Source organism: Pongo abelii, chromosome X (genome assembly GCF_028885655.2).
Source record: "Pongo abelii isolate AG06213 chromosome X, NHGRI_mPonAbe1-v2.0_pri, whole genome shotgun sequence".
NCBI classification, from domain to species: Eukaryota; Metazoa; Chordata; class Mammalia; order Primates; family Hominidae; genus Pongo; species Pongo abelii.
This window is the reverse complement of record NC_072008.2, coordinates 141,616,677-141,760,855: the sequence shown is the minus strand read 5'-3', so window position 1 is coordinate 141,760,855 and position 144,179 is coordinate 141,616,677. Positions and strand designations below refer to the sequence as shown.

The 144,179-nt window shown below is 40.2% G+C and overlaps 2 protein-coding genes and 1 pseudogene across 14 annotated transcripts; 1 reads left to right on the top strand and 2 right to left on the bottom strand.

The window, feature by feature from the left end:
* Positions 1 to 42,030: 42,030 nt before the first annotated feature.
* On the bottom strand, positions 42,031 to 58,710 carry LOC100459263 (sarcoma antigen 1-like). The gene is given in 23 exon segments (XM_024240439.2): positions 42,031 to 42,208; positions 42,210 to 42,246; positions 42,630 to 42,723; positions 43,094 to 43,468; positions 43,716 to 43,791; positions 44,174 to 44,238; positions 44,479 to 44,619; positions 44,873 to 45,013; positions 46,349 to 46,489; positions 47,125 to 47,267; positions 47,526 to 47,664; positions 47,910 to 47,996; positions 47,999 to 48,049; positions 48,297 to 48,437; positions 48,686 to 48,745; positions 48,748 to 48,825; positions 49,072 to 49,212; positions 49,461 to 49,595; positions 49,843 to 49,985; positions 50,236 to 50,399; positions 50,682 to 50,767; positions 53,131 to 53,263; positions 58,624 to 58,710. Coding segments are annotated over 23 exon segments (2,835 nt in total). The 3' UTR covers position 42,031.
* Positions 58,711 to 75,950: 17,240 nt separating this feature from the next.
* Positions 75,951 to 77,472, top strand: LOC100458897 (protein C-ets-2-like; annotated as a pseudogene).
* A 1,148-nt stretch (positions 77,473 to 78,620) lies between these two features.
* On the bottom strand, positions 78,621 to 140,630 carry INTS6L (integrator complex subunit 6 like). 13 transcript variants are annotated; one of them, XM_003779735.5, is made up of 18 exons: positions 140,135 to 140,619; positions 139,920 to 139,997; positions 115,526 to 115,675; positions 114,629 to 114,718; positions 114,213 to 114,396; positions 113,828 to 113,956; positions 111,293 to 111,456; positions 108,934 to 109,086; positions 104,780 to 104,912; positions 91,719 to 91,813; positions 90,598 to 90,708; positions 88,120 to 88,338; positions 87,091 to 87,214; positions 85,930 to 86,072; positions 83,712 to 83,946; positions 80,964 to 81,338; positions 79,981 to 80,074; positions 78,621 to 79,596 (listed from the first exon to the last, which is right to left on the bottom strand). In XM_003779735.5, exons 1-18 carry the CDS (start codon positions 140,243 to 140,245, stop codon positions 79,488 to 79,490), a joined length of 2,697 nt encoding a protein of 898 aa, XP_003779783.1. In that variant the 5' UTR covers positions 140,246 to 140,619; the 3' UTR covers positions 78,621 to 79,487. The 13 variants fall into 13 exon arrangements, 12 of the variants coding, with proteins under 12 accessions (XP_003779783.1, XP_024096805.1, XP_024096806.1 ...); XM_024241037.3 differs by lacking the exon at positions 90,598 to 90,708 and having other exon boundaries at positions 78,621 to 78,882; positions 79,560 to 79,596; XM_024241038.3 differs by lacking the exon at positions 90,598 to 90,708 and having other exon boundaries at positions 78,621 to 78,882; positions 79,560 to 79,596; positions 83,844 to 83,946.
* Between the last annotated feature and the right edge of the window lie 3,549 nt (positions 140,631 to 144,179).

The following is a 144,179-nucleotide window of genomic DNA, read 5'->3' as shown; positions in this document are numbered from 1 at the left end:
ATTGAGAATGGAACATGTATTCTAATGGTCCCTTCTCCATTTGGACTTCCCATAAAGGGAGCAGATTCTCTGGCCCTGGATGGTATGAAATCCCACTGCGAGTTATTCCAGCTAGGCTAGTCTGCAACGCACAAGGCGAAGGAGCATAAAGAGGAGCATAAACAGGAAGTGAAATGAGATTACATTTCACATAAGACTCTGATAGTGTGGGGGTGCTGAGGACTCAGAAGGAAGTGAGGGTCCCTGACAGCCCCTATCTGGAGCCATCTTTGTGTCATGGGACCTGGGTTCCCTTCCCTTAATAAAAGAGGATCTTCTAATGCATCTGCGTGGCTTCCTTGCTTACTGGGTTTCAGCCCACAGGTGCCACATAGAGCTGGGTTTTCTTATAAGGCCACAAAGGCCTCCACATAAGGTACTTCAGGGCACTTTCCCTGGTTTGTACAGAAAAGATCTAGCTGTAGGATGGTAATAAAGTTCACATTTCCATTTTCTGGCCATTTTTCATTGTTAGCTGACTTTTTCCCAGGCTAAACAGTGTTACAAAAGAAAATATGTAAATATGTAAATATTTACATAATATGTAAAATAGCTCATCTATTTTTATGTAAAATATTATGTAAAATATTTACATAAATATAAAATATTTACATAATATGTAAAATAGCTCATTTACAAAATATGTAAAATAGCTCATCTCACCCAAATTATTCCAGCTTTTAAAATATACATCCCAGGGGTGTTTCATTAAGAGTATTGGAGATGGCTCCCGTGGTGCCAAGAGAATCCTGCAATGACAGACACATATACAGAAGACCAGGAGGTCATGGCTGTCCCTATTAGCCAAGCTGGACCACGATGCAGTACAGGGCATCTGCCTGAATTCCCATAAACCGAGACCCTAGGAGGTCACGGGTGTTTGCCATGCACCATCCTAGGTCTCACCAGAACTGGATATCTACAGCCTTGACCAAGGTGGCCATCACTGCCAGCTGGGGGGCCCAGATGTCTCACTGACAAGACTTTCCCTACTTCACTGGTTTGCCATTTGTTATGCCCAATTATAATAACTGGAATGCCTGGATGCAATCCCTGGGACCAGGCATCTGCTTGACTGCACATCTTTTTTTCAGCATAGAAAGTTTGTTAAAGGACAATCTGAAGTTGTATGAAAATGAACAAAGTCTGGAGGGATAGGGATTCTTAATGTGGCCCTCAAAACTCTGTTTTGTAAACAGAAAATCGGATTAGAAAATAAATCACAATAGCCACTAAGTGGCAGTCAAGTATTGCCAGAGTGACAACAACAGCGCTGAGTCTGAAATGTGGCCAGAAAGACGTGAAACTAAGCAGCAAAATAGCCTGAATATTGAATATTGAGAGAAACCCACATGGCTAGTATAATTATGAATAGTACAGAAGTAGCAACAAAAAGGGCAGCCGAGAGAGACAGAGACAGGAGGACTGCTTGAGACTAGGAGTTCAAGACCAGCCTGGGCAAAATAGAAAGACCCCATCTCTACAAAAAATTTAAAAAATATAATAATAAAATAAAATAAAGCAAAATGGACAAAATGGGAAACAGTTATTTTGGCAGAGGAAAGAGCAACTACAAAGGCCCAGCAGTAGACATATGCCTGTCATGTCTGAGCATTAGAGATATACCTTATGGGGTTACCATAATACACTTATCTCACAGCTTGACCTCTTCACTTGGTTTTCAGATGCTAGCATCACTCACAACGTCCATGAAGCTGGATTGCCTTCAGCACAGGGATGGATGGGAGGGGGACAGGTGGGTGGCAATAAGTGAGGCTGGGAATACGAAGCAGGGGCCTCACCATGCAAAGCTCTTCAAACTGCCCCTTCTGTGATTGCATCTTTAGTCCTTCTTGGTTGAAAAGTCTAAGAATATGGTTTGGGTTTTTGTTTTTTGCCCTCCATCCACAATATCCACCCTGCCCATTGTGGAGGTAGGGCTGGCCAAGGAAGAAGCCCGTTATTCCTCCAGTTCCTCCAGTAGCTACAGCCTGGGATTGCTCTTGCTGCCAACCTGCTAGCTGATGCACAGGGGATGAGCCCTCAGCCTATGTTCACAGAATTCCTTAAAGCCCTTTTCCCTAGACATGGTCCAGCTTCGTGGGACTGCACTGCTACTCAGTTTCCTTGAAAAGCACTCCTGGACCCTGTAAAACCTGGAGTCTACAGAACATTCCATTCCATATATTTTTCCAAATTCTGCAACTTATAAAACCTTGCACATATTTTTCCATAGAAGGCCAAAACCTCCTCTTTATATCTCCTTTTCTTCCCTGTTTCTTAAAGAGATTGCCCAAGGGGCACCAACTGGATTAGATTCTTCCAGTAAGCCTGCTAGTTGGGCTCTAGGCTCTCCCCTTGGAAACTGCAATATTGAGGCTCCAGGACCTGCTAGCAAGCTCTGGCCTTGTAGATGACAGATTCCGGTGTCCCAGGAGCACCAGTCCATCCTAAGTCCTTCCTTCACGGTTCAGAGAAAACCCACAGTGGCTAAGCTGAGTTCTGATGCAGTCACTAGCTCTTTGGGTTCAAACGTAGTTTTGTACAGCACACTACTGGCTGCATAGCAGACACTGGGAAAAGGCAAATATCTATGTTCCCGTTTTTACATTTCCTTGGGCATGACTTTTACTAATCTCCCTCACAAGACTTGCAGAGCACTTGGAACTTTCTCAAATGGAAAGATCTCTGCATACATAATTTTACGTTCTGTAACAACTTATTCAGAAACTTCTTCATTCTGGTTCTGAGACTAATGCATTACATACATTGGATATCCCACTTGTGAAAGTCAACTTTAAGAAGAACATCAAGTATATTTGTGGACCATCTACACATCTGTGGGTAAAACCTTGTGGGAACCATGCTTTTCCACCATCAGAGAAGACCTACTTTAAAGCAAAAGCTCTTTTGAGAATCATCAGGTTGTGTCTAGCATGGCAGCCTGGGCAGGGACATTATACCACAGGTTATTGTCATTCTCCCCTCACCAAGTCTCCTAAAAACATCTGCTGGCTCTGGTGGCCCTGTCTGGTTGTCCTCAACCGTCAAGATTTGGATTTACCATTTACTGACAGTGGGACTTGGGTCATCACCTCATCTTCTTTGGCCTGAACTTCCTCACCAGTAAAATGGGGTGAGCAACTTCTACTCCATGGAATCCTCAGCAAAAGTGAAAGAGGTGTAACATTCCAAGTGTCTGTACCATGCCTGGGCATAGTTGGCACTCAGAAAATTTGTGGGCTAACGATGAGCGCAAAGATGAATGATACTAGCTGGGCTCATCAGTGCTGCATGACAACTACAGAGAGACAGACTCTGATGACCCCTAACCCCCAGGAGAAACTGAAAAGGTACAGAGATGTCCACCATGGAGCGCAGCCTGTGGACAGGGCAACAGGCACTTTGGAGGCAGGAAGACAGCCCGATTTAAGATGCTTGACTTGAGCTTTAAGCAGAATCTCCACTGTTTAGTGTGAATTGATTTTTTCTGAGTATCTCCCCTGGAAAAGAGACTACTGTTCTAGGTGTAGGTTTTCAAAGTAAGGACATCCCTTTTTATACAAGCTCTGTGTTGCAGTAACATAAAGCATCTGCCAAGGGACACTTAGCCTTCTATTACAGTCTCTTGAACCTGGTTCAGAGGTGCATCATACTTTAAGGTGAAAGGAGTTTTTGCCATGGACTTCTCCACTTGGCAACAAAAAATCTTCACACTTTTCAGTTTGTGGATTTCAGTTTAGTAAGGAATCTAGCCACCCTTTTGTGTAGTAGACTCACATTGCTGTAGAGTTCTTAGAGCATGGGCAGTGGAATTAGAAACGCCTGGGTTTAAATCTGGGTTCAGCTACCAGCCAGTTGTCTGACCTTGGGCAAATGACTTAATCTCTCAAGGCTCAGTCTCCTCAGGGGTTAAGTAGAAACCATAGCTCCTATCTCAAAAGGTTGTATGGGAATTGAAGGTGAGCGTGAATGTAAGAAGTCATAGGCAATGCCCAGCATGTTTTCATTGCTCATGAGATGTCCTCCCTGGGTTTGTACAGCATATAGGAAGTGGTTATGGCCAAGTACCTAATAGTCATTGCAGCTCTTGGGCAGAGCGAAGTTCAGGATGGGTCATTTGCTGATTTTCAGTGATCTGTTCTGGAGTAAACAGAGTGAAGTCTATCCCGGAAGGCCAGCAATAAGCTGAGTGAGGGTAATTTGATCCTGACAGGAGGGAGCTTCCTAGGAGTACTCAGAGCTGAGAGGCTGTGGCAGAGGCAGAAGCAGAAGATGGGAGCTAAGCCTTCCTTCTCCTGAGAGACCCTATAAGAGACGAGTGAGTGGAGAAAGTTCTGGAACCAGGGTCATGTGATGAGTAGAACAGGATGGAAGGCTGTGTGTCAGGAGGAGCCTAAAGCTGGAGTGTATGATGAGGCTGCACTGGACAAGTGGAAAGTGCTTTGGGTTCAAGACAGAGCTGGAGATGAGGTGCTGCTACAGGTATGCACTTATGTGCCTATGGCCTGGCACTAGTTACTTAACCTCTCTGTGTTTCCATATCCTCTTCTGTAAACAGAGGATGATAACAGCAGCTATTCTCTAGGATTGTGGTGAATAGTAAAAAAAAAAAAATCCATAATTCATTTATTCAATATTGACTAAAAACTCTCTAAGTGCCAGGTACTTATCTAGGCATGAAAAAAACAGTGAACTGAACTGTTCTCATGAATCTTACATTCCAGCTGAGGGCAAATGCACTAAAGAAAGAGAGCAACTATGGAATATGTTATTGGCCAAAAGCAGAAATCAGGTGGAGAGATGGAACATGAGTGGATGGTACTTTGAACCTGGTAGTCAAGGAAGGCCTCTCTGAGGAAGAGACATCTAACTTTAGTCAGGTGTAAAGGGCCTTGTGCATTTAGATTTGCTCTGAAGGGCTCAGCTTCTGCAGAGTCCCCTCTCCTCCAAGGTCAGAGAAAAAGGAAGGACACGGATTTTAGTAAGTCTTCCTTCAAAACCCTATAAGACTCAAGTTTCCACCAGCCCCAAACTAGAGGGTACGTGGGTGTGACCCATTAGTAGGCATAAAATTTACCTTAACAACTACTGATTTTTTTTAATGCTGATAGGCAGAAACCTAGAGACTTTGTGTGCAAATAGTTCTTGAGGGTGGGGTATGAAGTGGAAGAAAAATTGATTCACACCAAATTTATTGCTATATAGTCATTAAGCCAAGGGTCATTAAGCCAAGGCTCTGGATTCAGTGTTTCTCTTTGAGAGGATAAGGATGGCTCTAGCAGTTTGCTTGGTTGGTTAGCTAAAATGAGAAACTGAATGTTGACTATTGTCAGTTAAGAAGTTCAAGGACTTCCTTGATATACTCCAAAGGCTTAAGGACACTGGAATGTGAGAGTGAATTTATCCTGGAAGAACTGCTCAGCCACGCTGGATGTCCAGATGATGTGACTTTCACCAAGGCTGCAAGAAATTACTTTGTAAGGGGAGCCCAAAAGTCTGTGAGGAGTTTGTGGTGGCTCTCTTCTTTAATCAGACATTACTGCAGGCTTGCCCTTGAGGAAAGATCATGCTGCACTGCCAAATAACAATGCTGTGAATTGTTGTCCCGACCTTCCCCAACAGACCTGTGGCCAATTATTAGTGTGGCAGGTCATGGTGGAGAAGTAAATAATCAGAATTCTCAGGAATTACTTGATAATGGCTCTGAACTGGTACTAATTCCAGGATACCCAAAATGTCACTATGCTCTTCTAATAAGAGTTGTAGTTTCTGGTAATCATGTGGTTTTACATCAGGTAATCCATGTGGTTTTACATCCGGTCCAATGTACAGTGGACTAAGTTGGTCCATGAATCCACCCTCTGGTTGTTTCCCAGTTTCAGAATGCATAGTTGGGATCATACTCAGTGACTGGCAGAATCCCCACATTGGTTCTATGACCTGCAAAGTGAGGGCTACTATGGATGGAAAGGCCAAGTAGAAGCCACTAGAACTGCCACAATTATAAAAACTATAATCCACAAGCAACACTACTTTCCTGGAGGGACTGCAATAATTGGTGGTAACACCAAGCATTTGAAGGACACAGGTTGGTGTGATTCTTCAGCCATCCCTTTCAACTGAGCTATTTGTCCTGTGCAGAAATATATGGATTTTTGGCCAGGCACAGTGGCTCATGCCTGTAATCCCATGACTTTGGGAAGCCGAGGCGGGCGGATCACTTGAGGTCAGGAGTTCGAGACCAGCCTACAGTTTTCTAGAAATTATTTCATGAAGCAGGAGAAGGTATCAGGTGGCGATCTGAAAACACTCAAATTGAGCTCACGAAAGAAGGTACAACCAAACCACCTTCTTCCCTTGATGACACTATGCATGCATATGAAAATCAAGTAGGACAATCCAACTTATAAGCAAACATACACAGATCCCTGGTACTCATGGCTGGAATGCCACGTGCTGCCGTGTTAATGTGCCCTGGTGGAAAAGCTAACAAGACGTTATGAAGTTATGGTTGGTCATTTTCCATCCTCTCGTCACAGACGTTATCAGTGACGGTGGCATCTGGAAACCAAATGTAGAGGTGGAGCTGTGAAGTAAGTGCATTATTTTAACCCCACAGGTATATTCTTCTGATACTCAGCTTCTAAGAAATTATTGCATGAAGCAGGAGGACATGACAGGTGGCGATCTGAGACTCCTCAAATTGATCTCAAGAAAGATAATACAACAAAACCACCTTCTCCCCTTCATGACACTATGCACACATATGGAAACCAAATAGGACAATCCAACTAAAAAGCAAACATACACAGATCTCTAGTATTCATGGCCAGAATACCAGCTCCTGGTGCAACAGTTGAGAAGACGTTACCTAGTTGGCATTGGCCATTTTCCATCTCCTCTTCATGGACATTGTGAGTGATGCTAGCATCTGAAAACCAAGTGAAGAGGTCGAGCTGTGAGATAAGTGTATTATGGTAACCCCATAAGGTATATCTCTAATGCTCAGTTTCTAGGAAATTATCTCATAAAGCAGGAGGATATACCAAGTGGTGATCTGAGACCCTCAAATTGAGGCCAGGAAAGATAATACACCAAAACCACCTTCTTCCTCACCTGTCCTTCTTCCCTATGAATGCATGTGGAAACCAAGTGGGATGGTACAAATAATAAATAAACATACACAGATCCCTGGTACTCATGGATGGAATACCAGTTGCTTCCATATTAATGAGCCCTGGTAGAACATTTGATAAGATGTTTTGAGGTGCTGGTTGGCCATTTTCCATCTTCTCTTCATGGATATTGTGAGTGAAGGTAGCATCTAGAAACCAAATGGACAGGTTGAGCTGTGAGAAAAGTGCATTATGTCAACCTCATAGGTATATCCCTCTCATGTTCAGTTTCTAGGAAATTATCACATAAAGCAGGAGGAAATACCAGGTGACGATCAGAGACCACACAAATTGAGCTCGTGAAAGACAATACAATGAAACCACATTCTTTCATTTATGACACTGCATGCATGTGAAAACCAAGTAGGATAGTAGAACTAGAAAAGAAACATTAGGATAGTACAACTAGTAAACAAACATACCCTGATCCCTGGTACTCATGGGTGGAATAACACCTCCTGCCAAATTAACAAGCCCTGATGTAACAGTTGACATTATCAGGTGCTGGTTAGCCATTATTTATATTCTCTTCATGGACATTGTGAGTGACTGCAGTACCTGGAAAGAAAATGAAGTGGTTGAGCTATGAGGTAAGCACATTATGTCAACCACACAGGCTTACCCCTCTGACGCTCAGTATCTAGGAAATTATCTCATAAAGAAGGAGGATATAACAAGTGTCAATCTGAGAACCCTAAATTGAGGCCAGAAAAGGTAATACAGCAAAACTGCCTTCTTCTCTCATGACCCTATGCATGCATATGGAAACCAAGTAGGACAGTACAACAAGTGAAAGAACTTACATTGATCCCTGGTACTCATGGATGAAACACCAGCTGCTGCCATATTAGTAAGTGCTGGTGGAACAGTTGCGACGACATTATCGGGTGCTGGTTGGCCATTTTTTGTCTTCTCTTCATGGACATTGTGAGTGACAGTAGCATCTGGAAACAAAATGAAGAGGTTAAGTTTTGAGTTAAGTACATTATGTGAAGCCCACAGGTATATCCCTTTTATGCTCAGTTTCTAGAAAACTATTTCATAAATCTGGAGAGGATATGCCAGGTGGTGATCTGAGAACACTAAAATTGAGCTCATGAAAGATAACACCTGTCTCCCATGCATGACATGAGGCATGCATATGAAAATCAAGTAGGACTGTTCAAATTATAAGCAAACATACACTGATTCCTGGTACTCATGGCTGGAATACCAGCTGTTGCCAAATAACTAAGCCGTAGTGGAAGAGTTGACATGACATTAGGTTGTGGTTGGTTATTTTCCATCCTCTCTTCACAGACATTGTGAGTGGCAGTAGCATCTGGAAACCAAATGAAAAGGTTGAGCTGTGAGGTAAGTATATTATGTCAACCTTACAGGTATATCCCTCTGATGCTCAGGGTCTAGGAAATTATCCCATGAAGTAGGAGGATACACCAGTTGATGATCTGAGACACATCAAATTGAGCTCACAAAAAAGAATACCACAAAACCACCTCCTTCCCTTTATGACACTATGCATTCATATGGAAATCAACTAGGACAGAACAACTAGTAAACAAAATACACTGATCCCTGGTACTCATGCCCGGAATACCAACTGCTGCCAAGTAAATAACCACTGGTCGAACAATTGACAATATGTTATTAGGTTGCAGTTTGTCATTTTCCATCTTCTATTCACAGACACTGTAAGTGACAGTAGAACCTGGAAACCAAATGAAGAGGTTGAGCTGTGAGGAAGCGCATTATGTCAGTCCCACAGGTATGTCCCTCTGGTGCTCAGCTTCTATTATATTATTGCAAAAAGCAGGAGGACATGACAGGAGGTCATCTCAGATGCATCAAATTGAGCTCAAGAAAGATTATACAACAAAACTTCCTTTCCCCTTTATGACAATATGCAGGCATATGGAAACCAAGCAGGACAATTCGACTTATAGGCGAACATACACAGATCATTGGTGCTCATGGCTGGAATATCAGCTCCTGTCATATTAAGACCTGTTGGAGCAGTTGAAAAGACGTTATCAGATTGGGGTTGGCCATTTTCCATCTTCTCTTCAGGGACGTAGTAAGTGATGGTAGCATCTGGAAACCAAATGAAGAGGCTGAGTTGTGAGGTAAGTGTATTATGGTAACCCCACAGGTATATCTCTCTGATGCTCAGTTTCTAGGAAATTATTTCATAAAACAGGAGCATATAGCAGGTTGCCATCTGAGATCCCTGAAATTGACACCAGGAAATATACAACAAAACTACCTCCCACCCTTTTTGACACTATGCATACATATGGAAACCAAGTAGGATGGTAATACTAATAAGCAAACTTACATAGATCCCTGGTACTCATGGATGAAATATCAGTGGCTGCCATATTAATAAGCCCTGGTGGAAGAGTCAACAACACGTTATCAGGTGCTGGTTGGCCATTTTCCATCTTCTGTTCATAGACACTGTGAGTGACGGTAGCATCTGGAAACCAAAGGAAGAGGTTGAGCTGTGAGGTAAGTGCACTATGCCAACTCACAAGTATATCCCTCTGATGCTCAGTTTCTATGAAATTGTTTCATAAAGCAGGAGGATATATCACATGGTGATCTGAGATGCCTTAGATTTAGGCCAAAAATGATAATACAACAAAACCACCTTACTCCCTTCATGGCACTATGCATGCATATGAAAACCAAGTAGGACAATACAACTTATAAGCAAACATGCAAAGATCCCTGGTACTCATGGCCAGAATATCAGCCGCTGCCATATTAATAAGCACTGTCAGACCAGTTGACAAGTCGTGATAGGTTGGGGTTGGCCATTTTCCATTCTCTCTTTGTGGACATTGTGAGTGACAGTAGCATCTGGAAACCAAATAAAGAATTTGAGCTGTGAGGTAAGTGCATTATGTCAATGCCATAGGTATGTCCTTCTGATGTTCAGTTTCTAGGAAATCATCCCATAAAGCAGGAGGATATATCAAGTGGTGGTCTGAGATCCCTCAAATTTAGGCCAGAAAAGATAATACAATAAAATCACCTTCTTCCCTGCATTACACTGCATGTGTATGGAAACCATGTAGGACAGTACAGGTAGTGAGCAAACATACACTGATAAATGGTACTCATGGATGGAATACCAGCTGCTGCCATATGACGAACCCGTGGTGGAATAGTTGACAAGACGTTATCAGTTTGGGGTTGGCTGTTTTCCATCCTCTCTTCACCAACATTGTGAGTGATGGTAGCATCTGGAAACCAAAGAAGGAGGTTGAGCTGTGGGTAAGTGCGTTACGTCAACTCCACTTGTATATCCCACTGATGCTCAGTTTCTAGGAAACTATCCCATAAAGCAGGAGAATACATCAAATAATGATCTACATCACCTCAAATTGAGGCCAGGAAAGATAATTCAACAAAACCACCTTTTTCCCTTCGTGACACTACGCATACATATGGAAACCAAGGAGGACAGTACAACTAATAAATAAACATACACAGATGCCTGGTACTCATCGCTGGAATACCAGCTCCTGCCATATTAATAAGCCCTGATAGAACATGTGACAAGATGTTATCTGGTTGTGTTTGGCCATTCTCCATCTGCTCTTCATGGACATTGTGATTCACGGTAGCATCTGGAAACCAAATGAAGAAGTTGAGCTGTGAGGTAAGTGCATTATGTCAACCCCACAGGTATATCCCTCTGATGCTCAGTTTCTAGAAAATCATATAAGAAAGCAGGGGAGGATATGCCAGGTGGCTATTTGATACCCCTCAAACTGAGGCTAGGGAAAAATATACAACAAACCATCTTCTACCATTCATGAAAATATGCCTGCTTATGGAAATTAAGTAAGACAGTACAACTAATAAGCAGACATACACAGATCCTTGGTACTCGTGGATGAAATTTCAGCTGCTGCCATATCACCAAGCCATGGTGGAGCAGTTGACAAGATGTCATCCTCTGTTCAAAGGAAGAGGTTGAGCTGAGGTAAGTGCATTATGACAACGCCACCAGTATATCCCACTGATTCTCAGTTTCTAGGTTTCTAGGAAATTATCCCATAAAACTGAAGAATATGCCAGGTGGCCATCTGAGCCCCCTCAAATTGAGCTCACAATAGATAATACAACAAAAACACCTTTTCCCCTTCATTACGGTATGCATGCACATGGAAACCAAATAGGACAGTACAACTGATAAACAAACATACACAGATCCCTGGTACTCATGGATGACATACCAGCTTCTGGCCTATTAAATAGTCCTAGTGGAACAGTTGACAAGATGTTGTCAGGTTGTGTTTGGCCATTTTCCGTCTTCTCTTAATGGACATTGTGAGTAACACTAGCATCTGGAAACCAAGTGAAGAGGTTGATTTGCAAGATAGGTGTATTTTTTCCCACCCTCCCCCCCAGAGGGACAGCTATGTATGAATCAGTTTCTAGGGAATTATTTATATCATGAAATAGAAGGATATACCATGTGGAAATCCCAGATCTTGCAATCAGAGATCAGGTGAGATAATACAATAAAACTACCTTTTTACCTCTTGGCATAATGAATACATGCAGTAAACAAGTACGACAGCAGAATAAACATTCGCAGGTTTCTTGCACTCATCATTTTGTATCATCTTGCTGCCCTTTACAATTCTCACTTGATATTATTTTTATAGTTCACCTATAAATGCCATGCTGTACACAGCAGGAAGCCAGACTAATTGAGCCCTCCTTAACCTGCTTCCTATCTATCTCAAATATTCTGAGAAAATAGAGGTGGCTGTTAGAACCGAACACTCTATCTCCACTCTATCATCAAACATCCCTGTTTTTATACGATTCTACAGATCCTTCCCTTTTGTCTAGAAAAAAGTGACTTTATTTTCACTCCTTGTCTGACACCTCTTTCATTTATTCATCATCTGTGGCAGCCTGCATGCCAGAAGCTGGGGATCAGCAGCAAATAGCCTATAGAGCAGCGTTCCCTGCCCTTGTGGAGCCCAGCCAGTATCATTCATCTTTGCCCTCATCATTAGCCCACAAATTTTCTGAGTGCCAACTATGCCCGGGCATGGTACAGACACTTGGAATGTCTCATCTCTTTTACTACTGCTGAGGAACCTGTGCAGTAGAAATTGCCCACTCCACCTTACTGGTGAGGAAGTGCAGGCCAAAGAAGATGAGGTGATGACCTGTGTCCCACTGTCAGTAAATGGTAAAGCCAAATCTTGATGGTTGAGGACAGACAGGGCCACCAGAGCCAGCCGATACTTTTAGGAGCCTTGGTGAGGGGGGATGACACTAACCTGTGTTCTAATCTCCCTGTCCCTGCTGCCATACCAAACACAATCTGATGATTCTCAAAAAAGCTTTTGCTTTAAAGTAGGTCTCCTCTGAAGGTGGAAAAGAATGGTTGCCACATTGCCACAGATGTGTAGCATGTCCACAAATATACTTGATGTTCTGCTTAAAGGTGAGATATCCAATGTATGTAATACATTAGTCTCAGAACCAGAATGAAGAAGTTTCTGAACAAGTTACAGAACATAAAATTATATATACAGAGATCTTTGTATTTGAGAAAGTTCCAATTGCTCTGCAAGACCTGTGAGGGAGAATAGTAAACGTGATGCCCCACAAAATGTAAAAAGGGGTATATAGATATTTGCGTTTTCACAATGTCTTCTATGTAGCCAGCAGTGGGCTGTACTAACCTATGTTTGAACCCAAAGGGGCAGCGCCTACATCAGAAGTCAGCATAGCCACTGTGGGTTTTTTATGAACTGGGAAGCAAAGATTTAGGATGGATCAGTGCCCAGGGGACACCAGAATCTGTCATCTACAATGTCAGAGTGTGCTAGCAGGTCCTAGGGCCTCAACATTGTGTTCCCTAAGTGGACAGCTGAGAGCCCAACAAGTAGGCTTACTGGAAGAGAACAATCCAGGTGGTTCCCCCTGGCCAATCTCTTTAAGGAAGAGGGAGGAAAAAGAGATACAAAGAGCAGATTTGGGTCTCTTATGGAATAATATTTGCAAGGTTATGTAAATTCCAGAATTTAGAAAAATACATGAAAGTTTTGGTAGACTCCAGATTTTACAAGTTCCAGAAGTGCTGGTCAAGGAAACAGCAGAAGTGCAGTCCCACAAAGCTGGGACAAGTCTAGGGACACAAGTCCTAAAGCACAGCTTTAGGAAATGCTGTGAACATAGGCTGAGGGCTCATCCCCTGTACATCAGCTAGCAGGTTGGCAGCAAAACCAATCCCAGGCTGTGGCTGCTGGAGGAACTGGAGAAATCATGGGCTTCTGCCTTGGCCAGCCCCAACTCCACGATGGGCAGGGTAGATATTGTGGATGGAGGCCAAAAAAACAAAAACAAAAACCCAAATCATAATCTTAGACCTTTCAGCCAAGAAGGACTGATGATGCAATCACAGAAGGGATAGTTGAAAGAGCTTTGCATGGTGAGGACCCTGCTTCATATTCCTAACCACGCTTGGTGCCACCTACCTGCCCCTGTCCCGTCCATCCCTGTGCTGAAGCCACTCCACCTCTTTGATGTTCCTCAAACATGACAGGCACGTGTTTGCTGCTGGGCCTTAGTAGTTGTTCTTTACTCTGCCCAAATCACTGTTTCTCATTTTGTCCATTTTTCTTTATTTTTTTTTAAATTTTTTGTAGAGATGTGGTCTTGCTATGTTGCTTAGTCTGGTCTTGAACTCCTCGTCTCAAGCAGTCCACCTGCCATGGGCTCCCAAAGTGCTGGGATTACAGGTGTGAGCCGCTGTGCCTGGTCATCTATTCTGTCTCTTTAAATACCACTTCCTCAGAGAGACCTTTTCGTCATACCAGCTGAAGTAAGACCCTCAGTGATTTCAGCCCCTTGTTTTCATCATAGCACTACAACTTGCAGACTATCTATCCGTGTCGTGGTTCAGTGTCTCATTTGTGGGCAGGCATTGCTACCTGACTACCTTAGCATTGCTACCTGACTACTTACTGTCTATTCCCCTTTCTTCTTCTCTATTGGAACCCTGATTTTGTTTTGGGCCGACTTTTAAAAAATATTTTCCGTCTCAGACTCCTTTGCAGTGAGGGTGGTCCTCTGAATCCAGTTGTTGAAAGTGCGATGTCAGCTGAGATGGTGTGGGAAAACCTCTGCTTTCAGAGCCACCCCATCTTCTTCCACTTCTCTCCTTTTTATATTCCGGGAAGAGTCACTCACGATGCCTGAATGTGGGGAGCCCTAATCCCCCACCCTTACTTAGTACTATGTGGAGTCACACTGGAGCCCAAGCATGGGGAAAATGTGCACCTTGATAAAAATAATTTCATACATTTATAAACAATTAGTGTTTCCAGAACATTAAAGTTGTCACAAAGATATTGAAAATTTGGAAAGTAGGTGAACAAACCTTACAATATTATTTTATTTATTTTTTATTATTTACTCTCTGTCTCTCCATATATATGCATATCTCCATATATATATATATATATCTCCATATATACATATATATATCTCCATATATACATATATATATATATCTCCATATATACATATATACATATATGGAGAGAGATATATATCTATATCTCTGTGTGTATGTGTGTGTATATATATATATATATATATATATCCATATATATATACACTCTGTCAGCCAGGCTGGAGTGTAGTAGCACAATACAGCTCACTGCAGCCTCAACCTCACGGGTTCAAACAATCCTCCTACCTCAGCCTCCCAAGTAGCTGAGATTACAGGCCCACACCACCATGCATGGCTACTTTTTGTATATTTTGTAGAGACGGGTTTTGCCATGTTGCCCAGACTGGTCTTGAACTCCTGGGCTCAAGGGATCCACCTGCCTCGGCCTCTCATAGTGCTGAGATTATAAGCGTGAGACACTCAGCCCACCTGAAATATTATTTTAAATTGAAATATTTTATTTAAGCTCCAAATAGAATTTATTGACATCTCACTTTGTGACTCTAATGGAAGCAAACTCATATTTTGAAAATATAGTACTTTTTTATCTCATTTTCAATTAGAAGAATTGCCATGTGTGTCAATTTCTGTTGACAAAGTGATAATCCGAAGTGATTTTTTTTCAACTTCAGCTTACTGAAAGTTCTTCTGCAGGATGCCACTGTGACCTGGTATTGTTCAATAAAAATCTTAAGGCTAAAGTTGGATAAGACAGTGCAAAGGGAGATGAGTGACTCAGTTTTACAAGATCCAAACATGATGCTGATGGTTTTCAAAGTATTGATACTGTGTTCTGCTTCAAACTAGTTATTGCAGATGAAAATCTACAAGACATATCAACCGAATATTTATAAGTTACTTCAGTGGTTTCTTTCGTAGATCAGATGTATTCATAAGAAGTTATATTTCTCCAACTAAAAGATTCCAAACACTTTGTTTACGTTGTCATATCTCCATTATTAATACGAAATTAGGGCATCTATAAATGTTTTACTTTCTATTTGAATTGTACTTTTCCCAAAATATTTTATATTGTTATCTAGTGATTTGAACATTTCTAATTTCTCTACTTTTCTGTTCCCTGCATTTTCAAATTAAGGAAATGCATTCATTTATCTTGTTAAACTTTCACCTCCATCAAACATACTTTCAAAGATGCTTTATTCCACTTGCTGTAAGCAAAGGTAGCTTTGCTTTTCTGTATGTATAGTTACGGGATTTTTTTTGAGACAGGGTCTTGCTCTGTTGCCCAGACTGGAGTGCAGAGGCACTATCATGGCCCACTGCAGCCTTGACCTCTTGGGCTCCAGTGATCCTCCCATCTCAGTCTCTCTATTAGCTGGGACTACATGTGCGCACCGGCATACCTGGCTAATTTTTACATATTTTTTAGAGACAGTGTTTCACCATGTTGTTCAGGCTGGTATGGAACTCCTGGGCTCAAGTGGTCAACCCACTTCACCCCCACAAAGTGCTTGGATTACAGGCATGAGCCACTGCACCTGGCCAAGATATGTTCTTTTTTAAAAAATTATAGAGCTTTATTAACTTTTTCTACTTGGCAGAAAATATTATTAAATCAAAAACTTACACAAAAATTTGTAATCTACATGTGACAAGACACTTGGTGCTTGGCATAATGTTTTATGTTATTTCATATTATGTGTTTTAATATTTGATAACCATCTTTAATTAGTTTCTAGTGTCTCGATTACATGTTATCTTGATGTCCAGTATGTCTCCATATAAATATATATTTTCCAGGTATATTTTGATGTATTATTTCAAACAGACACAAGAACTTCCCTATACTCACAGAAATCGTGCAAAAAATGAGCCCAATGAGTCTTGTGTTTGGCATAATTACTTTTGCATAAATTCTGGCAAGTATGTACCCTTGTATACATCTGCCATAGATGCTCTGTTATATCCTTGGCCTTCAGTACTTTTATGCCCATATTACCTTCTAATTTGTTGAACATTTTGTAAACGAGACTCTATCCAGCTTTCTTCTGTTAATTTCAATGAAGTTTAAAAAAAACCTTTGTTCTATTGTTATAACACTATTGTTAGTGCAAATATACTTAATCATCTGAAACATTTATTCAGAATTGATCACATCTGTGGTACAATTGAATAGTGAGAATACACGGTTTGCTTGTTTGGTTCTCAAAAGATTTAACATGATTTCCCAGAAGCATTAAATATTTGTTTTGAATTTTTAAAACGAATAAGACCCAAGATGGTCTATGGTTAGCTGTAACATTATAAACACCTGTAAGTTCACATAAATTTAGAAATATTTAAGCATTTGGACTTTCAATAATTTCTTGTGATCCTTTATGAGGTAAATTCTTTTATATACAAAATGTATCGATATCTAATCACACTGAGGCAGGATAGGAAGTCAAGGAAGTGACCATGTCCTTGGGACAAAGCAATCATGGTGACCATACAATCAACACCAATAAGGCTCAGCATTCCCATTGTACTTAAGCTCATTCAAGCATAGCTATCTCCATTCGGGAATTTCCTCTGTAGACAGCATGCATACTTTGAGTTTACCTGTCCTCACACTGACCCTTTGTTCATTATAATAGTCGAAAACACATCCCTGGGCGGAGATTTAAGATACTAATGAGACATGTGATGCATGAACAAGCATGGACAGCTACTGCAAATATGCACCCAGAGGACCACCCTGAACATGCTTGCTAGCTACACTTTTTCCCACCTCCTTATGAATATTCATATAAGACTCCCATAAAGGGAGTTTCCCCAGTAATAATCAGTGCTGTCTCCTGCTTTCAAACACTCCACTCTGAATTGTCTCTCTGTCTCAGGGTATACTCTCCATTCTGCACTTAAATTTGAAAATATTCTTTTTCCTTTGCAAAAAAATTGCTCTATGCTGCATCTCCTTTGCTGTGTGTCTCTTGCTTAAACTGTTAAACTAGGAAAACAAGAACCGAGGTCTCACAGCAGCTGTCAACATTTCTGGTGCCGTGACACAGATAGAAGTTTGTCTGCTTCATTGACTTCAGTTTCCCTGCACCCGTGATGTGTCCTATGGCAGTCCCAAACTACCTGGTTGAGTATGACTGCTTTTTCTAGGGCTTTTTCATTGAAGTTGTGGGGAAAAAGTTTTTAAGTCACCTATATTCTTTATGTGAATATATGTGCTGCTCTACTTTTGGCTGCGACTTCTGCACTATTCATAATTATACTAACCATGTGGGTTGCCCTCAATATTCAATATTCAGGCTATTTTGCTGCTTAGTGTCACATGTTTCTGGCCACATTTCAGACTCAGCACATTTGTTGTCCCTCTGGCAATACTTGACTGCCACTTTGTGGCTATTGTGATTTATATTCTAATCTCATTTTCTATTGACAAAGCCTTCTGTTTTGAGGGGCACATTAAGAGTCCCTATCCCACCAGGCTTTATGCATTTTCATACTCCTTCAGATTGTCCTTCCACAAACTTTCTATGCTGAAAAAAAATATGTGCAGTCATGTAGATGCCTGGTCCCAGGGATTGCATCCAGGCATTTTTGGTATTATAACTATTGGAATACCTGGATTGCATCCAGGCATTCTTGGTATTATAAATGGCAAACCAGTGAGGTAGGGAAAGTCTTGTCAGCGAGACACCTGGGCCCCCCAGCCAGCAGCAGGGGCTGCCTTGGTTGAGCCTGGAGACTTCCAGTGCTGGTGAGACCTAGGATGGTGCATAGCAAACTCTGGTGACATCCTAGGGCCTCGGTCTCATGGAGATTCAAGCAAATACCCTGTACCACTTCATGTTCTAGCTCGGCTCATGGGGACACCCACAGCCTCCTGGACTTTGGTATATGTGTCCATCATTGCAGGATTCTCTTGGCACCATTGGACTCATCTCCTCTACTCTCACTGAAACACCCATGGGATTTATATTTTAAAAACTGGCATATCATTTGGTTAGATGAGCTAAAAAAGGAAAAAAAAACCTCATCTTCTTTTGTCACACTGTTTGCCCTGGGTACAATTAAGCAAACAATGAAAAATGGCTGCAGAATGGAAATGTGAGCTTTAACACCACAGATATTTTCTGCACAAATCAGGGTAAGTGGTCTCAAGTACCCTGTGTGCAGGCCTTTATGGCCTTACAACAGAACCCAGCTCCAGGCAGCACCTGTGGGCTAAAATCCAGTATGAAAGAAATCCACCCAGAAGCATTAAAATATTTTCTTTCATTAAGGGGAAAGGACCCCAGGCCCCACAGTCCAACACCAGTTCCACATAGGGGCTCTCAGGGACTCACACCTCCTTCCGAGTCCCCAGCACCCCCCATACTATCAGAGTCTTCTGGAGAATCTAATCCCATTTCAACTCCTGCTTATGCTCCTCTTTATCCTCCTTGCCTTGTACACTAGGGACTAGCCCAGCTGGAATAACTCGCAGTGGGACTTCATAGCAACCAGGGCCAGTAAAACTGCTCCCTTTAGGGGAAGTCCATATGGAGAAGGGACCATTAGAGTACATGTTCCATTCCCAATAAATGATCTAATCCTGTGCAAGCAAAACCTCAGACTGTTCTCAGAGGAAGCCAGGGCATTTACCGACACATTCCAGGCTCTAACTTTGGCCTTCGACTTAACTTGAAAGGTATACAAGTTGTCCTTTTTCTTGCTGTACTCCACAGGAACAACAAAGAATCCGGTTAGCCGGTCAGGGATACATAGATAGCGAGGAAGCTGACCAGCCTGCCACCCATGAGGTGGCAGCTATTGCTGATCTCTCCCTGGACCTACATTGGAGTTACAACAGGTCTGGAGGAATAAAGAAAAGGGATGGACTACATGGTCCAATGCCTCCTGGCAGAAATCAGACAATGTATTTAAAAACCTGTTAACTAAGAGAAAGTCAAAGTAGTCACACAGGGAAAAGATGTAAACCCTGCTTTCTTTCAGGGGTGCTTAATGGAGGCCTTCCAAAAGTAGACCAACATAGACCCTACGTCTGCTGAAGGCCAAGTGTCACCAGGACAAAACTTTATTAGCCAGTCTACCCCAGATATCAGGAGAAAACCACAGAAATTACAATTAGGGCCACAAACACCTGTCCCTCAATTTTTAGAAATGGCTTTTGGAGTATTTCATAATAGGAATCTGGCTGAGGAGGAAGGCAGAGTCCAGATCAAGAACTGGTGAGATAAGGCCCAGGGTAAAATGACAGCTCTCTCTGACAATAGTGTCCTGCAACCTTAAAGTCACCCCCAGGAACCTTGAAGCTTGGAAACCGGTCAACAACAAGGTAACAACAATTAAGGAGCCTCCTTTCAATGCAAACAATCAGAGCACCAGGCCAGAGGGTTCACCCAGCTGCCCCTGGGCTATGGCCAGTCTGTAAACAAGATAGCCATTAGGGAATGGATTTTCCTCAGTCCTGAAGGGGAAAGGGGACATCCTCCCTCGAGATGGCACTAACTCAAGACTGAGGAGGCCCAGGGATCCAGACGGCCCCCATTGGAAAGGACATTCCAGTCACCAATCTGGAACCCTGGCTGACCCTTGACATGGTAGGTAACAATATTGATTTTTTAATCAATACCGGGGCCTCCTACTCTGTGTTAACTCCCCAGTTGGGCCAGTGACCTTCAAAAGTTGTACTATAACTGGAATCAATGGGAAACCCCATTCTTACTATTTTACTTCCCAACTCACATGTCACTAAAGAGATCAGTTTAAGTCACACTTCTTGTTGCTTATTTATGAGTGTCCTACCCTACTCTTAGAGAACGATTTATTAAATATAATGGGAGCCATCATATCACCCAAAGGCACCAGTCCCTCCCAAATGGTCCTCTCTGCAGGGCCAAGAGATCACCTCCCTATGTCAATCTTAGAATGAGTAAATCCTGCCATCTGGGATGACAGGGTGCTCAGAAAGGCTCTTTGAGCTCAACCCATGCTCATTAAATGAAAGGACCCCAATAGGTACCCCAGTGAAAATTGATATCCCCTAAAGTTAGAAGCTAAGAAAGGATTGGAGCCCTTAATTTCTAAATTCTTATAGCATGGTTACTAGTGTCCTTCCAATCACCTTGTAATACCCCTCCTCTACCAGTCTTAAAACCAAATGGGGAATATCAACTGGCACAACACTTGAGAATCATAAACGAGGCAGGAACCCTCTTTACTTCTTACTAGCTGATACTTATACCTTGTTAACCAAATTCCAAGACATTGCCAATGTTGTAGTGTACTAGACCTTAAAGATGCTGTCTTTTTGCGTCACAGTGCACTTGTCCTTTCAGTCTCTATTTGCCTTTGAATGGACAAATATAGGAAACACCCATGAATAGTATTGCCCCGGGGCTTTCCAGATAGCCCTCACCTCTTTGCACCAGCCCCAGGCAAAGATCTTTGAGAGTTACAACTTAGTTAAGGCAGCCTCCTACAGTATGTAGATAACATCTGAATACGTAACCCAACCAAGGAAACACCTGACAGGAATACCATTACAGTCTTAAATTTGCTTGGAGCAAGCAGACACAAGGTTTCAAAAAAAAGGGCACAGAGAGTAACTTGCTTAGGGTAACAAACAGAGAGTAACTTGCTTAGGGTACATTATAACCCCTGGAACAAGGAAGCTCTCAGGGGAAAGAAAACAGGCCATACCAGAGTTGCCTGGTCCCCAAACCAGGAGACAACTCTTAACATTTCTAGGAATGTCTGCATTCTGTAGAATTTGGATTCTGGGATTTGGACTAATGGCTCATCCTCTATATGATGCCATTAAAGAGCCTGACACAGAGCCCTACTATGGCAAAGAGAACAAAACAGGGCATTTCAAGACATAAAAAAGGTCCTTATTGAGGCTCCTGCCATGGAAATTCCTGACTTGAAAAGCATTCATTTTATATGTGTTAGAAAAACATGAAGTCACCTTAGAAATTCTCACCCAAAAACCGGGAGAACCACCTTGTCCAGCTGGCTACTTTTCAAAGTACATGGACTTTGTGGCCTGTGGATGGCCTGGTTGCCTTAGGGCAGTCACAGCCACTGCCATTCTGGTGGAGGAAGCCCTAAAGCTGACTTTTAGACAGATCTTAGAGGTCCTCATTCCCCATCAAGTGCAGGGAGTTTTAGAAATAAAGAGCCACTGTTGGCTCTCAAGAGGAAGACCCACCAAACATCAGACTCTCCTCCTGGACTCACCCAAGGTTACTATAAAAACTTGTGGCACCCTTAATCCAGCTTCACTCATGCCAGTCAATTCCTCAGAGAACCTAACTCATTCCTGTATTAAAACCATAGACCAGGTCTACTTAGATAGAAGAGAGCTCAGAGATACATCTCTCAAGGATCCTGATGACGAATGGTTCACTGATGGCAGTAGTTTTATGGAAAATGGAAAAAGAAGGGCAAGATACACTGTGGTTAGTGTGCACCAAACAACAAATGCCCAGGCACTGCCACCTAATGCCTCAGCACAAAAAACAGAGCTAATTGTCCTTGCTAGGGCCCTGGCTCTAGATCAGGGAAAAACACTAACATATACATTGACTCCAAGGATGCCTGCTTTGTCGTTTATGGCACATGCTGCTATCTATAAAGAACGGAATCTTTAAATGCAAGGGATTCCCCCATTGAACATGGAACAGAAATATTGCAGCTTTTACAGGCTCTGCATGATCCTAAGCAAGTGGCAGTCCTTCACTGTCACAGACATCAAAAACGAAACTCCTCAGTCTCACTGGACAGTGCAAGGGCTGGCAGGGAAGATAGGATGGCAACTATGGGAGCTGTAGTCCAGCTGGCCTTATTCCTCTCTGCCCATTCTCCTTATTTTATTTCATTCTTTATTTTTTTTTAGATAGAGTCTCACACTGTCACCCAGGCTGAAGTGCAGTGGCATGATCTTGACTCACTGCACTCTCCTGGGCTCAAGCAATTCTCCTGCCTCAGCCTGCCAAGTAGCTGGGACTACAGGTGTGTGCCATCATGCCACTAAGTTTTGTACTTTCAGTAGAGAAGGGGCTTGCCGTGTTGACCAGGCCGGTCCTGAACTCCTGGCCTCAACTGATCCTCCCGCCTTGGTATCCCAAAGTGCTGGATAACAGGCATGAGCCATCATGCCTGTCCCATTCTCTTGGTATAAATCCATCATATATTATAGAAGAAAGAGCATGGGCTAAAGAAAATCAGGGGACTCTAACACATGAGTGTTGGTGGCTCATAGGACAAAAAATTTGCTTCCTCAGTCCCACCGTGGTAAATTGTTAAAAATTTACATGATTCCCTCCATATGGGCAGGACGCTATGAGCACCTGGATGGACCACGATTTTACAGGTAAAGTCCTGGCAATTACAATAAAAAGGGTCACTCGGGTCTGTGAACTTTGCTCTCAAAATTACCTTTGGGGCAAACAAAACAAAGAAACAAACAAAACAGGGGTCCCTCCTTCATTAACCTCAGTCCAGTGGTGAGGAACATATCCTGGTGTGGACTGGCAAATTCACTGCACCCAAATTCCCTCCTTTTGAGTTTTTAAATACCTTTTAGTTTTTGTACACACCTTTATAGAATGGGTAGAAGCTTTCCCCACCAGAATAGAGAAAGCTACAAAAGTGGCCAAGGCACTGCCAAAAGAGATCATACCAGGATTTGGCCTCCCTTGCTCCTTGCAGAGCTACAAAGGACCCTGTTTTGTTGCAACTATAACCAAATAGATAGCCCGAGCTTTGGAAATTAAATATCATCTCTACTGCTCATGGAAGCCACAGTCCTCCTACAAGGTTAATAAGGCTAATCAAAATTTAAGGCAGACCCTGGCAAAACTGTCCCAGGGAACTTGTGTCTTGGAACACTGTGTTGCCTATAGCCCTCATGAGAATACAAGTGGCATCCAAAGAAAAGATAAAACTTAGTCCGTTTGAGATGACTTCTGGGAGACCCTTCCTTACCTTAGACCTGTTTATCAAACTGGAAACCCAGTCTACTATACAGTATAATCAAAATCTAAGCCAGGGACCAGGCGTGGTGATTCATGGCTGTACTGTCATCACTTTGGGAGACTGCAGGGGGCAGATCACTGGAGGTCAGGAGTTCAAGATCGTCCTGGGCCACATGGCAAAATGCCTGAAATACAAAAATGAGCCAGGCGAGGTGGTGGGCCTGTAATGCCAGCTACTCAGCTGGCTGAGGCAGGAGAATCTCTTGAACCTGGGAGGCTGATATTACAGTGAGCCGAGATCGCACCATTGCACTCCAGCCTGGGCGATAGGGCAACACTCTGCTATGCAGACAAACAAACAAACACACCAACAAATAATCTAAGCCCAGTACATCAGGCTATCCAGGAATATAGCAATACAGTGCTACTTTCACCTGGACAAGTGAAAAACATCCCCCAAATCCTACCTGGAGACAGGGTCCTATTAAACACTTGGAAGGAAGGCCCCCTGGCAGATCCACTTCTTCCTAAATGGAAGGGACCTTAGCAAGTACTACTAACCACCCCAATGGCTGTCGAGCTGCAAGGAATAGCCAGTCGGGTTCAAGTGATCAGAATTCAACTTTGCAATAAACCTTTGCAGGAACCAGAGGAAGCTACTAATTACACCTGCCAGCCCATAGGGGCTCTAAAGCTTCTATTCAAGAACACAATTCCAGATAAAGCCCATCTGGAAGATAAGTAACATCTTCATTTTCTTGGTACTTGCCTGCTGCACTCTAATGACTTTTAGAGAGACTGGACTATCTGCTGGGGAAGTAATTAACCATACCGTTAGTCTATTAAACTTAACTCAGGCCTGGGAGCTTTGGCTCACACCTGTAATCCCAACACTTTGGGAGGCCGAGGCGAGTGAGTCACTTGAGGTCAGGAGTTCGACACCAGCCTGACCAACATGGTGAAACCTCATCTCTACTAAAAATACAAAATTAACCGAGTGTGGTGGCGCATGCCTGTAATCCCAGCTACTTGGGAGGCTGAGGCAGGAGAATTGCTTGAACCCAGGAGGTGGAGGTTACAGTGTGCCGAGTTTGCACCATTGCATTCCAGCCTGGGCAACAAAAGTGAAACACTGTCTCAGAACAAAAAGAAACAAACAAAAAAAACAACTTAACCTTGTTGACTTTGCATAACTACCAAAATTTGGGGATATGCCAGACCTGGGCCCTTAGAAGACTGGCCAGGCATCCTAGCACTTCTCCAGGGACAAAATCACTGGCCCACAGAATAGGGATATCAGGCCCAACAGTCAACACAGAGGGACTTTACTGGGTCAGGTCATGGATTCCTGAAGTTCCTCCTCTTAACTATCAACAGTAGTTCAAATGTCCCTAAAGGAAAAATAGTTTCTTACAAATCTTTTATCCAGAGCAATTCTCATTCTGGATTTACAGTAATCATGGCAGTTCTGCCACTTTGGTAGAACTCCAACAGAGTCAGTGCAGCTGAACCTTTGCCACTGGGTAACCAATCTTAGTCAATACCTCTGCAAGAATTAAACTAATAAGTGGACTCCTCACCCAGGCAACCAATTTTTTGCTCTCTATGCCCCCGGACTGGCACCACCTCTATTTCCTATCAACACAACTAGAACCTGTAGTTTTTGTTGAGGCCATCCTCCCACGGGAAGCCCTTGTTCACCGTATCTCAATATGTCCCCCAGGGACTCTCAACATATCCCATCAAAAGATGACTATGCCTTGTGGTGGAACCCTAAAGGGGGAACATTATTTAAAGATCTTACTAATGCCACCATCAAACTCTATCATTCATTAATGGACCCAGTAACCACTGCCAACTTAGCTGCACATATCTTTCACTTACAGGCCAGAAAATAGGAGACCCCTTTTATAGAGCCTCCACTGCATTCACCACTTTAATGCAAAATACTTTTGCAGCAGAAATTTCACCATCACAAGGAAGTTTTGGGGTTTGTGGATTTTCAGCATATCTACAATTTCCTCCACTATGGTAGGGATGATGCTCCGTCGCTTACATCTCCCCTTATCTAACTTTCGAATGGTCTAACACATCTCTCCCTTTCCCCGTGTGGCAACATAGCAAGATTCACCTCCGAGCAAGACCCCATATTCCCTTAAACTCAGTACTGCCCTCTCTATTGGGATTATCAGGGTCAGCTACGGGAGGTGGAGGTTTGGGAATCCAGCATAAACTGTTTTAGGAGATCACAGTGGCCCCCCAACAAATGGAAATGGGCCTCACTGGACTTCAACAACAGCTGGATTCCCTGGCCAGTATAGTCCTACAAAACCGAAAAGCCAGAATCTTCTCACAGCTGGACAAAGAGAAACATGTTTGTATCTGAAAGAAGAATGCTCTTTTTACATCAATCAGTCTGGTTTAGTCCAAGAAAATATTAAAAATATATTTACTCAGGCAAACAAAATTATTACTTTAGGAACTTCCATGGGAAATTGGAAGCATTAGCTATTGTCTGCCTTGCTCCCTTTAATACTGCCAGTCATTAAAATATTTTAAGATTTAACTTTTGGTCCAATTTTGTTTAAAGTCCTGATTTCTTACTTTCTTGCTTACAGCAATTTCAGGTCCACATGATGGTTTTGCAAGGCTTTTAACCTTGGTCTCCTAATGAGCTATCTCAGGTTTTGTGCACCAGTCCCGTGAACAACATGGTTCACCCCGCGATAGATCAGGCAGGAAGAGACTTTAGCGCCCAGGCTAGGCAGGGACAATGCCCCACTCAGCAGGAAGCAGCTTCAGAAGAAATGACCTAGCCCCTCAACCTCCCATATGATGATAGGCCCTAAGATCTCTTAGGGGGGAATTGAGGCAGGATAAGCAGTCAAGGAAGTGACCATGCCCTTGGCACGCAGCAACCGTGGGGACCGTACAGCCAACACAATAAGCCTCAGCATTCACGTTGTAGTTAAGCTCATTCAAGCAAAGCTGTCTCAAGTAGGGAATTTCCTCTGTAGAGAGCACGTGCACTTTGATTTTACCTGTCCTCAAACTGACCCTTTGCTCATTGTAATAGTAAAAACCACACACCTGGATGGAGATTTAAAGTGCTAATGAGACATGTGATGTATGAATGAGCATGGATGGGCATGTACATCCAGAGGACCACCCAGAACATGTTTACTAGTAACACATCTTCCCACTTCCTTATGAATAATCATGTAAGACTCCCGTAAGGGGAGTTTCCCCAGTAATAATGAACGCTGTCTCATCCTTACGAGCAGCCAGCCCTGAATCCTCTCTGTGTTTCTCAGTGTGTATTCTGCAGCTAGCTTTCAAAATATTCTTTTTCCTTTGCAATAAATTACTCTATGCTGCATCTCCTTTGCTATGTGCCTCTTGTTTAAATTCGTTTAAACTAAGAAAGCAAGAACCAATGTCTCAGAACAGCCGTCAACAACACTCCGAAATATTCTACCACTTTTGTTGATCTCATCACCTTCTGCAAATCATCATCTATTAAGCTATGAGTCTGCATATACATACTATAATACACCTCCATTTTGGAAAAGCATTATGCTGGAACAGGAAATTCTCATGTTGCCAAATTCTATTTCAATTCTTCCAATCTGTGAACCCCCTTATTTTGAGTTTCATACGTCTGATTCTGTCCCATTACTGCTAAAAATTATTCACAGAGAACCAGATAAAGACAAACATTATTTTGAATAAATGTCTTTTTTTTTTTTTTTTTTAGACAGGGCCTCACTTGTTGCCCAGTCTGGAGTGCACTATTGGGATCACAGCTCACTGCAGCCTCGATCTCCTGAGCTCAAACGATCCTCCTACCTCAGCCTCCTGAGTAGCTGGTACAACAGGTGTGCAACACCACACCCAGCTAATTTTTTATGTTTTGCAGAGATGTAGTCTTGCCGTGGTGCCCAGGCTCGTCTCACATTCCTGGGCTCAAGTGATCCTCCTGACTCAGCTCCCCAAAATGCTGGGATTACAGGTGTGAGACACTGTGCCTGGCCATACACCCATCTTTTTAAAAAACTCCAGTCATTATATGAATACAATAGAATCTGCATGTTGTTCTTGGTCTTGTCCATTTTCTTTTTTTACTATTATTATACTTTAAGTTCTACAGTACATGTGCACAATGTGCAGGTTTATTGTATATGTATACTTACGCCATGTTGGTTTGCTGCACCCGTTAACTCGTCATTTACATTAGGTATTCCTACTATTGTTATCCCTCCCCCCTCCCCCACCCCAAGACAGGCCCCGGTGTGTGAGGTTACCCACCCTGTTTCCAAGTGTTCTCATAGTTCAGTTCCCACTATGAGTGAGAACATGCAGTGTTTTGTTTTCTGTCCTTGCTATAGTTTGCTGAGAATGATGGTTTCCAGCTTCATCCATGTCCCTACAAAGGACATGAACTCATCCCTTTTTATGGCTGCATAGTATTCCATGGTGTATATGTGCCACATTTTCTTAATCCAGTCTATCATCGATGGACATTTGGGTTGGTTCCAAGTCTTTGCTATTGTGAATAGTGCTGCAATAAACATATGTGTGCATGTGTCTTTACAGTAGCATGATTTATAATCCTTTGGGTATATAACCAGTAATGGGATGGCTGGGTCAAATAGTATTTCTAGTTCTAGATCCTTGAGGAATTGCCACACTCTCTTCCACAATGGTTGAACTAATTTACACTCCCACCAACAGTGTAAAAGTGTTCCTATTTCTCCACATCCCTCCAGCACCTGTTGTTTCCTGACTTTTTAATGACCACCATTCTAATTGGTGTGAGATGGCATCTCATTGTGGTTTTGATTTTCATTTCTCTGATGGCCAGTGACAATGAGTGTTTTTTCATGTGCTGTTGGCTGCATAAATGACTTCTTTTGAGAAGTATCTGTTCATATCCTTTGCCCAATTTTGATGGGGTTGTTTGATTTTTTCTTGTAAATTTGTTTAAGTTATCTGTAGATTCTGGATATTAGGCCTTTGTCAGATGAGTAGATTGCAAAATTTTTCTCCCATTCTGTAGGTTGCCTGTTCACTCTGCTAGTAGTTTCTTGCTGTGCAGAAGCTCTTTAGTTTAATTAGATCCCATTTGTCAATTTTGGCTTTTGTTGCCATTGCTTTTGGTGTTTGAGTCATGAAGTCCTTGCCCATGCCTATGTCCTGAATGGTATTGCCTAGGTTTTCTTCTAGGGTTTTTTTTTTTTTTTTTTTTTTTTTTGAGGTGTAAGAGTGAGAGATTAATGATCTTTTTTTTTTCTTTTTTTTTTCCAAGCCTAATGTCTTTTATTTATTTTTTTTTCTTTTATTATTATTATTATTATTATACTTTAGGTTTTATGGTACATGTGCGCAATGTGCAGGTAAGTTACATATGTATACATGTGCCATGCTGGTGCGCTGCACCCACCAACTCGTCATCTAGCATTAGGTATATCTCCCAATGCTATCCCTCCCCCCTCCCCCCACCCCACAACAGTCCCCGAAGTGTGATGTTCCCCTTCCTGTGTCCATGTGTTCTCATTGTTCAATTCCCACCTATGAGTGAGAATATGCGGTGTTTGGTTTTTTGTTCTTGCGATAGTTTACTGAGAATGATGATTTCCAATTTCATCCATGTCCCTACAAAGGACATGAACTCATCATTTTTTATGGCTGCATAGTATTCCATGGTGTATATGTGCCACATTTTCTTAATCCAGTCTATCATTGTTGGACATTTGGGTTGGTTCCAAGTCTTTGCTATTGTGAATAATGCCGCAATAAACATACGTGTGCATGTGTCTTTATAGCAGCATGATTTATAGTCCTTTGGGTATATACCCAGTAATGGGATGGCTGGGTCGAATGGAATTTCTAGTTCTAGATCCCTGAGGAATCGCCACACTGACTTCCACAAGGGTTGAACTAGTTTACAGTCCCACCAACAGTGTATAAGTGTTCCTATTTCTCCACATCCTCTCCAGCACCTGTTGTTTCCTGACTTTTTAATGATTGCCGTTCTAACTGGTGTGAGATGGTATCTCATTGTGGTTTTGATTTACATTTCTCTGATGGCCAGTGATGGTGAGCATTTTTTCATGTGTTTTTTGGCTGCATAAATGTCTTCTTTTGAGAAGTGTCTGTTCATGTCCTTCGCCCACTTTTTGATGGGGTTGTTTGTTTTTTTCTTGTAAATTTGTTGGAGTTCATTGTAGATTCTGGATATTAGCCCTTTGTCAGATGAGTAGGTTGCAAAAATTTTCTCCCATTTTGTAGGTTGCCTGTTCACTCTGATGGTAGTTTCTTTTGCTGTGCAGAAGCTCTTGAGTTTAATTAGATCCCATTTGTCAATTTTGGCTTTTGTTGCCATTGCTTTTGGTGTTTTAGACATGAAGTCCTTGCCCATGCCTATGTCCTGAATGGTAATGCCTAGGTTTTCTTCTAGGGTTTTTATGGTTTTAGGTCTAACATTTAAGTCTTTAATCCATCTTGAATTGATTTTTGTATAAGGTGTAAGGAAGGGATCCAGTTTCAGCTTTCTACATATGGCTAGCCAGTTTTCCCAGCACCATTTATTAAATAGGGAATCCTTTCCCAATTTCTTGTTTTTGTCAGGTTTATCAAAGATCAGATACTTGTAGATATGTGGCATTATTTCTGACGGCTCTGTTCTGTTCCATTGATCTATATCTCTGTTTTGGTACCAGTACCATGCTGTTTTGGTTACTGTAGCCTTGTAGTATAGTTTGAAGTCAGGTAGTGTGATGCCTCCAGCTTTGTTCTTTTGGCTTAGGATTGACTTGGTGATGCGGGCTCTTTTTTGGTTCCATATGAACTTTAAAGTAGGTTTTTCCAATTCTGTGAAGAAAGTCATTGGTAGCTTGATGGGGATGGCATTGAATCTGTAAATTACCTTGGGAAGGATGGCCATTTTCATGATATTGATTCTTCCTACCCATGAGCATGGAATGTTCTTCCATTTGTTTGTATCCTCTTATTTCCTTGAGCAGTGGTTTGTAGTTCTCCTTGAAGAGGTCCTTCACATCCCTTGTAAGTTGGATTCCTAGGTATTTTATTCTCTTTGAAGCAATTGTGAATGGGAGTTCACTCATGATTTGGCTCTCTGTTTGTCTGTTATTGATGTATAAGAATGCTTGTGATTTTTGCACATTGATTTTATATCCTGAGACTTTGCTGAAGTTGCTTATCAGCTTAAGGAGATTTTGGGCTGAGACAATGAGGTTTTCTAGATTTACTATCATGTCATCTGCAAACAGGGACAATTTGACTTCCTCTTTTCCTGATTGAATACCCTTGATTTCCTTCTCCTGCCTAATTGCCCTGGCCAGAACTTCCAACACTATGTTGAATAGAAGTGGTGAGAGAGGGCATCCCTGTCTTGTGCCAGTTTTCAAAGGGAATGCTTCCAGTTTTTGCCCATTCAGTATGATATTGGCTGTGGGTTTGTCATAAATAGCTCTTATTATTTTGAGATACGTCCCATCAATTCCTAATTTATTGAGAGTTTTTAGCATGAAGGGTTGTTGAATTTTGTCAAAGGCCTTTTCTGCATCTATTGAGATAATCATGTGGTTTTTGTCTTTGGTTCTGTTTATATGCTGGATTACATTTATTGATTTGCGTATATTGAACCAGCCTTGCATCCCAGGGATGAAGCCCACTTGATCATGGTGGATAAGCTTTTTGATGTGCTGCTGGATTCTGTTTGCCAGTATTTTATTGAGGATTTTTGCATCGATGTTCATCAGGGATATTGTTCTAAAATTCTCTTTTTTTGTTGTGTCTCTGCCAGGCTTTGGTATCAGGATGATGCTGACCTCATGAAATGAGTTAGGGAGGGTTCCCTCTTTTTCTATTGATTGGAATAGTTTCAGAAGGAATGGTACCAGTTCCTCTTTGTACCTCTGGTAGAATTCGGCTGTGAATCCATCTGGTCCTGGACTTTTTTTGGTTGGTAGACTATTAATTATTGCCTCAATTTCAGAACCTGTTATTGGTCTATTCAGAGATTCAACTTCTTCCTGGTTTAGTCTTGGGACAGTGTATGTGTTGAGGAATTTATGCATTTCTTCTAGATTTTCTAGTTTATTTGCATAGAGGTGTTTATAGCATTCTCTGATGGTAGTTTGTATTTCTTTGGGATTGGTGGTGATATCCCCTTTATCATTTTTTATTGTGTCTATTTCATTCTTCTCTCTTTTCTTCTTTATTAGTCTTGCTAGCGGTCTATCAATTTTGTTGATCTGTTCAAAAAACCAGCTCCTGGATTCATCGATTTTATGAAGGGTTTTTTGTGTCTCTATTTCCTTTGGTTGTGCTCTGATCTTAGTTATTTTTTGCCTTCTGCTAGCTTTTGAATGTGTTTGCTCTTACTTCTCTAGTTCTTTTAATTGTGATGTTAGGGTGTCGATTTTAGATCTTTCCTGCTTTCTCTTGTGGGCATTTGGTGCTATAAATTTCCCTCTATACACTACTTTAAATATGTCCCAGAGATTCTGGTATGTTGTGTCTTTGTTCTTGTTGGTTTTAAAGAATATCTTTATTTCTGCCTTCATTTTGCTATTTACCCAGCAGTCACTCAGGAGCAGGTTGTTCAGTTTCCATGTAGTTGTGCTGTTTTGAGTAAGTTTCTGAATCCTGAGTTCTAATTTGATTGCCCTATGGTCTGAGAGACAGTTAGTGATAATTTCTGTTCTTTTGCATTTGCTGAGGAGTGCATTACTTCCAACTATGTGGTTAATTTTGGAATAAGTGTGACGTGGTGCTAAGAAGAATGTATATTCTGTTGATTGGGGGTGGAGAGTTCTGTAGATGTCTATTAGGTCTGCTTGGTGAAGAGCTGAGTTCAAGTCCCAGATATCCTTGTTAACTTTCTGTCTTGTTGATCTGTCTAATGTAGACAGTGGGGTGTTAAAGTCTCCCATTATTATTGTGTGGGAGTCTAAGTCTCTTTGTAGGTCTCTAAGGACTTGCTTTATGAATCTGGGTGTGCTGTATTGGATGCATATATATTTAGGATAGTTAGCTCTTCTTGTTGAATTGATCCCTTTACCATTATGTAATGGCCTTCTTTGTTTCCCTTGATCTTTGTTGGTTTAAATTCTGTTTTATCAGAGACTAGGATCGCAACCCCTGCTTTTTTTTTTGGTTTTCCATTTGCTTGGTAGATCTTCCTCCATCCCTTTATTTTGAGCCTATGTTTGTCTTTGCACGTGAGATGTGTCTCCTGAATACGGCACACTGATGGGTCTTGACTCTTTATCCAATTTGGCAGTCTGTGTCTTTTAATTGGGGCATTTAGCCCATTTACATTTAAAGTTAATATTGTTGATCCTGTCATTATGATGTTAGCTGGTTATTTTGCTTGTTAGTTGATGCAGTTTCTTCCTAGCATTGATGGTCTTTACAATTTGGCATGTTTTTGCAGTGGCTGGTACCGGTTGATCCTTTCCGTGTTTAGTGCTTCCTTCATGAGTTCTTGTAAGGCAGGCCTGGTGGTAACAAAATCTCTCAGCATTTTTTTGTATGTAAAGAATTTTATTTCTCCTTCACTTATGAAGCTTAGTTTGGCTGGATATGAAATTCTGGGTTGAAAATTCTTTTCTTTAAGAATGTTGAATATTGGCCCCCACTCTCTTCTGGCTTGTAGAGTTTCTGCTGAGAGATCCGCTGTTAGTCTGATAGGCTTCCCTTTGTGAGTAACCCGACCTTTCTCTCTGGCTGCCCTTAACATTTTTTCCTTCATTTCAACCTTGGTGAATCTGACAATTATGTGTCTTGGGTTGCTTTTCTTGAGGAGTATCTTTGTGGCATTCTGTGTATTTCCTGAATTTGAATGTTGGCATGCCTTGCTAGGTTGAGGAAGTTCTCCTGGATCATATCCTGAAGAGTGTTTTCCAACTTGGTTCCATTCTCCGCATCACTTTCAGGTACACCAATCAAATGTAGATTTGGTCTTTTCACATAGTCCCATATTTTTGGAGGCTTTGTTTGTTTCTTTTTACTCTTTTTTCTCTAAACTTCTCTTCTCGCTTCACTTTATTCATTTGATCTTCCATCACTGATACCCTTTCTTCCACTTGATCAAATCAGCTACTGAAGCTTGTACATGCATCACGTAGTTCTTGTGTCATGGTTTTCAGATCCATCAGGTCGTTTAAGGTCTTCTCTACACTGTTTGTTCTAGTTAGCTATTTGTCTGATCTTTTTTCAAGGTTTTTGGCATCTTTGTGATGGGTTCGAACATCCTCCTTTAGCTTGGAGAAGTTTGTTATTACTGATCTTCTGAAGCCTACTTCTGTCTACTTGTCAAATTCATTCTCCATCCAGCTTTGTTCCATTGCTGGCAAGGAACTGCGATCCTTTGGAGGAGAAGAGGCATTCTGATTTTTAGAATTTTCAGCCTTTCTTCTCTGGTTTCTCCCCATCTTTGTAGTTTTATCTACCTTTGGTTTTTGATGATGGTGACCTACAGGTGGGGTTTTGGTATGGATGTCCTTTTTGTTGGTGTTGATGCTATTCCTTGCTGTTTGTTAGTTTTCCTTCTAACAGTCAGGACACTCAGCTGCAGGTCTGTTGGAGTTTGCTGGAGGTCCACTCCAGACCCTGTTTGCCTAGGTATCACCAGCAGAGGGTGCAGAACAGCAAATATTGCAGAACAGCAAATATTGCTGCCTGATCCTTCCTCTGGAAGCTTCGTCTCAGAGGGGCACCTGGCTGTTTGAGGTGTCAGTCGGAACCCTACTGGGAGATGTCTCCCAGTTAAGCTACTTGGGGGTCAAGGACCCACTTGACGAGGCAGTCGATCCGTTCTCAGATCTCAAACTCCGTGCTGGGAGAGCAACTGCTCTCTTCAGAATTGTCAGACAGGGACGTTTAAGTCTGCAGAAGTTTCTGCTGCCTTTTGTTCATCTATGCCCTGCCCCCAGAGGTGAAGTCTACAGAGGCAGGCGGGCCTCTTTGAGCTGCGGTGGGCTCCTCCCAGTTTGAGCTTCCTGGCTGCTTTGTTTACCTAGTCAAGCCTCAGCAATGGAGGACGCCCCTCCCCCAGCCTCACTGCTGCAGTTCAGTCTTGGACTGCTGTGCTAGCAGTGAGCAAGGCTCCATGGGTGTGAGAACCACTGAGCCAGGCACAGGATATAATCTCCTGATGTGCCTTTTGCTAAGACTTTTGGAAAAGTGCAGTATCAGGGCAGGAGTGTCCCGAGTTTCCAGGTACCATCTGTCATGGCTTCCCTTGGCTAGGAAAGGGAATTCCTCCACCCCTTGCACTTCCCTGGTGAGGTGATGCCCTGCCCAGCTTCAGCTCACACTCTGTGGGCTGCACCCACTGTCCGAGTCCCAGTGAGATGAACCTCGTACCTCTGTTGGAAATGCAGAAATCACCCGTCTTCTGTGTCACTCACACTAGGAGCTGTAGCCTGGAGCTGTTCGTATTCGGCCATCTTGGAATAATCTCAGTCTTATCCATATTCTTTCTAGTAAACCCCTTTTGTTTCATTAGCTCAAACTCACATCCACATGTTTCTGAAATATCTAACACTCCCCTTCAATTTCTTCTCACAATTTCAAAAATTTCCTTAGTTTTCAGTGGATTTCAGGGTAACTGTATTCTAATAATGTCAATGATAGGAACACATTTATTTTCAGTAGCTGCAATACTTTTTTCTAGTCAACCTCATAATTAAGGGACTCCCGTAATTTTGATGAATTTCTAAATGCATTTTACTTCATTTTTGAACATTACACCACTTACCTTTCATGCTTTAACTGTCTAAATAATTTTAGTGTAATTTAAAAAATATTTACTTTTAATTGATACAGTCCATGTAGAGTAAATGTGCTCTCTAACACATAATCAAGTAATTTACATTAATTGTGGATACTTGTGTGATTTAAAATATTTAGTCATTACACTGATATACATAAAAATTTATGTAAAGATACAAAATAAAGAGTTATAAAGAGTAAAAAATTTCACACCAGGCTTCTGAACAAATCTGCCTTTTAAAAACTCTTCAGAATAATTCTTTAAACATGAAATGATCACCAGTGAAATTTTCATAACTGCCTTCAGTGAATAAAGTACAAACGTTTCTTGATAATTGCTATTTTCCTGGGAAAGAATACTTTTTCAGAAAATGTTTGATATTTGATGAAATTCCATTTCTGAAAAGTCAAATATTTTAAGGAATAAAATTTGCATGACCTACTTGAGGGTTCTTTAGAATATTTTCAAAAATTGCACAGACATATTTGTAATTAAATCAAACTATTTCTTTTTTCCACCCTGTGGCACTATGGATTGCATGAACATAGAAAGGGAACAATTGCCAGCTTCCCTCAGAAGGAAGTAGTGGCCTTCAGAAGAATTGCAAGTGAGACGTTTTTCAGTAATAGGCCTGTGGCACCCATGTGTCCCCTCCACATGCACGACGCTCAGGGCTCTGCAGGTGCAAGGGCAAATCTTGCCTTTATTTTAAATTTTGATATATTGTTCATCGTGGATGTTTTGTACTAATTTTGATTTTTGAAAAATTATGGTAAACTACTTCTCATCTTGATTACCAAGTGCCTTGCTTTCCCCCAAAATTTTGCCTCATTCATCTGAACCAAGTCCTGGCCCTACCCTGCCTGCTGCCTTGTGAACTTCTCACTGTGTGATGCCCTGGGCCACTCCCACAGGCAGGGAGATTCTCTGCTCATTGCAACCAGAGGCACCCTAATGCATAAGATGGTGAAATGCCAACCATGTGGCCTTTTCGCCATCATCTCCCCAGTGTCTAGGAGAGAACCAGCACTGGAAAACCCTTGAGGAACATTTGTTGAATAAAGGAAACATCATAACGAGTGTCTGAAGATTGCTTTAAGCTCCTGATGGGAAATGATTGGTGTTCCAACAAAGTGGCTTTCAAAAATCTTTAGAATAAAGGAATTACAGAAACACAGTGCTCTTGTGGCCAGGGAAAGCAATCTCCCCAGACACGACAGTCAAGGTCACAAGGAACGTCAGACATCAGTTATCCCAGGATTGCCATTTTCCAGAGATATTACAAATGAGGCCCCAAGAAGGGAAAGACAAATCCCAGGTCACAGGCAGCTAAGGCTGGAACAGAGTCTAAGAAGCCAAATGTCCAGCCTGCCTGCTGCAGAGCTGCTCCTTGCCCAGACCCAGGAGCCTCAACTATTTGGGGTGAGAGCCTCTCTGCTTACTGAGGGCAGTATTTCGGAAAATGCACCCTCACTGGGTGCTTCCACTCTGTTCTTCTAGCACAAAATATGGTTTAGCAAGTCCAGAAATGTTTCTCTCCTTGTCCAGTATTATACTGAGATAACAGCCTTATACAGACAGCATAGTCCTGTAAAAATACTATATCAGACCAATTTTACATAACAGCTCCCTTTTATACAGATGTTTAACATTAGATAGATATTTAACATTATATATGCATATATACACACATATATGTTTGTGTGTGTGTGTGTGAGATCATATGAATGAGTTTTTCTCTATACATGTTTTTTAAAGATCATGAGGAACTGTTTGCTTTCAGCTGGCAAGGCCAGCAAAACCCTTTTCCTTCCTACCTCAGTCTTATATCAACTCTCTAAGTGATACAGGCAGGAGGCAGAGAAACTCTAGGCAGACAAGGGTGAGTCCTTGGTGAAACCCCACCTTCAAGCTGAAAAGCCTGAAGTGAGGACTTCTATCCCATCTTGGCCACTCCCTGCCAATTGGTTCTTTCTGAATAATGTTTTCTTACCAATTGAATTTTGCCTTTTCCAAAACCACCTACGGCCCACCCTGCCCCATGTCCTATGTTTGTAAAGACCCCAGATTCAGCCAGTAGAGAGGAGAAGCAGCTGGACATCAGGGAGCGGTGACTTGACTTCAGAGATGACAGCTAAATGTCGGGGAGAAGCAATTTGACTTCGGAGGAGAGAGGCAGAGAGGCGATTTGACTTCAGGGGAGAGTGACCTGTCCTTCACGTCCCCTTTCCAGCTGCCTTCTCTGCTGAGAGCTGCTTTCATCGCAAAATAAAATTCTCCGCACTCACCATCCTTCAATTAGTCTGTGTGACCTCATTCTTCTTGGGCACCAGAAAAGAATTTGGGACCCACCAAGTATGAGTACCCAAAAAGGCTGTCACACTGGCCCTTTGCCCTTGCTGACAGAGGGCAGCCACCCCATGCGATGAGGCAAAGGTCCCAATGAGCTGATAACACACTGCTGTCCGTGGATGGTGGAGCTAAGAAAGCATTGTAACATGCACTCTGGGGCTTTGGGGTCGCAGGCACCTCTACCCGGATGGTGCCACAGTGCCTGCATGGAGGTTGCTCCTGCGAGTGCCAAAGCAGCTGACCAGTTGCCACACTCACTTGCCTACATGCTCCCTCCCATGAGAGGTGGGGTGTGGTGGGCCCAAGGAAAAGGAGTTTGCTCCTGCTGGTGCCAAAGTGGCTGGGCACCCCCGTCACGAGTCCTGTGAAGAGGTCAAGAAAGTGTCCTGCATCATAAACTTATGTCCCAAACTAGTCCTTAGGGATCTTGATCTCCTTTCCTTCCCACCATGTGACACCATTTCTTTGCGTTGAGGACATTATGTTGATTGGGCAGGACCTAGCAACTACTCTAGACACACTGGTAAAATACTGACATGACAACCAAAGTATTAATTTGCACAAAAAATCAGGGGACTTTTAACTTAGTGAAATATCAACATAGTACTTATCAGGTGACGAGCAAGTTGGTACATCTCACCCTTCCTACCATTCAAAGGGGACACGCAAAATATAGTGGGCCTCCTTAGGTTCTGATGGTGGTAACAGGTACCTCATTGAGGTGTGCTGCTGTGACTTATCTTTTAATGACTGGAAAATCTGCTACTTCTGAGTTTGGCCTAGTACAAGAAAAAGCTCTCTGAACCCACAACTATGGCTCCAAGGGCAGCTTCCTTAGGAACAGAGTTGTCAGAAAAACAAACAATAAAAAAAAATTCCTAGGCCTGGCTTACTTTTCTTTCTTTATAATGGGCTGGCAGCACCGCTGTTAATTTTCTATTGCCACATAACAAATTAACCCAAATTGAGCAGCCTAAAACAACACACATTTATTATCCACACTTCTGCAAGTCAAGACCAGGAAGGTTCGACCGGCCCCTCTGCTGAGTGTCTCCCAAGGCCAACTCAAAATGTCAGGCCGGCGGGGTGCTGATGTGGAGACTGTGGAATAATCCACTTCTAAGCTTATTCAGGTTATTGCTCATTTAGACCTAGTTCCTTAAGGTGGTAGGAATGTGGTTCCCATTTTTTTTGCTGGCTGTCATCCAGAAACTGCACTAAACACCTAGAGCCATCCTATACCTTCCTGGGAGCACTGCTTCATCCTCAAAGCGGGCCTGCTGTGTCACATCCTTCTTGCACTTTGATTTCCTTACCTCTTCTTCTGCTCCTTGGTAAGGAAAATGCTCTGCTTCTCAAGGATTCCCCTGCCAGGTCTGGCCCACCCACACCACATTCATGTCTCAGGGTCAACTGACTTGAGACATTAATTATCCAGCAAAATCTCAAAATCCCACCATAGCAGTATTTGGATTATTGCTTGATCGAGTATACAGGAGATGGGAGTCTGGGGAATCAGACTACAGCTGTTTCAGTCAGCTCGAGTTGCTATCACAGAATACCACAGACTGGGTGGCTTCATCACCAGACATTTCTTTCTCACGGTTCTGGAGGCTAGAAGTCCAAGATCAGGGTGCCAACATGCTCAAATTCTGGTGGGGGGCCTCTTCCTGGCTTGCAGTCAGCCACCTTGCTGTATCTTCACATGTTGAAGAGGCATGGAAGAACAAATTCCCTTTTCTCTAATTATAAGGGCACTAATCTCTTCATAGGGACCCAAACATCATGAACACATCTAAACCTAATTACCTCCGAAAAGCTCCACCTCCAAATATCATCCCATTGGGAGTTAGGGTTTCATCATATGAATTCTCAGAGGACACAAATATTCAGTCTGTTCATAATGCCTGTCTACCACAAAAGCCAGAAGTGGACAGCTTCATTATGACAGGCCCAACTGGGATAGCTCTGAAGGACAGTAGTGAAGGGAAATCCTCCAAGAGGGAAGATGCTTGAGCAGTGTTTTTGTGTGGAGGAGAGATGGCCAGACCTATAAGTATGTATCCATGTTTAGGCCGTGTCTCGTTTATTGGCTGTATGATCAAGGACTTTGTGGACACATGATTGAAAATGTACGACAAGGAGGTCTGGGAAAAAATATGTGGATAGAGTAGTCCAAATGGATATACAATGTGAAGATATTTAGGTCTTATGAGAGTTCTCAACAAAGGGTAACCTCTGTAGAGCAGAATTTTAATAATCTGAAGGATAAAGTATCTATTATCTAGATATTGATCAGCCTCTTTCCCCAACATTGGTGTCATAACCTCGTGAGCTCACAGAGTGGCCAAAGTGACCAAGGATAGAGATTTTGCTTCAGTAGCTTGGACTTCCACTCACCAAGGCCAACCTGGCTACAGTTGATAGAGACATGAAACAGCCAAGGGTCCCCGGTGAAACCCCGCCTTCAAGCCTAAGATGGCCTGAAGGTTGAGAAACCAGACTGCTGCTACTGAATGAAACCCGCAGCCAGAAGAACTGGCACTGTTTGCTATCCCATTACCAACGGATTCTTTCTTAATATTAGCAACATGTGTACTGGGGGAAGGGTGTGGAGCCACGGGAAGTTTGCACCTTGTGCAGAGGTGGCGGTGTGGAGCCTGGTCTCTTCGGTTCTTGTGTGGTGGCCCAGAATCAATCTGTGAGATGGGGGCCTGTTAGCAGGACTCCCTCTCGCTTTGCTGAGAGATTTTTTTCCTCCCTATTTTTCCTTTTCAACCAATAAATTCAGCTCCTCACCCTTCAATGTGTCCGCGAACCTAATTTTCCCTGTTCGTGTGAAAAGAACTCGGTTTTAAATGAACCGAGCAAAATTCTGCAATATAGTCATTGCTGAGTGTACAATCTGCCAGAACAGAGAGCAACACTGAGTCTCTTATATGGCACCTGTCTCCAGCGTGATCAGCCAGTTACCAGATGGCAGGTGATTACATTGGACCACTTCCACTATGGAAGGGACAGGGCTGTATTCTTACTCAAATTGACACTTATTCGGAATATGGATCTTCCTTCCCAACCACAGTAATTCCAGAAAATCAACATTTGTGCACTTAGAAAATGCTTTATTTACCATCATGGTATTCCACACAGCATCACCTCCAAACAAGGCACTCGCTTCCCAGAAAATAAAGTGCAGTGATGGGCCCGTGTTCATAGGAATTCACTGGTCTTATTATTTATATCTCCCTATCCCCCATCATCTTCTTTATAGAGATGATACTGTCTTGGCCTCCTTGTTTTTTGATTCCAAATCAGCCTCCCAATGTGTCCCCCATAATCTGAACGTGACTGGATGAACAGAAATTAGAATGGCCTTGTACAACTCAGTTACAGTGCTAGCTAGGTGGCAATACCTTGCAGGTCTGAGAAATTACTTTTAGGAAGCAGTGTTTGCTGTATGTCTGCATCCAACATAGTCTGCTTTCTCTCCAATAGTCAGGATTCATTCGTCTTAGAATGAAGGGGTATAACTGGGAGTGTCTCTGCTCACTTTCCCCCCGTGAACCACTAGCATAAATGCTTCCTGTCCTTCTGACTTTAGGCTCTCCTGAACTAGAAGTCTTAGTTCCAAAGGAAGAAATGCTTTCAACAAGGCACACAACAGTGACTCCATTGAAAAGAGACTGATACTGCCAGCAGGCCATTTTGGTCTCTTCATCACTTTCCATCTAGAGGCAAAGAAGGGGGTCATCTAATGCCTGGGGGTGATGAACCTGACAACCAAAGGGGGATTAATTGCACTATACCAAGGGCTAAAAAAGAGTATGTTTGATATGTCTAGAGAGCTTCTTAGTCCTCCCATATTTATTGCACTTAATGGAAAATTACAGCAACCCAATCCAGGCAGGATAGCTAATGGTCCAGACTGTTTAGTAATGAAGGTTTGAGTCATCCTGCCAGACCAAGAATCATGAGAAGCTGACAGGCTATCTTGGGGCAAAGGGAATGAGAAATGGGTAGTGAAAGAAGGCAGTTATAAATACCAGCTACAACAATATGAGCTGCTGCAGAAACCAGGACTGTCATACTAAATACCTTGCTGAGTTATTAACTCATGCCCCTCCTAAGGTGGAAGAACAAACAAACAAACAAACAAACAAAAGTGCAGCTTTTATTAAGGGAGATTTATTAAATATAAAAAGTTCCCTCTTTTTTTTTCTTAGCTTTTGGAAGGAATTCTCTTCACTTCAAAATTATAGGGAACTTCAGCAATAACCTGTTCCATCCTACCGCGTGTATCCTTGTTTCTCCTTGGTCTTTGCACTAACAAAATTATTTTTTTTCTCATGTGCTTAACTTTTCTGAGATGGCAGTGGGAACCTATTTCTTTAAGGCACCTTCTCGAGTTGCTGAATTAAGGCAACTTTTTTAAACCTGAAATTAAAGAGGTATTCCATTAACCAGAGGATACCTACAGGATCTATGAGATGTAAGAGGTAGTAGTGGATACAAACTAGAGTTTACAATCTACATGCAAATAGAAAATGCATCCTCATGGAAAGATACAAACTAGAAAAATACAAAGTCGTCAACTGAGGGCCCACGCCCAATCCCAGATTATGATAAATTTGGAAGCCTCCATGGCATCAGAAGAAAGTGTTAGAATAAGATAATATCAACCTAAATGCCTGTGGAAATAGTATGAACTATGATTGAGGGCCAGGGATTAGGAAGAAGAAGACATGATTTGTTCCTGCCCCTGTCCCAAATTGGGCGCAAGAGCTTAAAACAATAGCAGAGTTGCTTTTTGCACCCACCTTACTGCTTCCTTGATGGTAAATTCAACAAATTGTCTCTGGATTTTCATAGATCCTTGTACTTCTTCAAGCAAAATGAAAATTCTTTCATAATCTGAAGATATTTAAAAATATTAGTATTTCTAGAATTATGAAAATGAAATATACCTCAATCTTAGTGCATTCACTACCACAGTATACATTTTCCATGGGCTACAATGTTACATAGTGTTTGTGTTTTGAATGCTTAAATCACAACATCTGTATATTACTAAGGAAACTATTGTGAACACTAACAAAGGAAAACAAAACATTTAAGCAGATGTATTAGAAATTTTCAGTGAAATTAAATAGAAGTCATGCTAAATCATATACAGATCCAATTCAGCCCAACAATGAGCTCAAGAGGCAGCTTAATTCTGTTCTAAATCATAGAATGAGAGACTTGGCATGCTTTCATTTACAGTCATTCTTGCACTACTTACTTTGCCCAAACCTTCAAACTTCTTTCATTAATGGCCTTTTTATATCATGATAAATTTTCTTTGCCATGGCAGGAGATATTTGTGGTGTATTTGGCACAGTTTCCACTGAAGACATTGCTGTGACTGTTGGGTCACCTGCAGAGACACTGCCGTTTTTGGTGCCTACCACAAATTCATTACTATCAGGTTTGTAAAGCAGCTTATCTCTGCTGAGACTAGTGAAGTTGTAGGAGAAAGAATCCAATGCGTTGGGTGGCATATGATCTCCTGCCATATTTATAAGCTCTGGTGGAGCAGAATTTAACAGGAAGCCATCAGGAGGCGTTTGACCATTTTCCATCTCCTCCTCTTGGATATTGTGAATGACAGTAGCATCTGGAATCCAAATGAAAAAGTTGAGCTGTGAGATAAGTGCATTATGTCACCCCCATACCTATATCCCTCTGAGGCTCAGTTTCTAGGATGTTATCTCATAAAGCAGGAAGATACACCAGGTGGCTATCTGAGACCCCTCAAACTGAGCTCAAGGAAGATGATACAACAAAACCACTTTCTTCCCTGCAGGCCACTATGCATGCATATGGAAACCAAGTAGGACAGTACAAGCAATACACAAACATACACAGATCCCTGGTACTCCTGGATGAAATACCAGCTCCTGACAGATTAATATATCCCAGTGGAAGCACTGACAAGGAGTTATCAGGTGCTTGTTTTTCATCTTCTCTTCATGGACATTGTGAGTGGTGGTGGCATCGGGAAACAAAATGAAGAGGTCGAGCTGTGAGGTAAGTATATTTTATCAACCCTGCAGGGTATATTCCTCTGATGCTCACTTGCTAGGAAATTATTGCACAAAGCAGGAGGACATGCCAGGTGGTGATATGAAATCCCTTAAATTGAGGTCATGAAAGATAATATAACAAAATCCCCTTCTCCCTTTCACGACACCATGCACGCATATGGAAACCAAGTAGGACAATCCAACTTATAAGTTAACATACACAGATCATTGGTACTCATGGCTGGAATACCAGCTTCTGATGTATTAATAAGCCCCAGTGGAACAGCTGACACAATGTTATCAGCTGCTTGTTGGCCATTTTCCATCTTCTCTTCATGGGCATTGTGAGTGACAGTAACATCTAGAAACCAGAAGAATACATCAAGCTGTGAGGTAAGTGCATTATGTCAACCCCACAGGATATCCCTCTGAGGCTCACTTTTTAGGACATTATCTCATAAAGCAGAAGGATATACCAGGTGGCAACTTGAGACCCCTGAAATTGAGCTCATGAAAGATTATACAATAAAACCACCTTCTTCGACTTATGACACTGCATGCATACGGAAACCAAGTAGAAACAACTAGTAAACAAACATACACTGATCCCTGGTACTCATGGGTGGAATACCATCTCCTGACACATTAATAAGCCCTGGTGTAACAGATGACAAGAAGTTATCAGGTGCTGGTTGGCCATTATTTATCTTCTCTCCACGGACATGGTGAGTGACTCTAGCATCTGGAAACCAAATGAAGAGGTTGAGCTGTAAGATAAGTGTATTATGGTAACCCCACAGGTATATCCATCTGATGCTCAGTTTCTAGGAAAATATTTCATGAAGCAGGAGAGGGTATGCCATGTGGTGATCTGAGAACACTCAAATTGAGCTCACGAAAGAAGGTACAACCAACCAAATCACCTTCTTCCCTTGATGACACTATGCATGCATATGAAAACCGAGTAGGACAAACCAACTTAGAAGCAAACATACACAGATCCCTGGTGCTTATGGCTGGAATACCAGCTGCTGCCATGTTAATATGCCCTGGTTTAACAGTTGACAAGACGTTATTAGATTGTGGTTGGTTATTTTCCATCCTCACTTCATAGACATTGTGATTGACGGTAGCATCTAGAAACCAAAGGAAAATGTTGAGCTGTGAGGTAAGTGCATTTTGGCAACTCCATAGGTATATCCCTGTCATGCTCAGTTTCTAGGAAGCTAACTCATAAAGGAGGAGAGGATACACCAGGTAGTGATCTGAAACCCCTCAAATTGAGGTCACGAAAGATAAAACAAAACCACCTTCTTCCCTTTATGACACCATGCCTTCATATAATAACCAAGTAAGACAGTACAAGTAGTAAACAAACATACACAGATCCCTAGGACTCATGGCCGGAAAACCACCTACTGCCATGTTAATACGCCCTGGTGGAAAAGTTAACAAGACGTTATTAAGTTGCGGTTGGTCATTTTCCATCCTCTCGTCACAGACATTGTGAGTGATGGTAGCATCTGGAAACCAAATGTTGAGGTCGAGCTGTGAAGTAAGTGCCTTATTTCAACCCACAAATATATCCCTCTGATGCTCAGCTTCTATGAAATTATTACATGGAGCAGGAGGACATGACAGGCGGTGTCCTGAGACCCCTCAAATGGAGGCAAAAAACATAATACAACAAAACCACCTTCGCCCCTTCATGACACGATGCATGCATATGGAAACCAAGTAGGAAAATCCAACAAAAAAGTGAGCATACACAGATCTCTGGTACTTATGGCTGGAATACCAGCTCCTGCCATATTAATAAGCCCTGATAGAACATTTGACAAGACGTTATCCGGTTGCGGTTGGCTATTTTCCATCCTGTCTTCATGGACATTGAGACTGACGGTAGCATCTGTAAACAAAATGAAGAGGTTGAGCTGTCAGGTAAGTGCATTATGTCAACCCCACAAGTATATCCCTCTGATGCTCAATTTCTAGGAAATTATCAAAGAAAGCAGGGGAGGATATGCCAGGTGGCCATGTAACAACCCCCTGATTGAGGATAGGAAAGAATATACAGCAAACTTACCTTCTACCATTCATGAAAATAGGCCTGCTTAGAGGAAACAAGTAGGACAATACAACTAATAAGCAGACATACACAGATCTCTGGTACTCGTGGATGAAATTCCAGCTGCAGCCATATCACCAATCCACAGTGGAGCAGTTAACAAGATGTTATCAGGTGCTGGCTGGTCGTTATTTATCTTCTCCTCACAGACGATGTGAGTGACTGTAGCATCTGGAAAGCAAATGAAGTGGTTGAGCTGTGAGGTAAGTGCATTATGTCAACCACACAGGCATACCCCACTGATGCTCAGTATCTAGGAAATTATCTCATAAAGAAGGAGGATATGCCAGGTATCAATCTGAAAAAACCAAGTAGGACACTACAACTGAATAAGCAAACATACACTGATCCCTGGTACTCACGGCTGGAATACCAGCTGTTGCCAAATAAGTAAGTTCTGGTAGAAGAGTTGACAAGACGTTATTAGGTGATGGTTGGTTATTTTCCATCCTCTCTTCACAGACATTTTGAGTGACGATAGCATCTGGAAGCCAAAGGAAGAGGTCGAGCTGTGAGGTAACTGCATTATGTCAACACCACAGGTATATCCCTCTGAAGCTCAGTTTCTAAGAAATTGTTCCATAACGCAGGAGGATATATCAGGTGGTGATCGGGGACCCCTCAAATTTAGGCCAGAAAAGATAATACAACAAAACCACCTTCTTCCCTGCATGACACTGCATGCGTATGGAAACCAAGTAGGACAGTACAACTATTAAACAAACATACACTTATCCCTGGTACTCAGGGGTGGAATACCAGCTCCTCCGAAATTCATAAGCCCTGCTGTAACAGTTGACAAGAATTTATCAGGTGCTGTTTGGTCATTTTTTGTCGTTTCTTCACAGACATTGTGAGTGATGGTAAAATCTGGAAATCACATGAAGAGGTTGAGTTGTGAGGTAAGTGCATTATGTCAGCCCTACAGGTATATCCCTCTGATGCTCAGTTTTTAGGAAGTTATCTAAGAAAGCAGGGGAGGATATGCCATGTGGCCAACTGAGACCCCTCAAATGGAGGCTAGGAAAGAATATACTACGAAACCACCTTCTATAATTCATGAAAATAAGTATGCACATGGAAACCAAGTATGACAGTACAACTAATTAATAGACATACACAGATCCCTGGTACTCATGGATGGAATACCAGCTGCTGCCATATGACCAAGCTGTGGTGGAACAGTTGATACGATGTTATCAGTTTGGCGTTGGCCATTTTCCGTCGTCTCTTCATGGACATTGTGAGTGATGCTACCATCACTCACATCTGGAAACCAAAGGAAGAGGTCGAGCTGTGAGGTAAGTGCATTATGTCAATCCCACCAGTATATCCCACTGATGATAAGTTTCTAGGAAATTATCCCATAAAGCAGGATAATACATCATATGATGATCTGAGGCCCCTCAAGTTGAGTCCAGGAAAGATAATTCACAAAACAACCTTCCTCCCTTCATGACACTATGCATGTATATGGAAACCAAGAAGGACAGTGCAAGAGAAAAAAAAAACACATACACAGATCCCTGGTACTAACTGAAGGAATACCAGTTCCTGCCATATTAATAAGCCCGAATAGAACATTTCACAAGACATTATCCTGTTGCGGTTGGCCATTTTCCATCCTCGCTCCATGGACATTGTGATTGATGGTAGCAACTGAAAACCAAATGAAGAGGTCGAGCTGTAAGGTAAGTGCATTATGCCAACCCCACAGGTATATCCCTCTGATGCTCAGTTTCTAGGAAATAATCACTTAAAGCAGGAGGATATACCAGGTGGTAATCTGAGATCCCACAAATTCAGCTCACGAAAGACAATACAATAAAACTACATTCTTCCATTTATGACACTGCATGCATATGGAAACGAAGTAGGATAGTACAACTAGTAAACAAACACACACTGATCCCTGCTACTCATGGGTAGAATACCAGCTCCTGCCAAATTAATAAGCCCTGGTATAAGAGTTGACATGACATTATCAGGGCTGGTTGGCCGTTATTTATCTTCTCTTCATGGACATTGTGAGTGATGGTAGCATCTGGAAACCAAATGTAGTGGATGAGCTGTGAGGTAAGTACAGTATATGAATCCCACAGGGATACCCCTCTGATGCTCACTATCTAGGAATTTATCTCATAAAGAACTAGGATACACTAGAGAGCCCTCTGATAACCCTCAAATTGAGGCCAGAAAACATAATACGACAATACCACCTTCTTCCCTTGATGACAATATGCATGCATATGGAAACCAAGTAGGACACTACAACTAGTAAACAAACTTACACTGATCCCTGGTACTCATGGCTGGAATACCAGCTGTTGCCAAATAAGTTAGCCCTGGTAGAACAGTTGACAAGGTGTTATTAGGTAGTGGTTGGTTATTGTCCACCCTCTCTTCACAGACATTGTGAGTGACGGTAGCATCTGAAAACCAAATGAAAGGGTTGAGCTCTGAGCTAAGTGTATTATGTCAACCCTACAGGTATATCCCTCTGATGATCAGTGTCTAGGAAATTTATCTCATAAAGCAGGAGGATACACCAGGTGATGATTTGAGACACCTCAAATTGAGCTCACAAAAGAGAATCTAACAAAACAACCTCCTTCCCTTTATGACACTGTGCATTCATATAGAAACCAAGTAGGACACTACAACTAGTAAACAAACATACATTGATCCCTGGTACTCATGCCCGGAATACCAGCTGCTGCCAAATAAATAACCACTGGTGAACAGTTGACAACATGTTATTAGGTTGGGCTTGGTCATTTTCCATCTTCTCTTCACGGACATTGTGAGTGACGGTGGAATCTGGAAAACGAATGAAGAGGGTGAGCTGTGAGTAAGTGCATTATGTCAACCCCACAGGTATATCCCTCTGATGCTCAGCTTCTAAGAAATTATTGCATAAAGCAGGAGGACATGACAGTTGGTGATCTGACACCCCTCAAATTGAGCTCACGAACGATAATACAACAAAACCTCCATCTCCTCTTCATGACAATATGCATGCATATGGAAACCAAGTAGGACAATCCAATTTATAAGTGAACATACACAGATCATTGGTACTGATGGATGGAATAACAGCTCCTGCCATATTAATAAGCCCTGTTGGAGCAGTTGACAAGAGGTTCTCAGATTGGGGTTGGCTATTTTCCATCTTCTCTTCAGGGACTGTGAAGGTGACTGTAGCATCTGGAAACCAAATGAAGAGGTTGAGTTGTGAGGTAAGTGTATTATGGTAACCCCCCAGGTATGTCCTTCTGATGTTCTGTTTCTAGGAAATTATCTAAGAAAGCAGGGAGGATATGCCAGGTGGCCATCTGAGACCCCTCAAATTGAGGATAAGAAAGAATATACAATAAAACCGACTTCTACCCTTCATGAAAATATGCACGCTTATGGAAAACAAGTATGAAGGTACAACTAATTAGCAGACATACACAGATCCCTGATACTCGTGGATGGAGCTGCCGCCATATGACCAAGCTGTGGTGGAGCAGTTGACAAGACATTATCAGTTTGGGGTTGGTTGTTTTCCATCCTCTCTTCACGGACATTGTGAGTGATGGTAACATCTGGAAACCAGTGGAACCGGTTGAGCTGTGAGTTAAGTGCATTATGACAACCTCACCGGTATATCCCACTGATACTCAGTTCCTAAGAAATTATCTGACAAAGCAGGAGAATACATCATATAATGATCTGAGTCCCCTCAAATTGAGGCCAGGAAAAATAATTCAACAAAACCATCTTCTTCCCTTCATGACACTATGCTTGCATAAGGAAACCAAAGAGAACACTACAACCAATAAACAAACATACACAGATCCCTGGTACTCATCGCTGGAATACCAGCTCCTGCCATATAAATCAGCCCTGATAGAACATTTGACAAGACGTTATCCACTTGCAGTTGGCCATTTTCCTTCCTCTCTTCATGGACATTGGGATTGACGGTAGCATGTGGAAACTAAGTGAAGAGGTTGAGTTGTGAGGTAAGTGCATTTTGTCAATCCCACAGGCCTATCCCTCTGATGCTCAGTTTCTAGGAGATTATCTAAAATATCAGTGGAGGATGTGGCAGGTGGCCATCTGATACCCCACAAATTGAGGCTAGGAAATAATATACAACAAAACCACCTTCCACCATTCATGAAAATATGCCTGCTTATGGAAACCAAGTAGGACAAGTCCAAATAATAAGCAGACATACACAGATCTCTCGTGCTCGTGGATGAAACTCTAGCTGCTGCCATATTACCAAGCCATGGTGGAGCAGTCGACAAGGTGTTATCAGGTGCTGGTTGGCTGTTATTTATCTTCTCTTCACGGACGTTGTGAGTGATTGCAGCATCTGGAAACCAAATGAAGTGGTTGAGCTGCGAGGTAAGTACATTATGTCAACCACACAGGCATACCCCACTGATGCTCAGTATCTAGGAAATTATCTCATAAAGAAGGAGGATATACCGGGTAGCAATCTGAGAACCCTAAAATTGAGGCCAGAAAAGATAATACAACAAAATTACCTTCTTCCCTCATGAGACTATGCATATACTGCATAGTGGAAATCAAGTAGAACAGTATACCAAGTGAGCAAACTTACACTGATCCCTAGTACTCATGGATGAAATACCAGCTGCTGCCATATTCATAAGCACTGGTGGAACAGTTGTGATGACATTACCAGGTGCTGGCTGGCCATTTTTTACCTTCTCTTCATGGACATTGTGAGTGATGCTAGCATCTGGAAACCAAATGAAGAGGTTGAGCTGCAAGATAGCTGTGCTTTGTCCCATCCTCCCCCAGAGGGACAGCTATGTATTAATCAGTTTCTAGGGAATTATTTATTTCATCAAACAGAAGGATTTACCACGTGGGAATATGAGATCTTGCAAACAGAGATCAGGTTAGATAATACAATAAAACTACCTTTTTACTTCTTGGCATAATGAATACATGCAGTAAACAAGTACGACAGCAGAATAAACATTCACAGGTTTTAGTACTCATCATTTTGTATCATCTTGCTGCCCTTTACATTTCTTATTTGATATTATTGTTGTAGTTCACCTATAAATGCCATGCTGTGTGCAGCAGGAAGCCAGACTAAGTGACCCCTCCTTAACCTGACTCCTTTCTACCTCAAATATTCTGAGAAATTGGAGTTGAACACTCTTATCTCCACTCCATCATCATACATCTGTGTTTTTATATGATTCTACAGATCCTTCCCTTTTGTCCAGAAAAAGTGACTTTCTTTTCACTCCGGGTCTGACACCTCTTTCATTTATTCATCATCCGTGGCAGGCAGCATGCCAGGAGCTGGGGATCGGCAGTAAACAGCCCAGAGAGCAACGTTCCCTGCCCTTGTGGAGCTCACATCCTCATGGGGCAGTCAGACAATACATGTACAATGAGCAAATGAAACAAACTGCTGGGCTGGTGTTGGAAAAGCAGTCCATGGGCCTGTGGGAGACAGCAGCAGAGGGAGCCCCAGGGGCTGCAGCTTGTTTGGCAGGGCCTTCTGAAAAGGTGCCATCGGGCAGTGCTTGGAGGAAGAAGCAGAGCCTCCTGTGCAGAGGCAGAGGGAGAGTTCCAGGTTGTGGTGAGGCCAAGGTTAGGGGATGGAGTGGGGATGGACCAGGCACTACAGAGGTGAAGGACAGAGGCAGAGAGAGCCAGGAGGAAATGGATGGGACTCGCGTTAGGAGAGGGCGATAGAGGCCGGTCTGTGCAGAGGCTTACAGACCAAAGCCGGTTCAGGGTCTGTTCTGAGTGCTTAGGAGAGTTGAGGTTGGGTTTTCAGGAGGGACATGGCATGATGTAATTTATACGCTGGCATAATTATCTAGCCACAGGGTTAGAGAGTATGCGATAGATGAGCGAAGATTAGCAACACAGAGCTAAGAAGGCATTGTACTAGCCTGGAGAGAGATCACGGCAGTGTGCACTGGAGGCATAGAGAGAAACGGTTGGACGCAGAATTTATACTGGGCATCGACTGCTAGACTTGCTAAGAGATGGGAAATGAGAGAGTAATAAAAGAATCATAAGATAACTCGTAAGTGACTTTAAGTATTTTGACTTGAACTACTAAGAAAAGTACACCAGCGGTGTTCAGGAGGTGTTAGGCAACCGACCATGAGAGCTGAGTGCTGCCAACTCTTCCTGAATCTGGTTCCGTGACCTTACGTTGACAGCTTGAACTAGGCCATGGTGGGATTATCTGCTCTATGGATAGCTGCAAACTCTAAAAACCAGGACTTCTCAATCCCCGATACCTGTGAACAGCTGCTTGCTACAACTTAGAGGATATTTCATCTAATGGACAGTATCTTTAACTGAAATAGTGAAGGCTGAAAGTAGAGTATTTTTGGAAAGAGGGAGGTCAGAAATTTGAACATGTAGAGCCAGTTGAATTTTAGATGTCTATTAGACACCCAGTAGAGATACCATGCGTGTAGTTGTATTTGAGTCTGGATTTCAGGAGCAAGTTGTAGTGTAGAAGTATAATGGTGAGAATTCTTGTAGTGTGAATCATTTAAAATTCTAAGACAGCATGGCATCACCTAAGGAGATAGTATATTGAAGAGAAGAGAGCCTAGGATCAAGCTTTGGCGCCCTGAAATATTTAGAGGTGGGAAGGGAAATATTTAGAGAAAAACAAAAAAGAGAAGGGAAATGAGTCTCTAGTAACAGGGTAAGAAATCCAGGTGTCTGGGGACCCAAGAAGCTTTCCGTGCAGGAGGGATTAAACAACTGTGTCGCATGCTGCTGAGACATTAACGCCAAAGTGCAGCAAACACTGGTGACCTTGATGATATTAGTTTCATTGGAATACACTAAGAAGAAGCTAGACTGCGTTGGGTTAGAGCAGAATGTGAGGACAGGCAGAAAGTGAGCAGACCCATCCTCTTGTTGAGCCCACCATCTCCTTCTGCCTGAGGAACCTGCTTTATTCATCTAACACTTGCAGGAACTCCAAATTGTTGCACCTAATTAGAACCTTGCCCTTCCACTTGCAAATCATATCTGTTCATCCCTCAAGGACATGACTACAAATGTCCTTTGACATGGTTGAGGCCCAAAGATTGGATTCCCCCTCACCTTCCTGTTTGTCTAACCGCAGGGGCATACTCTTCCCTCTCTTAGATGAAGAGTGTCTCTTGGATTTTCTGGAACGTTTCTTTTTGCTTTGATGCCCTGTTGCAACCTGATTTACTTCATCACTCCTCATTTGCTGAAAAACATTAGTGAACATATTCCATTAAAGACAAATCCTAGGCCGGGTGCGGTGGCTCAAGCCTGTAATCCCAGCACTTTGGGAGGCTGAGGCGGGTGGATCACGAGGTCAGGAGATCGAGACCATCCTGGCTAACATGGTGAAACCCTGTCTCTACTAAAAATACAAAAAATTAGCCTGGTGTGGTGGCAGGCGCCTGTAGTCCCAGCTACTCTGGAGGCTGAGGCAGGAGAATGGCGTGAACCCGGGAGGCAGAACTTGCAGTGAGCCAAGATCGCGCCACTGCACTCCAGCCTGGGTGACACAGCAAGACTCCGTCTCAAAAAAATAATAATAAATAAATAAATAAAAAATAAAGACAAATCCAACCATTGCAAAGTCACAGTCTTCATATGCATACACAGCCATGCATTTATATCGCTAATATAAAGTTTTAGTCACAGGTCAAAGATTTCTCATCACTCAACACACACGACACTCTCAGAAAAGGCAAGTTAATTTTAATCTAGTCTCAGTGAAACAAGGGAAGGTAAAATACAAGGTGTTATCCAAAGTCAAACATGGTACAGTCATGATTAATCAGAATGTTTGGGGAAGGAGTGGCTTCCATCAACCAACGGAATAAACATATGGTTATATCTCTAATGAAGTGAAGTACATATCATTTTGTCTCAGCCCTTGTTAGGGGACCAAAAAAAAGAAATACCTTTCTTATCTTTCAGTGCTTTAAAGCTACATATTAACAAACACTGATAAATACTTTATTAGATGATACATATAGATAGTGAACGGTAGGCTAGATTGAAAAGGTAAATGTTCCCACACCTCCATGGTGGGAACATTTACCTTTTCAATCTATCCTACCCTTCACTATCTATATGTATCATTATGTATATCATATAGATACATATAGATATCATTATATCTATATGTATCACTATCTATATGTTTCTATATGCTTCATTCCCCAAGCATTCTGATTAATCATGACTGCACCATGTTTGACTTTGGATAACACCTTGTATTTTACCTTCCCTTGTTTCACTGAGACTAGATTAAAATTAACTTGCCTTTTATGAGAGCATCATGTGTGCTGAGTGATGATAAATCTTTTATTCCAATATGTTGATCTGGGAGACAGACAGGGGTAGGGCATGCTTTGCAATGTTGATGGTAGATAAAACATGAAATTCAAGGGTATACTAGGCTAACTAAAAGCTGTTTTCATCAAAGGATAACCCAAGACTATGCTCCTGACTACTAGAGGTACCAAGAAGGGCTGGTACTATTTCTACTGAAAGTATTCCAAAAAAATTGAAAAGGACGGACTCCTACCTAACTCATTTTATGAGGCCAGCATCATCCTGATACCAAAACCTGGCAGAGATACAACAAAAAAAGAAAATTTCAGGCCAGTATTCCTGATGAACATCGATGCAAAAATCCTCAATAAAATTCTGGAAAACTGAATCCAGCAGCACATCAAAAAGCTTATCCACCATGATCAAGTTGGCTTCATCCCCAGGATGCAAGGTCGTTTCAGAATAGGGAAATCAATGAATGTAATTCATCACATAAATAGAACTAACGATAAAAATCACATGATTATATCAATAGATGCAGAAAAGGCCTTTGATAAAATTCAACATCCCTGTACATTAAAAGCTCTCAATAAACCAGGTACTGAAAGAAAATACCTCAAAATAATAAGAACCATATATGACAAAGCCACAGCCAATATCATACTGAATGGAAAAAAGGTGGAAGCATTCCCCTTGAAACTTGCACAAGACAAGGATACCCTCCCTCACCACTCCTATTTAACACAGTATCAGATGTTCTGGCCACGGCAATCACGCAAGACCAAGAAATAAAGTGTATTCAAATAGGGAGAGAGGACGTCAAATTATCTTTATTTGCAGATGACATGACCCTATATCTAGAAAATCCCATTGTCTCAGCCCAAAAGCTTCTTAAGCTGATAAGCAACTTGAGCAAAGTCTCAGGATATAAAATCCATGTGCAAAAATTGCTAGCATTCCTGGCCGGGCACAGTGGCACACGCCTGTAATCCCAGCACGCCGAGGCGGGCGGATCACGAGCTCAGGAGATTGAGACCATCCTGGCTAATACGGTGAAACCCCGTCTCCACTAAAAATACAAAAAATTAGCCGGGCGTGGTTGCAGGCGCCTGCAGTCCCAGCTACTCGGAGGCTGAGGCAGGAGAATGGCGTGAAACCGGGAGGCGGAGCTTGCAGTGAGCCGAGATCGCGCCACTGCACTCCATCCTGGGTGACAGAGCTAGACTCCATCTCAAAAAAAAAAAAAAAAAAAAAAAAAAAATTGCTAGCATTCCTATACGCCAAAAGCAGGCAAGCAGAGAGACAAATCATGAATGAACTCCCATGCACAATTGCTAGAAAAAGAATAAAGTACCTAGGAATACAGCTAACAAGGGAAGTGAAGGACCTCTTCAAAGAGAGCTACAAACCACTGCTCAAGGAAATCAGAGGACACAAACAAATGGAAAAACATTTCATGATCGTGGATAGGAAAAATAAATATTGCGAAAATGGCCATACTGCCCAAAGTAATTTAGAGATTCCATGCTATTCCCATTAAAATACCATTGACATTCTTCACAGATTGAGAAGAAGTTATTTTAAAATTCATACGGAACCAAAAAACAGCCAGAATAGCCAAGACAATTCTAAGCCAAAAGAACAAAGCTAGAGGCATCACGCTACCTCACTTGAAACTATACTACGGGGCTACAGTAACTGAAACAGTGTTTTCCTGGTACAAAAACAGATACGTAGACCAATGGAACAGAATAGAGAACTCAGAAATAAGATCGCACAGCAGTAACCATCTGTTCCTCAACAAACCTGACAAAAACAAGCAATGGGGACAGGATTCCCTATTCAATTAATGGTGCGGGGAGAACTGGCTAGCCATACTCAAAAATTGAAACTGGACCCTTTCCTTACACATTATGCAAAAATCAACTCGAGATGGATTAAAGACTTAAATGTAAAACCGAAAACTATAAAAACCCTAGAAAAAAATATAGGCAATACTATTCAGGACATAGGCAAGGGCAAAGATTTCATGACAAAAATGCCAAAAGCAATGGCAACAAAAGCAAAAATTGACAAACGGGATCTAATTAAACTAAAGAGCTTATTATGCATAGCAAAATGAACTATAATCAGAGTGTACAGACAACCCACAGAATGGGAGAAAACTTTTTCAATCTGACCATCTGACAAAGGTCTACTATCCAGACTCTACAAGAAACTTAAACAAATTTACAAAAGAAAATCAAACAAACCCTTTAGAAAGTTGGCAAAGGACGTGAACAGACACTTCTCAAAAGAAGACATTCATGTGGCCAACAAGCATATGAAAAAAGCTCAACATCATTGATCATTATAGAAATGCAAATCAAAACTACAATGAGATATCTCTTGCCAGTCAGAATGGCGATTATTAAAACGTCAAGAAACAACAGATGCTGGCAAGGTTGTGGAGAAAAAGGACTGCTTTCACACTGTTGGTGGGAGTGTAAATTACTTCATCCACATGGAAGACAGTGTGGTAATTCCTCAAAGATCCACAGGCAGAAATAGCATTTGATCCAGCAATCCCATTCCTGGGTATATACCCAAGGAAATATAAATCATTCTATTATAAATATACAAGCATGCGTATGTTCACTGCAGCACTATTACAATAGCAAAGATGTGGAATCAACCCAAATGTCCAGCAATGATAGACCGGATAAAGAAAATGTAGTACATATACACCATGGAATACCATGCAGCCATAAAAAGAAATGAGATCATGTCGTTGTAGAAACATGGATGGAGCTGGAAGCCGTTATCATCAGAAAACTAATGCAAGAACAGAAAACCAAACAGTGCATGTTCTCACTTATGAGTGGGAACTGAATGATGAGAACACATGGACACATGGGTGGGGAGCAACACACACTGGGTCCTGTCAGGTGGTGGGGGAGGAGTAGGGAGAGCATCAGGAAGAATAACTAATGGATGCTGGGCTTAATACCAAGGTGATGGGTTGTTAGGTCCAGCAAGTCACAATGGCACACGTTTACCTATGTAACAAACCTGCATATCATTCATATGTACCTCACAACATAAAAGTTGAAAAAAAGAATATGCTCCTGCATTAAATATGCAGGAGCATATTTAATAAAATTTATATTTTATTATTAAAAATAAATATATTTATATTTATTATACAAATGTATTAATATTTAATAAAATTTACATTTGTTATATTAATAAATACCAATAATAATAAACATAGTTATATTTATTATATAAATTTTATTAAATATAGTATTTAACAAAAAAATTTGTATATAATGTTGATTTAAAAATTTTCCAAACCATTTTCATTTCCTATAAAATAGGGGCTTAGAATGTGTGAAAACATTTTTACCGAACATCTACTACCATCCAGTTACTGTTCTAAATGCTTTACATGTATTAACTCAATCCTTGGCCAATCTCTATGAATGTGGTGTGATTCTTACCTCTATTGTTAAAAAAGAGAAAATAAAGGCACATAAAATTAAGGAAAAGTTTAATTAATTGAGGAGTTTTGGGAATGTGGTGGAATAACTTTAGTCTGTTTTTGTTACAGAAGAGATTATTGCCTATCTGTGTCCTCATGCCAATGGTCTGTTCGACAACTGCAGATGCAATCTCTTTTGTCTTCATGTTTTAATGGTGGAGTTAGTATGTCTATCTCACACACAACACAAAACTCATATTAAGATCTCCATTAGGACAATCCAATTATGGCAACATCACCTAGTGCTTCATAGTCCACGAGGAATACTTAGTCATTTTTTAGATAGAGCACTAGAGACTTGGATAAGAGAAACAGAGACAGTAGACTGTAATCTCGATATTAAAGGAGTTATTGTGGGGAGTGGGAAAGAATATAGACTCTTTCCCACTCCCCACAATAGAGTCAGAAAGGTGTGCGTTCAAACCCTGGCTCAATCTCCTATCATGTGTCACTTGGGGCAAGCTATTTGATCACTGTCAGCCTTGATTTCTTACTAAAGGGGATATAGTAATACACATCTGCAGAACAATTATGAGCATTACATGTGATAATTAAAATCATCAGTTCCTTGTACAGTGAATCCACTCTTGGATCAAAAAGTTCCCATTTTATGTTCACATAAGAATTCCTGTGTCATGTTTTTTCTTTTAAATCAAGAGAATTAACAGATATAATTTATATTTATCTTTTCAATAAGAAAATAATTATACAAAGAACGTCACACTTAGGGCAGAAATAGAGAGTTATCTTACCTGCCCATCATTTGTAAACACGTAGCCAACTGTATGAAGTTCTTCAGGTGGAGTCGGTTGACTCGTTTGAAGTGGAGAAGCCTGCATCTGCATAGTCCTCATAATTAACTATGTGTGTTACTAGAACACTTTGATTCATAACTGGAACATAACTGGCACATGAATCAGCGCTACACAGCTGAAATATATGATCCTGTTGAGAGTACACGATCACAGACTGTCTTAGTAATGTGTGCCTTGGTACCAAACAGAGTTTAGAATCTCATGTCTAGAATCTATATCATGTTCTGTGATCTAGAATCATCTCCCCTTATCTAAGTCATGACTCAGTCCGCCATCACTACTTCCTATAGGTTCACACCACTAGGTTAAACAATTCCCTTATGCCTCCAGCTCAGTTTGAGAATGGGCTGACCTTCCTTATACCACCATCCCAACTAAAAATATAATTCTAAATATTAATACTTTAATATTTAGAATGCCAATTTTCACTGAATTCCACAAGTTCATTTTTTAAAGCTTAAAGGAGAAGTATGTATTAATGAACACATACACTGTCCTACTTATCCTACCTGCCCATTATTTATAAACACATAGTCAAAAGTATAAAGTTCTTCAGGTGGTGTTGGCTGACTCGTTTGAAGTGGAGGAACCAGCATCTGCAGATATTCCTCATAGCTAACTATGTGTGTGTGACTACAACACTCTGATTAAAAACTAGAACATAACTGGCAAAGAAATTGACACTATTCTCCCCACTGAAAGAGTGTAGGCTCCATGGCATTCTCTTGTCATCCAGAGAACGCTGAGTAGTGGGCCTAACCCTCTTTGGATAACTTGCTGAAATCTATAAATATTTTTCCCTGGAAAAATACCCTTACACACAAACTTGGTGTAAAATTTCAGAAGTGTGACCAGCCTAAGATCTGATTAATTTAGTGGACAGATGACCCCACTTAAAATCACCAAAACTGGGGTACAGAGGGTTTGTAAACTGATGCCAATTATCCTGGACACTATCAGCTTTGTTATTTCCATATAAACAAGGAATTCTCTGCTGAACTCACAGCGGTAGGCAGGTGTCATATAGTATTTGTGTGTGTAATCTCTGAAATCTGACAGACCTAGGTTCTGTCACTTTTCCAACTGGCTAAACCTGTGAGGGCTGCTTAAATGTGCACTCTACGATTCTATTTCCATAAAATGGGCATAAAACAGTATCTAATTCATGGCGCTCTCATAAGGATTACCAGAGATAAAGCGCAAAGAGGATAGTGTATGTGCTAGCTAATACATACTTTCCTTTAAGCTTGAAAAAAATAAACTTGTGGGATTCAGTGAAAATGGACATTCTAAATTTTAAAATACTCAAAAATAAACTACTCATACAATAAACACCTTCCTACAAACTAGACTTGATATTTTCAAAATCAATAAAGGCCGACACAAAAACTTGTCTGGTTTCAGCATAGCAAATTTCTTCCTAGTTAACTTGTCTAAATGACTGCTACTTGCAATATCATAAGCATTTCTGTATGTCTAAGTCCTCCTTTATGAAACAAGTAATTCGTTATTCCTGAAGTTTTAAACTGATTTATTTAACACAGACAAGCAGTAGGAGAGGAATGATGGAAATTAGAGTAGAAGAAAATCAATAAAATAAAAAAAGAGAAAAATCAATGAAATCAAAAGTTGGTTCACTGAAAAAGTGAAAACCTAACAATCTTTTAACTTGACTGACCAAGGAAAAAAAAGAAAGGACTACACAGATTATCAAAATCAAGAATGAAGGGGGTAATTAATACTGACCTTATAGAAATTAAAAGGAATAAATTATGAACAACTTTATGCCAACACACTGAACAACTTAGATAAAATAGAAAAATTCCTAGAAGACAAATTACTGACTCAAGAAGAAATAGAAAATCAAAATAGGACTATAGAAAGAAAAGAGATTTAATTAGTAATTTTAAATCTCCCCACAAATACAAGCCAAGCCAAGGTGGCTTCGCGTGTAAATTCTGCAGACATTTAAGGAAGAAATAATACCAATACTTACCAATGTCTTCAAAAAATAACCGACGAAGGAACACTACTTCATTCTATGAAGTCAATATTACCCCGATATCAAAGCCAGACAAATATGTCACAAGATATATTTTCCTGTCAGCTCCAAATTCATCTTTTTATCCCACTGTGTGAGAAGGTTCTGTGTTCCTCCGCCTATGTCGGCTGTATAGTTGTTACTGAAGGCCGCCTTTAGAGGGCGCCAGAGTCAGCGAAGGGGAGGGCTGCGCTTCCTGGTTCTCTAGGCTGGCACCCACTGAGGGAGAGGCTTCTCCTAGGGACTCTGGCGCCCCACACAGGTCCCAGAGTTCGGTTGGAGCCGGGCACGTGGTGGCCTGCAGCTTCCCTTCCTTCCATTGCCCTTGGACCATACGTGATCGGTGCTTGTGGTGAGACGCCTCCCCATGCGTATCATTCCCGGGCACCCTGGGGGGCACATTTCCCACAACTCCTAGAGGGCAGGTTTCTAGAAAGTTCCAGCAGTGGTGAGGCACCATAACAACTTTATTGCCATTTTGTGAGGTGCAGCCACACTCCTCTGGCAAGATCAGGGTTTTGGTTTTGGTTTTGTTTTGTTTTGTTTTCATTTTTATGTTTGAGACAGAGTCTTACTTTGTCTCTCAGGCTGGAGTGCAGTGGCGGCGAACAGGGCTCACGGCAGCCGTGACCTCCTGGGCTCAAGTGATCCTCCCACCTCAGCCTCCCGAGTAGCTGGGACCACAGGCATGCACCACCATACCTATTTTTTGTAGAGATGGTGTCTCACTATGTTGCCCAGGCTGGTCTCAAACTCGCGCTCAAGCAATCCGCCCACCTGGGCCTTCCAAAGTGCTGGCATTATAGGCGTGAGCAACCACGCCCAGCAAGGTCAGAATATCAACAATGGTGATAAGATGAATATGATAGAATTTCAACATTGGGGGGTTGGGGGAGGTTATTTGAGTATTCCATTTAAGATCTGTAGTGGGGAGCTCTTTCCAAGGCACTGTATCTCAGCAGTATTTCAGGGTAAACTTTTTGGAAGTTAATCTATCTTAGCTCTGGGTTAAAGGGATTCTTCCCTGTATACTACACCTCAAATTCCCAAAGGTAGATCTCCAATGAGTTCTGCCAATGTGGCACCCCAACAAGTTCTCTGGCATACACTGAGTAACAGCTGGGCCTACCCGATATGTGGACTTCAACCCTTGGTTGTGGTGGTGGTGGTGTGAGTGTTTCCTCATATGCTCTCTTCAAGCCCCACAGAGGACTTTCATTTGTTCCTCTGTCTCAGCATGGGGGTGATGAATCTTCTCTGGGTTTTAACTTACTCTTGGGAAAAAGCTCTTAGCTTCCCTGGGTGCCCTACCTCAACCATAGGTGAATGCTTCCTTGTGGGCTCTGTCTCATCCCTTTTGGATGGGGCTGTTTCTGAGGTGCTGTATCTTAGCCCTGGAAAGGATTTTCCATAATGCTCTATCTCAGTCCAGAGGGGTGATTCTTAGGGGCTCTATCTCAGCCCTTGGGAAGGAGACTTTTCCTTGGTTTTTTCATAACTGCAGTTGGAAGGCTCTTCCCTGGGTTCTCATCATAATTATGTTGGGGGATGTCTTCCTTTGTTTCTCTATGTCGGCCATGAAGTGAAGGAGCTTTCTTGGATGCTCTGTTTCCCACCTCGGATAGGGGAGGACCGTTCCTTGGATGCTATATCTCAGCCCTGCAGGGGACTCTTCCTCACGTGCTCATCACAGCTGTGTGTGTGGGGGGGAGGGTGTGTGTGGGGGGGAGGGTGTGTGTGTGTGTTTGTGTGTGTGTGTGTATGCTTAAGAATAGTTTATATTCCAATTGTTGGGTACAGGTTTCTGCAAATGGCCACAAGTTAACTTTGTTTATTGTATTGTTCACATTTATGTGTTTATTATTTTTTTCTGTTCAACTTAACAATAATTGAGATAATTACATTTAAAATCTTCTACAATAATGGTGGATTTTTCAGTTTCCCTCAATAGTTCTACTTATTGCTTTATATATTTTCGAGACTGTTTTATTACCTGCATACAACTGTACAATTCTTAAATGTTTCTGGAGAAACAAATTTTGACCATTACATAGGGACTATTTATGCTCAAATAATGCATTTTATTGGTCTCCTTTATCTGTTATCAATATAACTTCCTCATCTTTCTTTCTTTTTTGATGTTTGATATTTTAATCCAAACACATTGCTATTTGCATTAAAATTACAGGATACACGAACGTGTAGAAGGTAGTATGTGGTAAAAAATGCTGAGCTTCATGTGAGCTCACATTTAGCTCTGGTCCTGCCCCTGACCACTCAAAAGACCTGGGCAATTCATACTTCCTCATCAGAAAAGTGAGGGAATTTGATTGGATGAATGCCAGACTTTTTTTTTTAACTTTTATTTTAAGTTCAAGGGTACAAGTACAGGTTTGTTACTCAGGTAAACTTGTGTCACAGGAGTTTGCTGTACAGATTATTTCATCACCCAGGTGTTAAGCCTAGTACCCATTAGTTATTTTTCCTGATACTTTCCTCCTCTCACCCTCCATCCCCAGGTAGGTTCCAGTGTCTGTTGCTCCCATATTTGTGTCCATGTGTTCTCATCATTTAGCTCCCACTTATGAGTGAGAACATGCAGTATTTGATTTTCTGTTCCTGTGTTAGTTTGCTAAGGATAACGGCCTTCAGCTTCATCCATGTCCCTGCAAAGGACATGATCTCATTCTTTTTTATGGCTACATAGTATTCCATGGTATATATGTACCACATTTTCTTTATTCAGTCTGCCATTGATGATCACTTAGGTTGATTGCATGTCTTTGCTATTGTGAATAGTGTTGCAGTGAACATTTGCGTGCATATGTCTTTATGTTAGAATGATTTATATTCCTCAGGGTATATACACAGTAATGGCATTGCTGGGTCAAATGTTAGCTCTGCTTTCAGCTCTTTGAGGAATCACTATGCTGCTTTCCACAGTGGTTGAACTATTAGGTTGGTGCAAAAGTAATTGCTATTTTTGCCATTAAATGTAATGGCAAAACTGCAATTACTTTTGCACCAACCTAATAGTTTACGCTCCCACTAACTGTATTAAGTGTTCGCTATTCTCCACAACCTCATCAGCATCTGTTATTTCTTGACTTTTTAATAATAGCCATTTTGACGGTTGTGAGATGATATCTCATCGTGGTTTTGATTTGCAATTTGCGTTTCTCTAATGATCAATGATACTGAATACTCTGCTTTTAAAGGGCTCATGTGTGTAAGTCAGACCCACTTGGAGAATCTCCTTATAGTAAGATCAAGTGACTAGTGAGCTTAATTACATCTGCAAAATTATTTTTTTCCTGTAATGTAATCATGAGACTAACACCAGAGGGTAAAGGTCATGGGGACCATCTCAGAATTCTTCCAAAGAAAGAGAGAGAAGCTAAATATAGCAAGAGTTGAAGCCATGAGTTTTGGGCCACTTTCTCTTGCAAAGTACTTATCACTCCAGGACCTGAGTGTGATCTTTATGTATCCCTTCAATTTGATAATGGGGTGCTTCTATACCCACACATCACTATGATTTGGGGGGTCAGAAAACACCCTGGTTAGGATAGGCAGCTCAGCTGGCATGGTAATATTATGTCCCATAGCCAGGGGTTCAGCCTCTACTAAAGCCCAGTAGTAAGCCAAATGTTTCTTGAAAGTACAAGAATGACATTTATTTCTCTAGGAAATTAGTGCCAGTAGAGCTGGTGTCCTGTAATCATGGAGAAATCTGATTATTTCCCTTTTCCAATGCACCATCACCCTAGTAAAGGGCTTCAGTCTCCTTTGGGTAAGAACGGGAGAACAAGTAATAGTATACACCATTTCAGCATATGAAGCGTCCTTCTTCAAGAAGCCCCCCCTTCGTGCATAAATTTTTTTGGGTCTTTAGCCAAGTCAAGTCTGGGATTTGATTGATTCAGGCACCCTTAATGATAATGGGAGTAAGGAGAGATATGTTCGAAATGCAGAAGATCCTATAGAGCACCTCTTAGTACTCCTGTATCCAGTGATGAAAGCCAATGGAAACTAATACAACTTAATTCAATCAGGACTGCTAATGGCCATGAACCATGAACCTCAGGAATGGAAGTTTGAGTCACCCCATCAGGAAAAGGTCTGTCACCAGGGAAGATGCTTGCTGAGGACAAAGGGAGTATGAAATGGGTAGTGGAAGGAGTGACCACATGGCCATATGCAGAAACAAGGACTGTAATAATTATGAGTATTACTTCCTTGTCTTGATATGGATGTTTACATACATATGAAGCAAATATTTTTGGTTCTCGTCCCCTTAGCTAATAATCTAAAATGTATTAACCAAGATTTAACTTTATTTTCAGTATTTGAGATATAGGATATTAAGGGTAGAGTGTGAATCAGGTTGAAGAAAAATGTGCAATATCTAGAGACAAAAACTAGACTTTGTATCCTCTTTAGGAAAAATGTTAATATGTTATTTGTAAGCAGGAAAATTTTCTCATGTTAGGCAGAAAAATAACTTTGTTACTGTGTTTATTTAGCCATAGATATGGCTTAAGGAGATGTGCATGGGTACCAAAATGACAAGAGGTACCCCTGGTAATGTGTCAGCTTGGCTAGGTGAATTCATTACAGACAATTCCCTTTCCTGTATGTTTCCAGTTAGAGTGTACGACAGGGAGATACTTTGGAGATTGGAGAATGTGGCCGAGGAGAAACAGCATTGATTTTGTAGCTCATACCCATAGTTGCTGACCTGCTGATTCACCTTTCGGCATGAAGCAGCAGCTGTGCCTGCAATTCTTCTACCTTCCACTGGATTCTCCTTCAGTTTCTCTATCTTTAGGATAAGGTCTTTGAGTTTAGCTCCTTTAGGCAGGGTCCTGGATTATACAGAATACCCTTGTCACCGAGGTCAGTGGCAAGAAGAATAAGGTCAGAGGCAAGAAGAATGGAGACATATTTGTCTGTCCTTATGGGCTTTCAGATCATGTTTGTGGATTTTATTAATAGCCTGTTCTTTCTTCATATAGAGACTTGATAACCACATTCCATAATTACATAAGGCGATTTTTTTTGTAACAGCAGCAGCAACAACAAACTTACATATCACATACTTTTTCTGCTGCTGCTTCTTTCTTTCCTTCCTTCCTTCCTTCTTTCTTTCTCTCTCTCGCTCTCTTTCTTTCTTTCTTTCTTTCTTTCTTTTTCTTTTTGATTTAGGGTCTTGCTGTGTTTTCCAGGCTGGAGTGCATTGGTGCATAGTCTCACTGCAGCCTTGACCTCCTGGGCTCAAGAGACCCTCCCACCTCAGCCTCCTGATTAGCTGGAACTACAGGCACCTACCATCATGCCAGACTAATTTATTTTTAGTACACATGAGGTCTTGTTATGTTGCCCATGCCGGTCTCAAACTCCTGGCCTCAAGCAATCCTCCTGCCTCCATCTCCCAAAGTGCTGGGATTATAGGCATGAGCCACCCTGCCTAGCCTTTTTCTGCTTCTTTAGTTGAACTTTGATTGCTACAGGCAGGAAGATGACTAAACCCTTATTAAGCCTCATTATACCACTTGCTTCTAAAGTTTGGTAGTTTTCCCTGTGCTGATGTACTGTAGATAGGCACCTTTTAGAATTCTTTTATAATTTCCCTGTCCCATTCAAAACATTTTCGAATCAAGTATAAACACAAATACCATTATTGATGGTAAGCTGTTTCTTATAAAAACATGATTACATTTCATGATTTTCTATTCAGGAATTTGAGCATGGCTGGGATGGGCAATCATTCTGCTTAACATGGAATCACCTGGCACCACTCAGTGATATCCAGATGGCAGCTGGGCTGCTCTGGAGAGCTTTGTTGTTGTTATAAAATACACACAAAATAAACTTTATCAGTTTCACAGTTTTAAAGTGTATAATTCAATGGCATTAAGTACATTCACAATGTTCTGCAACCATCACACAACTATCTAGTTCTAGAAATTTTTCATCACTATCCCAAAAAGAAACTCTGTATCCATTAGCAGTCACTACCCATTTTCCCCTCTCCCCGGCCCCTTGCAACCAGTAATCTACTTTCTGTCTCTGTAGATTTTGCAATTCTTGATATTTCATATAAATTGAATCAATCATAGTATATGCTCTTCTGTCTTCTTTCACTTAGCATAATGTTTCCAATGTTCATCCATGTTGTAGCATGTATTAGTACTTTTCTTTTATGGTGATTATTACTGCATTGCATGTATATATCACATTCTGATTTTTTATTTACCCATTAATGGACATTTGGGCTGTTTCCACCTTTTGGTTGTTGTGAATAATGCTGCTATGAACAAATGCATACAAGTTTTTGTTTGAACACTCATTCTATTTTCTTCCTATTTTAAACTTTTGTTTTAGGTTTAGGGGTACATGTACAGGTTTGTTATATAGGTAAACTCATGCAATGGAGATTTGTTTTACAGATTATTTCATCACCTAGGTGCTAAGCCTAGTACTCAATAGTTATTTTTTCTGCTCCTCTCCCTCCTCCCACCTTCCACCTTCTGATAGGCCCCAGTGTCTGTTGTTCCCCATCTTGTGTCCATGTTTTCTCATCATTTAGCTCCCATTTATAAGTGAGAACACTCAGTATTTGGTTTTCTGTTCCCGCATTAGTTTGCTAAGGATAATGGCCTCTGGCTCCATCCATGTTTCTGCAAAGGACATGATCTTATCCTTTTCTATGGATGCATAATATTCCATGATGTATATTTACCACATTTTCTTTATGCAGTCTATCATCGATGGGCATTTAGTACATTCCATGTCTTTGCTATTGTGAATAGTCAACACCTATTTTTTTTTCATTAACTTTTATTTTGAGTTCCATGTTTACAAGTGCAGGATGTGCAGGTTTGTTACATAGGTAAATGTATGTCATGTGATTTCCTGCATAGATCAACCCATCACCTATGTATTAAGCCCAGCATCCATTAGCTATTCTTCTTAATGCTCTCTCTCTGCCTGCCCTGCAAAAGGCCCCAGTGTATGTTGTTTGCCCCATGTGTCCATGTGTTCTCATTGTTCAGCTCCTAGTTACAAGTGAGAACATGCAGAAGAACACCTTTTTTTCAGTTCTTTTGAGTACATTCATAGGAATGGAATTGCTCAGTCATATGACAGTCCAATGTTTACCATTTGGAAGAAATGTTTTCCACAATGGCTGTACCTTTTCACTTTCTGAACAGCAGTGTATGAAGGTTTCAATTTCTCCACATCTCCAACAATGCTTGTCGTTTTCCATTTTAAAAATTATGGTCATCCTAGTAGGTATGAATTGTGGTTTTTATTGTGATTTTGATTTGTGTATCTCTAATAATTAATGATGTTGAACATCTTTTCATGTACTTGTTGGTCAGTTGTATGTCTTCACTGGAGAAAGTTCTACTCAACTCCTCTGCCCATTATTCATCTTTTTGTTGTTGAGAGTTCTTTTTATATTATGGATACTAGACCCTTATCAGATGTATGTTTTGCAAGTATTTTCTCCCATGCTGTGGTTGTCTTTTCACACTCTTTTGTTTTGTTTTGTTTTGTTTTTAGACAGAGCCTCACTCTATTGCCCAGGTTGGAGTGCAGTGGTGCAATCTTGGCTCACTGCAACCTCCATCCCTGGGTTCAAGCGATTCTACTGTCTCAGTCACCCAAGTAGCTGGGATTACAGGTGTGTGCCATCACACCCGGCTAATTTTTGTATTTTTAGTAGAGTCGAGGTTTCACCATATTGGCCAGGCTGGTCTTGAACTCCTGACTTCAGGTGATCTGCTTGCCTCTGCCTCCCAAAGTGTTGGGATTACAGGTGTGAGCCACTGTGCCTGGCCATTTTCACGCTCTTGATACAGTTTTTTGATACACAGTTTTTAACTTTGATGAAATCAAATTATCTATTTTTTTTTTGCTTTTGCTTTGGTGTCATATCTAAGAAGTCATTGCCAAATCCAAGGTCATGAACCTTTACTCCAAAGTTCCCTTTTAAGAGTTTTATGGTTGTAGTTCTTTTATTTTGATGTTGATCCATTTTGAGTTAATTTTTGTATGTGTTGTGAGGTAAGGGTCCAACTTCTGTTATTAGTTTCTGGTTTGACTCCATTATGCTCTAAGAAGACACTTTGTATGACTTAGTCTTTTTAAACTTATTGTCATTTGTTTTGTGGCCTAATATATGGTTGATCTTGAAGAACACTCCATGAGCACTTTAGAATAATGTGTGCTCTGCTGTGGTTGGTGGAGTGTTCTATAGGCATCTGTTTTGACTTTTTCTTTAATCCATTAGTTATTTAAGAGTGTGTTGTTTTATTTCCACATATTTATACATTTTCCAATTTTCCTTCTGTTATTGATGTTTAGTTCCATTCCATTTTGGTTGGAGGATATACTTTGTGTGATTTCAATCTTTTTAATTTTATGCAGACTTGTTCTGTAGTTTAACATACCTTCCATCATGGAGACTGTTCCATGTGCATTTGACAATAATGTGTAGTCTGTGTTGTTGGGACAAGTGTTCTATTTATGTCTGTTAGACCTAATCAGTTTATAGTGTTCAAGTCTTCTATTTACTCATCCATCTTCTGACTAGTACTTCTATCCATTATTGAAGTCTCCAACTATTATTGTAGAACTATTATTGTATACAACTATTATTGTATATTTTCCCTTCAATATGTCAATTTTTGCTTCACTTATTTTGGGGCTGTCTTGACTGGTGCATATATTTATAATTTTTACAACTTTTTGATGGGTTGGCCAATTTATCAATATATAAGGTCCTTTTTGGTCTCTTGTAACAATTTTTGGTTTCAAGTCTATTTTGTCTGATATTAGTAATAGATATCCATCTCATTTTTGGTTACAATTTGCATGGAATATCTGTTTTCATCCTTTCACTTTTAACCTATTTGTCAATTTGTCTTTAAGGTGAATCTCTTATACACAACGTAGAGTTGGATCACTTTTGTAAATCATTCTGTCAATGTTTAACAAACAGCTTTACTGAGAGCTTTATTTTACACCATGCAACTCATCCATTTAAAGGGTATAATTAGATGGCTGTTATATTACATTATTAATTTTTTAAAATTATGGTAATATATGTATAACATAAAATTTGTTATTTTAACCAATTTGACATATACAGTTCAGTGGTTTTAAATAATTATTATTTTTGTGGGGGTAAAATTAAATTTATTATCAGTGGTAATTGTCAGTTTCAACCAGCAGCAGTTATTGCTCCCAAGCTTTGAAAATGGGGGCACCCTTGGTTAATGCTGTCTTTAAGAGTCCTTCCTGTTTCTTAGCTGGGAGAGGAGGGCTGCACAACATAAAGGGTCAGGGGAGGAGCAAGCCAACAGGAAGAGGCACTTGGCCTTAACTCAGAGAAGGGGAAAGATAGTCACTCTGTTTTCTTTCGGTGGCAGTAAGAGCTTTATCAGGGTACTTAGTGCCATCAGTTCCTGCACTGGGGAACCCAGGGCTCCAGGTCAGCAAGAGACAGGACCTAAAAGACATTAAATTCTGGGAAGACAGCTGAGGAGGTAGGCCACTCCCACAAGGGAGAGGACACTGCCTGTATGGATTGGATGGGGGCATGCAAAATGACACCCCTATCCCTAAGCCCTGTAATCTGTAAATGTGACCTTACTTGATAAAAGGGTCTTTGCAAATGTAATTAAATTAAGGATAGCAAAATGAGATTAACCTAGATTTCAGGTGGGCCCTACATCCAATGACAGTCCAATCTCTAACAAGATAAAAACAGAGGGAGATTTGAGACAGGCATAATGAGAAGATGTGAAAACGGAGGCAGAGATTGGAGAGATGCGGCCACAAGTCATGGAAGGCCTAGAGCTGCCAGGAGCTGAGAGAAGCTGGAAGGTGCCTCCCACTAGCACTTGTGAAGGGAACATGGCCTTGCCCAGACCTTGATTTTTTACTTCTGGCCTCTAGAACTGTGAGAGAATAAATTTCTGTTGTTTAAAGCCATTCAGTGTGTGTAAATTTGTTACTGTAGTCACAAGAAACTGATACACTGCCCTTCTTGGTGGTGGGTCCCAAGCTCTCAAGAGGTCACCCAAGGTCAAGGTTGGCTTCCTGATAAGATTCCTGAGCTGCTGTAGAAGACCCCATTGAGATAGGACTTCCGCATGGTTACCTGAGCTCAGGCCACTCACCCTGGGAGGGCCACGTCAGAAGAGTGGTGACAGGAAGAAATGCAGTGGTGGGGGTGGCAGGGGCAGAGGGAAGGCAGGCAGCAGCCAGGGGTTCTGGGGCGCCGGGGGCACCAGCAGGCTGAAGGGCGAGAGCCACCAGGGCAGTGGTGGCAGTGGCTGCAGGGGCTATTATTATTTTTCAATAAAGATGGGGTCTCACCGCATTGCCCAGGCTGTCTCAAACTCATGGCCTCAAGTGATCCTCCTGCCTTGGTCTCCCACAGTGCTGGGATTATAGATGTGAGCCACCACACCTGGCCTTTTTAAATTTATTTTTTTCAATTCAGTGGCTTTAATTACATCCACAATGTTATGCAATCATTACCACTACCTATTTCTAAACTTCATCATCACTCAAAGACTCTGTAACCATTCAGCATTAACTCCACATTATCTTGTCCCGACCTCCCCCCGCCACCCCAGCCCTAACTTAAAACCTAAAAGTAACCTATATGCTTATCTTGAGACTGGTACTTTATGTTTCTTCCTAAGGCTTCTAAGTACTGTCTTGTGTCCTTTCATTTCACCCTGAAGAACTCTTTACCATTTCTTGTAGGAAAACGCTGCTAGTGGCAAACTCCTTCAAGTTTTGTTTATCTGAGAATGCCTTAATTTCTCCTTCATTTGTGAAGGTTAGTTTGGCCAGATATAGAATTCTTGGTTGACAGTTTTTTTTTTCTCCTGGTAACATTTTAAATATGTAATTACATGGCTTTCTGGCTTTCATTGCTTCTAATGAGAAATTGGTTGTTAATCTTAGGAAGGATCTTTTCTGACAGGTAATTTCTCTCTCAGTGCTTTCAAGATTCTCTTTGTCTTTGAACAGTTTGACATAATGCTTTTCAGTGTGGATCTGTTTCAGTTTATCTCCCTTAGAATTCCTTGAGCTTGTTGCATGTGTAGATTCATATCTGTTATTAAATTTGGGAGTTTGGGGCCAATGTTTCTTTAAACATTCTTTATGCTACTTTCCCTCCTCTCCTTCTGGGTATCCTATTGTGTATATGTTGTTACACTTGATGATGTCCCATAAGTCTCTTAAGTTATGTTCATTCTTCTTTTTTTTTTTTTTTTAGTTTTATTATGTTTATTTTGAGATCAGGAATGAACAGAGAAAAATGTGTGTGATAAAGACATAAAACGAGCGAGCACATGCGTAGAATGATAAATGACTCAGCCAAATGTACAGAAGACACTATAAAATTTTTTTAAAAATATTTACCTTTATCATATCAAAGCATGTGAAAATTTAGGGAAAAATATTTTTTTTTATCCCTCCCCCCTTCCCCCACCCCACAACAGTCCCCGAAGTGTGATGTTCCCCTTCCTGTGTCCATGTGTTCTCATTGTTCAATTCCCACCTATGAGTGAGAATATGCGGTGCTTGGTTTTTTGTTCTTGCGATAGTTTACTGAGAATGATGATTTCCAATTTCATCCATGTCCCTACAAAGGACGTGAACTCATCATTTTTTATGGCTGCATAGTATTCCATGGTGTATATGTGCCACATTTTCTTAATCCAGTCTATCATTGTTGGACATTTGGGTTGGTTCCAAGTCTTTGCTATTGTGAATAATGCGGCAATAAACATACGTGTGCATGTGTCTTTATAGCAGCATGATTTATAGTCCTTTGGGTATATACCCAGTAATGGGATGGCTGGGTCGAATGGAATTTCTAGTTCTAGATCCCTGAGGAATCGCCACACTGACTTCCACAAGGGTTGAACTAGTTTACAGTCCCAGCAACAGTGTCAAAGTGTTCCTATTTCTCCACATCCTCTCCAGCACCTGTTGTTTCCTGACTTTTTAATGATTGCCATTCTAACTGGTGTGAGATGGTATCTCATTGTGGTTTTGATTTGCATTTCTCTGATGGCCAGTGATGGTGAGCATTTTTTCATGTGTTTTTTGGCTGCATAAATGTCTTCTTTTGAGAAGTGTCTGTTCATGTCCTTCGCCCACTTTTTGATGGGGTTGTTTTTTTCTTGTAAATTTGTTGGAGTTCATTGTAGATTCTGGATATTAGCCCTTTGTCAGATGAGTAGGTTGCGAAAATTTTCTCCCATTTTGTAGGTTGCCTGTTCACTCTGATGGTAGTTTCCTTTGCTGTGCAGAAGCTCTTTAGTTTAATTAGATCCCATTTGTCAATTTTGGCTTTTGTTGCCATTGCTTTTGGTGTTTTAGACATGAAGTCCTTGCCCATGCCTATGTCCTGAATGGTAATGCCTAGGTTTTCTTCTAGGGTTTTTATGGTTTTAGGTCTAACATTTAAGTCTTTAATTCATCTTGAATTGATTTTTGTATAAGGTGTAAGGAAGGGATCCAGTTTCAGCTTTCTACATATGGCTAGCCAGTTTTCCCAGCACCATTTATTAAATAGGGAATCCTTTCCCCATTTCTTGTTTTTCTCAGGTTTGTCAAAGATCAGATAGTTGTAGATATGTGGCATTATTTCTGACGGCTCTGTTCTGTTCCATTGATCTATATCTCTGTTTTGGTACCAGTACCATGCTGTTTTGGTTACTGTAGCCTTGTAGTATAGTTTGAAGTCAGGTAGCGTGATGCTTCCAGCTTTGTTCTTTTGGCTTAGGATTGACTTGGCGATGCGGGCTCTTTTTTGGTTCCATATGAACGTTAAAGTAGTTTTTTCCAATTCTGTGAAGAAAGTCATTGGTAACTTGATGGGGATGGCATTGAATCTGTAAATGACCTTGGGAAGGATGGCCATTTTCATGATATTGATTCTTCCTACCCATGAGCATGGAATGTTCTTCCATTTGTTTGTATCCTCTTTTATTTCCTTGAGCAGTGGTTTGTAGTTCTCCTTGAAGAGGTCCTTCACATCCCTTGTAAGTTGGATTCCTAGGTACTTTATTCTCTTTGAAGCAATTGTGAATGGGAGTTCACTCATGATTTGGCTCTCTGTTTGTCTGTTATTGATGTATAAGAATGCTTGTGATTTTTGTACATTGATTTTGTATCCTGAGACTTTGCTGAAGTTGCTTATCAGCTTAAGGAGATTTTGGAAACAAGTTGGAAAACACTCTGCGGGATATTATCCAGGAGAACTTCCCCAATCTAGCAAGGCAGGCCAACATTCAGATTCAGGAAATACAGAGAACGCCACAAAGATACTCCTCGAGAAGAGCAACTCCAAGACACATAATTGTCAGATTCACCAAAGTTGAAATGAAGGAAAAAATGTTAAGGGCAGCCAGAGAGAAAGGTCGGGTTACCATCAAAGGGAAGCCCATCAGACTAACAGCGGATCTCTCGGCAGAAACCCTACAAGCCAGAAGAGAGTGGGGGCCAATATTCAACATTCTTAAAGAAAAGAATTTTCAACCCAGAATTTCATATCCTGCCAAACTAAGCTTCATAAGTGAAGGAGAAATAAAATACTTTACAGACAAGCAAATGCTGAGAGATTTTGTCACCACCAGGCCTGCCCTAAAAGAGCTCCTGAAGGAAGCGCTAAACATGGAAAGGCACAACCGGTACCAGCCACTGCAAAATCATACCGAAATGTAAAGACCATTGAGACTAGGAAGAGACTGCATCAACTAATGAGCAAAATAACCAGCTAACATCATAATGACAGGATCAGATTCACACATAACAATATTAACTTTAAATGTAAATGGACTAAATGCTCCAATTAAAAGACACAGACTGGCAAATTGGATAAAGACTCAAGACCCATCAGTGTGCTGTATTCAGGAAACCCATCTCACGTGCAGAGACACACATAGGCTCAAAATAAAAGGATGGAGGAAGATCTACCAAGCAAATGGAAAACAAAAAAAGGCAGGGGTTGCAATCCCAGTCTCTGATAAAACAGACTTTAAACCAACAAAGATCAAAAGAGACAAAGAAGGCCATTACATAATGGTAAAGGGATTAATTCAACAAGAAGAGCTAACTATCCTAAATATATATGCACCCAATACAGGAGCACCCAGATTCATAAAGCAAGTCCTGAGTGACCTACAAAGAGACTTAGACTCCCACACATTAATAGTGGGAGACTTTAACACCCCACTGTCAACATTAGACAGATCAACGAAACAGAAAATCAACAAGGATACCCAGGAATTGAACTCAGCTCTGCACCAAGCAGACCTTATAGACATCTACAGAACTCTCCACCCCAAATCAACAGAATATACATTTTTTTCAGCACCACACCACACCTATTCCAAAATTGACCATATACTTGGAAGTAAAGCTCTCCTTAATAAATGTAAAAGAACAGAAATTATAGCAAACTATCTCTCAGATCACAGTGCAATCAAGCTAGAACTCAGGATTAAGAATCTCACTGAAAACCGCTCAACTACGTGGAAACTGAACAACCTGCTCCTGAATGACTACTGGGTACATAACGAAATGAAGGCAGAAATAAAGATGTTCTTTGAAACCAACGAGAACCAAGACACAACATACCAGAATCTCTGGGATGCATTCAAAGCAGTGTGTAGAGGGAAATTTATAGCACTAAATGCCCACAAGAGAAAGCAGGAAAGTTCATTCTTCTTAATTCTCCTTTCTTTCTACTCCTCAGACTGGATAATTTCAATCAACTTATCTTCAAGTTCACTGATTGTTTCTTTTGCCTGATCAAAGCTGCTATTGGCCCCTCCTCCTGCCTTCCTCCCTTCTCCTCTTCTCTCTCTTTCCTCTCCTCTTCCTTCCTCTTCCTCCTTCCCTTTTCCCTCAGCCATCCATCCTCCCTCCTTCCCCCACTCCTGAAGAGCATGCCACATGGGGGACGGGCTAGTTACTTGCTCCAGTGGTGGGTGAGCACGGTGTCACCCCAGCCCTGAGTGCTGGAAGCCACCTGGCCTGCATCCAGCCTCCCTGATTGTTCCTTTTCTAGCCCCATGCCTGCACCTGTGTGCCCTAACACATTGCACACCGAACAGCCATGGGCCCTGAGTAGCCACCACCCCGATCATGCACTGGACTTGCCTGCAGCAGCACAATGAATGATTTTAGAATCAAGAATATGGACCACATAGCCCCTGTGGCTAACAGTTACAGAGGGACACTCAGGCACCAGCCAGCCTTTGACACTTTTTATGGGTCTCTGTTTGCTGTTTTTCACTCTCTAAATAAAGAGCAAACATGTAACAAACCTGCATGTTGTGCACATGTACCCTAAAACTTAAAAGTATAATAATAATAAAATAAAAATTTTAAAAAAAAAGAGCAAACACTGTAAAAAGTGCCAAGGCTTGGATTCAATTTCTCATGACTTGCCAACTGTGCATTGCCCTTGTTAACTCTGTATAGCAAGGCTGTGATGAGTCAAGCTTTAAAAGCTACCTTCAGTGGCTTCAAAAAGGAGAAATAGTGCTTTGGCATTCCAAAGAAACCCTGGCTGTAGAGTGAGCAGTAAGTATGCCAGGGGCTTCTCTGCACTACCAACAAGTTCAGTCTGGTGAACATGAATCTCCAGAGGCTTAGCATGAGTGGCCAGGTATTGTATAACCTTGGCAAGGAGTACTTTCTGGAGCTGGTACTTGACTTTGTGGATGACATTTTCTGGGAACATCTGGACCAGATGACCGAAGACAGCCAAGAAAAGACAAAAGATCAATATAAAGAAAATTCATGCCTGAACTCAATTCCTCATTGGTTTAACAACAATACATTAGGTTTTGGCATAAAGCAGGTACCCTATGGTATGCAAACACACAATTACCCCCAAAGGCAGCCTCCTGGACAGCATGTGTCCAGCTTCTGCACCCAGCATGCTCAGCTCTGAACAGGAGTTTCAAATGTTCTCCAAGTCTCAGCTCAGCTCTGTCAGCCTCAACTATGCTCCATCAGTCAGAACTTTCTAGGCAACTTGAATTTGCTCACCAACAATTCTGGGAAGCCTAAAGACCACAAATCCCCTGAGAATGGTGCAGACATTTAAAGCTGTCTGCTTTTTTAACATTTAAATCACGAGGCAGACAGCTTTGAGAGCTCAGGCACCTGGAACAACCAGTCATCCTTACTGGATGTGCAGCAGCTTCCTTTCTTCAAGAGCTTCAAAGAAAACTGCAGTCAGTCTCCCTGCCTCAAAAAGTTGACCATGCCTTTCAAGGATTACATCCAAGAGAGGAGCAACCCGTTGGAGCAAGGCAAACCAGTTATACCTGTGGCTGTGCTGTCTGGCTTCACAGAAAGTGGACCTATTCACCCGCAGCAGTTTCTCCTGGAATTTTAGACAGTCTTGCCAGTCATTTCATCAGCTGGAATAGGGACAGGTGGGAGTTTAAACTTGCCAACCCTGACAATGTTGCCTGCCAGTGGGGAATCAGGAAAAATAAGCCCAAGATGAAGTACAAGAAGCTGAGCCTGGGTTTACCTACTATTATGACAAGAACATCATCCATAAGATGTCAGGAAAGTGCTGTATGTGCTGCTTTTTGTGTGACGTCCAGAACTTGCTGGGGTTCATGCCTGAGGAACTGTACACCTTTCTGGGCTTCCAGCCAAACACAGAGGGCTGAGGTCTCTGGGACCACCATGAATCAGCCCCAGGCCCGTGGACTGAGTGGGAAGCCCATCCTGACCAACTACTCCAAGGACCCAGGAAAGACACGATTGAATGTCCAGGAACGTCTCCAAGAAGCAGTGGACTTATTGCATCCAAAACCAGACCTCTTGACCAGGCTTTCTCTCTTGTGGCAGAGAAGGCACAGCTAATACTACTCACAGTGCTTTTAAATTAAAATGGTTGAGAAACAGGCACTGGGAAGCCATCCTGGCTCCTAGCAGGCTATGGGAAGAGATGGTGCTGGCTGTTTGAGAGTCTCAAAGGAGCAAGCATATCATGAATACACACAAACTATTTTTCCATTTTCTTTTGTGTTTTGCAACCAGGAATAGAAAATGCAAAAACTCCCTCTTCGTTTGAGAGGGGTAGGAAGGTGGGAAGTAAGCAGCCATGCCATTTCAGAAGTCAGCTTGTATATATTATTATTTGAGACAGGGTCTTGCTCTGTTGCTCAGGCTGGAGTTCAGTGGTGTGATCACAGTTCACTGCAGCCTCCACCTCCTGGGCTCCAGCAGTCCTCCCACCTCAGCCTCCTGAGTAGCTGGGACCACAATTGTGTGCAACCACGTCCAGCTAATTAAAAATACATATATTTTGGAGAGATGGGGTCTCACCATGTTGCCCAAGTTGCTCTTGAACTCCTGGGCTCAAGTGGTCCTCCCATCTTGGCCTCCCAAAGTGCTGGGATTACAGATGTGGGCCACTGCACCTGGCTTCAAATTTCTTTCTTACTCAGCCATTCCAAGGGTGAGTTGAAATGCCATAAAGCTCCCCTACCATGTTTCAATGACTTCTCTCCTAATTCAGGATTGGCTTGGTTGCTGTAAACCTTTTACTATATTCTAGAGTTCCAATAAAACTTGATTCTGACAGGTTTTTTTTTTCCCCAGTGTTTTCCATGTTTCTTGAAAGTGACTAGTCCCTGGGTACTCTACTCTGTCATTTTTCACTAATGTCACTCAATTCTGTGAGTGATGTTTTGAAGTTTAAATCCTTATGTTAACATCTTAACTTGTTTAACAGCATACACTCTTTTTCTGAAAGGAGTAACAAATCACAAGAAACATATAAGTAGAAATTTATCCAGCATTAATGAACCCGTGAAAATCAATAAAATGATTTATTTTATATATGCAAAATCAAAATCTCTTTGTACACTTTAATTTTTGCAAATTCATACAAACATAACAATACTGCTCCATATAAACTTTTGTATAAACATTAAAGGAAATATATACATTTTTTGATCTTCTTGTGCTTCCAAAGCACAGAATGTATAAGTCCATCTGAAGATTTTCTATCATCACATGCAAGAACAAATGTCAGAGGTTGGGGGCAGCCTCAAGTGCACTTTGTAATGTCTCTAGACAAAAGAGAAGAGAGTTGGAGGTAGATTGTTTGGTGACTCTCCCTGCCCCTTCCCACAGAGAAATAAGTTACCCAAATAGCAGCTTCTTACTTCTTTGATTCAAACTATCCTGAATATTGCATGGTTTAAAAGGCACAACTAGGAATTGTTGAAAACTTTGTTCAGCACACATAAGATTGCCATTTCTTTTCTGTACACCTATTCTTTCTGAAGGACACAGTAAGAGCACCAAGTTGTGCTCCACTTGCAGGTGGCCCCTAGCCACTCTGAGAATGCCTGGAATGGCGAAGTTCAAATGAGTGACCTCTCATTACCCGTGGTAGGGGCAGCGGTGTTTACTGAATTTAGCCTGCTGAATTAATAACATCAGCTTCCTCAATTGAGGAAAACAAAACAAAACAACTCATACTTTAAAAAATTATTAAGGCAAAAGCCCAGCTTTCACTGCCAGATAATCATAAAATTCAAAAGCCCCACTGCTTCTTCTTAGCATCTGGAAAGCAATTCCCTTGACTCAAACATTCCAGGAGGCTTCAACAATATCCTGTTCCATCCTACAGCACAGAAAACTTGTCATTTTTTTCTCATTGGTCTTTGCACTAACATGATGATCTGCTGTTGATGTGATTAATGTTGTTGAGAAGGTGGTGGGAATCTATTTTTTCTAGTACCTTCTCGAGGTACTGAATTAGGACTCGTCTTTTAAACCTGAAAATAAAGAGAAATTTTATGAACCAAAAGATACTTAAAGTACTCATGATGTTCAAGGCACTGTGTGGGATACAAATTGAAGCTTACAATCTACATAGGAATAAAAAGATTGTCCTCATGGAAAGATATGTCTTAGAGCAAGTACCAATAGTGGCAATTGAGGGCCCAAGCCTACCTGAGGCTATGATAAAAGTAGAAGGATGAATGAGTTGAGTTCAGATAACATAAATCCAAATACTTCTGGAGACAGCCTTAACTATGAGCGAGGGCCAGGGTTTGAGAAAAAAGCAAGGCAGAGCCTATTCCTCTCTTTGTCCTGCACTGGGCCCTACTGCTCTAAAAACAAAAACAAAAAATTGAAGAGTTCCTGTTTATACCTACCTTGCGGCTTCCTTGATGGTAAATTCAACAAATTGTTTCTTCATCTCCAGAGGTCCTTGCACTTCTTCAAGCAAAATGAAAATTCTTTCATATTCTGAAGATATTTAAAAAACTTCAGTATTTTTATAAAGATGAATGGGAAATAAAATTTAATTGTTGTACATCCTTAGTAATTGTTCTTTGTGAGTGGAAAGTTAGATGTAGTTTGTATTTTAAACATTCAGATCAAAATATCTGCATGCATATACTAGGGCAACTCTTGTTAACACTAACCAAATGTAGCAGGCTGAATAGCAGCTGCTTAAAATTGTCCATATATTAATCCCTGGAACCTGTGAATACATTACCTTATATGGCAAAAAAGACTTTACTTTGCAGGTATAATTAAGTTAAGGATCTTGAGATGGGGAGATTATCCAAGTTTATGCATGTGGGCCTAATGTAAGCACAAGTGTCCTTATAAGATGAAACAGTAGAGTTAAGGTCAGAGAGAAAACATGTAAAGACAGGAGCAGAGGTCAGAGAGGATAAAAAGTGCTAAGGGTGTTTTCATGAAGATGGAGGAAGGGGCCATGGGCCAAGGAATACAGATGGCCCTTAGAAGCTCGAAAAGGCAAAGAAAGAAATTCTGTCTAGAGCTAGCAGAAGGAATGCTGGTCTGCCAACACTATTTTGGCCCAGCAAAAATAATTTCAAAATTCTGACTTCCAGAACTGTAAGACAATAATTTGTATTGTTTTAAGCTAGGAATCTTTTGATAACTTGTTACGGCAGCAAAAGGAAACATTACAAGAAATAAGGAGAAAAAAACAGGAAAATATAGACTGTACAATTTTAGTTAAAACAAGAGGAACTGCCTTAAACTATGTGAAAGCCCAGTATTGCCCCCAGTGTACCTCAAGGGGTAGCTTGAATCTATAGTGAATCATAGAATGAGAGAGACCTCCTGGTGCATTATTGATAGATGTTCTTTCACTACTTACTTCGTCCAAACTTTCGAACTTCCTTCATTAATTGATGTTTTATATCAGCATTGATTCCTTGTGCCATAGCAGGAGTGATTTGTAATGTATTTGGCATAGTTCCCAAAGTAGATGCTACTGGGTCTTTTTGGTCATCTACGGAGAGATTGCAGTTTTTGGCTCCTCCTACAAATGCGTTACTACCAGGTTTTTGAATCAGCCCATCTTTGCTGAGACTTGTGAAGTCATCAGACAGAGAATCCACTTGGTTGGGTGGCATAAGATCTCCTGTCATATTTATAAGCTCTGATGGAGCAGACTTTGACAGGAAGCCATCAGGTGTGATCTGACCATTTTCCATCTTCTCCTCATGGCCATCGTGAATGACAGTAGCATCTGGAAACCAAATGAAGAGGTTGAGCTGTGAGGTAATTATGTCAACCCCACAGGTATATCCCTCTGATGCTCAATTTCTAGGAAATTATCTCATAAAGCAGGATGATATACCAGGTGGCGATCTGAGACCCCTCAAATTGAGGCCAGGACACATAATACAATAAAACCACCTCTTATTTTCTGGCCCTATGAATACATATGGAAACCAAGTAAGACACACACATTCACAGATCCCTGGTACTCATGCGTTAGTGTCAGCTTGTTATGCTTTACAAGTTGAAAACAGCAAGTCTCACTTTATTTCATGATTTCTCAAATTCACATACAACCTGCCATGCTTTACTGAGCTGGAAGCCAGACAACTTGGATACACCACAACCTGCCTCCTCTTTACATCAAATACATTCTGAGAAAATAGAGGCGGCCATTAGTGCTGAAAGTTCTATACACACTCCATCACCAAAAATCCCTTTTAGTGTATTATCTTCCTAATCCTTCTTTTCTGTGTCAATAAAGTACTTTCTTTTCACTCCATATCTGACACCTCTTTCATTTATTCATCATCTGTGGCAGGCAGTGGGTCGGGAGCTGGAGATCAGCAGTAAACAGCCCAGAGAGCAACGTTCCCTGCCCTTGTGGAGCTCACATCCTCATGGAGCAGTCAGACAGTACATGCACAATGAGCAAATGAAGCAAGCAGCATTGGGCTGGTGTTGGGGAAGCCATCTACAGGCCTTTGGGGGACAGCAGCAGAGGGAGCCCCAGGGGCTCCCATGTTAGAAGGTGACAGAGGCCAGGCCATGCAGTCTTGCAGACTAAAGCTGGTTCAGGGTCCCTTCTGAGTGCTCAGGAGAGTTGAGGATGCATTTTCAGGAGCGACATGGCATGATGTGATATACATGCAGACATAATTTTCTGGCCACAGGGTTAGAGAGTATGTGATAGATGGGGGCTAGATTAGAAACATGAGGCTGGGATAAGAAGGTATTGTAGTAGCATGGTGAGAGGCCACAGCAGTGTGCACTGGAGGGATAGAGAGAAATAGTGGGATTTAGGGATTATGTTGAACATCAAGTTTCCTGAACTTGTGAAAGGTATCAAAGCGAGGGAAGAATAAGAGAAAAATCATGATGACTCTACGGTTTGTCACCTGAACCGCTGGGTAAATAGTGCTGAAGTGTGGCAGGAGCCAGGGCACAACTGCCCTCCAGAGCATTCTTCCCGACTCCGGTTCAATGATCTCAGGTTGACAGCTTGACTTTGATAAATATTAGCATTATTTACATGAAGGGAATCTGCAAACACTACAATCTAGAGCTTCTCTACCCTTCTCAACCCTGACAGATGTTAAAGCTTTACTGGCACATATCTGGATGGTGTCGTTATCTGCAATGTGGAAGGCTATAAGTAGAGCTGTTTTGGAGAGGGGCAAGTTCGAGAGTTCAGTTGAAACTCATGAAACCTACTGAGTTTTATTTGTCTATTAGACACCTAAGTGGAGATGCATGTCCACAAGTAAGTCTGAGTCTGAAATTGAGGAGCAATTTATATTCTAGAGGTATAAATATCAGAGTTGTTGAAACATAAATCAAATTTAGAGCCCCCAAGACTGCATGGGGTCACCTAGGAAGGGAGCACAGTGAAGGACAGGAGAGGTACCAGGATTGAGCTTTGAGGCCCTATGATATTTACAGGTGGAAAGAAAAGGCAAAACCAGAAAAAGAGGATGAAAGGGAGTTGCTATTAGAGGGAAAAGAAAGCTGTGCGCTTACGGTGTCTGAGAACCCAACGTACACATGGAGGAGGGAGTGAACAACTGTGTCAAATGCTGCGGAGAAGGAATGGCAATGTGCTGCACACACTAGTGACCTTGATGAGAATGTTTCAGTGGGGTCAAGGAGGCAGATACCAGACTGCACTGGATTAGAGCATGCATAGGTGGTGATAACACAAAGAGCAAGTGCAGATCCAGTCTTGCTGAGTCCACTTGCTCCTACTGCCAGGGAAACCTGCTTTATCCTCCTCACCCTTGCAGCCACTCCAAAAGGTTGCAGCAAACTTGCTCACCTCTTTCCATTTCTCCACTAATTACTGTGGTATTTACTTGCTAAGCAATGTATTCATTACTGTTAATTACTATGTGTTAATTACTATATAATTATAGTTTTTTTCACCTCATGTAGATTGAGACCCTTGAAACAGGGTCTCTGCTCCCTGTGGGGTTTATTGTACCTACCACATAGATGATTTAGTAATGGCTTACTTAGTGAACACAAACTGAACACAAAGGAAGGAACACAAAAAGGAAAATAAAATTGTTTAGCGTCTTAGTCCTCTAGGAGCCATAAGGAAATCACAACCACTACTCTATACCTGTATGTACAAGGGTGGGTTTTATGAGGTTTGGATAAGATGGGAACCACGAGGCTGAGGGTGGTCCCTTTCCGCCCACATGGTTAGTTACAGTAGGTGGTGTTTGTGGTTTCCTCAACAGCAGGGACATACTCCGCCTTCTCTTAGATGACATAGGACTGTTGGGTTCCCCTGGACGTTTCACTTTGTTTTGTGGCCCTGCTACAAACTCATCTGCTTCATCAATCATCATTCCCTAAAAAACACATAAATGAACGTATTTCATTAAAGACCAAAATTCCACTATTATAAAACTGTAAGCACTCTTAATATGCATACATAATCAATCTTGCATTATATCACTAATATGTCTTTTTTTCTTTTATTTTTTTAAATCCCATGCCAGATTAACTAATATAAATCTTAATCATCGGCCGAAGATTTATCTTACCCCACCCCAACTTTGTTCTTAGAAATATGCAACTCAATTTTAATCCAATTTAAATGGAACAAGGAGTAAACTAACATACAGGATGTTGTCCCAAGCAAAACATACTACAATAATGATTAATCAGAAAGCTTGCAAATAAGCAGCATTATTCAACCAAAATGAGAGAAGTACGAACTATTTTGCATCAACTCTTCATAAGGGAAATAATTTCCTTTTTTATGCTTCAAACTCGTATCATTAAACAACATTGATTATCACTGTACAGCATGCTACATGTACATGTTGAAAGGCAGGCAGGTGGAAAATGTAACTTCCCCATCTGCAGCCTCACAGGTATTCAAATATGCCCACTTTGGTGCTGGGCAGGCAGTGAGGAGGCTTTTCACTCTTGTGGGGGGTAGATAAAAGATGAGAGGCAGCAGTATAGAAATTTAGCCAAGAGCTGCTCTTGTCCAGGAATAATCCAAGAATATGTGCCCTCATTATTTGAATAAAATAATAATAAATGACTTTTCCAAAGGATTTTTTACTCATAAACAATACAGAAAGGGGAAAACATTTTCAGAGAATTTACTACATGCCTGTTCATGTTGTAAACAACGTACACGTACTCACTTAATATTATGCAGAGTTCTATTAGTTAGTTAGGTGTAATTTTTTTTTTTTTTTTTTTTGAGATGGAGTCTCACTCTGTCACCCAGGCTGGAGTGCAGTGGTATGATCTTGGTTCACTGCAATCTCCGCCTCCCAGGTTCAAGTGATTCTCCTGCCTAAGACTTCCAGAGTAGCTGGGATTACAGGCACCCACCACCACGCCTGGCTAATTTTTGTATTTTTAGTAGAGACAGGGTTTTGCCATGTTGGCCAGGTTGGTCTCAAACTCCCAACCTCAAGTGATTTGCCTGCCTCGGCCTCCCCAATGTGCTGGGATTACAGGCGTGAGCCACCTCGTCCAGCATAGTTAGGTGTAATTATTATCCACAGTGCTACAAAATGAGGAAAGCGAAGCATAGAAAGATAAATTGAGGATTTAGGTGAGGTGGAATACCTTTCAATCTAGTCTTGTCACAAAAGAGATTATTGTGTGGTCTGAGCCTTAATACCAATGGTCTCCTCCATGAGTGCAGCTATAATCCCATTTGTTTTCATGCTTTAATGGGCAAGTCAGTATATCTCTCACACACACACACACACACACACACACACACACAAACACACACACAGACACATGCCCCACATTAGATTTTTAGTAGGACCATTCAAGTAAAACAACATCACTTAGTACTTCATATTTCAAGGGACACATTCATCGTTTTCTAGATCAAGCACTACAGATATGAATCATGGAAACAGGAAATAAACTGTGATTTCGATATTAAAGAAATTAGTGTGTGGTGGAATGAATATAGACTCTGGAGTGAGAAAGACGTGGATTCAAATCCTTGCTCTTATGTGCTATGTCACAGGTAAGGCGTTTGACCACTGCGGCCTTTGATTTCTCCCCTTTAAAGGACAAACAGTAACGTTCGTCTTACAGAACAGTTGTGAGCATTAAGTGAGATCATTTAAAACACCAGTTCCTACTAGTACTCAATACATGGCAGCTCTGACTTTATTCAACCAACACACTCTTGCATCAGGAGGCTCCCACTAAGAGCCTTGGTGTCATATTTTATTGTTTAAACAAACAAATGGAGAACCTCTGATTTGTATTTATCTTGCCAAAAAGAAAATAATTATATAGCAAGAATATCCCAATTTAGGCAGACAAAGGCATAGGTATCCTACCTTCTTATCTTGTTTAAACGGATTGCCAAAAGTATGCAGTCTTTTGGGTTGGTCTGGATCAATCTCCCGTAGTGGAGAAGCCAATGTCTTCAGATATTCCTGATAGTTACCCATTTGTGCAACTGGAACACTATGAAGGGAATCTGCAAAATCACAGGAAAAGGAATTGATGCTTATAGCTGAAGCATATGGTCCTTTCAAGAAGACATGATCATAGTTTGGTTTAGCAGTGTGTGTCTTGGCATCGAATAGTATTTAAAGTCTCGAATCTAGCATTCTAGGATCTAGAATCATCTCTCTTCATCCCAATCATAACTTAGTCTACCATTACTACTGCCTACAGGCTCACATCGCTAGGATCAGAACAACTCCCTTGCCTTCAAATCAGGTTTGAGAATGGGCTGACCCTACACCACCATCCCAACTCAAATCACCACATATCTTCTGCATTTCAAAGAGTCTAGGCTCTACGGCATTCACTTATCATCCAGAGAATCTTGGTTAGTAGGTCTTAATCACTGAGAATTTGATTAAATCTGTAGGTTCTCTTCCTAGAAAAGCCCTCTTACACACAAAACTTTGTGTATAATTTCAGGGAATTGACCAGAATAAGATTTGCTCATTTTAGTAAACAGGTGAGCCTTTTTAAAATTAACAAAATGGAGTAAATGGAATTTGTAAATAGTCACAATTATCCTGGATACCATTAGGTTGATTACTTTCATTTAAGTGAGGCATTCTCTACTGAATTTATCACAGTAGGCTGAGTGTTATAGTGTTTGGGTGTGCAGATTGGGAAAACTGACAGACCTAGGTTCTGCCACTTTCCAACTGGCTAAACTTGGGCAAACTACTAAAATCCTCACTCTCAGTTTCCATGTCCAGGAAGTGCACATAAAAACAGTATCTATTTCCTGGGGTTGTTTGAAGCTTACAATAGCTAAAGCATGGCAAGTGTAGTGTATGTGCTGATTAATGCACACTTGCCCTTAAACTTGAAAAAAAAATGTGCCTGGTAAACAGACATAGGGATTCAGTGAAAACAGGCATTTTAAACATTAAAATACTATAAAATAGCCTACTCATTATGCAATAAACACTTTCCTGTAAGTCATGCCTGGCATTTTCCAAAAAAAAAAAAAAATTTCACAGTTATTTTACCTTCATCTTGTCCAACAATAAACTTGTGCGTTTTCAGCAGATTGGATCTCATTCTGGTCAGCTGGTCTAAAAGATCTCTACGGGGAATATCATAAGCATTTCTGTATGTCTGAGGTTTCAAATCCTATTTGAAATGAAACAAGTAATTTCAGTTACTCCTAAGGCTTTTAATATAGAAATGTCATACTTATCTCTCTTAAAATGTTATTGAAGAGTGTTATATCAATACAACTGACCACAGTAGAATTTTCCCAGTGGCAAAATTCCACTTGCTAGCCTTGTTCTGTGTTGTAACACACCTACAGGGTATTAAAGCCACTGGGACTATCCCTTTTCAAATATGTCATTTAAAACACCAAATCCCGAGATTGATACCTGTGGCCGCCTTGCAGGACCACTGCTCGTACTCTAGATGTATTCCTCTGGCAGCCATGGAGGGGAGGTGAGCTGCTGGGATCTCCCTTCAGGAAAGCAATGGCTGATCCTGCAAGGAGTGCAGTTAGCAGAGAGCCTCCCGCTGCTGTGGTGCCATAGGGATCCGCTGCAGCACTGAGCTGAGGCCATGCCCTTCCCAGGCTGCCCATGGCCAGTAACAGAGAATGGCAGGGTGTTAGGGCCTGGTCAGCTCTGCCCAGCGTGGCCCTCCTCTGTGGGAAATCTTGGTGCTAGAGGTCCCCACGGTGCTGGCCAAGACTTTCTCCAAGCTACACCAGTGTCTGAGCTTCTTCACATCCAATTCTCCTTCATTCCTCCCTCCTCTCACAGGTGATGGGTCAGCTTTGTAGCTTGGAAGCTCTGCCTGCCTACTCCAGCTTCATCTCCCCTTTATCTTTCATGGGCGTTACCCACAAAACATATCTTGTCCATTTAATTCCATATTGATATCTGCTGACAATTCCTAAACTGGCCCATTATTAACTACTAACTCCAAAATAGGATTGTCCATTATTTCAAAACTAAAGGAATATGAAAGACATAAATGTATCAGACAAGTTCAAACAAATACAAACTATTTATGTCACAATTTACCTTGTTTAAGAGCCCAATTTGGAAGCCAGCAAATTCTTTGGTGTTCAATTCTGTCAGTCTAAGCGCAGTTTCCCCTGTGATTTCTTTCAATAGTTTTCTAAAATTTTTATTGTGAGTCAAGGACATGCCACCTCCAGAATGATTTTTCACTTTAATTCCAATTTCCTGGGGAGGTTTCTTCCCCACTGATGCTAGTATTCGTTCTGACTCTAGTTTGGTCTAAAATGAAAGTACATAGTATGTTATAAAAACATCTACATTACCACTGTCATTTTTACTACTTAAGAAAGATAATACTTTCAGAACCCCACAGAACAATTTTCAATTACAAATCACAGAAAAATGGGTAATTAAACATTTTCCTGTGCTTCTTTGCACTACCACAGCAAACAGATAGGGGGCAGGAAAGACAAATAATATTTTCTTTTCTTGTCTAGTGTCAAAATTATAATAAAATCATGGAGAGAATAAAAACCATGAATAAGAATTTCATTCACAGACATTTAAAAGCACATTTTGTTACTATAAAATCTAGTCTAAGTGAACGGGTTCATTTCAGACTCAGACATAAAGGTTTAAGACTGTATTTATACATGTAAACTAGTACTAAAATTCAGATCACATCGACTAGCATTATATCTGAAAAAAACTATTTATCTCTAATATTGGACTATCCAAAAAAGGTCTGAAAAAATTAAACTATTTATCTCTAATATTTGACTATCCAAAAAAGGTCTTAGAAGATAATGCTTAATTTAACAGATATTACCAAGTAATTTGTAAAAAGCCTCTTAATAGGCGTTGTTATACCATATTGATTAATATTGCTTGAGTTATTATAGCGATATATATTTGGCATATTTTGTGTTTTACATACATCTGAAATGGCTCAAGAAACACTGGTGACCCAGTTATTAAATTAGTAATTTGAGCTATTATAAATTAGCTATGATCTTCTCTTTTTCTCAGAAAGATGGAATTCCACCAATGTTCGGTAAACCTAAAATGATTTTGGATTTCTTGTGGTTTGGTAACAGATATTTATTAATTTTCCCTAATTATTGGAATTAAGTCTATGTTTATTATCGCTAAAAAATTCTTAAGTCATGAAATATGAGATAAGAGCAAATGAAGCATCTGTTTCCTTAAATGGTCTTGAAAGCTCATTTGTAAAATGATACATGTGCCCCAAAAGGTCCCAGAACTTGCATTAATTAAAATCTCTGTACACTATTCTTCCTTGTGGCCATACCTTGGTGACACAGCCTTAAAGGCTTAGGTAAACATCAAATTTAAAAAAATCGATAGATCAATAGATAGATAAATAAATAAATAACCAAACCAAAACATTTACAACAACCACAAAAAATCTATTAGCAGAGAGGAAAGGAGGTTAGGGGGACACTTGGTAGATTAGAAATCTGGGGTTGCCTTTACTTTCTTTTGCACTTATAAGCACACTGGACTGGTAGGAGCTGGTAAGCTCCAGACCATACTGAAGCTGTTGTCAGTTCCTAGCAAGGTGTGTCGGCATCCCAACTGTGGAGTCACTTTGGTTCTTTGGTGAAATCTGATGTTTTGCTCACTACTCTCCATTTCCTAAAGGCCAAACTTCCAAACACATCCACCTTGAAGCATTATCACCACTGCGAATGCTACTATTGTCCCCTACCTGGGAATACCTTTGTGCATAAGGTAAGTAAAACTGCTGCATTAATTTGTCATATAACATAACACATTCATATGGTAGTAAAGTTCTAACTCAGTAGTTCTCAAATATTTCCATCCTACAAGAATGGGCTAAGTAGAGGTGAGAAGTATGATAAGGAACGGTGAGTGGAGGATGAGGTACTAATAGAGAGGGGCAGGCAAGGGACAAGGTGAATAATGGCAAATGAGGAACAGGTGGAGGGTGAGAAGAGAGGAAACTGAACTCCACTCTTCAGTTCCCCGTGGGGTCTATCACCCTCCAGTGTGAGGATCACTGGTCTCATCTCCCCACTCTCCAGGGAAAAGCATATAGCTCTTTATCCAAGGGCTAGCATGTGAGTATAAGTCCTTCACATGCCTGAAAACTAATCTAAGACAAGTCATTTAATCACACCACGCCTCAGTGTGCTGATCTAAACAGGAGGGATGCTGTAGCCCAGAGTGATCTGAGGAGGAACTAGGTTGAAGATAGACAAAATGTGACCCATGAGAGAAGTCTATTAAACCTCTGCCCCATATCAACCAGCTTGCGGGTAGGACAAACTGGCAGGCAAAAGGAGAAATGGCACAGCATCAAATGATACTGACAGACCCTTAACTGCAGCTTAATGGTGAAGCTAGAAGCCATAGAGAATCACATTATTACTAATCCATAAAGTGTAGAGATATATACACATTTAATTTGAAAAATTACAGTTACACTAAAGAATAAGGAAATGCACTTCTGAGGGCAAAGGATTTTTGTTTGTTTGTTTTTACCAATACTACCTGTTGGCTGAGTTTTTTAAGGTAAGAGATAACACTGTAACTAAGTCCACAATCTAAATTATCTGATATCAGATTTGGAGCTCCCATCATCCTTAGTGCTTTCTTTAATGGCTATAAGGAAACAAAATACACAACAGTAAGAATAGAATAAATCTTAAAATACTCAAAGTTCAGTTATAAGGGGCAAAGGGACATGATTCATTTCTTAGAAGTCAAGGTGCTGCACATAAAACCAAACATGGAACATTAAAAAGTGGCAATGAAAATAGCAGAGAAGTAAGGAGCAGAAAGTAAAAAAAAATCAGAAGAGAGTGGGATAAGAAGAGCAAGTAACAGCAAATTCAAACAAGTAAATTGCACTCAATCTTATTTCCCAAATCATCAAATCATTTCACATTGCATTTTATTGTTTGCCCCATTACTGCCATGGTAAACAGTAACACACCCCAATTTCTCCTCCCAGTGACACCAGTGGTACCATTTAAGATTCTGCCTTTTCACCTCTAGAAACTTGGCTTAAAGGTTACCACATCAACCTCTGAAATTATTTTGGTAATCTTGATTTAGATTATATTACCAGTTCAAAATCATGAATACTTCACACTATAAAAACCAAAATGAGGCCAAGTCATTTCTTAATTTTTTTGGATTCCGCCTCCCACCACCAGTGCCCCAACTTCATGCTGTGTCTAGGACACATTTAAGAGGCAATAGGCAACTGTAATGTCTTCAGATTTTCTTTTTCCAGAGGGAAACCCCATACTGAGAATTTCTAGAGTTAAAAAGGGAAGTTGATGTAATATATGAATCCAGATCTATTTATTCTTAAATTCCAATGTTATAATTTCATAAGGTTACTTTTAATAAGAGAAACATAGATGTGTTTTATAAAAATAACCATGGCAGTTAAAGGAATAAAATAGAGAAACAGCTCTCTTTTGTGCCGCCATGACATCTCCAAACTCTTACACATGATTTGAGAAGACAGTGACGACACAAATATCTGTAAAATAAAAAGATATCTCTCTTATTGCAACAGTAAAAGCTTTTGATCACTAACATTTCTTGTGACAAGAATTATCACTGATACAGTTAATACATATATACACACAAATACGTACTAATAGGTAGTATGGAGGCAGAGTTTTTAAGTAGCTGTCAAAAGCCTGTCGCCACTTCAGATTTGGCTTAAGCTTGTGAACTTTAAACAAGTCATCTGTAATAGAAAAATAAAATATTACATCATTCTAGTCCTGAGCTCTAAGATATAATCAAGCAACCCACATCTAGAAACTTCAGCTTTTAATGTAGATGAAAATTTCATTGGCGTTTATTTGATTATCTTTTTTAGTGGTTGTATTATTTACCAAAATTATATACAGTATTTTTTTCTAAAAAGTGAAATAAATTCTTAAGTTACATATTCCTCTTTCATCTGCAATGCTACATGAAATACAATATTAAAACAATGATTTTGATCCACCTGAAATATTTTCCCAACCTCTTACATATTGGTAACTAGTAATTTTCACCTCAGGGGCAATCCATGGTCACTGGTTGATGGAATAACATTTATTTCATTTAAACATAGAGGGTGTTATGCATTTTGCTGAAAGGTCAAGGTAAGAGACTTTACAAAGTATATACAAACAAAAGCTAAGCCTATAATTTCTAGGCAGTGATGAGCAAGCTCTAAAACTATATTTTAGGCCAGGCGCAGTGGCTCACACCTGTAATTCCAACACTTTGGGAGGCTCAGATGGATGAATCACTTGAGCCCAGAAGTTTGAGACCAGCCTGGGCAACATAATGAGACCCCCGTCTCTATAAAAAAATAAACAAAAATTAGCCAGGTATGATGGCATATGCCTGTAGCTGGGGAGGTTGAGGCAGGAGGATTGCTTGAGCCTGGGAGGTTGAGGCTGCAGTGAGCTATGATTGTACCACTGCACTCCAGCCTGGGTGACAGAGCAAGACCGTGTCTCAAAAAACATAATAAAATAAAATAAAATAATAAAATAAAAATTTTAATCAGCCTATGCTTTGTTTAGCCATATTTCCCTGCCTCTGCATTTTTTTTTTTTATTTCCATGATCACACATTTTGAGCCAAACTTTAGGTCACTCACTGACCTAAAGTCATTGGGTGATAGTAAAAGCACTAGTAGAAGTAAGTACAGATGTTAGGTTGAAGTTTAAAATTCTGTAGAACAACTAAACATGTTTCTTGAATACCATGTACTAAAAATGTTTGAACTAAAAATATTTACCTAAGTAGACATTCCCTATCTTTTCACACTTAAATTTAATTATTTTAATAATCTAAATACATTTTTATATACTGCATGAAAATTTCCTTCACATCTCATTATTTTCTTCCAAGTGTAAGAAAAAAATATTTTTCTAATACAATAAAAATATAAAAATTGGAATCCCCTGACATCAACATGAATCTGCCACACATACTATAGGTACCAAAGACACTATAAATTCATCCTTTATTTTGTGTCTTAAGGTTTTATTAGTTTTTATTTTTTTAAAAAAAATGCTTTACTTACAGAGACAAAACCATCCCTATCCCACATGCATAATTTTTTTACAAATAGGGCTATTCTTTGAAAATCTGAATTACTTTAGTTAAGAAAAGCGACTACGTATTTCCTTACTTTTACAGCTATAATAAATTATTCACTCCTGCTGAAACAAATTTGAATGAATTTACAAAGTCATAAAATGTAGGTCTTTTGTTAAAGATTTGAAGATATTTCTGGTTCATTGCAGCAAGTGGGGCCTTTAAAGACCATTCATATCTTGACAGAAAGGAATGAGAGACCATGGATATATCCTGTTATACCATGTCTTTATGTGGAGTCTGTTGGGAATTAGGCAGATTTTGGAAACTAACTGACAAACATAAATACTGGAGAATCTTTTAGATATAAATAGATTAGATAATCAAGTGAATAATACTCTTTGTATTTCTAACAATGCCAAGTGTAATGATTCCACCAAGGAGCTCGTTTAGGCTAATTATTTTCTGCCAGAGTTTTAAAATGGGAGTCAGGAGAAGAAAGAAAATCTTCTGCAGTCTAGATTAAGAGTAGAGAGCTCCTGGGGTGACACTGCCTTAGTCACTACCTCTGTAGCTCAGCAAATTATTTCCATGGCATTAAATACCCATTCACATGGACTCTCTAGGATGGTACAGTAAAGGTGTCACATAAACAATTAGCTGATCAACATTTGAAAGAAGAGGTGATGAGAGTGTAGAATGAAAGTAAAATGATACTGCCAACACCTCAAAAATGACTGGTATTTTCTCTTCCAGTTCCTTTCTCCCCATTTATTTCTTCAAAGAGAGGGAAGACCTGGGTTTGAGTTCAAGCTCAGCCACATCCTTAGCTCAGTGAGTTTGGAGAAATCGCCTTTTGTAAGCCTCCATTTCATCTATAAAATGGGTTAGATGATAATTGCCTTACCACAAGACTATTCTAAGGAACTACATAATGTTTGTGTAAAAGCCCCGTACAAAATGAAAAACAAACAAACCAGTGTAAGCTGTTAAGCACCAGATACATAGTGACTGATACACATCAAAGTATCCTGCTTCTCTTCTCTATGCTCATACCTCTCCCTTTCTTCCTCCTGATCATAACTGGTTTTAATATGGAACTAAAGTTTATTTTTTACACAAGTCCTCAGTTCTTAAAAGAACAGGTGGATCGAATGTGATATATTTAAGAAAATGAAAAAAAAAGTTGTTACAAATGCTCTAATTTCTGCAGTTATTAGGTCTCAGTAGAAAAACTAATTTCCTAATTGGGAGAGAGTCCTTTGCTAACTACAACAATTTGGTGACCTCCTTAATGACATGATTCTGGTAGCTCATTGATACAATTAAGCTTCGTTTATCTATTCCAGAAAATGAGATATTTTATATTTTTTAGTAAGTTTTAGTGCATAAGTAAACTATCATGACCTTAATTTGATTGAAATCTGGTATTAATAAAAAGAAAACAAGAGACACTGTTATGAACAATTACTGTACTATGCAGTAATATAGTGATGCTTCTGGACTAATGAATTCCAGAAGTTCTGTGTAACTTAACTTGCCCTTTTACTAACTGTCCCTGTCCACTAAAACTGCAAAATTATACAATAGCCTTTTTAGTATAATATAGCAGTGCCTTTGAGAGCTACTGAGATAATGTAGGTATTAATAATGACAATAATAATAACAACACCATTTATTGAGCACTTACTATTTGTCAGGCAAGTTCTAAACAATTTAACTGTATTAACTCATTTAATTCCAACTAAATCCCTTTGAGGTAAGTACTATCATTATCCCCATTTCACTAATGAAGAAACTGAGGCATAGAGAGATTAGGTATCTTGCCCAAGGTCATGAAACTAGCAAGTAGCAGAGCCAGATTCATACCTGGGCAGCTATGCCCTCCAGCCCAAACTCTTAACCACTATAAATGTCAAACTACCCAGAGAATTAAGTAATTATGGAAATGTTGAGTTTTTGTTTATTTCAGAAACTCACAAGGAATCCCAAGTTTGGACTTCAGGAGCTCAAGGACCTCCAGCCTCAAAGGGTGTTAAAAACCCTATACTCCTCAGAAAACACAGGTTACAGAAAGGCCTGGAGATGGATATTTGAAGCCAGGGGGCAGAATGGGAACTGAGTCAAGATTGGCATGGACCCTAGCTGAATGTATGGGATTAGGGAACAGGGGAAGAGTCAAAGATGCCTTCAGAGTTTCTGGTGTGGGATGTTTGCATAGACATGGTGATGCCACTAACTAAACTGTGGAGAGAGGAGGAAGAGCATGGTAAGGTAAGAGTTCAGCTTGGCTTGAAGACACTCTTGAAACATCCAGAAGGCTATTGGGCAACCAAAATAATTTAGGTCATCATGCTTTAGGCAGGGTTGGAGTCTTAGTATTATAGGCTAAGGAGGACCAGGCACAGATGCCACACATGTCTTACTGGTGACAGAAGACACTTCAAACAGAAGAAACACTTGACAGTTGAGGAATAGAGTGATGCGAACTAAAAGGTGACCAGGAAGACAGTGTCAGGATTTGACTTGGCATAGTGCTGGGGAGTTTGGGGATGGGCACCACATGGCAACTTAAGCACAGAAGGTTTTAGGCAAAGGAAGAACTGAATGCTTGGTCACACTATAATCATTCCTCTTAACCATTATGTCATGCCTTCATCTGACCTCCATTACCTGAAAGACGAGCAAAGGCAAAGTCGAGAGGATGAGTCTTGCTATTGTAAAGTGCTCTACATCCTGATAGCTACTGGAAGACCAGCTACTCTAGTTAAAGGAATTTTTAGGAAATAATTTGGAAGGCAGGCTGGATTTAGACCAAAGATGGGACCCTAGAGCTTAGCCCATAATAGTTGTATAGGACTTTCACAACTGCTCAGTAGTAATGAGGTCACCTCTACCCATATGGTGTCAGTGGAGGTCAAGTGTGGAAGATAATGAAGCATTCCTATCTCTTCCAGCCAGGAAGGTATCATTCTAGGGAGGATCCAGAACTCCTACCCACACACAACAATAACAAGGAGACCCCTCCCTTTTGGTGTCAATGAAGGCCAAGTGGCGAGCCTCGACTTCTACCTGGCATGAATGAGGCAGCACCTCCCAGTTTCTCCAAGACGGGTGTGAGAGGAAGAAAGTTAAAACAGAAGGTTTAAGTAAGATCCAGAGACTCATAACAAAATATTGAAAATGTACAGGAAAAAAATCACTCATCATACCAAGAACCAGGAAGATCTCAAAATTAATTTTTTTTTTTGAGACAGTGTATCACTCCATCACCCAGGCTGGAGTGCAGTGGCGTGATCTGGGCTTACTACAACCTTTGTCTCCCAAGTTCAAGTAAGTGTCGTGCCTCAGCCTCCCGAGTAGTGGGAATTACAGGCGTGCACCACCATGCCCGGCTAATTTTTGTATTTTTAGTAGAGACGGGGTTTCACCATGTTGGCCAGGCTAGTCTGGTCTGGAATTCTTAACCTCAATTGATCCAACTGCCTTGGCCTCCCAAAGTGCTGTGATTAAGGTGTGAGCCACTGTGCCTGGCCTCAAAATTAATTTAAAAAGACAATTAAGGGATGCCAACACCAAGATAATAGAGATGTTAAAAATATCCAATTTAAAGCGGCCATCATAAAACATGTTTCAAAAAATAATATGAGCAGGCTTGAAACAAATGAAAACACTTGCAAAGAAATAGAGAATAAGAATAGAAGATATAAAGAATAACTAAATGGAAATTTTAGAATTAAAAAAATACAATAACCAAAATAAAAAGCTCAGTAGATAGGCTCAACAACAGAATGCAGGGAACAGAGGAAATAATCAATGAACTGGAAAATAGAACAATGTAAATTACCCAATCTGAATAACAGAGAAAATAGAATAAAAAAAATGAACGGAGCCTAAGGAATCTAAGAGACTATAAGAAAAGATCTAACATTCATGTCAACAGAATCCTGGAAGGAGAAGAGAAAGAAAGTGGGGCTGAAAAAGTACTCAAGGTAATAATGGCTGAAAACCGGCCAAATTTGGAAGGAGAAATAAACCTACAGATTCAAGAAGCTGAGTGAACCTCAAACAGAATAATCTCAGAGAAATGCATGCCAAGACACATCATAATCAAACTTCTGAAAACTACAGGCAGAAATAAATCTTGAAAGCAAAGAAAAATAATACCTCATTTACAGAGGAAGAACAATTAGAATTAAAGTAGATTTCTCATTAGAAACCAAAAGAACAGAAGGCAGTTACACAGCATTTTTCTAGTGCTGAAATAAAAATACTGTTAACCGAGAATTCTATACCTAGCTATACATATATATATACACATATGGATATATACATATATATATGTATATATATGTATATATATATATATTTCAGGAATGAAGGGGAAATCAAGATAGTCTCAGATGAAAAGAAACTAAGAGAATTTGTCACTAGCAGACCTACCCTTAAAAAACAGCTAAAGGATGTTCTTTAAACAGAAATTAAACATAAAAGAACAAACCTTGAATTATCAGGAAGAAAGAACAGGATATGCCAAAATATGGTTTAAAACAATGGACTTTCATCCTGAGTTTTCTAAATTATGTTTGATAGTTGAAGCGACAGTTATAACACTGCCTCATGTATTTCTAATTGTACATAAAATAGTTCAGATAATTTTATTATAAATGGAGGAGGGTGAGGGAATATAATGAGAGATAAAGTTTCTATATTCCACTCAAATTAGTAAAATAATGAGAACGAGTAGACTGTGGTAATTTGTGTGTATATAACACCTGGAGCAATCACTAAAAAAGCTATCCAAACAGATATACTTGAAAGTACTATAGTAAAAGAAAATAGAATTCTAAAAAACGTTTAAATAACCCAAAAGATGCCAGTAAAACGAAAACAGAGAAAAGAAAAATAGAACAAAGAGAAAACAATACTATAAGACAGCATACTTAAGCCCTAACATAACAATAATCACATTAAATGCAGATATCTAAATACATCAATTAGAAAACAAAGATTGGCAGAGTGGATTAAAAAACATGACCCAAAAATGTGCTGTCCATAAGAAACTCACTTAAACAAAACAGTTATAGGCAAGTTCAAAGTAAAATGATGGGAAAAGATATATCATGCAAACATCAAAGAAAAACAGAAGTGGATACATTAGTATCAGATAAAGCAGACTTAAAAGCAAAGAAAATTAGCAAAGATACATTACATAATGATCAATCAAGGAAGAATACACCATGATTCTAAATGTGTATGAACCAAGTAAAAGCTGCAAAATAGTTGAAGCAAAAATTGATGGAACTGAAAAAGAAACAGACAAATCCACAATTATAGTTGGAGACTTCAACAACCCTCTCTCAAAAACTGATAGAGCAAATAGACAGAAAATCAACAAGGATATAGCAGAACACCATCAACCAACAGGAACAATTTAACACTTGTAGAATATCCTACCAAACAACATGACACCATACATTATTCTTAAGCACTGCTGGAATATATATTAAGATAGAAAATATGCTTTGCCATAAAGCAAATGGCAACATATTTATAAGAGTAGATATCGAATACAGATGTGTCCTCTGACCACGATGGAATTCAATCTAGAAACTAGTAACAAAAAGATAATAGGTAAATTTCAAAATACTTGGAAATCAAACAATACACTTCTAAATAATCTATGGGTCAAATAAGTCTCAGGATAAATCAAAAGACAAAGTAAAGTGAATGAAAATGAAGGACAACATGTAAAATTTGTGGAAAGCAGCTAAATTAGTGCTGAGAGAAATTTAAGGCACTAAGTACTACTTACAATAGAAAAGAGGAAAAGTATCAAACCAATAATCTAAGATCCCATACCAAGAATCAAAAAAGAAAAGCAAAACAAACTTAAAGTAAGAAGAAAGGAAATAAAGAAATCAATGAAATTTAAAAAAGAAAAAAATTGATAAGATTAATGAAACAGCTGGTTCTTTGATGAGATTAATAAAAGTGACAAACATCTAGCAAGGCTGACAAAAACAAAGAAGACATAAGACCCGTATTATCAATACCAGGAATAATATAGGTGATATCACTAAAGACTATGTACACATCAAAAGGACAATAAGGGATTGCTAAGAATGACTCTACACACATACATTTCACAACTTAGATAAAATGGACAAATGGACTGATTCCTCAAAAGGACACATAACCACATTTCACTCAATGAAATACATAATTTGAATAACCCTATAACCATGAAAGAAATTGAATTAATAATTTGAAAACTCCCAACAGGAATGTTTAGAACCAGATAGTTTCACTCAGGAATTCTATCAAATGTTTACAGAATAATTAATACCAATTATACACAATCTTTTCCAGAAAACAGAATAGAAGAAGCACTTCCCAATTCATTTTATGAAGAGCTTGTATTACCTTGATACTAAAACCAAAGACAACAACAAAAAAGAAAACTACAGGCCAATATCTTTCATGAATATAGATACAAAATTACTCAAGAAAATATCAGCACATAGAACTCAGTAATATATATGAAAAGAATTATATGCCATGACCAAGTGAGATTTATTTCAGCGATAGAAAGCTGGTTCAATATTTGAAAATGAGTCAGTGTAATCCACCATACTTACAGACTAAAGAAGAAAAATCATATGGTCATGTCAAATGATGCAGAAAGAACATTTGAGGCCTGGCCCAGTGGCTCGTGCCTATAATACCAGCACTTTGGAAGGCCAAGGCGAATGGATCACCTGAGGTCAGGAGTTCAAGATCAGCTTGCCCAACATGGTGAAACCCCGTCTCTAACTAAAAATATAAAAATTAGCCAGGCATGGTGGTACATGCCTGTAATCCAGCTACTTGGGAGGCTGAGGCATGAGAATCGCTTGAACCCAGGAGGCGGAGGTTGCAGTGAGCTGAGATTGTGCCACTGCACTCCAGCCTGGGCAACACAGCAAGATTCCATCTCAAAAAAAAAAAAAAAGAAAAGAAAGAAAGAGCATTTGAGAAGCTTTAACACCTATTTATGATTTTTTAAAACTCAGAAAAATACAAATAGAAGGGGAATTCTTCAACTTTTTATTTTTGAGATGGAGTTTTGCACTGTCTCCCAGGCTGGAGTGCAGTGACACAATCTCTGCTCATTGCAACCTCCACCTCCCGGGTTCGAGCGATTCTCCCGTGCCACCACACCCAGCTAATTTTTGTATTTTTTAGTAGAGATGGGGTTTTTCCATGTTGGTCAGGCTGGTCTCGAACTCCTGACCTTAGGTGATCCACCTGCCTTGTCTTCCCAAAGTGCTGAGATTACAGGCGTGAGCCACCGCACCCAGCCAGAACTCTTCAACTTGATAAAGAAAATCTACAAAAGCATTATGCTTAATGTAAGAATGAATAGTGCATAGTTGTTAAGCACTGATGGAACATACATCTTACCACTGCCATTCAACACAGTGCTGGAAGTTCTCTACAGTACAGTGAGGCAAGAAAAGAGAAGAAAAAGCACAAAGATAAGAATAGAAAAGGTAAAACTGTCTCTATTTGCAGATGACATAATTGTCTACATTAGACAGAATTCCAGGGAATCTACAAAACTCTCCTACAACTAATAAGTGAGCTCAGTAAAGTTGCAGGATACAATATTAACATAAAAATCAACTGTATTTGTGTATACTAGCAGTGAACATGTAGATACCAACATCAAAAATACAATACCATTTGCAATCACTCAAAAAATGAAGTAGGTGTAAATATAACAAAATATGCACCATATTTGTATGTGGAAAACTGTGTAACACCAATGAAAGATCAAAAAAGATCTAAATAAGTATTTGCAAGTCACCTATCTGTCAGAGGGCTAGCATCTATGATATATAAAGAACTTTTGAAACTCAACAGTAACAAAAGCAAACAATCTAATTAAAATATAGGGAAAAGTCAGTTCACCAAAGAACATATACAATGGCACATCAGCACATCAGCACATAGAAAGATGATCAATATTGTTAGCCATTAGGGAAATATAAATTAAAACCACAGTGCTATATCACCATACACCTATCAAAATGGCTAAAATTTTAAAAATACTGACAACACTAAAGGCTGATGAAGATGCAAAGAAACTGATTCACTCATACACTAATGGTGGGAATGTAAAATAGTATAGCTACTCTGGAAAACATTTAGGCTATTTCTTAAATAACTAAACATGCAACTACCATAGGATCCAGCAATTGCACTCCTGGGCATTTATCTCATAGAAGTGAAGACTTGTGTTCACAACCTGTATGCAAATGTTTACAGTAGCTTTATTCACAATAGCCAAAAAGCATAAACAACACAGATGTCCTTCAACAGATGAATAGGTGGAGAAACTGTGGTATATTAATGTCATAGTTTGTAAACTCAGCAGTGAAGAGGAACAAACTATTGATACTTGCAACAACCTGAAGGAATCTCTAGAGAATTACACTGAGTGAAAAAAGCCAATCCCAAAAGGTTACATACTGAATGGTTCCATTTATATAACATTCTTGATATAACAAAATTGTAGACATGTAGAACAGATTAGTGGTTGGCAGTGGTTAAGGAGGGAATGGGTACAGAAGGCAGGTAGATGTGGCTGTAATAGGGCCTCATAAGGGATCTTTGTGGTGATGAAAATGTTCTGTATCTTCACTGCATCAATGTTAATATCACAATTGTGATACTGTACTGTAGTTTTGCAAGACTTCCATTTGGGAAAACTGAATAAAGAGTACATAGGATCTTTCTGTGTTATTTCTTTTTTAAAAATGTTATTAAAAATTGTGTTTAGGCTGGGCTCAGTGGCTCATGCCTGCAATCCCAGCACTTTGGGAGGCCGAGGTGGGCCAATCACTTGAGGTCAGGAGTTCGAGACCAGCCTGGAAAACATGGTGAAACCTCATCTCTACTAAAAATACAAAAAGTAGCTGTGTGTGGTGCGTGCCTGTCATCCAAGCTACTTGGGAGGCTGAGGCGGGAGAGTCACTTGAACCTGGGAGGTGGAGGTTGCAATGAGCCAAGATCATGCCATTACACTCTGGCTTGGGTGACAGAGAGAGACTCTGTCTCAAAAAAACAAAAGAAAGAAATTGTGTTTAAAAACATGTAATACTTACCATCTTAACCATTTTTAACTGTACAGTCCAATAGTGTTAACTGTATGCATATTGCTGTGCCACCGATATCTAGAGGCTTTTCACCTTACAAAACTGAAACTCTATTACCCACTGAAGAACAAGTCCCCATTTTCCCCTCACCCAGCCCCTGTTTCTATGAGTTTGACTACTTTTAATACCTCATGTAAGTGGAATCATACAATATTTGTCATTTGGCTTATTTCACTTAGCATTAAGTCCACTAGGTTCATCCATATTGTAGCATGTCACAAAATTTCCTTCTTAAGGCTAAATAATATTCCATTGCATGTATATCTACCACATTCTCTTTATTCATTTATCCATCAATGGATTTTTTTTTTTTTTTTTTTTTTTTGGCTATTGTGAATAATGCTGCAGTGAACATGGGTGTGCAAATATATCTTCAAGATTCTGGATTCGATTCTTTTGGATATATACTCAGAAATGGGATTGCTGGATCATATGGTTAATTCTATTTTTAATTTTTTGAGGTACTTCTATCTGTTTTCCATACTGGTTGCACCATTTTACATTCCCAAGAGTGCACAAGAATTCCGATTTCTCCACATCTTTACCAACACTTCTCATTTTCTGTTTTTGTGATAGTGACCATCCTGAGGGGTGTAATGTAATACCTTACTGTAGTTTTGGTTTGCATTTCTGTAATGATTAGTGACGTTGAGCATCTCTCGATATGGTTGTTAACCATTTGTACCTCTTCCTTGGAGAAATATCTATTCAAGTCCTTTGCCCATTTTTAAAGGAGGCTATTTAGGGTTTTGTTTTTGTTTTGCTATTGAAATGTAAGACTTCCTTATATTTTTTGGAAATTAAGCCCTTATGAGATATATGATTTGCAAATATTTTCTCCTATTCCATAGGTTGCCTTTTCACTCTGTTGATCGCCTCCCTTGATGCACAAGCTTTTAAGTTTGATATAGTCCCATGTGTCTAGTTTTGCCTTTGTAGCCTGTGCTTTTGAGGTCATCTCTTTCTATATTATTTCTTACAACTACATGTGAATCTGCAATTATCTCAAAATAAAAAGTGTGTAAGTGGTATCATGTAGTATCTGTTCTTCTGTGTCTGGCTTATTTCACTCAGCATAATGTTTTCTAGCATAGTACCTATAGTTAACAATACTGTATTGTGTACTTAAAAGATCAGTGAGAGGGTAGATCTTATCAGGGCAGGAGGAAACTTTTGGAGGTGACTGATAGGTTTATGGCATAGATTGAGGTGATGGTTTAATGGGTATATACTTATCTCCAGACTCATCAAGTTGTATACATTAAATATGTACAGCTTTTTGTATGTCAAGCATAACTCAATAAAGTAGATCAAAAAAAGTGCACTTAAAAATAGAAAAATAATACCATTAACAGTGTTAGTGAAGATTACATAGTCTAATCTCTTCACTTTATAGTTGTGGAAACTGAAGTCATAAAGACATATTTAAGAAAAGGGATAAATAAATCTGCAAAATACAGACACCTTTTTACTGGCTGTCTTATTAATCTGAAAGATATAACCTATATGTTATGTTAATGATAATCAGCTCTTAGAAAGAGAACATCCCTCTTAGGTTGGGCTAAGAAATAAAGTAGATAGGTTATATAAAATAATCATGCTAATACATTTACGATGACTCATTCTTAAACTTCTTAAATCAACATTTAAAAGTATTGCAATTTCAGTATATTCAATGTATGTTGTATTTATAGCACTAAAAGTCTTATAGTTTTAATGATCATATGAAAACTTAGTAAAGATTCGACCCTTTTTGCAAAAATTAAGAAACGCCACGAAATAAAAACATTTACAACTTTACAACTAGAAGGATACTGTACAGTAAGTACCACATTACTCTAAACAGATGTGGCTCTTCAAATAAGGGGAAAATATCTCCACACACATTTTCATTAGTATCTGAGTAACAGCTTCTTGAGTTGTTCCTTTTAGAACCCTGCTATGGAAATCACAGCTTCTACAACCACAGTCATTGCAGAATTTACTCTGGTACCTATTTTCTTGACTCACTACTCTGCCTAAAACAGATGCCTCAAGAGCATTTATCTTCTGAGGGGAAACAAGCACAAGCCATTACTCCCACCCCATGGTAGGTCTGTTCTGGTATTTTTTGGCCCAAACTATACAAAAAAGCCAAGTGCACTTCAAACTGGGAATTGGGGGTGGGGCGTGCATTGGAAGTTTCAACCTGAAGAACAGCATAAGAATCACACACTGAAGGTCAAGCTTCTCTTCTGTTTGATGTAAAAACAACAAAAAGAAAACAAACAAAACAGAAAACAGTATGCAAATTCTATCCTTTCAAATCAGTTTTTTACTGTGATCTACATTTAAAATGCTTAGTCTATTATCAATTTTTCATTTCTGTTGTATTTTAAAGATGATTCAGTGGCACATGTTTTACTTACCTAAAAGAGGAAGTAAAACTGGGTAGTTGTAAGGCATCACAAAGAGGTTTACACAAGTTAAAGTTGTACTGGCTTTTAAATAACCAAATGGATATCCAAGTTCATTGTACTTTCCACTGCTAGTAACAAATACCTGAGAAGAACATGAAGTAATGCACAGTGATGACAATAAGGATTTTATGTCAAACCAAACCCCCAGTAACATTCCATAGCAGCATCTATGGCACAATTTGATTGTAATTTTAAAATAGCAATAGTGTTTTTAGCCTATGGTTATGTCAAAATATATTATACTAGGCCAGGCTCATGTACTAGGATTACAGGTGGCTCACACTTATAATCCTGACACTTTGGGAGACTGAGGTGGAAGGATTGCTTGAGGCCAGGAATTTGAGACCAGCCTGGGAGACAAAGGGAGATCTCATCTCTACAACAAATTTAAAAAATTAGCCAAGTGTGGTGGCACGTGCCTATGGTCCCAGATCCTTGGGAGGCTGAGCAGGAGGATGGCTTGAGCCCGGGAGCTTGAGGCTGCAGTGAGTCATGACTGTGCCACTGCGCTCCACCCTGGGTGACAGAGCGAGACCCTGTCTCAAAAAAAATCGTACTAAATATGAATGTTCAGATCGCAATTCTCCTATAAATTATATTAAGAAATGAAACTATACTATGCAACAACCATTCAGAGACCACAGGCCACATCAACAGTACCCAAATATTTACTTACTTAGCAAAATGAAAAATAAAGCTGAAATACTGCTAAGAGGAAACCAGCCACTAAAACACATTAACTTCTCAAAAGAACAAGTGGTAATCAGAGTGCAGACTGTGAAGAAAATAGAACATAGTCCCATGCCTGAAGCATGAAATTACAAAAACAAAGCCTACTTAAAAGATTATGTAAACCGTCTTCATTGTACTATTATTAAGTCTTTGCTCTATGCGTCTTTGCTGCCTCCTTCCCCTACCCATTTATCCATTTTTTTTTCAATAAGTATTTACTGAGTAACCTATTATAATAAGCCAGGCACTGGTGCTAATTATTTTGAGGCAGCAAGGAGATACTTTGGGTCAACCTGGAAGGCATTTCTCTTATAAATTACGCTGGTAGTGGCTGAGTGCAGTGGCTCACGCCTGTAATCCTAGCACTTCGGAAGGCCGAGGCAGGCGGATCACCTGAGGTCAGGAGTTCCAGACCAGCCTGGCCAACATGGTGAAACCCCATCTCTACTAAAAAATACAAAAATTAGCCGGGCATGGTGGTGCGCCTGTAATCCCAGCTACTCGAGAGGCTGGGCAGGAGAATCACTTGAACCCAGGAGGTGGAGGTTGCAGTGAGCTAAGATTGTGCCACTGGACTCCAGCCTGGGCAACAGAGCAGGACTCCGTCTCAAAAAAAAAAAAAAAAAAAGGTTATGCTGGTAGAGTAAACATTCAGTGAAGATTAAAACATTGATCTTAATTCCATATGACTATTTTCTTACTCCTTACTGATTTCCTGATGTGATTCCTGTATCATCAGCCCCCTTACAGTTGATATGTTGTGCTGGGGTCCCCCAGCTGCCATGTTTTCTCTGTTCCATGTTCAGAGTCTTTGGTCCAAACCCCCAATATATACTTTTAGAGACCTGGACCTTTACTTTTCCAAAGTCCTTTGGCAGAATCATTTACAACAAAGTCAAACCTTGACATTTAACAGAAGCCATTTACCTTGCTAGTTCTCAGTACCACCAATATCACCTACCAATTCACTACCTTCTTATAATACTAAGTTATCACTAAGAATAAGTTGGTATAATTATGTAATGTAATTTATGTAATTTATGACCCCACAGAACATGAGTTGTACTAAAACATGAGTCTACTACCTTTTGTGTCATAATTTAAATGATAATACAAACAGATAACTGCAATAAACCATGCTGGATTTTATTTCCTAAGCATGTATATTAGAAGAGAAGAAAAATTCATCAAAGAAAGATTAAAAAGTCACATGCACAAGGCAGTCAAGGGTCAGATCTATGATTCCCATGAAAGGAAAAGCACTGTATTTTGTTTCTTTCTCTCGTTCTCTTTCCCACCTTCCTTGGCCCCTTGAGTTTTTCCAAATTCCTTATCAGCCACAGATTCATAGATTTTTAGGGTTCCAAAGGATCTTTAGAGCTAGTTCACACAAAGTAAGTCCCTCGTGCAAGGCCACATAGTTGGTGACAGAGCTAGGGTTAGGCTCTGGTCTCCATTGTGGTTTTGCCAAATTTCCTGGCTACTGGTTCATTTTATTCTTTTTCACTACCACTAATTCATCACATTAAGAATACTCTAAAACAAAGTAACATAAAGTACAGGAAAGAGGCATATGACATATTTAAGGGGTTGTGCAGGAGCAAGGACAGCATTTCTTAAGTTTCTCTGAAGAAGGTTTCCAAGAAATGTGCTATATAGAAAAGAGAGGTTATTTTAGGGAAAAGCTATAATTTGTAATTTTATTTGCTTTCATTATAAAAATGTTTTTCAACCCATAAATTCAAAGGTCATATCTTTATTTTAAATTAGCAATCTATTATCCATATCTCTACATTTCTAGCACTTTTGGGGTAAACTATAAGTATAGAGCTCAATGAATGCTCACAAAGTGAATGTACATGTGTAAACAGCACACGAGTCAAAAAACAGAATATGGCCAGGCACAATGGTTGATGCCATCATCCCAGCACTCTGGGAAGCCGAGGTGGGAGGATTGCTTGAGCCCAGGAGTTTGAGACCAGCCTGGGCAACACAGTGAGACTCCGTCTCTCTAAAAAAAAAAAAAAAAAAAAAAAATTAAAAAATTAGCCAGGAATTGTGGTGTGTGCCTGTAGTCCTAGCTCCTCTGTGGGGGGCTGAGGTGGGAGGATCACTTTGCTTGAGCCATGGAGGTGGAGGCTACAGTGAGCTGAGATTTTGTTACCGCACTCCACCCTGGGCAACAGGCTGGACGCTGTCTTAAAACAAAACAAAACAAAAAGAAAAGAATGAAAGAAAGAAACAGAACAAAACCAGACATCTCCTTGTGTCCTCTTCTGTCCACTACCTTGCATCCCCCAAAGAGAAACCACTATCCTGACTTCTAACAGTAAGTTAGTTTTACCTCTCTCTGAAAGTATATAACATAGAATCACACAATATGTAATCTTTTCTGTCTGACTTCTTTGCTCAGTATTATGTTTGTGAGATTATTCTGTTTCTTGTGCTTTTACATTCTTGCTTTAAGCCTGCTCCTTTTTTTCTAACTAGTTGTAGCATCTTGGGAGAATTTAAGTAGCTTACAGACAAACTTGTAGCAATAATCTCACATTTTAAGATAAAACAGATGGCAGTCTGAAAGTGTTCCTTGCATAAATAGAGCCTAACAGTTACTGATTGCTATAGAGTCCTATATATTAATAGAAGTAGAACACACATCTCTACAGTTTAGAAATAGAACATACATCTTTACAGGGTAGGACATTTTTGTTGTATCCACATAAAAAGGCTGTGACTGCCATCTCTGAATTTTTACAAATTAAATTCCATAGGTGACTCTATTAACCAATTAGCAAATCCTTCTGGCTTAAGTGTAACACTTGGAAGAGCCAGTGTATGATAGATATCTCTATGCATTTGTCTCATCCAAGTTGCAAAATCCACATTACACACATTAGTGTTATTTGTACTACAGGACGAAGAGTTTTATTATATTACACTAATACAGAAATTAGTTTCAGGGCTTATGGTTCTCTGCCAAAACTATCCTGTACTTCCAATCTGTCAAGTTCAAAGTAAGGGCTAAACACCTTGTTTCAGCTGCAGACGCCATACCTGAAGTGAAGTACAACCTTTAGATTAGTGATTCTTAAGCTGGGGTACATGGGTAGACTTCAAGGGGTCCCCCAAATCCTCAAATATATAGGTTTCATCAGACTCTATTGCTTTAAATGGCAATGTACAGTAGACTAATGATTCATATTAGTCTGAAATTATTTGCCTGGCCCTGTTGCTTATTTGACAGCATTCATGAGAAACATCATTAGCACAGTCAGTCCAATTATTTTGAGAATAACCTTTGAAGCTTCTTAAAACAATTCCCAGATCCTAGAGTGGTTACAAACGTTTAGCTAATAGGTAAGGATAAGTACCTGCCAGCAGGTATGGGGAGACTTTCGTTCCAAGACATACTGAGTTAAGGGTGAAGGTTCAAGTTCATATTTGTCAAAAGGAAGTTTGTCTATTACCATTGGCTCACAATCTACACAGGAGAACCTCACAACAGGATGAGATGTTCGTGGAGGCTAAAAAAAATTTTTTAAAAAAAGCAGAAAAAATGGTTAGGTCTCAAAGCAAGCTTATATTTCTGACAATTCTGCAAGTCCTTTTATATTTTGTTACATTATCACTGAGATACAGACTAGCATTTTGAGAAAGAAGATTACTAGATCTCTAGGAACCACCAATGGCTTCCATGGGAGAGAGGGCTCAGATTCTTTACTATCTACTTGACATTAGGAAGAGGAAAGGTAAATTACAACACTCATAACTAAAATTTCAGTGAATTGAAAAAAAACTGTTTTGAATATGTTTAAGAAGTTTTTATGATTTGTAGGATGAATGTTGAATTTCAGATCTATTTTATGACCTCCAAGAACTGCCTGCCCTTCATTCCTTTGTACCATGAGGTTACAGATAGTCCAGATACGCTGGGAATGAAGAAATCCATGCAACTTTCTAATAAGGTAATGAGAGGGCTAAAGCTATGAACAAGCAAGATGAAAAATAGTAGAGGTATGGAAAGGGCAAGATAGAGACTGATAATAAGCCAGTCACAATGCCAGGGCCCAGATGGATTTTTACAGCATTGCTAACACCAACGTGTTTGCCTTGAATAGCTGGAGCTGGGGATGCTTTGCGCTGGGCTTCGAAGGCCTGTGGACCTGGGGTACTGGAGCAGATTAATGGAGAAGCCATTTAAGTAACAGGTTTAGCTTGTGTGATTGGAGAGCACCAGAGAGAGAAAGGCAAACAGCAAGGGCAATATGGAGAGAGAGGGACACAGGACAAGTCCCAGAGACAAAGTAAGAAGTGGGTCAGCCTATTCTTGTTGAGAAACCTGTAAGGCTAATATGAATATGATAAAATATCACTGCTTCCTTTATAAAAAATGAAAACATATTCATTTGCCTTTATAGTTTACAATTATAAGATGTTTGGGAGTTGAGAAAAATAGCTCTTAAATGAACTTTTAAAGATGGAGGAATGGTAACATGAGCTATGTGTGAATTACTTGGAATGTCTTATTCTATTTTGTTTTTTCCCAACTTAGTTTTAATTAACCTTGTGAAAGGTTTCTGACTCCTTAGATTTGAACAGGTAAAAATGTCATAAAGACATGAATGAAGACTTGTTGCTAGCAAAAATGAAGTAAATTTGCCATAAAGCCTGTACTCGAGTTTGGAAGGGCTGAGGTTTCACAGGTGTAACACCTTGAAGCCCTGAGGAGAGGAGTGGGATGTTTATCCTCACCCACAGCAGGGGCCAAAAGGGCTCTTTAGTCTTACATTCAGGTCTTTCTTGGCCACTTCTGAAAAAAGGGCAGAAGCCTAAAAGCAGTAATCCAGGAGAAAATGCAATTCACTGTCAGAAATTTCTAAAACTGAGACAGAATATAGATGAACTGAACTAGGAAGATGTTAAATAGAAGAAGTAGTGATTTGTTTGTGTCCCCTCCTGAGCCCACACAAGGGAGATTACTCAGGCCCTGTTACAATTTGGGGAAGGGGAAAGAAGACAAAAGAGAGAGTGGGTTTCATACCGTCTCCCTTATTACTAGACACTGCCCTCCCTCCAAACAAAAAAAAAAAAAAAAAAAAAAAAAGCCAATTGATCTGGCACTGGGAGCAACTGTAAATAGCAAAGCCTCTCCTACCTAATGCAGTGACCAAAAAGACAAGTCCTTGCTTAGAGATTATTTTTTAAATATTGCTTAATTAACCATCATTGAAAGGTATATTGCTACAAAAGTCCATTGATTACAAAAAGATGAAAAGTAGGAAGAAGTAAAATTTTGAATATGATTTTAATATGTTCCCAGAACCTATCCAAGGTGTAAGCTATGTTCAAATTTCCTGAGGCTGTGTATGAAAACCAAGGCCAGTGCATTTTAGACGTTGTGTTTGCCACGTAAATCAAGTCAGCTGCTCTGAAATTAAAACCAAGTAACAGATTATAACAGCATCAAAAACAGCAATGTTTTAACATCCAAAAAGGGCAGCTCAAGTGGCAAAGGCAACTAAAGAATGACAAGTATCAGAAAATAAAGGAAGTCCTCCTTTGCTTTTAGGCACAAAGCTAGACTTCCAGTAAGAGATAGAAGGCAAAGGAGGGAAGACTTACTTGCCTGTGGCATGGCATAAAGGCCTCAAAGCTATTTTAAAAGGTTCACTGTAATCAGAAAATTGAAAATCCAGAATGACGTTTACCTTTTTGTTTTATGACACTTACTAATGAAGGTAAATTCTGATCTGGCCAAAAAGATTCTGGAATTGGCCAATGTCCAACAGGAACACCAGTTTTAGAGTTAGGTCGTACATAAATGAGTTTATGACAACTATGCCATGGCTGAGCAGCAAATGAATTGCTTGGCCTAGATGAATCCATAAGTCCATCTAAAAGTTAAACAAAAGACAAACTAAGGCGTGAGTTTCTTTTTACAGCTGCTGATCTTCTTGTACAAATTTTCCAGCTGAAAGCAAAGTCCAAAATAAAACAAGAACAATCATTCATGAAAAATGGAAGAAGAAAAAAAAGTGACTCTACTAGGATTTCTAAATGTTCTCTCTAGCAACTCTTTTCATCTAATCTATCTCTTCTAACCCAACACCCACCCCACCATTCTTAACCTAGTAAGAGAATATGCAGTTATGCAGAAAACTATGGTAAAACTAGTTTTAAATTTTCTGAGACTCGTACACATAAATTAAAAACATCAAAACACTAGTTATTTTTCAAGAATTCAATTACTAAATTAGGCAAATGAAATTGTTCACTCCCTGTTATAGTTTTTACATTTCTGGAGTCTGACAAAAATAGATCATAAATTCCATTTATATATTCTTTCTATTTCCAAATACAAGAAAAAAGTGCTCTTTGCCAAACAATTAGACCCAATGACCACAAAGGCAAAATAAAAACTAGCCAAATTCACTTAAAGATAGAAGAAATGCCGACAATGTGTATATAGTTGAGGGGAGCACAAAGCAAACACATCAAGTTTATCGTGGACTAATTCACTATGGTTTCTCCATCCACCATCAAAATTCCATGGACAACGGGTGTTGTATAATGCTGAATAATGTATCCTGAATGCATTTTGATGATTTAAACTAGCATCTTTCATTTCCTTCCTCCTTCTCCCCCCGCCCCAAATCAGGGCAAGGCAGAGTTATATAAACTTTCAATGATAATATTTGTAAAAGATATGCTTTAATGATTTGAGTCTCATTTTTCCTAAATTATCAGTCATTCGAATAACTTATTTAAGCATTACTTTAAACAAGTAATTTCTTTAGACTAGGAGATTTAATGTGTCCACTGTGCACTAGGGGAAAAAAAAGTGTAATGGCTTTGGAGGACCCCCCCGAAGTTGAGCTCACGATTCTGACAATGTGTATTTTTCTGAGGAAAGGGTTCTTAACCTTCATCAGAACCTGAAAGGTTAAGAACTCTGGACAAAGGAGAACTGGAGCTAGAAAAAAAATCTGAGCCATTTACATGACACCAAATCCCACTAGGATTTCAATATGTAAGTTCCCAGTTTATGCTAAGATAGTGAGCATGAAATTTTGGATTGCTAGCAGTATAACATGCCCTTCCTACACAGCTAATTTAAAATAGTCTGTGGGGCCTCAGTCTTTTATGGCAGATGTTCTGAACTTGGAGGTCCAAAAAACCCCTGAGATTATATACAAAATTGTGAATGTGTCACTTATGTCTGTATTTATAGGGAAAGGGGTCTATATTTTTTCCAACAGCTTCTCAAAAGGATGGGGAACTAAAGAGCAAAACAACAACAATAACAATAACAACAACAAAAGATCAGGAGCCACATGATCCACTGCTTCAGACAGAAATGTGTAGCTTTCTGCCCTTATGCATTTGACCCCTTTGTTCTTGGTCAAGGCAATTAAAGCATATAAATCAGGCTAGACAAGCACTGTGGTAATAATAATGGAGTGTGTGTGTGTGTGTGTATATATATATATACACTTACATACATATACACATAGACTTTCTAGGAGCTCTGTTCTTGCAGTGTATTACTATGGAAGTCTTGCAATGCATTACCATGGTGCTTGTTTAGTTCCCTGATCCCTTTGAAATTCATTTGCATTCAAGTGATTACAAACATCCATTCACAAACCATCTAGAGATTCACTACAATTTAACTTCCCCTATGCAAAAGTCACCCTACTTTCATCAATTTTTGGATGTCAAACTTTCTGTGAAATCTCATTTGGAGAAAAGGTTGTTCAACTCTTAACTTCAGAGTGAAGAAGTGACCGGGAAAATACTAGTGTAGGATCTTAGAGAAGATGAGCAGTTCCTGGATAAATATTCATAATTTCTTGCTGAGGTGCAGAAACTAACACATATTTCATAAAGATGGCTTAGCATATTTGGCACTCACAAAACCAAAACCAGATTATTATTTAAGTGCATACCATAGTGAATCTCCAGACATTTTGTGAATAGAGAGGTGAATGAGTCAGTGCCATCCAAAGACTGGGACCAGGGAATATAAAATGCACCAGGAAAAGGAAACACGTTCTTAGGAACATTCAACATGAAATTAAAGTTGTTAGAATTTGGCCACCTGATACATATACATAGGCAGTGAATGTATGGTAGTTGTTTGGATGGATGTTTGTAACCACTCAAATGCACGTGGATAGTGAAGACTGTGTCTATAATAATTTATTTAATGTCTTCTCATTCTCCTATATAACACTTTAGGGTTAAAAAAGTTATCTACTATACCTTCTCCAATAGGAAGTGGATCTGGTCCTGTTTTTTCAAAATTAATAACTACACCACTCTGAACTTTTTGAACTAGAGATTCTAAACATTGATTCAACATTCTTTGTGTTCTCACACAGTAGGAGCGACCTATCCCAGAAGGAAAAATAAATAGCACAAGTTTGATCAAATAAAATATAATTTCATAATATAAGCATTTTAAAATCCTAAAATATAACTTGAAATAATCATAATGACATTGGCAGCAAATATACCAATGATGACCTTAAGCAACAGAGTTAAAAGGCTTTGAAGGAAAACAAGTAAAGACTGGATATGGCATTTAATGAAAAATATACTCTATGCTCTGAATTTTTCCTTCAGAAACATTAAATATTGCCAATACCTCCTGTGACTTCACACATCTGTGTGATGGCAGATTCATCAGTTGGTACGCTCCCTAGTTGCTCTGGTTCGGTAGAAGCCACTCCAGGCAAACGCAACACCAGGGCAAATAACCTTTGATCCCAACGAAAAGGTTCTTTGGTTAGTTCACTTCCAGGCAGAGGGGAATTCAAAGGAAGATGGAGCTGATAAGGCAAAAATGTGAAAAGGTTCATCATAACAAACCATATAAAAATGAAGAAAGAATTAAAGGGTTGACTTTTTCTTTCATGTAACTCAATAAAATTAAGCAGTCTTTCAAAGATTACCAAGATGGATGATTTGACCAAACTTACTCTTAACTGGAAACGCCTCCCACAGAAATAGCTGCATGTTCCCTGCCATTTACACAAAATTAAAAAAAAAAAAAAATCTCACCTCTTCTTGAACACCAGCAGTACTTGTTAACTTGTTTCCATCTGTGATGGTAATTAAAATAGATGGTTCTAAAAAAAATGGATTTCTCCCCTAAAATACATTTAAAAAGCATTAGAGCCATGTAAAGTAATAAAAGTATATTTAAACTTTTATATTTGCCTTGCCAATGATCTCTCAAGAATATGATAAAATTTGTCTGGATAAATAAGGAAGAAATGATCAGGGAACGAAATGGGTGGGAATAAAAATAACAACCCCTGAAGAGGTAACATTCAGTATAAACTGAGGAATTCTTATAATTCAGGAACTCCCCAAACCATTAACATTCAAATACCTCTCTCACTCTGCTTTCCAAGTAATCACAAAATAATATTACAAGATTACTGGCATTATCATCCACCCTCATGAATCCATTCACTTAAGTCAAAATCCTGGCACAGATAGGACACTAGTGACTTGCGTGCTGCAACCTGGAGAGTGACTCTGGTTACTGTGAGCACAGACTTTAGAGGAGGAAAGGACAATGAGAGCAACAGCAAATACTACTCTGCCTTCTTATCCTAGAGCTTTTTCATCAGATTGGGAGGGGCAGAGGAGCTAAGGACACTGAAAGTTTCTTTCCAATTGTCTTGTTCCGATATTTCTCAGCCGTTTATTCACATCATCCTCAAACATCTGATTATCTCATGGTAGACAATTTTAGCTATTCTATTATCAAGCCATATACAAGAACCAAAAGAAGAGGGATTTTTAAAAAGTATATATTTAAAAGGTAATAAGAATCTCATATTTGGAGGTTATGAAAAGTAGCAGAAAACTTAGTAACCATGCCCAATTTTAAATTCTTACCCCAAGCCACCAAAATAAATTAGCCGTACTCACTCAAATTATTTTTACCTGTCCATAATTGTCTATTCCAGATATTAATCTATTGAGATTTAACAAATCAAATGAGGATCTTAGAGCCTGACCAAGAGTAGTCAGTCCAGAAGCCTGAAGATTTTTTAGTTCGCTCATGAATGTTGCATGATTTTCCTTCCAACCAGCCTGCAAACCAAACATTTACAAAGAATTTCTTGATTATACAATGAACAATATATAAAGTACAAACAACCACTAAACAGCAAGTATCAAAACTCTAAGAAATTAATCACTCTTTAACCTAATTCTATTCTATATCTTCACTGATCAGGTAGAACTAAAGCAAGCAGTTTTGGAAAGACCTGCTAGCTCTAATGATCAAGCGCAAAGAACTGAAGCAAAAAATACTTCGTCCATTATGGCTGAAGCGCTGTGGCTCAAGAGGACCAGTTTTCTGTTCAGGCTCAACCAAACCTGCCAACACACCTGTTACCCTAGCGTGACATTGATGGTGAGCATGGAGTAAGGGGCAGAGGAAGGAGTAGTTATTTTTTAAATACATTGTCCTTGGTAGAGACAATTAGCTATATTGACTGTCTGAGCTACATTAATTCTTCTAACCAAGATTCTTCCACCGAAGCAATATTTTCACTTTTAAGCAAGAGTAAAGAGGGAATAATAGGAATAGAGCCACACTTATTTGGATATAACCCTTCTGGCATCTTCAAGCATTCAGAAAGCCCAAGATCTAGAATAAGGGGAGAAAGAAAAAGAAACAAAAAGTTTTGGCAAAGAAGCAGCATCCCCTAGCCACGCCCAGCAGCTATGAACAGCAGCAAACAACCAAAGATCCAAGGTCAACAGCCAACATGCTGTGATTGATTGGTTTGCAGAATAGAAGGAAGAAAAGGGTCGTGCTGACTGGTCTGAGATGGGTATAAAAACAAAGCAGCAAAAAATGCTGAGAAGAGAAGCTAAAAGAAGAAGGTGGCAGCTAACAGGAAGTCACAGAGGAATGGGCCAGCAAGAAAGAGAGAAGACAGCACAGCGTGGCAACAGAGTGGAACAGCCACTTGAGTCTCGGTGAGCCTGAGAGCAGCAGTGTGATATGCTAAATGCTGAAGTTATGCCAACCAGGCCAGTACAGCTGGAGGTGGAAAACAAGAGCAAATGATACCGAGATAAACCAAACCATTTGAATTGCACATTTAGCTGAAGGCATATAGTCCATTATCCATGCAACTACATCAAACACTCTTTTCTGGTTTCATGGTCTTCCAGAGCAATTTGGATTAGTAGAATGACTGAGAAGTAAGAAAGGGGGCAGGTTATTGGCTATGAACCCTGTTATGAAATACTTGTGTGACCTTGAGCAAACCAGTTGGCTTCTTAGGACCTAAGCTGAAAAGGAGAATGATCTAATAAGCAGGGACACTGTATAAGGCTGAGAATGATACCACCTTGCAGAGTCATTCACATCATAATCTGTGAGAGTGGCGCCCCCTAGGGTTAAACAGAACACAACCTGCATAACCCTACAAGGTGAAGGTGATCTTGGTTAAGATTCACTCCAGGTCCAATAGCTGGCGATTCTTGTGAAATGAAAGATGTGCTTAGTTTGATGTCTTTTATTTTAATGTTCCTAACATATCCTATAGGTCGAAGCATTTAAAGGTTAAAACTTTCCAGGTGCTCCTTTAGCCAAATTGTATATATGACTTTTAGTATTGGAAATATAGGGAATGAGAATAACTCTTTATGGCCCAAGGAAAATCTTATTGAACTAGATAAACTGAACTTTAGTGAAAAGGAAGCATTATGATTTAAAGTATCTTTTAAAATACCTGGAACTATCAGTAGTTGATTATAAATCACACTGAATTAGGAAATTAGATTTCTTCTTTGGGGTAGAAGAGAAAGGTGTACATTTGGGTGGAGGAGAGGATCAATTCTTTCTTGTATTTATTAAACAAATTTTTTACTGACAAACTATGCTATACTTGGCAGAATGCTAAGAGAGGAATTAGCTCTTGAGGGATTCCTGCCACAAAGGAATAAGAGATGCACTTATGGAGACTGAAAGAACAAGTGACCAGAGAGTGAGGGAAGGCTTCTCACTGAAAATGGGACATTCGAGAAAGCCTGATGGGATGAAGTGAAGATCATGAGACTCACTGATGTGAGGGGTGGAGGGGACTGTGCAAGGGAAGAGAACAGATAAAAGGATAGAACTTACTTGAGAACCACCAGTAATCTGATTATCATTGCTCTGGGCACATGGCAGGAGGCAAGGCTGATTAAGATAATTTGGGCTCTGACTATAAAGTGCTTTGTACACCATGCTCAGCAGTTTGGATTTTATCTGCTGGTCCTGGGAAGAACTCAAGGTTTTAAATCCGGGGAGTGGTATGATCAGATCTTTATTTTACTAAGATCTCTGCTGGTAGTTGGAGAATAAATTGTGGGGTGGAGGGGAGGCTGAAGCTTGAGGCAGGGAAACTGGTTTGGAGACTGCTGAAAGAGCTTATGAGAAAAGTGATGAAAGGCTGAGTTAGGGCAGTGGGGATGGAGAGGAGGCTGCAGATTAAGGAAGTACTTCAGAGGAGGAGTCCTAGGGATTTAGTAGCTAATTAGAGGGACAGGTGAGACAGAAAGGGTCATGCATTATGTTGAAGTTTCTGGCTTTGGCAAACTTGTAAATGGTGGGCAGGGGTCCTTTACCCTGAAGCCATTGTATAAAATTGATTCTTGTTTTTGGAGTTACTTCGTTTAGCAATCTTATTTCCACACTGGTAACAAAGGTTATATATTAAATTTGAACACCTGAAGGGCCATGTAGTAGTTCAAGGTATAATTTTAAAAAATTAGTGGACTATTTTGTTTGGTAAAGGGCTAAGATAAGATTTGGGTACCACTTTATGACTCATCTTTATTTAAAATAATGTGCCCTGATTGTTAGTGGTGTTATTCACCAATCTGTCAGAATACAGAATATGGAATGAAAGCATTTTACAAATATTAATAGTTTCCTTCCTTCCTTCCTTCCTTCCTTCCTTCCTTCCTTCCTTCCTTCCCCTCCCTCCCTTCTCTCCTTCTCTCTCTCTCTTTTTCTTTTTCTTTCCTTTTTTTTTGAGATGGAGTCTCACTCTGTAGCCCAAGCTGGGGTGCAGTGGCACGATCTCGGCTCACTGCAACCTCCACCTCCCAGGTTCAAGCGATTCTTGTGCCTCAGCCTCCCGAGTAGCTGGGACTACAAGCGTGTGCCACCACGCCTGGCTAAGTTTTTATATTTTAGTATATTCAGGGTTTCACCATGTTGCCCAGGGTAGTCTTGAACTCCTGAGCTCAGGTGATCCGCCTGCCTTGGCCTCCTAAAGTGCTGTGATTACAGGTGTGAGCCACTGTGCCTGGCCCAAATATTAATAGTTTCTGTATCTAAATCTCTGACATTGTTTTTAGGTTAATTCCTATTCTTTGCAATGAATTGGATGATATGGGAAATTTTTAATGCCACTCCTACCTCAGTACTACAAAGTATGTAGGCTACATTTACTACCAAGAGCAATGAACTCTTTGGTAGGGGTCCAGCTCCCTATATCAAGAGAAGAACCAAATGTCCCTATGTCCATTGCTCAACATGCTGAAGGAAAAAAGGCCCACAGATTTATTGAAGTATTTAGAGAATCTTATTAATGTGATAAATTTCTTCCAAAAAGATAATTATAAAGAGATAGTGAGTATACATGTACACTCTCCATTCATTGCTTAGAGTTAATTTTTTTTCACAAATGAATTCAGGACAGCTAATTTGCCTCCTTAATATGGTATTTTCTTTTAAATTACTTTACTCCAAAGATATTGTATTCTTATGTTAGTAAAAACCTTCACTCCTGATAATAACTTCCATACATTCTTACAGAACTTTACTGCTTACAAAGCACTTTCACACTTCACATTGGCTTAGGACAACCCTATAAAATAGGCATGGCATTAACATCCCTATTTTAACAAACAAGGGAGAAGTGAAACATAGTTATGTTTCACATAGAATGTGACATAGCAAGTCACATTCTACAGCTGCACTATCTGATACAGTGGCTTTTAGCTACATGTGGTTATTTAACACTTGATGTGTGGCTAGTTTGGATTGAGATGTGACGTAAGTATAGAATGCATTTGGCATTTTGAGGATGCAGAACAAAAAATGCCAAAATCTCATTATTTTTGTATTGATTACATGCTGAAATAATAATGCCTTGGATATTTTTGGTTACATAAAATATCTTAGTAAAATTAATTTTACCTGTTTTTACTTTTTAATGTGGCTAGTAGAAATTTTTAAATTATGTGTATGACTGACATTATATTTGTATTGGACACTGATGTTCCTAAAAGACCTGAAGGTCAGGTATGAGAGCCTGGCCTTAAAGCAGCAGACAGTAGACACACTACAGAATCCAAAGCGGGGGTAAACAGGAAAATCAGTCTGATAGTGACATACAGGACAGCCTGGAGGAAAGTGAAGCTGTAGTCAGAAGAAGCTAGGAGGTTTGAGGCCAGGCGCGATGGCTCACACCTGTAATCCCAACACTTTGGGAGGCCAAGGCCGGCACATTGTTTCAGCTCAGGAGTTCGAGACCAGCCTGGGCGACATGGCAAGACCCTGTCTCTACCAGAAATACACACACACAAAAATAGCCAGGTATGGTGATGTGCACCTGTGGTCCCAGCTACTCAGAAGGCTGAGGCGGGAAGATCACTTGAGCCCAGGAGGTGGAGGCTGCAGTGTGCCATGATCATGCCACTGCACTCCAGCCTGGGTGACAGAACCAGGCCCTGTCTCAGAAAAAAAGGGGGGGGGGAGGAGGAGGGGGAGGAAGAGGAGGAAGAGGAGGAGGAGGAAGAGGAGGAGGAGGAGGAGGAGGAGCAGCTAGGAGGCTTGAATAGTAAGCCACACGGGGGAATCAAGACCTGAATTAGGATGGAAATGCAGATGAAAGAGTTAAATGAGAAACATGTGAAACAAATAGGACAGACTTGGTGACAGAGCATGAGGCCAAAGGATAGACAGTAAAAGATGATTACAAGAGGCCTAAAGAATGGAGGTTTAGGACAAAGCAGTAACTTGGGATGGGTAGAATCCTAAGCTAAGGGCTTATTATCTTCACAGGTCAAATTTTAAGTCTCTCCAAGGTAAAATAATCATGATGATGACTAATGATAGCTAATATTTATCAGTGCTTATATGTTAGGAACTCATTTATACCAAGCACAGCATGTAATATACATCCTTCTTACATGAACCTCACAACCACCCTCTGGGTAGGTGCTGTTATTATCTCCACTTTATACATGAGGATACTGAGGCTTGGGAAAGCGAAGCAACTTGTCCAGGCCAAACAACTAGGAAATGGCACAGCCAAGATTTGAATCCAGATAGCCTAACTTCAGAGCCTACCAATTTAAACCACTCTTCCATGCATTATGTATATTGGCATTCCTCATTTTATGGTGCTTTGCTTTATTGCACCACACAGATACTGCATTTTTTACAAATTGAATGTTTGTGGCAGCCCTGTATTATCAGTGCCATTTTTCCAACAGCATGTGCTCACTTTGTGTTTCTCTGTTACATTTTGGTAATTTTTGCAATATTTCTAACTTTTTCATTATTATTATATCTTTTATGGTGATTTATGATCAGTGAGCTTTGATGTTACTATTGTAATTATTTTGGGGCACCATGAACCATACCCATATAAGATGGCAGTGAACTTAATCGATAAATGCTGTATGTGTCCTAACTGCTCCATCGACCAGCTGTTCCCTATCTCTCTCCCTCTCCTCAGGCCTCCCTATTCCTTCAGACACAACAATACTGAAATCAGGCCAATTAGTGACCCTACAATGGACTCTTAAGTGTTCAAATGAAAGGAACAGTTGCACTTCTCTCGCTTTAAATCAAAAGCTATAAATCATTAAACTTAGTGAGGAAGGCATGTCGAAAGCTGAGATAGGTAGGCCTCTTGCACCAGTTAGCCACGTTGTGAATACAAAGGAAGCTCTTGAAGAAAATTTAAAATGCTACTTCAGGAAACACAAGAGTAAGAAGAAAAACAGCCACATTGCTGAGATGGAGAAAGATTTAGTGGTCTGGATAGAAGATCAAATCAGCTACAACATTCCCTTAAACCAAAGCCTAATCCAGAGCAAGGCCCTAACTCTTCCTAGAGTTGATGGAATGAATCTTCAACTCTATGAAGGCTGAGAGAGGTGAGGAAGTTTCAGAAGAAAACTTTGAAGCTAGAAGAAGTAGCCACTTCCATGTCACAAAAGTGCAAGGTGAAGCAGCAGGTGCTGATATAGAAGCTGTAGCAAGTTATCCAGAAGATCTAGCTAAGATCACGGATGAGATTGGCTACACTAAACAACAGATTTTCAATGTAGATGAAGTGGACCTCTATAGGAAGAAGATGCAATCTAGGACTTTCATAACTTGAAAGGAGAAGTCAATGCCTGACTTCAAAGCCTCAAAGGACAGGCTGACTTTTTGTTAGAGGCTAATGCAGCTGGCGACTTTAAGCTGAAGCCAACATTCATTTGCCATCCTGAAAATCCAAAGGCCCTTAAGAATTATGCTACATCTACTCTGCCTGTGCTTTAGCAATGGAACAACAAAACCTGGATGACAGCACATCTGTTTACAGCATGGTTTACTGAATATTTTAAGCCCGCTTTTGAGACCTAATGCTCAGAAAAAAAGATTCCTTTCAAAATACTATTGATCATCGACAATGCACCTGGCCACCCAAGAGCCCTGATGTAGATGTACAAGGAGGTCAATGTTGTTGTCATGCCTGCTAACACAACATCCATTCTGCTAACACAACAACCATTCTGTTCTATCACTCTTCCATGGGTGAAGGAGTCATTTTGACTTTCAAGTCTTATTATTTAAAAAATACATTTTGTAAGCCTATTAAGAAGTACATTTTGTAGGGCTATAGCTGCCATAGATAGTGATTCCTGTGATGCGTCTGGGAAAAGTTGAAAACCTTCTGGGAATGATTCAACATTCTAGATGACATTAAGAACATTCGTGATTCATGGGAGGAGGTCAAAATATCAACATTAGCAGGAGTTTGGAAGAAGGTGATTCCAACCTTCATGGATGACTTTAAGGGGTTCAAAACTCCAGTGGAGGAAGTAACTGCATAAGTGGTAGAAAGAGCATGAGAACTAGATTTAGAAGTGAAGCTAAGGATGTGACTGAATTGCTTCAATCTCAAAATAAAACTTTAATGAATGAGTTGTTTCTTATGAATAAGCAAATAAAGTGGTTTCCTGAGGTGGAATCTACTCATGGTGAAGATGTTGTGTACACTGTTGAAATGACAACAAAGGATTTACAATATTATATAAACTGAGTTTATACAGCAGTGGCAGAGTTTGAGGATGGACTCCAATAAAAGAAAATAGAAGTTCTACTGTGGGTAAAATGTTATCAAAAAGCACTGCATGCTTCAGAAAAAACTTTCCTGAAAGGAAGCTTTCACCAATGCGGTAAAGTTCATAGTTGTCTTATTTTTAGAAATTGCCACAGCCACCCCATCCTTCAGCAACAACTACCCTGATCACTCAGCAGCCATCCACATCAAGGCAAGACTCTCCATCAGCAAAAAGATTATGACTGGCTGAAGGCTCAGTTGATCATTAACATTTTTTTAGCAACAAAGTATTTTAAATTAAGGTGTATACATTGTTTTTTAGACATAATGCTATTGCACACTTAATAGACTACAGTATAGTGTAAACATAATTTTTCTATGAATTGGGAAAGCAAAAAATTCTTGTGACTCACTTCATTGTGGTGGTCTGGGAATTGAACCTGCACTATCTTCATGGTAAGCCTATATTCACTTCACAGATATGTCTTGTTAGATTAGTTTATAAGTTTAATAAAATTTTCAAATTTCATTTTAATTTAAGCCTACTTTCCCTGACATCTAAATACAGAACAATTAGGTGCGGGGAACAGTGAATTAAGAATTAGAAGGGCCTAGTCTATTCCTAGCTGTCACTAACTCGCTTGGCAAGTGGTTCAGAGTAAGTCACTTAATCCCACTGTGGCTGTTTCCTCACCCAAGGAATGAAAGGGCTGAAAAACCAACTTTAAGGTTCCCTGCAGTTTTTATATCCTATAATTCTATACCTTCCTTTAATATAAATCAGACTTATGTATCTTATAATTCTACACCCTGTAACAATCCTTCATGTAAATCTTACAGAAAGAGAACACCTCCTGTCTCAATAAATGTTAATTCAATATGTTAATTCAGGTCAGGTTTAAGTTTCCATAGTCAACTAAAAATGTCTTTTCATACCAACAGAAAAACACGGGCCTTTCTATCAGTGACCTGGGTTCTTGTCCCAGCTTGATCTGACTAGCCACTAGCTATTTATTCTCCACTTACATCACCACAGGAAGGAGAGAATTTGCACTTTTCTCCTCAGAAGGGCAAAGCCTAAAAGCAATATTTTCTATTACCCTCTGCACCCACATTTCCACCTTCTCATCTGACTGGTTGGTTTGCAAACAGGAAACTGGCATGCTCTCTGCGGGCCTGTTGCTGAAGCTCTTTTGAATATTCTGGTATGTTCTCTGACATGTGGTGCTTAAGGGGTAGGTTCCACCCCTACAACAGACCCGTAGGGTAGGTCTGTCAATATGTGAACTACTTGGAAGCTTTTCAGAACACATATGTAGGCTATATCCTTTCCTCCAGCTTTGATGAGGAATAAAGCTGTAATTTGGAACTCTGGCTGGCTTCTGTGTCTTATTTCTCAATAGATTTCAAGTGCAGGAGGGAAATGAAGGAGTGTTATTTAGTGGCTCACCTAAACTTCAGTATCCCTCAGTATCCTAATACTTGTCCTTCCTGAACTTCATCCCATTTTAGCCAGGCCATTTCTCCGATTCATTAATTTTCATTGATTTTTATTTTTTTTAAATAGAGAAGCGTTTTCCTCCATTGAAATCTTGCCAGGAACTAAGAACAAGTAAAAGAGATAAAAGCAGATCAACTGTCCTCGAAGGGGATGTGGGAGTGGTGTTAGAGGCCTTTCTGAAAACTCCTGTTCTATCTCTAAAGGTCACTTGTAATCCTTTTCCAAAATGTTAGTGACCTTACTAATATTTGGAAAATGGTATAATGTTATAACACAGTATAATGTACAAGTTTAATAAACATGCTGTTAATTTCCCCAGCCAAGGTAACCGATAAAGATATTTAGGGCAGCTATACCTAACTTTCCACATGAAAAGTAACACTTACAAACTGTATGTGAATTGACTATTTATAAATAAAAAAAATAGTTGAATGATTAATATTCTCTAGGGTGGTAGCTATTTAAAGGGGCTGGCAGTGAACCTTTCCAAACAGTAAAAAGAATCCTTGTACATTATGAATTTTCACAAGCCAGGCTCCTTCACACAGCAGTGGCAGAACTTCTTGCTGGGAGGCTCCACTTGTTGTGTCCCCCTGACTTGGTGCTGAGCCACTGCACTGACCTGTTTTAGGCACACACATCCCGCAGCCTATCTGGACATTCCCCCGAGGAACAGTGCAGTCCGGTCCAAATCTTCCTAGCTTGTTAGCAAGCCCTTCACAATGAATGAATGAAAAACCTTGTTGACATCCAGAAAGCCAATGCATGTTGCTTTCCTCTCCTTGACAAGACTTTTTATCTTTTATTAAAGGAAATTAAATCAGCCTGGTAATATCTGCCATTTGTAAGCCCATGTTAGAGGTCTATCCTGGACATGGGCTCTTCTAGGTGGTTATACAAACTAAATGATTAACAGATTTGAGTATTTTCCCAGATGTCACAAGTTAAAGCCAAAGAGTCTAAATTTAGCAGGGCCATCATTTCTCTTGTTGAAAGATAAACTATTTTCCTTTTTCCATCTGCTCTCCATAAGTTTGGGGAAAACTTGCTCTGAAACAACCCAGAAAATTTGCATAAATCAATTCCAACAGTATTTTTCAACCAACTTACTTTCTTCTTCAACTTAGCATTCTGTCATCTTTGTCATCACAAACTGTTCCTGCATTGGTAAACTTACCAGTGAGATGGAATGACATGAAAAATAGAAGCCCTGCTTTTCCAATCATCTCTGTCTCCCGAGGAGACAAATGACTTTTCTCTTGGTCTTTGCCCTGAATATTTGGGCAAGTTAAAACTTCTCAACTTCAGGAATTTTCTTCTCACAATTAAAATGGACTCCAATTCTGATAACAAAGACAAGGTTTACTTGCTCTCTTAGGTAACAGAACACTGTGACAGCTGAACCACCTTAAACTGTTAAAATATCTTTGTAAAATGATTTTTACAGCTAGCACACCTATAAAGGAGGTTGTTACAATTATAAAGTACACACTAAGAATACATTATATCATTACAAGAATGGAAGTGTCTTCCTTCTTGTACCTCCCCTAAAAACTTCCTTCTTGCTTATATTTTCTGACCCTGACACAACTTTTTCTCTGATACTCCAGCAATTTGGCCGGATTTCACTTTTTTTGTGCTTTTCTCACTTGACTCAAGGTACTAATATACTTCAGTACTCCAAGGAGGTATTTTAGTGTTCTGTGTTTTAAATGTATAGTGTAGCTTTAAAATTACTTTTTAAAGAATATCTAGGCTGGGTGCAGTGGCTCACACCTGTATTCCCAACACTTTGGGAGGCTGAGGAGAGAGGATCACTGGAGCCCAGGAGTTCAAGATCAGCCTGGGCAACATAGCGAGACTCCTCTCTCTACAAAAAATTAACATACAAATTAGCCAACCATAGTGGCATGTGTTTGTAGCCCCAAGTGGTAATCACTTGAACCCAGGAGTTCAAGGCTGCAGTGAACTATGATAACGCCACTACACCCCAGCCTGGGTGTCAGAGCAAGACCCTATCTTTTTTTTTTTCTAAAAAAAAAAAAAAAAAAAAAAAAGAATAACCAGTTCTCTTGGATTCAGTTTTATAAAAGTTACTTCCCCAAGGGCTTTTCTTAGTGCCTTGAACTTGCCAAAATGTGCAAAGCCCATTTTATTTGATTAAATCGGTTCTCTCCCTGAGAACTCTGAATGCTATCATTCTGTGTTTCGATCAATTTTCCTCCACATGCTTCAGGAGATACTACCAACCAAGACTAAATATATGAAATCTGCCTTACTTGCGTCTTCTACTTTTTAACAAAGATATTAAGAAATTGACCTCCCCCGATATATTGCAGAAATGTATTTAACAGTCTGTGGCCTGCTGCACTGATCTTCAGCAGACAGTTAAAGACTCACGTGATCACATATTTTAACAAAACTGGGCAAAGAAATGATTCACAGTTTGATTCCACTGACACATAGTTCACCATTTTGTTTTACTGACCTCTTTAAATTAATATCTAGTATGAAGTTTTTTAAGCATATAAACAATCATAAGGATCTAGAAAATTTAAAAAATATGTTTATGAAGTTTTCAATTATTACCCCAGGGAATTAGGATAAAATCATGAAGCAGCACACTTCTCAAAGTTTACTGGAAAACATGATAATATCAAAAGAAATCTGACCGTCACCAGTGGACAGTAACACGTAGAAACCAATAATTTTAAAAGATTTTCTCCTCCCTCCAAAAGTCATTTGCACTGTTACTGAAGCAGAAACATCTTAGAACTCACTAAACTTGGTCATATTTAAATGTGAAAAGTTTCCTTTCCCAGTCTCAGACTATTTCAGCTACAGCTATCAACTAATACCTATTATCAGGAAAAAAAAAAAACTGCTATTGTGCATATCACACATTCAGTTGGTTACATTTTGGCTCATTTATGGACAAATACACAAAATAATAAAAAGTTTTGGCCTTGGAAAAAACATACACGGACAGGAGTGAGACTAAGCCACCTAAACATTGCAGAAAGTGTTGAACATATGAGATAGCAGAATGGCCATTTATTACGTTCTGAAGATTACACAGCACCTCTTTCCCCAGGACTAATTCTTTTAGGAAAAATTCTTCCATGAGAACACATGGGCACATGGGGGGAACCACACAACACTGGGTGGGGCCTGTGAATGGGGGTGGGGGAAGGGAGAGCATCAGGAAGAATAGCTAATGGATGCTGGGCTTAACACCTAGGTAATGGGATGATCTATGCAGCAAACCACCATGGCACATATTAATAAACCTGCACATTTTGCACATGTACCCTAGAACTTAAAAGTTAATGAAAACAAATAATTTCAAAAAAAATTGTTATGAGCTACTTTTTACGTGGTAAAAGTAACATGCATTCATTGTTAAAAATCCCAACAAAATACAAAGTTAGTCTGTCTGTTCACCAAACCCTCACTCTCACTCTTCCAAAGTATTGATAGGACTCTGTCATGAACATTATTAAATTGTTTACAGCAAACAGAACTGACATCAATAAGATGGAGTGGCATTTACCAATGTAACCACTAAGTGTGTGATATAGCGCATTAAACACATCCAGGACTGTTTTCTAAAATTTAAAAGTTTTTTTTTTTTTTTTTTTGAGACAGGATCTCACTTTGTGGCACAGGCCGGAGTGCAGTGGTGTGAAATAGCTAACTTCAGTCTTGTAATCCTGGGCTCAAGTGATCTTCCCATCTCAGCCTCCTGAGAAGCTGGGACTGCAGGCATGTGCCACTATGCCAGGCTAATTTTTTTTTTAATTATTTTTTGTAGAGACAAGGTCTTGCCATGTTTCCTAGGCTGTCTCAAACTCCTGGGCTCAAGTGGTCCTCCTGCCTCAGCCTCCCAAAGTGCTGGGATTACAGGTGTGAGCCACCATGTCCGGCCTAAAGTAATTTTTAAGTCACCCTGAATTCCAAGCCTCAGTTATTCCACTTCCTGCCTTTCAGTTATACAACCCTGTACTTTTTTGGAAGCAGCCCTGGAAATAATCTAGTCTAATCCCTTCATTTAACAGATGAGGAAACTGACATCATAAAAGGTTAAGTGACTTGCCTGGGGTCATGTGTGTAATTAGTAACAGACTCAGGTTAAGAACATGAATCTCTTGCCTTCCAGTCCAGCACTCTTGACAGAGCTACTGAAGTGACAATGATACAGTTTGCCATATTACATGACAGTAGATGGTATGATCTACTAGACTGGATGTACTATGTCCACTTTTTAAAATCTGATTTTATAAAAGTACCTAGCTATAGCCTAAATCTAACACACAACTCAAAGGCATCACTATGAAAGGGAGTTTACAATGTTTACGCACCTACGTAAGCTATTAAGAAAAGTGGAGAGCTTTGCTCTGCATATCATCAACATCCTCCTTCAAGAAATAAAACAGGAGGGGTCTCCACTTTCCAATGCCATGGCTACATTAAAGGCTAGATATTCTCCCTGGAATCCTATTGTCCACTGTCTAGTTATGTAGGCTGTCTTTGGCAGAGACAAAAATTCAAAGAGGGACTGGCCCTTCTGATTAAACAGCAGTGCCTCCAGGCAACTTCAGGCCAATTTAAATCAAACCATTTTGGTCTAGAGTTCAGACTAATCAAACACTAAAGGTCATACTCCAGCTCCCACCCTCCTTCCTTCTGCAACTTCTCATCATTATAATAGTATTTTAAAGCATGTTCTGTCATGTCCTCACCCTCAAGTCACACCCTTAATGGAATGCTTTCAGTTTACTTCCTCTCCTCCCCCAGGCCTTCAGCTCTCCTGGCTCTGTATCTCTTCTCCCTTTGGTTAACTGATGTTCTAAGGGCTGGCATCAGGAATGGGGAGATACATCAGAGGGTAGAAGAGACAGTGCAGGGCTTCTGTGGGAAATGATGGGAAATAAGTTTTTACCCACACGTGGAACAGATACTAGAGAGCTCAAAATGGCAGGCTGGTGGGGAGGGTGATATGATAAAACCAACTTTTTTCGAAAGTTAGCAATTGATGTAAGTGGAGATAGGAATTTTGGAGGCACTTGGGAGTCCAGTTAGAAGGCTGGTACAGTGGTCAAAGCATAAAAACATGAGGACCTAGATTAAAGTGATGACTACAGAAATTGAGTCAAAGGAACACATGTAAGAGAAATTTCAAAGGGATGGCAGATAGGCCAGAGAAGATGGAAGGCAAAAAGAAAAAACAAAGCTGAATAATGACAGAAGAGGTCTGACTGTGAGCTGACAGCAGGACAGACAGTCAGTGGAACTGTGTGGAGATGTCCTGCAGTCAGTTGAGATGCCTGAGTGAGAAGCTGAAGATGGTGAAGCATCAGTGTGTGTCGGATATTTGGAACCACGAATGAAGCAGGATACACTCCCCAAGGGAAAGACTTTGGAAGATAGAGAAAGGATTATCAGAGAGAGGAGTGGAGAAACAGAATATAGGAAGTGATAAGTTTTTGGAAGGGAGAAGTAGTTAGTTTCAAATGTAGTCAAGGACAAAGAGGATGAATATTAGTAACTTTGCCCAAGTAGCTTGACAGTAAATCTTAAGACCTTAATAAATCATATTTAGTTTTCTTAACAGTACTATTTTTCAGTTGCACAAACAAAAATGTTTCAAGACTTTTGTTCAATTGCATTCAAATCCTGTGTTTGGCTCCTGGTACTAAGTTCACTGAACTATTTGAGCTACAGGGCAGGATATAGATAATAAAAGAGCAACTGGCATTAATGAGTAGTATAACCAGGGGAAAATGGTTTAAGATATAGAATTCTACTTTTTCTATAAACATGTGGCACATCACCCAAAAGTCTTCATGCAATGTTTCTCTGGTTAAGACCCCACTGACTGACATCTCTACTTCTTATATAAAATCCACTCTTCTACCCCAGGCCATCTAACTAGACAGGGGGGAAAAAAATCAATGATCTGGCTATGACAGGTGTGTGGCTTGAGGAAAATGGGAGAAGTGGTTGAAATGAGGACCACATCAGCAGATAAGGCTCAGGCTGATACACAAAACTCTGCAAGGGCATGATGGTAATCCAGACCTTTTTAAAAACCATGTCTACCTCCTCCAGAGGGTGTGGATTACAAAAAACAAATGGCTACTGTGGAGTACACTGAATATCTTTCTTTTCCTCATAAGAAAAGCATTTATCAGGAGATTGGTAAAGTGAAGAAGGCATATCAGTTTTTAGTGGCTATTATTAATAGATAGCCAAGGACTACCCTGGTTGCTTTTACAAACCTACCACTATTCCTATAGGGCCTCCTCAGCCTAGGCCACCAGTTCACATCCTCCAGTCCTCAACTATCTCATACTCCATCAACTGAGAGTCTCAACAACTCTATATCTGTCACCAGTAGGGGCATAACTGTGGGACATCAAAGGCAAAATTGTTTTACAAACATATGCACCACAATATTCACCCAGCGATAGTCAGAGAAATATTAGAAATAATAACACTAGCAGTAATAATTTTCATTCATTGAGTGCTTGCTACAATACCAAGCACTATTACATTAAAAGCAGCTATAAATAACAGCATGATAATTATGTTTAAAAAATGATGGCTCTAGGACATGCATCATGAGAAAATACCAGTGAGAAGTTATCAAAAGGAATATTCTGTCACAATTGATAGGAGAAGTGAAGTGGTTAATCACTGAATAGACTAGAATAGAGACAGACCTGGGTTACTACTGGCTGTGTTACTTAACCTCTCTGGGCCCTGGTTCCCTCATCTATAAAAAGAGTATAATAGTACCTAGTAATACCAGTACACAGGCTGACTAGGAAAAGAAACTAAATAAACATTTTACATTCATTGGCACATTGCCCTGTACCTAAGCATTACTCAATAAATGTCAGCTGCTATTATTTGAAGGCTATTTTGTGATTGTTCATTATTACAAGGAAGCAAATATAAGTCAAATCATATCTGAAATACAGGGATATGTTATACAAGCTAGATAACACCTTCGACTATAAGATGGGATTTAGGAGGATCCAAAATTAGGGCTATAAAGTGGTCCTACCTCTTATAGATGCTATTCATCAGCATGTCTATAAATCCACCCAGCCTCAGAATTAGACATTGGTGCTTATTCCTTAAATGGGAGCCATTATAGTTACCAAAAAATAACAATTAATCACTCCTGTAACCTCCACTAGGAGGATTAAGTTTTGAGAAAGTTAATGACTGTCAGAAGTAAGAATCCTAGGAGCCCTCCAGTCATGTGGCCTCTCCCTCCTTTTAACGCCACTGATGACTTGCCATGACATAAGACAAGGACTCCGCTGGGGAACATCAAGAAAGCTTTCAAAAACAGCAGTGATACAAATTCCCCTTTGTTAAGTTTTATACTATGCCAAACTAGAGTATTTCTTCTTTATCCTACACTTCCTAAAGAATGCTGCTCCTGAGAATTCTTGGGCAAAGTAGCTATGTAAATCTAACAAGGGACATGTTACATATTTCTAATAACACTGAAAGTATGAAACATTTAGCACTACTGGTGAGCACATATTATAAATGGAATTCTGAATTACTGCAGTTACATTCATTCACATACATATTCCATTATACTTAGCCCAGGAAAAGACTTCTTACCTAACCAGTTGGATCACCAACTGCATCCAAAAGACTAAGCAACCAAACTGGCTTTCAATACAAATAAGAATGGGATGCTTTCATATTTTGCCCCACAGGCAAGGGTTATCAAGCCATCAACTCTGAACTGTATGATAACCTTTCATGCACAAATGAGTCTTTTATTGCGGTGGGTGGGGGGGGGGTGTTCATTTTAAACGGAACTTCCAGAGAAATGATCCTCCTTCAGAAACAATTCCTAGGATATGAACATCATAAAATATCTTAAGAAAGAATATAGACAAACACTGCTGTCTAATAGAAATATAGTGCATGCCACATATGGAATTTCAAATTTTCAACTCACCACATTGAAAAAGTAAAAAGAAACAAGTTAGATTAATAATTTACTTAATATATCCAAAATATTATATATTTTTTTCCTTTATAAACATTTAATGATAATTAACTACACAGAATGCATCATGTTGGACACTGTGGACATTTATAAGTATGAGCACAACCAAAATATTATATTTTACACTGTCTGTTGCAGCACCCACTGACAGACTAGCCACCTTTCAAGTGCTCAATAACCATATGTGGCTAAGTGGATGCTATGCTGAACCGTGTAAATGTAGCCAATCTATGAATAGGAGTAACTGGCATATGTGAAGAGCCACGCCTACCTCCACTGCCACCTCAGCCCCTCACCCTCTCTGCTGGAGCCTTTACAGTGTCCCCACCCCTAATGGAACCATAGTCCACACCCAGTTGTGAGGAAGAAGGGAGAAAGAATATGTTTTTAACAAATCAAGTTGGAAACTTAAACCCATTTCCCATTAGAAACAATGATAAACACAATAGGTCTATGGCTAAGTGACATGAAGGGTTAAAAAGGTTCCTGGGAGGAAGGTCTGGGAACATAATCACCACTTCCAACATTGTATCCAGGAGATAATGTGTTCCAAGCTCCCAATACACAGTTACAAAGGGACTGCCTGGATCTCTCATTTACACTCTTTTGGTAAAAGTCAACCGGGAGGAGGCCATGTTTACAAAGAGTTTTTCATTTAAGGACTTAAATGAAACATGTAGTTTCCTTTCTTCACTGCCCTTCTCACTCCCATAAGGAGGATTCTTCAATCCTACCCTTCTCTAGAAAACACATTTCTTCCTGAGATGTGGAACCACTGCCATATTTTTTCAGTCTGTGAAACTGAGAACCCTGTGTTCTACATTATAATTATCTTCCCAAAGCAAAGGCAAACTGAAAAGAAAAAATATCTGCCCTTTCCTTACCTGTGCCCTGCCCTTCACCATCTCCCTACCCCCACCCCAATCCCAACCATAAGGCCAAAAGCTCTCAAGCAGCAAGCAACAAAACTAGGCAATTTCAACTACAACTTATGGGTCTCCCTAGCCTTTTATTCTCCCCTCCCTTTAGCTCACTTAAAAGGTAATTATAACCAAACAAGCATATAGACAACAAGCTTTGTCCTATTTCTCTTCAATTCTACCTAAGAGCTCTGCATCCCAGAAGAAATGTACAAAATCTAGCTTACAAGTTTCAAAGCCTTTCTGTGGTCCAGTCTTAACTAGTTATAGTCTTGAGACACACCAGATTCTCAGAGTCCTGTGCATCCTCCTCCCTCACCTCCAGTTCTCTGGTTAAGAGTCCACTGCTCTTGACATTTCCCATATCCTAAGCCACCTTCTCTAGTCAGCTTTTTCCAGTGACTATCCTCAGGACCTTTAATGACTAGGACCATGTCTTTTACTATTCTGGTCCCTCCTTAGGTCAGATCTTTCTGGTTTCACCTTAGGCCCCTATAACAGAGCCTGGTGCGGAGGAGATGCTCAAGAAGTATATGGTAAATGAATGCCTAGACTGCTGTAGTGTCAATCCACTGTTACACTTGTCTTTTGGAAACACCATTTTGATCATGTCACTACAATGGTGATAAAAGTCAGAACGGTAATTACATGCAGGGGAGAGATGGATTGCAGAAAGATGCAAGAGGCATTTTTCTGGTTGATGGAAACGTTATATATCTTGGCCTGGGATGGTGGTTACATGAATGTATAAATATAAAAATGCATCAAGTCATTAGGATTCATGTATTTTCTATATATGAATTATACTTCAATAAAAAAGAAAAAAGAGAAATATATACACTTATCTTGTAAAAAATACAATAAGATTCTACCATATTATAAACTTGAACCTATATGAAAATGCTAGCTGTAATAAACACTAAATATATCAAATTGTTAATAGTGATTACTCTACGGGGAGGAGTACCGGGAATGAGGTAAGCTTTGACATGAGGGAAGTGAGTAGCTTTGACACTTACATATTGCTTGAAACCTTTTTTCCATTTGTTGAGTACATATTAAAATCTAAACACCCCCTTAGGTACTAGGGATACAAATACCTAGAAGTTCAAATATTTGCCCTTCAAGAGCTCACATTAGGGAAGTCAACATGAACACTAATAGTCCCCCTATAACATACTAAATGCTATATAGTTAAGGTGTGGACAACATGTTAAAGGATCACAGAGGAAGTTGTTATACTGCTTGGAGTAGGGAAAAGGCAGATGGACAAAATGACTTTTGAAAACAAAGAATAAAGAACTGAGGTATGTCAGGCCAACCAATGTGTCCCAGGCAGAGGGAATAACATTTACAATGGCACAGAAGCAACTGGCATAGTGTGTTTGGAGAGGAGGACCTAATTTTTCATTGTGGGTGAAGCCTGAGGTCCATGAAAAGAGAAGAGAGGGCAGAGACATGGTAAGATAGGGCCAGATCATGAACGGCCATGGAGGCCAGGCCAAGAAATTTACTTTTATTGGGAAATGTAATGGAGTGCCACTGAAGGATTTTTTTTTTCATAGGGGAATGACTTTATTTTATTTAAAGAATGATCAATCTGAGGGCAATGAGGGGAAGGAATCAGTGGAGAGCAAGACTGGAAGTAGGGAGAACAATTGAGTGGCTGCTTGCAAGTGAGAAATGATGAAGGTTGAAACGAGGAGCAAATAAGAATGAATGGATACGAGAGAGGTTGGGGATACAGAACAGACAGACCTCCACAATTTTGTCAGGCATCTTCCCTAGTCATCTTACAGCTGGTCCCTAGTCTGAAGATTGTATTGCCCAGAGGTCTAGTCTTCTGCTGTTGACTCTCCCCTTTTCTTATTTCAAAATAATTATTGCTGCATGCCACAAATGGCCAGTAAAGGAAGGTGGATAAGAAAGCAAGATCATAGGAGAGGCAATTCGTTGTAAAAGTCAATGCACTGCCTGTGTGGCATTTTGAGTTTTAAAAGCATCTTTCATTGTCTAAGATTGCTCTCACAGGCCATGTTGCTACTATTTCACTGATAAGCTCTTCCATAGCTTCTTAACCACAATGAAAGGCTCCCTTAAAAGTCACTCCTTTTGCAAATAAGATCTATAAAATATATTCATGGGCATATGAAAAAGTTATGTCTTAGTTAAAATTCTAAAAAATGCCTGTAACACATATCATTTTAAAAGCTTAAATTACTTCCTAAATCTGTAAGCCAAAATTTTGTTATTTTCTGATACATGTTGTCAAAGGCATGCAGACACCAGTAAGCAAAGCTAGCTACAGGATGGGAAAAGGCAACACTCAGGGAAAATTTTACTTTTTCAAATGTATGTCTTCAAATTACAGACTTAGGATATTTCTTTGAAACATTATCATTTCCTATTTATAAAAATCTTCTGGCCAGTATTTTATACATGTGTTTCAACTATTTCTAGAAAAGTAACTCCATTTTATGTTTAAAAAAATAATTTCCTTCAACAAAAAAGAAATAATTTTAAGTAGCTTCCAACACAAAACTATTTTGAATACCTTTGTTAATATATACCCTACTCTAATGGCTTACTTTCTTTCAAAGTAATAGTAGTGACAAGCCTACCTCTTCTATTCACTGAATAAAAGGAAATTATGATTCATAGCAAAACAAAACATACAAGACAGCAGAACCTCAGCCAAGACTAAAAACAACAATTATACCAAAAAATCCCAAAACATAACACTTTTAAAAACCACATACTAGTTTTATAAGGATACATTAGACATTTTTAAATGTTAAACAGGGTTTCATGCTAGCTGTGGACACTGAAGATACCACGGTATAAAGGTGGGGTCAACACTTGTAACACTATGCATAAAACTTGTCTAGAAAGCAACATAACAGATGTAGCACATGATGCTTACATTTCGTACGCTTTTGATATGGTACTTAAGTCAAACTTAATTCTATCCATGCAAACCGGGACTGCAAGTAACAGGTATGACTAATTTTAAAAGAGCACACAGCTATATAGTAAAGAGTATGCAGTAAAACGTTCCAAAGTCTTTGGTGAAATACTATATTCACATATTCAACAGTATACGTTAGTGAAAATTTTCAGTCACAGTAACTTTTCACAAGATTTATTGTCAGATCTTGTAAGTGGATATACTGGGAAGAGTTGCATGCCTATTAAGAAAAAAATCTTCCAACCAAATGCACAACTCATGTCTCTTATAACACCAATAGAAACAAACCTTCAAGTAGAAAATAAAGTTCATTTTACAGTGTTTAGACTTGGATACAACCAAGACCTAAGAAATAAGCAGTTACTGTGAAAAAAGAGAAACAATGGTGCTCAAACCTTAGAGAAATAAAAAAAAAAATACATTCATATTCTGCAAAAGTATAAGCTACCAATAAAATCCTAGCCAACATCACTTTGCTGAAAAGACCTCAGACTCCTAATGAGAGTGAAGTTTTTAAGTAGGAACTAAGGTGCCCGCTGACAATCAAAGAAAGACCTATTTGATAATCAGTGTGACAGAAAACAGACATTTATGGCTCCCAGCTATTAGCAAGTGAAAGACTAGACTAAATTTTAAGAAAAAAAAAAATCACCAGATGTTCTAAAATTTCAGACCTTCCAAGCTGGTTAGATCCTAAAAGCAAAAGAACAAATAGTTACCACATGCTGAGGAGGGTTGGAGGCAGGCTGGCAGGACAGTGATTGAAAAGAGACTCAGAAAAAGAAAATGCTACCAAAATATGGCATATTATTAATTCAGGTACAGAGAGCAAAATGACAAGAACATCATTAAGATCATTAACCTTTTTCTAGAACATGTAGTTATTACCTAAGAGTAAAATGAAAAACTTTGGAAAGATAGGCTAAGAAGAAGATAACCAACAATTAATAATTAAACATATTACAAAAAGTATCTTCCCATATATCTGACCTACATAAGGAAAAAAAATCAAAATCAACTTGGAAATGTGCTTTTTGCTTTAGGAAAAAAATGTAGTATATAAGATGGCAGGGTAAAAAGAGCTATCTGATGAAATTTCCACTAAAAACAAAATCCAATTTCTCCTGTCCGTTCTATAGAACTATCTGGAGCCTTTAAAATAGCATGGATAAATTACACAGCCATTAAAAATTTTAAGTATGAAGGCTATGTGGCGACCTGGAATAATTCATGGGATAAAAATCGGTGGAAAAAGCAGAATACAAAGTAATATGTGCACTGTAATCACAATGCTAGGTTAAAAGATGTAATGATGGTTGTTAAGAATGAGGTTTATTTCCTTTCCCAAGTTTCTGTAAATACTGTTTTGATAAGTTTTACAGATGGAAAACTAGCTTTAAACAATCCTTCTTGGCATATGGAAAAATGATAAATAAGTTGTTCCTTTTTTTTTTTTTTTTGACGACAGAGTTTCACTTTCTTGCCCAGGCTGGAGTGCAGTGGCATGGTCTTGGCTCACTGCAACCTCCGACTCCTGGGTTCAAGCAATTCTCACGCCTCAGCCTCCCGCGTAGCTGGGATTACAGGCGCCCGCCACCACATCCGGCCGTTTTTTTGTTTGTTTTTTTTTTCTGTATTTTAGTAAAGACGGGGTTTCACCATGTTGCCCAGGCTGGTCTCAAACTCCTGAGCTCAGGCAATCCGCCCATCTCGACCTCCCAAAGTGCTAGGATTACAGGCCTGAGCCACCGCACCTGGCCAATAAGTTGTTCCTTTAAGGAAAAGAAGGCACACTGCTTTGTGGTTTATCTTTTTTACTACTTCGAATTAAGGAGCTTGTCTTCAAATGGCCACACCACAAATGGTCGGTTCTTATCTATATTAGCAGTCGAAGAGTGTAGACATTCAGACTTAGGATGTATAAACATCTCCTTTTCTATGTGGAAAAAAATGATCACATCCTTTTGGGAAAACTGACATTTTTAAAAAGCTTACGGCATTTTGAAAGATGTCTACTTGTTCCACTTTTCTAAATGGATAGAATCACAAACTGAAAACAAAGTATCGAAAAAAGAACAGTTTTAAGGGGAACCTACTAATTAAACTGTTAACCGAAGCTATGAGTTACAAAATTAGTTTCTCTTTGGTTTCCTTATGCTTGAAGGAACACTCTTTGGCCAACTATTCAGCTTGGTAGGTTCCATTCATTAAAACACCTCACTCTACAGAAACAGATCACAACACATCCAGACTGCGTCTCCCTAGCACTATTACGATTATTCTGAGGAAAAAAGAAAAAGCCTAACAGAAGACATCAAGGACTGTGGTAGTATTTTTAAAATTTCAATATGCAAGCAGGACTCTCATGCAGGTTGATTTAAAACAGTTTAAATTCCATTTTATCTGGCCACTGCAGGCAAAGCAGCAGTTCTTTATCTCCTCACCATAGGAACATAAATTACACCACAGAGACCGTCCTCCCTACTTTTCTCCTGTAGGTCAGAATGAAATCATCGAACTTGACTATTACAAATGCTCACATTTGAGTCCTCCCCTTCCTTTCTTTCTTGTCCCCGGATTCATTCCTACGTGGCTAGCACAAACCTAATTTATGATGTAAATAGGTAGAGCGGATCCCTAAAAAGCTCTGCCCCTGTGGGTTCGCACTCGGCACGTCCCCCTCCGTGTCGTTGCTTCGCTGGAATTTCCAATGAAACAGTAACAGTAGCTAAGGTAACTGAGAGCGGGGCTGAACCTGGCCAATTCCGGAGCAGAAACGCAAAGACTTTCTCCGGGTCTGGGGGTGGGGAGACTGGCGTCGCGGACAGATTTCCGATTGGGCGGGGGTGGTGAGAGGCCAACGAGTGCAAAGGCGGTTGTCTGGTCTTTGAAGGCCGGCGGCTGGCTCTGCCACGCTTTCAGCAGGAAGGGGAGGGGACCGGGAGGAAGAGGGGGAGAAGGAGGAGATGCAGCGAAGAGCCCAAGGAGGGGGAGGAAGACCGGGGGAGGAAGGAGGGGCCAGAGGAGGAGCCCAGGCTCCGGGAAAGCCCGCGCGCCCGGCCGGCAAGACCTCGGGGCGGAGTCGCAGGCTCCGCCCGGCCCCCCGGCCGCGGCCGCACCCTCGCGCGGTGCGCCTCGAAGGGGCGGGCCCGCCTAGCAGCCTCCCTCCGGGTTTCGGGCCCTCCTTCCCCGCTCCTCCCTCCCCTCCCTCCTTTCCATCTCAGCAGCGCCCTCAGTCTCCCTCTCGCAGGCTCATACAAAAGCAAAATGTCCGCCATGTTCCGAGGCGGCTGCGGTTGTCGCGCCACGAGCTCGGCCCTCCTGCGGTTTCTCCCCGGGGCTGCTCCTCCCCGGTCCCCTCTCCCCGACCCCAGGCGCGACAGCTACTCCGAAGCCGCCGACGGCACCACTCCGCCCGCCCTCTGCGCCCCCCCGCCGCCCGCCCCGCCGGGCGACGCAGGACCGCCTCGGGCGGGGGCAGGGGGATAAGCAGCCCCCCGCCGACTTGCTCCCGCTTCCCGCCTGTCCCCCCACCCGTAGCCCCTTTACCTTGATGCAGTACGGGGGTTCGTCGTAGGTGACCAGCATGTACCTGTCTCCGCGGCTGGCCGGGTCCCGGGCGCGCAGCTGCGGGGCAAGGGATGACGGAGGGGGTCGCGTAGGAAAGGAGGGGGGAGGGCGATACAAACGTTACAGAAGCACCTCAATCCACACCCTGAAACCCCTCGGGAGCTCTCCCCATCTCTCCCCTCCCCTCCCTTTACCTTCAAGAATAACTCCACAGCGCCTTTGGCAATGTCCAAATAGGAGGTGCCCAGGTCAGTGCGCTGGTTCATAGAGGCGGACGTGTCTATGAGGAACAGCAGGATGGGCATCTTCCCCCGCACTCCTGCCTCCGCTCCCCACTCTCCTGGCCCTCTTGCCCTCACTGCCGCGTACGGCCACCTGAACCCTCAACTCTCGCAGAGCCGGGGGGCAAGGAGCAAGAGGAAGAGGGGGAGACGGGACGGGACGGATGGGACCGCTCCTGGCCTCCTCTTTCTGCAGCCCCACCTCCTCTCCCTCCAAGGGAACTTGAAAGTGTGAGCGTGTGTAGCCCTCGGGGCCCTCCCCCTTCCTCTCTTCTGCTGCCACCACTACTGCCGCTGCCAGGACTACTGCCTAAGCATCCGTCCGCGCTCACTACAGCGCTCGCCCCAGACTGAGCGCCGTCTCTGTTCACTGACAACTTCTGTCTGCTCACCTACCATCGGCACCATGTGACCAGAACCCATGCCATTGGCTGCCAATTATGTGGTATTTGCATATTCATTAGATGACAGGACTGGGGGAGGGACTTGGGCGAACCCTGGGAGTTGAAGTTTGAACCCAGGCAGAGGGTAAGGGGAAGTGTTACGGACCCTCGCTAGGATTCTCCTTTAAAGGACTTGGAAGCAGTTTGAATGATTAGTTCGGGTGGTTTAGTTGGATTTTTCTGTCGCTCTTCAAAGATGGTGATTCGAAAAGAAGAGTGAATTTGAGCAACAGTTGTACAGAAGTACAGAAGCAGATGCTTGGACAGTTTGCACAGAAAATTCTTCGCTAACTGCAATCGATCAATCCTGCCAGTGGCGAAGACGAAAATATTTCAGAAGCAGCAAACTTCTTTCCTGGCAGGACGTACTCACATTCCTTTAGATCCCTCCCCGGTCTTGATCTGTATTTGTGAGTTGGTTGCTGGCCTTGCATTCCACATATATCTACTTAGAAAGGAAACTAAAGCTTAAACACAGTTACAGTTACCTAAACTGGCCTTTTGTATGTACAAGCTTCTTCAGTTTCACTAAGCTCTTTGAAACATTGGCCTGCCTGTGATAATTCCACCACTGTTCCCTCTGCGCAGCCTTTACACATGGAGGTTTGCAAACCTAGATTGTGATTCAACTCAAATATTTATTTATTTATTTTTATAAATAAATAAAGACGATCTCGCTTGATCGCCCAGGCTGGAGTGCAGTGGCCCCATCATAGCTGCCTGCAGCGTCCAGCTCCTGGGCTTAAGCGATCCTCCCATCTCAGCCTCCCAAGTAGCTGGGACCACAGGGGCAGGCTCTCAACTCACATTTGAGTGCCTATGAAGAGCCAGGCACCCACGGTAGCCTTGTTTAATTTTTGAATTAATTATGGCAGACGGCATTGTATTCAATTTTCAGTAGAGGAAAATGCAGCTCCTTGAGGTTAGGGTAACAATGACGGATACTCTCAGGTCTGGCTCTGTGAAGAGACTCAGTAAGTGGCCAACCACGCTTGATTGACTACTTCATATGACACAATTTTAAAATTTGGACTTGTGTATTCCTGGCAATTACTATTGACAATGTGGAATCCAGGGCTTCGATGAGTTTGCAATTTCATTCAGGAGAGATGATGACATATACATACATAATATTTTATATATTTTGGCCGGGCGCGGTGGCTCATGCCTGTAGTTCCAGCACTTTGGGAGGCCGAGGTGGGTGGATCATTTGAGGGCAGGAGTTTGAGACCAGCCTGGCCAACATGGTGAAACCCCCGTCTCTACTAAAAATACAAAAATTAGCCGGGCATGGTAGCAGGCGCCTGTAGTCCCAGCTACTTGGGAGGCTGAGGCAGGAGAATCACTTAAACCCAGGAGACGGAGGTTGCAGTGAACTGAGATCACACCACTGCACTCCAGCCTGGGCAACAGAATGAGATAACATCTCAAAAAAGAAGTATTTTATATATTTTATGTACACTATATATATATGTTCTGTGTATATGTTTCATATATTATATATGCACATTCAATAACATTCTCAGAGAAATATGATTTTAAAAGAAGTCATATGGCAGTATATGAATCAGGGACAAACAAGGATGCAAATTAAAAAGTGCTATGGAAACAATGGTCCAGTGGTCTAGAAATTCATAGGATTTCATGAACAAGGCACAAAGAGGGAAGAGAGGGAATCTGGGTTGGAAGGAATGGTATGAACAAAAATTCAGCCAAAGATAGTACTATGTATGGTGCATTTCAGGCCATTCTGGTGGAAAGTAGGGAATTAATGAAGAAATAAGGATGAAAAAGATACTAGAAGCCCCCATTTCCATTCTGATACAAATGTCAGTGTAGAAGGGCAATGCCTACATGGGCTAGGGTACAAAAAATATTGGACTGTTGGGGGCAGTGTGTTAGTTTTCTACTGCTGTTTAACAAATTATCACAAACTTAGTGGCTTAAAACAACACAAGCATTTACTATCTCACAGTTTCCTTGAGTCAGAGGTCTAAGTTTACCTGGGTTCTCTACTTAGTCTCATAAGTCTGCAGTCAGCGCGTCAGCCAGGCTGTTTTCATCTGGAGGTTCAGCTGGGAAAGAATTGGCTTCCAGGCTCATTCAGATTTCTGGCAGAATTCATTTCCTTGGGGCTGTTGCTGGTGACCAGAGGCCACCTTCAGGTCCACCTTCTGTTGCAGGTCTCTGCCATATGGCTTTCTCCATTGGCTGTTCACAACATAGCTGCTACTTCAGGGACAGCAGAGAAATCTCTTACTCCAAGATGGAGCCTTATGTAATGTAGATAATCTCGACTAGAAGCAAGTCACAGGTCCCACCCACACTCAAGGAAAGAATATTATACAGGATGTAACACCAAGGATTGGAGATCATGGGGCCAGCTAAGAATTCTGCCTAATATTAGATAGGGATGGGATTATTAAGATGGGGATGTGATTATTTCCTGGAAACAAACTTTGCCTAGTTCACAGTTTTTGTGAGATGGAGTCTTGCTCTGTCGCCCAGACTGCAGTACAGTGGCGTGATCTCAGCTCACTGCAACCTCTGCCTCCCAGCTTAAAGTTATTCTCCTGCCTCAGCCTCCTGAGTAGCTGGTACTAGAGGCATGTGCTACCATGCTCAGCTAATTTTTGTATTTTGAGTAGAGATGGAGTTTCACCATGTTGGCCAGGCTGGTCTCAAACTCCTGACTTCAAGTGATCCACCCGCCTTGGTCTCCCAAATTGCTGGGTTTACAGGTGTGAGCCACCGTGCCCAGCCTGTTAAAGTCAATTTTGAGTAATACCGTACAAACTTTCAGCCCACCAAATAAATGCATTAGGTTGACTTGTTGCTTAGACTAGCCTTTGGTTGAAGAATTACAAGATTTCCTATGAGGAGTTTATATTTTATTTTGTGAATATCTATATGTGTATGTGTGCATGAGAGAGGAGAATAAGGACTGCTGAGCCATGATATACCCCAGTTTACAAATGGTATTTTAAGATCACATTAAAAAATCTCCTTTATACTTTCCTCCCAACTTTTCAATGAGTGTGCCTTACTTTTATAATCAGAAAAGGGGCTATGTTAAAAATTACATTAAAAGAATTGTAAAAAGTTCTTCCAACTTGAATATTACTGAGACCATTTTCAAAAACGACTTACCAGCATTAGTGAAACACAAATAGTCTCAGTCACACAATGCTCCTGTGGTCAAGGATATGCACGGTCCCGCAGAGTGACCTTCTAGGGACAAGATATTCTCCCCATGCAGGTGAATGCCTTTTAATATATATTTTTTTCTAACAAGACATGTTATTGATTTTTTCTGGCATAAATGCAAATAGAATGGAAATGATGTAAACATAGAATTGAAAAATATTTGTGTCTCAGTATAAACTGCAAAAATGGCAATATACCAAAAAAAAAAAAAAAAAAAAAAACCACCACCATGTAACGGATTTATGGACTTATTCAGATTAAACCAAACCCCAAGCTGTCACCAAAAACCTTCTCTTCAACACTTCCTG

Bases quoted from the DNA above. Each gene is read 5' to 3' on its own strand.
- INTS6L (XM_003779735.5), bottom strand. From the start codon at position 140,245: ATGCCCATCCTGCTGTTCCTCATAGACACGTCCGCCTCTATGAACCAG. The intron at 114,719-115,525 runs GTAAAAATAATT...AATGTATTTTAG, and splicing joins GAATAGACAATTATGGACAG to GGGAGAAATCCATTTTTTTT. The intron at 109,087-111,292 runs GTAAGTGTCATA...AATTTTTTTTAG, and splicing joins ATCAGAATTTACCTTCATTA to CCTCCACGAACATCTCATCC.